The sequence below is a fragment of the Bactrocera neohumeralis genome, chromosome 5, assembly GCF_024586455.1.
Source record: "Bactrocera neohumeralis isolate Rockhampton chromosome 5, APGP_CSIRO_Bneo_wtdbg2-racon-allhic-juicebox.fasta_v2, whole genome shotgun sequence".
NCBI classification, from domain to species: Eukaryota; Metazoa; Arthropoda; class Insecta; order Diptera; family Tephritidae; genus Bactrocera; species Bactrocera neohumeralis.
In genome coordinates this window covers 53558425-53682248 of record NC_065922.1, presented here as the reverse complement: position 1 = coordinate 53682248, position 123824 = coordinate 53558425, and the positions used below count along the sequence as shown (strand labels likewise).

The 123824-nt window shown below is 37.1% G+C and overlaps 1 protein-coding gene across 1 annotated transcript; it reads right to left on the bottom strand.

The window, feature by feature from the left end:
• Nucleotides 1-8136: 8136 nt before the first annotated feature.
• LOC126758407 (chitin deacetylase 1) lies at nucleotides 8137-113095 on the bottom strand. Its single transcript, XM_050472666.1, has 8 exons — nucleotides 112815-113095; nucleotides 88112-88194; nucleotides 84692-84803; nucleotides 65114-65241; nucleotides 53306-53448; nucleotides 31899-32118; nucleotides 25607-25992; nucleotides 8137-9005 (listed from the first exon to the last, which is right to left on the bottom strand). Exons 1-8 carry the CDS (start codon nucleotides 112882-112884, stop codon nucleotides 8660-8662), a joined length of 1488 nt encoding a protein of 495 aa, XP_050328623.1. The 5' UTR covers nucleotides 112885-113095; the 3' UTR covers nucleotides 8137-8659.
• Nucleotides 113096-123824: the final 10729 nt, after the last annotated feature.

Sequence of the window (123824 nt, the reverse complement as noted above, 5' to 3'; positions counted from 1 at the left end):
CATATGAAAGAAGTTGATCTACTTGTATATCTACACAAATTAGTCCAGTTGCCTTGAAATTAAATGAAAATGTGAGAAACTAGCAAATGCAGCTTTTAAGGGCTTACGACTCCCTTACTAGTATATACTTCTTACTTAAGTGTTTAAATGTCATTTTTATTACGTGGTCAAAAAAAAAATAACCGAATACATTTCAATTTAAACTGCAAACAGGATTTCGAAGGCTTACAAATTAGCTTGAAGGCATGCAACATGGTTTTATAATTCAATTACAGCGGAATAATATTACAGCAAAAACAAAATCAATTTTACGCCATCACATTGCGACATTGCGACAACCAGAGTCACTTATTTTCTTGTAAATATATTTATAAAATCAGGGAAAAAACTTCGAAATCCTGCGCTGCCTGCCCAAGTGTTGACGACGTGTTTCAATTTCCAGCGACGAATTGCTGCTTTTTTGTTGTAGTAGTATTACACAAACACACTTAAATATGTACATATATAAACACAAGCCCACTTAAATGCATGGAAAATCATGTTGTAACTGAGTGTTGGCTGAACAAGTTGATTATCGAATCGTTTTAAGCGGATGTGACACGTGCTGGTTACGCTGCCGTTGAAAAGCTTATACTTAATAGTTAACCAATACATTTGGAAAATCATGTACTGAGTACGTAAGTGAGTAAGGAAGCAAGGAAGGTTCAAACTGACTGTCAAACTCCAGACCAGGGCGGCAGGAATTATTTTTTTTTTGTATTCAAAACTTTACTATAAGAAGTTACTCCTCATTGGTAGAGCTTTTTACAATAATGGCTGTCCTTCGTAGCGTTGGAGAGTACGATATCGGCCGAACCAACTATAACAGTTGGACTTTGCTTTAGTTTGTATGCGCAATTATGTTTAGCTTCTTTCTTTGATGAAAAAAATCTTCATTTCAGCTATAAGAAATATTTCATACACTTTTAAGTTTCGAGTCTTGCTTTTTATGCGCTGAACAGAGCACTTTAAGCTTGCCACGAAGTTTGTAATACTCCAAAGGAAACGTCGGGGATCCTAAGAAGTATATACAAGGTGCGTTCCAAAGTAAACAGGACTTAAAAAAAAAACAGAACAAATGGTTTTTTCGGCATAATCAATTTATTTTATTCAAAATAGTCTCCTTCTGCTTCAATACAGCTTTTTGCACAGTCCAAAAGTATGTCGAATGAGTGTTTTAGCTCGTTGGCCGTTATGGCCGCCAGTATGCTGGTTCAAGCCTTTTGAATGATCTCTACGTCTGCTGCATAACGCTTTCCTTTCAGTATGACACTTACCATGGAAATGATTGTACTAAGTTATTGACTTCTTTAAGGGTATTTTGATTAAATATGTAGGCAATTTGAGACTATTAACTTCTTAAATCAGTACTCTAGTGTCCTCGCGTTCTCGACATTTTTTCGCACACTCTTTAAATTTTTTCATGAATTCATGTAAATTCCAAATAATAGTTAGTACAATATGATAAAAATTCCTCTAAATAGGATATCCGCTCTATACTAACCGGAAACAGGAGTAAGGAGGACAGGAAATGTCGCACATTACATACCTGCAAATACATTATGACAAGTTTAATTTGAATTTAATTTGCGAAAACTTTACAATTGAAACGTGTTTACCTTATGCGGAGCAATTTTTGTGGGTGCAACATTCCACACAACTCACACACACCCGGTTGCTGTACGCCACTCACATTTGGTGGGTGGAAACTTTTTTTAACTAACCAACGAAGCGGTTTGGAAGCCTTACCATATGTGACTGCCTGCCGCCTGACTGACTAACTTAGTGAGAAGTTGGCCAACACATAACTGCTCCATTGCCTAACTGTGTTGGGGTTAATGCTTGCCACAGTAAATGTGGCGCAAAAGTTTTTACAACGCAGTCTTGTCTCTTTTTTCAGCTTAAATGACACACCTTCAACGTTGTTGTTGTTGGAAATTTTGTCCCTTGGCGCTGCTGCATGCCACCTTTCGTTCCACCTACTACTATTAATAGTAAAAAGTTTTTACTTTTGCAAAACGATGTTGCCACTTTGTCAGCGCAAAAGTGTCAAAAGCAAGAATGCCTGTGGATAGGCTAAATGTGTCGGAGCTTCAACGCTCACAAACACACACGCATACCTTCAACTATCTCTATTTTCAAGTGTAAATGTACATTAAGTACTTTGCTTTAAACATATCGTCTTTACGTGTACAATAGGCAAGCAATAACAACAATAAAGTGAACTTGTTACCACAACGAGGCCAGCATAACCCAGTAAGCTAAATGCTTCTATTGTAAATTTAAATATGCAGCCTTTTCCTGCCTGGAAAACTAAAGGAAAGAGGTTGGTCTTGTGGCGGACGAGGGTAAGACAAAGTATGTGGTGGATACACAAAAAGCTTCCTCGCTTTTTGGAACTAGGTCTGTATTGAAGAACCTCCATAAACTCCGCCAATAATTTAGGCCTGGAGACCAAGCAGAATACTTTTTATGTACAGGTGCTACTTTGGGATCGGTAGGCAAGTCGGTAGATAGGTACAACTGACGTGATCTTGCAAAGAATAAAGGTAATTGGCGGAGCTTTGTGTTCTCGGTTCAGACTAATCCACGGTTGTCCATAACGGATCAAAAAATCGCTGAAACAAATTACCAACTAGAATAAATCAACTATAGGTGCTTTCAATAGGGCACTACAAAAGTAGACCGGTAGGAACAGCAAACGACGCCATATTTTTCCCGTTCTTTTGACATTTCTCTTCAGTAAAGTTTGCCATTTCTTCAACGAATGATATACGATATAACAACGAGTCGAAATTATTACATTCGGAGTCTGGCCTCAACATTAAGAGTTACTTCAAGTAACTTCCTTCGTAGAAGAAATCAGCGGCCCAACTAAACTCTAGTTTATGACTTAATGGCAACTCTGAGAGTCTTAGCAATTTGGTTTGTTGGCATACATACAATTGAGTTTCTGGTTGTTTACGTAATGGCTCCTGCGTTACTGTCTGTGTATCGCAATTGGGCTAGGTGGCTTGGTCGCTAGGTAAGTGTAGAATATTCACTCCAGCAACTTGATTGTAAAACTAATTCAATAATTACAGTGTTGACACAATTTCGGTTTAACAATGTACAAGACTCCAGTAAGTGCTTACACACTCCGCTCTTCCTCTACCAGAGCTGTCTTTAAAGATGTTTCCGCTGGTTGCATGCAGGTACAAATTTGTACCATTACGTGCTTGGCAGAACGAGTGTACGGTTAAATTAAATTTTTTATATTTCCAACATTTTTGCAATCCATAGTTTTTGAAATCCAGCTTTTACATCTTTCACAAGACTTTAACATGGTTGTGCCACACGTTTTAAGAGAGGTAGGGGGACAAAATATTCATTATCTTTGGAATGGTAAGAATGAACAAACATTTTTTTGCAGATTATTAAAGGTGTATATTTTCCGCGTTGTGTCACATACTTTTCAGTTTTAATTGAAAAAATATTTATAATATAGCACGAACATTTTCTTTGGCTTTAAAAATTTCATCGATTTATCTCTAGTAGTTTATGAGAAAATAATTTTACAATTTTATCGTGCTCTAAATTTCAACCATCAATAACTTTAACAAAAAAAATAATTTTGACGAAATATTTATACCACGGGGTGTGCGTCTAATCCCCTTCCTAATGAACTGCTATTTTTCAAAATCGAAGATTTTTCGAAATTTTCATGGACCACTTGACGTGGTGACCCAGAGGATTGTACCTTTTCTATTGCGGGGATATAAAATTCAGACTTAGGACATAAACGCAGTTCCTTTTCGTGCTAGAAAGGTAAGTGTGTCGATCCTCTTTTCACGGGTCTTTTCCAAGATTTGGCGTATGATGAATATCTGGCCAGTTGTCGATTTCCCAGGCCTAAAGTCACACTGATAAAATTGATTTTTTGTTTGAGTGTCTGGTAATAGCGGAATCGATGGTAGCTGCAAAGCCGATAAGACAGCCAGAGCAGGCACCCTTTCTCCGCACACTTTGGAATGTGATTGAGTTGCATCTTCATTTGCATTTTGCGTTCTAGCACTTGACCAATGGTCTTCGCGTGTGCTTAGCAGGCTCTGATTGTTTGATTGTTTTGACCTAGAGTAGAACTCAGAAGAACTACTGGGCCTTAGCAAAAATCATTTTATCGCAATCGTAGAGGTTCTTACCGGACTCGGTCTATTAGGCATTCATGCGGTAAGGCTGCAACGCTGTCTAGTTGTCAAAATTGTATAGAGGAGGGTGAAACAGATGCCGAGAATGACATTAGACGTCTCAACAAATTTGCAATATACTCGAAGAGATTTGTAGATTTGTAAGTTTAAGGTATCACAACGGAGTGTTCTGAGCGATCCTTATCGTTATATTGAGAGTTCATATGAAAGAAGTTGATCTACTTGTATATCTACACAAATTAGTCCAGTTGCCTTGAAATTAAATGAAAAATTTTTAAATGCACTAATTTTGTGAATAAATTTATTCGCCACATTGTGAGAAACTAGCAAATGCAGCTTTTAAGGGCTTACGACTCCCTTACTAGTATATACTCCTTACTTAAGTGTTTAAATGTCATTTTTATTTCGTGGTCAAAAAAAAAAATTACCGAATACATTTCAATTTAAACTGCAAACAGGATTTCGAAGGCTTACAAATTTGCTTGAAGGCATGCAACATGGTTTTATAATTCAATTACAGCGGAATAATATTACAGCAAAAACAAAATCAATTTTACGCCATCACATTGCGACATTGCGACAACCAGAGTCACTTATTTTCTTGTAAATATATTTATAAAATCAGGGAAAAAACTTCGAAATCCTGCGCTGCCTGCCCAAGTGTTGACGACGTGTTTCAATTTCCAGCGACGAATTGCTGCTTTTTTGTTGTAGTAGTATTACACAAACACACTTAAATATGCACATATAAACACAAGCCCACTTAAATGCATGTAAAATCATGTTGTAACTGAGTGTTGGCTGAACAAGTTGATTATCGAATCGTTTTAAGCGGATGTGACACGTGCTGGTTACGCAGCCGTTGAAAAGCTTATACTTAATAGTTAACCAATACATTTGGAAAATCATGTACTGAGTACGTAAGTGAGTAAGGAAGCAAGGAAGGTTCAAACTGACTGTCAAACTCCAGACCAGGGCGGCAGGAATTATTTTTTTTTTGTATTCAAAACTTTACTATAAGAAGTTACTCCTCATTGGTAGAGCTTTTTACAATAATGGCTGTCCTTCGTAGCGTTGGAGAGTACGATATCGGCCGAACCAACTATAACAGTTGGACTTTGCTTTAGTTTGTATGCGCAATTATGTTTAGCTTCTTTCTTTGATGAAAAAATTCTACATTTCAGCTATAAGAAATATTTCAACACTTTTAAGTTTCGAGTCTTGCTTTTTATGCGCTGAACAGAGCACTTTAAGCTTGCCACGAAATTTGTAATACTCCAAAGAAAACGTCGGGGATCCTAAGAAGTATATACAAGGTGCGTTCCAAAGTAAACAGGACTTAAAAAAAAAACAGAACAAATGGTTTTTTCGGCATAATCAATTTATTTTATTCAAAATAGTCTCCTTCTGCTTCAATACAGCTTTTTGCACAGTCCAAAAGTATGTCGAATGAGTGTTTTAGCTCGTTGGCCGTTATGGCCGCCAGTATGCTGGTTCAAGCCTTTTGAATGATCTCTACGTCTACTGCATAACGCTTTCCTTTCATGGGCAAATGCATTTTTCCGAAAAGGAAGAAATCGCACGGTGCCATATCAGGTGAATACGGGGAGTGGTTAATGGTTAAAATGTGATTTTTGGTCAAATAATCGTTCTTCGAATGTAGGATTCTGAGCAATTTTTGGTCGTCAGTCAATTTGTGCGTAACAAACCGTGCACACACCTTTGTACCTTGTATGTATGTATATAACTAATCAGTGTTATGAGCTGAGTTGATTTAGGAATCTCCGTCTGTATATAGGTAAACTAGTCCCTCAGTGTTTGAGACATCAACCACAGATTTTGCGTACTTCCTTTTCTCACCAAGAGGCTCCACACTTGTCGGAACCGCCGATAGCGGACTACTATAGCGTATAGCTGCCATATAAACTGACCGATTGGGCTATCTGAGATACTTGATTTAGTATTTTTTATATCGTATTTATGTATCTCTTTCTTTCTTTAGTTTTGTAGTTCAATGCAAGGAGTTTTTCGATTTAAAAAATCACTGATACCTCACTCAGCTCATTCTTCTTACTCTAATATGCTCGGTTTTTTTGAGGATTGGATATGTTTGCCAGCTTAGATTAGGTTAGATTAATTAGTCGATACTAACAAAGATCTCACTTGAATAGTTCTTATAAAATATATCATTATGGTCCTCATAAGTCGGCTATGTCTCTTGGTTTGCCGGAGGTATGAATGTCGAGATGCTTTATACTCGGCCTTGCCAATGCTGGACAATGGAACTGAAAGTGCCTGGATATTTCCACCACACCTTTCTCCATACAACTTTGACAGTTTGCGTCGCAGTAGAGTTTTAGTCTTCCAGCATGAATGCATGAACTCCTACGATTGCGGCAAGATGAATATTGCTAACACTTCAATAAATCTCCTATGTTTTACTCTAGACTAGCAGAATTTACCAGCCGCACAGTAGCAGAATGCAAGCTCACAACGTAGATCCAACTCGTTCCCACTCCGTTGTGAGCTTTGCAGTTTCCCAGCGATTGCGTTAGGCCCAGGTTCCAAGCGAGTTTGATGATGAAGTACCTTATTGCTATTTCAAGTGCAAATATTTTTTGCCTAACTTTGAGCGCACATTTTGCGAGCTCAACGGTAATAGCGTCGTTCTTCCGTCAGAGTGAATGCTCGCCTTCCTGAAAGAAGCTGCACTCCGGAGCAGTAAGTTTACTACCTTAATAGCTGCTAGCTTAAAGCTAAGCTAAAGGGAGAGTTCCTTACATAAGACTCTCCCTCAAAATTTCACTCCTAGTTTCTAACCATCCATGAAAAGATTAATTACGCTTCTTCTTCAACGACTTCTCTCCGTCCACATATTCCTTGTCGGTATGTGAGCGGAGAAACAGCAACCAGATGTAGCCTCTGCGACGCAAATGTAATTAAAAAAGAACAGTTTGCAGTTCTCCACATGTGCCGATAAAACCCGCTCTTTAGATACGTATGACAGTTTTCTATTTATTAACATTGTAAGGGTAAGATTTGTTATACTGAGAACATAGGTAAATAGGGAATCTCTATACGAACTCTCAGAGTGTGTATTTATTCGACCAATTTGGATAGAATTTAGTATGACCTTTCTAATATATACATACACAGTAGTAGTTGTAACACTACCATGATATTTACAAGGGAATTGATTTTGATGCCTTTAGAGGTTAGAAACATATTATCGTTGTCATCTACTATAACGTGAGGTCCAGTGAACAATCTGTAACGTCACAGTCGGGATCGAGTTCGGGTAACACATCTGTTTGTTAAATATGGTATATCGTATCCAAACCCAACTAGGTAACTTAATGAGTTTAAACTGTTAAAGTACCTTAGGCTAATCGTTGGCTAGGGTCATTCGTTCTTCGCCAGTTCTATTAGGGCTCCTCATCCGCGACTGATTAACTTCCAGAACATAATCTATAGGCAGAATGTGATGCGAAAATGTTCATAGCGTTCAATGAAAATATCAAGAGTCATCTCGCCAATATGTGAAATGTTGTATTGAGGCATGTCTGTAGGTGCGCAGCATAGTTTAGAACCGGTGATATTTGCTTCAATTTTCTATATCAATCCTTCTAGAAAACAAGAGGAAGATGTTATATAGCGGTCAATACAAGATACATACATTTTTACTCATTCGATTCGTTGAACAAACACTCCGATCAATTATTCAACATACTTGATTATTTTTTTTTATCTCTCTTCAATGTAATGTATTGGATATTATGTGGGCGCGGTTTATTTGAAAACCGTTCACGTTTCGTTCAACGTTACATTGTAATCTTAAATGTTGTCAGAGAAAGGTATACAAAAAATACTTACCATAAAAGCACTTAAACTTTGTAAATTAGGAAGACCGTTTTCACTTCATAAAAAATCAATTTTATTTGTATTTGCTTAACGTCTACGATTGACACGATTTCATGGCTTAAACACTAAAACAGCTAGAAGAACTGTGAGTATTTTGAAAGTGCAATAAAAAAAATTGAAAACAATTCGAGCAAAAATAATTAACAATTCCACAGGGAACAAAACAAAAAGGTAAACGGCTGTGTAGCTGTACAATTGATAAAGAAAGGCAAAATTGGAAACATTAATTGGCACATTTTATAAATGGCTCCCAAACAAACTAAAAAAAAACGAGAATTAAACTTGAATTAAATATATGTAAGTTTACAGTAGGAGATAACAAAAACCGAGCGTAAAACTGAAAATGTAAACACAAAACACTTCACACTTAGTTGGCAGTTGACAGTTGACAGCAGCTGTCAGTTGACACTTGTCACCTGACCCTTGAAACTTTTTAGCTAACAGCTTACACTAGCTTAGCGCACCTTTACAACTTCTCGTCGCACTGCTACAGTAGTTACCCTTCATTGCGCTTACTTCTCCTCCTCACCGGCAGCCTCATCGCCGTCCTCGCCGTCGCTCGCTGGCCCAGAGAAAATGTAATTGTCACGTCCCGAAATGCCAGTGCCGCCAGCATCACCCAACCATGGATAGACATTGGGGCATTCGCGACAAGTCTCCATGTAGCGTGTGTCCGTCACATTCTGTTCGGGTATTTTGAAGGGTAGCGCGCAGGTATTCCAGATGTTGCATGGTTTCGGTGCAACAGCAACACTCTTGTCGCACTTCCACGATTCGATGGTGTTGACGTCACGCAACTCTTTGGGATCGGTCATGTATTGCAGCATTTGGGTGATGGTGAGTATGTAGACGTCGGGGCTGCAAACAGAAAGAGAGAGAGAGAGAAATGAGAAAGTGAGCGTGTATTAGTTGGAGCATGAGTTGGGTAAAGAGTGATAATGAAATCATGAAATAGTTTAGAAATGCAATAAAAAGTTGTTTGGTCAAACGAAGTTAAAATAACTCAAAATAACATTATTTGTGTGTTTGCGAGAGAGAGAGTGTAAGAGGGGGGTATGTATGTTAAATGGAAGTGAAATAACATTGTGGGAGTACAAAAACAAAAATTTGTATTTCCCAAAAATGAAATAAAACACTAAGAAAGCAAAATGGTTTAGTTTTCAACATTTGCATAGCGAATTTAGGGAATATGCGTGTTCTCAGTAGGAAATTTACTGGTGTGTTGCGTACAGAAAAATTTAATACACATTTCTTAATACTATATTATTTCCGACTTAACATCAGCGTAAGTACCAATGAGTCCTAAAACTGTTAAAAATGTCATTACAAATAGTTCCCTAAGAACTCCGAAAAATTTCTACCAGTCATTAACATAACGTATAAAGTTCTGTGTATAAATTAGTGTGAACAAAGCTTAGGGTTTCATAAAATTTTATTTGCTTTCGATATTCGGGTGATATTACGCGGCTTTTTAAATTCGTGCTGATACAAACCTCGAGGATGATGTGATGTGGTTCGGTAATTTTGGTTTTTTCAAATAGTAGAAGACTGCGAGCACGATTTCGGACTTTCAATTTCAGTGGCATGGTTATTCCCATAGGTTATTCTAGACCATCGTCTAGACGATAAGTTACTTTTTCATCTCCTGCTATATTTTTGGCTAATGAGAGTTGAGTTTTGAAACTTATTTTTAGTTTCTAAATTTTATTATTGTTTGCTCTTACATTTTGTGTCATTGCGGTTTCAACTGTTTACCGAGCGATAATTTTGTGTGAACAAAACCGCAAGCATTAGGGTGAATGAAAAATTTCAGTGGCGAAGAAATTAGTATTTCTGAAATTCGTTTTTTTTTATTAGATTTTTTATAGCATGCGGTCAATCTAACCCCCAATTATCATCTTATCATAAGAGAATGTAGAAAGAGAAAGAGGGAGAGAGAAAAAGAGAGAGGGTTATACATCGATTTCAGTATCCGTCCGATGTAGTCGCGGGGTGGAAAATTCTTATAGCACTAACAAAAGTTTGTATGCTGTTGTAGGCTTAAAGATTGAAACTATCAAACAAGACTACTGGATTATCAAGAAGAGAGGATATACGTCTTTGAGTAGATTTTAACCTGAAAAGCTTAAGTCAGGATAGTACTTGAGCTCCACTAACATATCTACGCTATCTAACGGTTACCATCTCAGGCGTGTTAAGTTTGTATTTCGTTAAGCTTCGGTTGTATGTCTTTAATTTCAATTTATTTAGAGTTAGGTTAGGTTAACCTGGCAGGCCAATAACCCACGCATAGACCAGTTTTGGTTCTTTGCAATACCAGATCGATTTTAGTTCCTAGGTCCAACAGGATGCCTGCGCTTGACGCGAATTTTAACAGACTCTGCGGCCTCACTATCTAAACCTCCTCCAGGTTATCATACCGTGGGGACCCCGGATGCGTAGCGTAGTCTTGTCAATGCGGGACAGAAGCACAAGAGATGCTCCATTGTTTTCCTGGTGCCCTGCTCTAGACATTTCCTGCAGTCTTCCCGATCTGTCAGCTTCATTCTGCGGGCGTGTGTTGCCAACAGACTGTGACCAGTTGGTATTCCCTTCATGTTCATGCAGTCTCTCCTATCGAATGCCAATAAGAGTTTTCTTTACTTATCTACCGTTTTGCACATGACTTTTGCAATTTTGCACCCAGGTAGCTCGTTCCATCGGGTTTTGATTTTCTTTACCATGCTTCTGTCGAGATCGTCGTATAGACAATGCATGTGTTTCCCAATGTTGATCACGTTTTCGGATGATAGCCGTACACCATTCTTGGCAATCTCGACCACTATTTTATTGCCTTCGATGCCTTTGTGACCTGTTACTCTCACTACTCTAGGCTTCCGTCCAATGTTCTTAGCGTATTTGTCAATAAGAAGAATTGTGGCCTTAAACTGCCTCGCTATTCAGGAACTTTGAAGTTTAGGAGTCAAATATCAAATGGTTAGCCGTAAAAGGAGTCGTAGTCGCTTACACTGCGAAAGTTCTGAGCTTAATTGGGTAATTTGTTGAGAATAATGTAAGGATCAAGGATTGCGGAAAATGCTGGTGGATTGGTGTACTATCAGAAACTAACTATTGACTTCTGGTTTAGGTTTATTGGCGGACATTTACTGGAAAACATTAATAAAACAATAGATCCATAGTTACGGAACACAGTTTTTTCAAAGTGGTAACTGGAGGCGATGGTATGGCGGCGATATTCGACTTGAAATCGCTGACCATGCGATTGGGAACAGTGAACTTCTCTACTCCTTGTCCCTGGTATCGAGTTATTTCAGAATTAGACTGGCTTTGGTTAATTGCCCAAAGCGGAATTGCAGGAGCTAAAAAGCTGTTGAGCTTGAGCTTTAAGTCAAGTACCACAGTCTCATTAGCTGCAGAGTGGAAACAGGTAAGAGCTCCATTAGCGTCTTGCGGTTCACTACTGAATGGTTGGGCAATAGGTGAACTCGGTAAGCGCTGGTCAAATCCAAGCAATTTAGCAATGCTCCTATTATTGTGGATATATTATTTTATTATCCCCTGAACAGGGTATACTAAGTTAGCTATGAAATTTCTAACGGTCATAAGGGAACGTCGGATATCTTTTATACATGTATATATATATATATATATCATTATGTGAGTGGATCTAGCTATGTCTGTCTGACCATCTGTTTGTATATACGCAAGCTATTCGCTCGGTTTTCGAGATATCGATCTGAAATTTCGCATACGTCCTTTTCTTCCCAATAAGCTGCTTATTTGTCAGAACTGCCGATATCGGACGACTATAGCATATAGTTGTCATACAAACTGAATGATGGGAATCAGGTGTTTGTATGGAAAACTTTTTCCTTGACGTGATATCTTCACCAAACTTTTTAATGACGGAGTTCATTTGTTCCTTTTTTAGCATCACCTTAATATATGTATATAGCTTATATGTACATTTCATATTTACATTGTAAATGTCAAAAGTTGTAGTTGTCGTTTGCAAATTAAAGCAGACATGTACAAACATACACATATATATAAAAAACTTACATATTTACAAGTACCCTTGAATACTCAATCATACATTTAAACTTACACATACACAGACGCGCGCCTGCACATATGCAAAGTGAATTCGCAAACAGCGAGCAACAATGTTGTCGCAAACATTTCGAAAGGTCAACAATTCGTCCAGCATAAGGTCGCTAAAGTGGCGCGAAGTGTTAAGTGCAGTGGACCAACTTACAGGTGTCAAACAACAAACTTCCCAGAATTCAATTTAAATTAAACTCCGACATTACAAGCCACAAACAAAAGAAACAAGTTGAGGATACGTTGTAAGAAATAAATATAAAAAAATGTGTTTTAAATGAAACCCTGTCGCACAGCTCGCATTAATACTCGCCATTGATGGCCACAAGCAAACAGTTGCTCATACGCACTGGTGTACGGGAGAATCATCGATTTCACACACCCTCCGCCACACTTCGCTGCTGTTATTGGCACTAATTAAAAATTCCAAAAGTTTCAAACAAAATAAGCAAAAGTTAGTTACACCAACGCCCGCAACTGCACTTCGTCTGCAGCGCCATCCCCTCGCTCGCAATCATTCAGTGCCGTAGCGTAGCACCGTGATGAGTTTGCACTTACTTTGTAGGGGAAATTGAAGTATTTATGTGTATGAATTGTATATGTATGTGTTTGTGTTTGCGTGTATTGTATTTCAATGCGTTGTTGCTGTTGTTGGTGGTGAGTAAAAAAATGTATCGAAAATAATAAGGAAATCAACGGTAAATAAAAGTATAGCAAAGGCTAAGCAAAAGTGTTAAGTGCGCTGAGCGTGTCGAATGCCGCATGTCGGCATGTATTAACTTTGTGCAATTTCAATGTTGATTGGAAATTATTTTAGGTTAAATAGCGGTTAAGCGTTTGGCGTTGCTGAAAGGTTTACTTCTGCAATACTTCCGGTAATTTTCTCGCTCTTGTTGTTGTTGTTGTTGTTGTTTATGTTAAATGGGGTTAAGTTGAAAAGTTGTTCTTAATCTTGTTTACTTGGCTACTTAAAATGTTGTGGTATTGAATTAGATTTAACCAAAGTAGTTAAGTAAAGGTTAATGCAAAGCATATTGAATTTCAAATAATCTGCGGAATGTGCGCGAAAGTTGCAAGATTTGCTTGAAGTTCGTTTAGCTAAAGATTGTAAGTGAATTTTGCGAGTTTATGTAAATAAGTTCCATCATTTACACTTTGATTCGATGAACACACGGTTATTCCGTTGGTTGGGTGAACAGAATTATGCGGTATTTGAATAGAATATGCTAAAAAGTATATTGGTTTTTTCGAAAACTAACCGAGCTTACAGTTTTGTCCGGAAAGTAATAGGACTGAGTCGATTTAAAAAAAACTTTTTTTTAAACCAATCGTTACTATTCTTTAAAAACTTTCAAAATAGTCTCCTTCTCTGTCGATGTCGTCAGAATGGCCTTGAGAGCCGAGGTGCATGCTACTTGGATACCCACTGTCGTCTCAAATGCGTGCCTTTCATCGGTCTTTTCAGGCAAGGAAACAATTACGTTATTCCTGTATAACCTGTGATTACGTTACTAAAAAATTGGTTCAAGTTCAAATTTTCTGGGCACACTCGCCACAATTTCTGGTCGCCGGTGAGCATTTTTGGAACCATCTTCGCGCACACCTTGCCCATGTTCAAGTGCTCCGTTCAAGTGTATCCTGAACCACAGATTTTGATAAATTTAACATTTGGGAAATTAAACGAATAGTTAGTCGACGGTCAGAGTTCAAAATAAAGACACATTGTCGGCGTTTGTCGAAGTCGCAGGTCTCCTAGCACGGTCTTCATCAGCGACCTCTTCCCGGCCCTCAAAAAAGACACCGCTTCTTGCTAAAGCAACATCTGGGTAAGACTGCTTGATCATATCAAACGTCTCAGTTTTAGATTTGCCGAGTTTCAGAACACATCGCGCGAAAATGTTTGTCCTGACGCTCCAGGTGGTCGGAGACAACTGACCAGCCGCTCGTTTGTTAGCAAGGAACGCTCTCTACCGAATCCAGTCGCGGCGGAAGAAAATCAGTCCTACTACTTTCCGGACAAACCCTGTATCTAGTTGATTTTCCAGGCCTGAAGCCACACTGATAAGGTCCAATTAGTTTGTTGACGATGGGCGTTAATCCTTCACAAAGTACGCTCGATAGAACCTTATATGCGATGTTGAGAAGGCTTATCCCACGTTAGTAGCGCATATTGTGGGGTCTTAAGCTCTAATCGTTGGGCATTCCGTATTTGAATAGCTCGGCCGGCAATCAATTGGCCGCTGTCGCTATGTTGTTCTTTAGACGGGCAATTGCTATTTGAACATCTTCATGGTCGGGCAATGGAACGTCTGCTCCATCCTCATAGGGTTTCACCATCTCCTGTTGTTATGCTTTCCTTGAATTTTCGATGAGTTTCGATAACGTTTGGGACTTTGCGCTAATAAAGGACATTTTGGTCACGTTTTTCTCTACCGGCAGTTCTTGTCCCGGCCAGTATTTAGTTTATACTAATTTGTATACTAGATTAGACATTATATGTCAGAGCGATTCCTCTTTGACATCGGAGTTCTTGAAACCGAATCGACGAAATCAAAATAATTTGATACGGTATTAGGATCATAAACATGATTCACATTTTCATCCACATGGTTTGTGTTATTTGAAGAAAACTGTAAGCCATAGCGTTTTTTTTTCTTTAGTAAGGTTCAATTTTAACGGGTGATCAGACGGTTCTTTGGAATAAAATCTAATCTTTTTAACTTTCTTTTTGTGAAAATAAAGGATCTGGAGACCACATGCAAAGGTCGTCGCGTCTTGCGAACTACGTCATAAATTAGCATAAATTCCACCAATAATCTAAGCCTGTAGACCAAACACAGAATAACACTTGCCAACAGGTGCTACTTTGTATGAGGTAGGCCATCTCCTGTCGTAATATACGCCGTAGAAATATGGACGATGACGAAACGAGATCAGAAAGCACTTACAGTATTGGAGATAACTGTTCTTCGCAAGATCTTAAGTGCCGCCCATGGGAGCAAAGTATATCGAAGAAGAGTAACCAGGAAATATATTAGCTCTACGGCTACATGGTTATATGTAGTTAAGCGCACAAAATCCCATTGATGGATAAATAAAGCTAGGGCACCAATGTAAGGACCGATTGCACAGTAAGCTATCTGCATTTTGGAAGTACAACTGGCGCGATCTCGCAAAGGATAGAGGCAACTGGCGAAGTTTTGGGTTCTCGGCCCAGACCGACCAACGGTTGTGGTGCCAAAGCAGAAGAAGTTCTATATTTGTATGTTGTAGCTCACATCCAAATACACAATTCCAACAGTCTATTGCAGTCTTCGTTTCGTATCTCCGTCATTGTTCGCTCATCTAATTGACCTATAATTGTTGTTGAGCTCATCGAAACTAAATAACAAGGTAATATAATTGAAAGAGCTCCAGCAAAGTGAGAAATACTTCACAACTTTGTCAAACACCTACACTAACACAATTTCAATACAATGCAACACATACAAATATATAGAAACAAACATACAGAAGAATAGAAGAAATGTATAAAAATGCGTAAAAGAAAGTTTATTGAGGTCGGCACATACAAGTGTGCGCAAATAACTTTTCCCATATTTGCTCAAGCACACAGACACATACATGCGAGCTCGTTTGTTGCACGAAATAAGCAGAGCCAAGCATTTGAACTCTTGTGGCTTGGCAGCAAGCGCAGCTTGGCTGTCAGAAGATCGAACTCTGTGCAACAATCGCTAACAAAAGTCAGCAGCACCATTTGTGGCACACACATACACACACACACACGCAAATACAAAGCGACATCTCAAAAACGGCTCGAATAGCTGTAAATATAAATAAACGAGTGGCAACTGCAACAAACACTAACAAGACACGGGAGCGTCGATGGCAAAAGTTTTTGTGCTGCGCTCGCTGCTGCTGCTGCCTGCTCGTATATTGCCTACGTAGCAAAGTTGGAGAATTTTTGTTGACAAGCATTTAATTTGTTTACGATACACAAATGTCATTGACACATACAATTTTATTTCGTTTCACCAAACGCTCTCTTCTTCTTCTTCTCCTCCGTCTGCTTTTTATTTTTGCTGTAGTTTTCTTTTGGTTCGAGCACCTTTCTGTTTTATTGTTATTGTTGCTGCACCGTGTGAAAAGTATCGCAAAGTATATAACAATAAAATCGGCTACAGCAACAACAATAACGACAATACAAATAAAGCAAATGTCAGAATTTCGCAATTTGTCACAATCGAATTGTCGCTTCGGCGACTCGTCGAGTTTTCTTACCGTTTGCCATAATTGGCAAAACTTTGGTCATGTGTCCGCAGTTTATGTGTGGTGCGAAATACTTGGACATTTGTTTGTTTTCGGCATGCGGCTAACTCTGAAAAGAGTAGCCAATTTGCTGGATTTACGATATTGGTTGAATATAATCGTTGGGTTATGCTAGAATGAAGCTTCTTTGTAGGTATGTGTGCGGGTAGAAATAGTTGTCAGCAGCAATCCTTATACAATTAATTGCATGACTTCTTTAAAGACTACATTCTAGTGAATTATATATATATCTATTCTTAGTGGAGTGGCACCACCTTATTTCTTATGCTAAGCCACGAACCGAAGTCGTAGAGCCATAGCCAGAAAAATTAGAAGCAACCAAGCGCCTGGATTAGATGGCATACCAAACAGAGCCTTAAAGGAAGCCATGACATCGAAACCAAAATATTCGCAAAAAAGATATTCCCCGACGCGTGGAAACTCCAGCAACTGGTTATACTTTCAAAACCAAAAAAAAACCTCTGGAGTAACCTTCATAATATCGATCTCTGTGCATGCTTGACACAATCCAGAAAGCCGGCAGAATATCTGAAAGACAAAATGGCTTTTTAAAAAAGAGGTCCAACATTGGCGCACTAAACAATGTCGTTGACACCGCGAAATGCACAGTGAGTGGCAAGCGATGGAAAGGCGGAAAACAAAAATATTGCGCGTTGATCACTCTGGATGAATGCATTCAACACAGTAAAGTTGGCAAGCGTAATCAAGGTTCTGTATGACATACGCGCTCCCCAATATCTTATGAGAATTATTATGAGCTATTTTAAAAACAGGCGACTATTATTCGATAGTGATGAAGGCTCCAATAGCTTCTATATTTCGTGTGTAGCACCGCAAGTTTCGGTTGTAGGTTCCCTTATGTGGAACATAATGATGAGGTGCTAAGGAGATACTAACCAGAAGCCATTAAATTAATTGCATACCTATTGTGGTAGTAGTGGTTAAAAACCTAGATGACCTCCGGAACAAATGAAATGAGTGCATAAATGTTCTGCGCCAATGGTTCCCCTCAATAAGTTTAGAACTCGCTGAGCAAAGACAGAAATCTTGTTCATATGTACATATAAAAGTGAAGGAAAGTACTCACCATAGTGTGAGATTCATTCACAGCAACAACTAAAGTATTTGGGAAACTCAAGGCTAAAATTTAAGGTTCACCTGGAATACACTTCAGGTAAATCGAATAAATTCCTAAATGTCTTATCAAGAATGATGACAAATAAAAGTTGCGGGAGTTCCAGTCGGCCAAAGATGGCAAAGGTAATAAAATCGGTTGTATAATATGCCAGACAAATAAGCACAATGCACAGGCTGCCGGCACTAAGAGATATCAGTGCTATCCGAATAATCTCAAGCGATGCTGCAGAAGTAATAGCCAGTATGATGCCCATCGATATCCAAGGTGACTACGAGCGGGTATCCAAGTTATCAGAACCGTATATAGGAGCGAGAAACGAAAGTCAAAAGCTTAATTATATGGCAGCAGCGGTGGCAAACCTCACTGAAGAAACGGTGGACCCATAAACTGATACCGGACATCCATTCGTGGATAGACAAACGACATGGGGACCCGGCTACCCACGTAAACCAAATATTAAATGCACATGGGTGCTTTAGAAGCTACCTGTACAGACTCCAGCACGACATTAGTCCGATTTTTCCGACGTGTTCCGAGCTGATTTGAAGACTCTGAGCATGTATTCTTTTATTGCCTTCGCTTTTTAAGTATAAGGGAAAAACTTAAAACTACACTCGGTAGCATATTTGACAACACTCTTATAATAGTCCACTGAGAACTGGAAAGCTGTCAGCGAAACGGCAGCCTCAATCATAACAAAACTGAGAGATATTGAGCAGATTAAGCGTTCGTCAGTCCGTGCCGTAGAGGAGATTTAAATGTCTTATCACTCCCACGAAGTAATACTTCAAGCGGCTCTGTGGGAGAGAATGGAGTTGGGAGTAAGTTAGGTTTAGTGGATTGAAGCTCTGCACTCCGGCTTCCCTACTTATAAAAAGGTGTAGCTAATACATATAAACGCGCTGAGAACTGTAAACGCTTACTAGCAGCGAAAGAAATATTCATAAATGTATTTATTGAAGATATTCTTCTCAGACATTTTTGTAAAGGGTTGACTCATGCGTTAAAAGTTTTTCTTGAATAAACGTGAAAGGTGGAAGGTTGTCTACACCATTCTAATAATATCAAAGATGCGCCACGCTCTGAAAGGTAAGATATTGAAAATATCGCTTAAATAGTCTAAATCGTCGAGTCCGGCGGTCATCTTTCGCTTGCCCAGGAGTTAAACATTGCCCAGAATCGAAACGAACTCAATCCATCTCTGAAGTGGATGATTACTGGAGATGAAAAATACTTTATTACTTACGAAACGTTAAGTGAAAACAGTCGTAGTCAACGCGGTGAGCCGGCGCAAATCGTAGTCAAGTAAGGATGGTCAGCAATGCTTTTGGTGGGATTGGCAGAGAATTGTCTATTATGCGCTGTCGCAAAATTCTTAATTCTAACCTGTAAACATAGCAATTGGACCATCTGAGAAAGCGATCGCCCAGAAGCGTTCAGCATTAGCTAAAATCAATTGTGTTTTATTAGGACAACGCCAGATTACCCATATTGATAGTGTCCAGCTCTAGCTGTTTGGTTGGTCTGTTCTTACGCATCCACATAACAGTTTGAACCTGGTACCAAGTAATTACTAACTCCTCCTATCTATGAAGAATGATTTTGTTGAATATGCTTCTAGAGAAGCTGATAAAAATCCAAATTGCGAATAGGGAGAGGACGTTTTTATGCGAGTGACCCTATGAAATTACCATTAAAATGGTCAAGTTATCATGCAAACTGTTTATATGACCTAAATCGGATCTCTATAACTTTACGAAACAAAACCTTCAACGCAATGCAAAAATAATGGATTTGCTTTTACTAAACCTATTATTAAACCATATCAGGCCAATAGTACTATTTACATATCAGAGTAGTCTCCAATCTATTTCCTAGTATACTTATACTATACATCGGTAAGCTTTCGACGAGATAAACGGTTCGTTCAAACGACGGTCGGGTCTACGTAACTGGAATGGAACCGGACTTTTGTCCATCCAACAACAGCAACAACTAGATAAGCAGTGACAACGGCGGTCAGCTCTACATAACTGCAAATTTATTTGGTTGATATGAATAAATTGAATAATATAATAAATAATAATTGAATATGAATTGAATATGAATACGTCTTTCATTAAATGGGCATATTTGTAGACCTTGATTTTAGCGTAAACCTAATTTTACTGTTAAATTTTATTTTTGTATTTCAAACTCAAATATTTGCAAACACATAAACATTTAAAAAAATTGATTTACCCTTAAACAATAAAATATTCCTGAAGTTCATTATCGTTGGCCCTCATTTACCAAGTATGCATCTGAAGGGCTGACAAAAACTTTTATTAGCCATATACCACTACATGCAAAGCTGATTGTAGTGAAAATGCCATTAAAATGGAATAAATTCCGCGTAAATCCAGTGCCGGTGTTGTCATTTTCAATTACCTATCTTAACTGGATTGCGGATGAAGGATGTGAGCATGAGCAGTGGCGAGCAAAATAATGGCATACCGAATATTTTTTAGAACTATGTATATAATAAATAATTTTTATGAAAGTTGTGGGAAAGGTGAAATTAGTAGTCGACACTGGATATTATCGAAAAGTGTCTTCTCTCAAAAATAATTGAAAAAAATGGAATAAAGAGGGAGAGTGCGAAATTTTGATTATTTTTGTTTTATTAAAATAAATTTTTAATTACATTTTTTTATTATTTAGTATTATTATTCATTTCTCTTTTTTAATTTTACAAGCCGCTTTCTTGTTCGGCAAGTCTACTTGCTATGCTTTAATTTTTCCCCAGCCTGTACGCCGACGCTTTAAGCTGGTAAATGTGTGAAAATTGTAAAAGTTATAGTGCGCCAGAATCGGGCGCATTTCACTCGGCTGGTAAGCGGGTGGAATTTGTAACAACAACAAAGACAGACTAATACGTCTAATTCTAAGTGCTAACGGCCGTGCCAGTAGCGCTTGCCATCATCGGTGTAACTTCATTACCGAAGTTTAAGCAACAATATATGCGCCGTTTTAACATGGCGGCGGTTTAGGCCATGTCGCTTGCAAAGTTCACCACACCATGCGCATCCGTTACATTGCTGAGGTAATTTTTCGCATATTTCTACGCTGCTGGACTTTTTTCTGTGTTCGTTGTTGTTGTTGTTGTCCGAGTTTTTTGATGCTAATGCTATTTTCTCGTTTTTTGTTATTTTGTTTTGGGAGCGGTGAGTGTTGCTGTTGTTTTTGTTGTTGCTTAGGGTTTTTTTCCAGCATTAACTATGTTTTGCGTTATTTTAAAATGAAAGTTTAATTCCGTTAAACTTTTCTCATTAAAACGTGCGAAACGCTGCTGGTCAGTGGCATGAAAGCGCACGAGTGCAAAAACATTGGCGGTTAATGGCGCGGCGTTAAGTGCGGCAAAGTGCTGAAACAAGTACTGCCAGGCTGTAAGTACTCGTGCACTCATACACACAAATACATATAACATTGTGTATATATAACTTTCGATTTGCAAACTATGCGCAGTTATAATTAAAAGAATGTAATTAATTACAATTGATTATTGCTGTGGTGAAGCTGCAACATTTTTTCCAAATAACGGTACTTCCCAGGAGTGATTTGAGTTATGTTTAATTATGTGAGTTTAGAGCTCAAAAGCAGGCGCAAAAGAGTTTGTAAATTATATAATGTTAGTAATAGTAACTCTTCCAACAGCTAATTTAAACATTGATTTCTCGATTGCATTTATGAACGAAAAATATTGCTTAGCTATATAAAACATTGGGGCAAAATAGCACCCGGAAATTGTAATTAAATTCTCTGAGCAAATGATGTTTAAAAAAAAGTGTCTTGATAAGTTTGCAGGGCCGTTCCCCTATGCCAAATATGAGCGCTATCTATCAACCAGTTTGTTTACAGCAGCTGCTTGAGTCGGTACAATTGAGAAGTGCTTTCTGATTTTTACAATAAATAAAAATATCGAACAAAGAATTTGTCTTAAAAATATTTAATTTCTAACCAAATTTAGTGTGCGAAATCGTTGTGAAATTTAGAAAAGGCTTACTGTGATTCGGTTTTATCAAATACATAAGCCTATGAGAGGTACAAAGCCTACAACGACGGTCGAGAGATCGTTGAAGATCTCGTTCTGGCTGGACAAAGAACTGATGAAAATATTTTTTGCAAAATCGAAAACAAAAGACATTTCTCTCGATGGAATGATGCTGGTGGATATTTTAGGTACGAAATGCGTTCTTGCTCGACTCGTCCCGATAAAGCTGAATTTTTTTCAAAAGAAAAAGAAAAGACATAATGGATCGTACGAATTTCGATTCCACATTCATGGACAGCATTATACGTATATTATATCTGCCGATGAGACATGGGTTTATGAGTTTGACATGCAAACAAATAAGCAATCATCGGAATGGAGGGAAAAAACCAGCCAAAAGCAAAAAAATCACGCCAAAGCCGCTCAAAAATCAAGGTGATGCTCATTATTTTGTTTCGGAGGGACATAAGATCAATAAGGAGTTCTATTCGCCTGTATTGAGTCGTTTGAGTGAAAAGTTCCTTTCGAAAACGACTAGAATTGTGGAAGAAATATTCATGAATTTTACACGATGATAATGTACCATCGCATCTTTCCACGATTGTGACCTAATTTAAAGCCAAAAACGCAATGAATACCATCGATCAATCACCATTTTACTAGATTTGCCGCACCGTGGAACCTGTTTTCAGTTGATGTATATTTTTATATGGCAGCTGTATGTTATAGTTGTCCGATTTGAACAAGCTATTCGGAGATTATAGCAATGGCTTGTATAAGAAACTGTGTCAAATTTCATGAAGATACCTTGACAAATATAAGAGTTCTTCATACAAGGTCTTGAGTTCTATCGGTCAATTGTATGGTAGCTATATGTGGTAGGTAGTTCGATCTAAATAATTGTTTTGGCGATCTAGTGATATCATGGACAATAATCTATGCCAAATTTCTAGAAGATATCTCGCCTATATCAAGCTTTTGATTCCGATCGTTCAAATTGTATGGCAAATAGTTATACACTATAGTTGTTCGAAAAATGAGCAACTTTTCGCTGGGAAAGGAAGAGTGCGAAATTTCAGATCGATATCTCAAAAATGGTGAGATTACTTCGCGTTCATACAGACGGGCAGACTCAGCACTATGATCATTTACATATATACTTTATAGGATCTCAGACGTTTCCTTTTGTGTATTACAAATATCGTGGCAAACTTAATATTTCCCTGTGAATGGCATAACAATCTATTGGCACTTTGATTGTTTTAAAAATCTGTTGTATTTGAAGATGCTGAAGCTTACTGAGGAGTTTCGGAAGAATTTGGGTAGCAGAGTTGTTAACCTGGGCCCGAAGCGAGGTATTTACTCAATGAAATGATAATTGATGTAATTCATTGATTATTGCTTCTAAACAGAATATGAATAAAGTAAAGAAAAATGCCAAAAAACTATATTTTTATTCAGTACAATAATCCTTTGGCAGAGATGCTTTTATATTTTATTTACAGATCTACAGATATTACAATGGCTTTACTAGTTATAAGGAAGAATAAGGATAATATATTAAACTTTATTGTAAAATTCTTTAGCACATCGAATTATATGTGGAACAAGATTTGTTGAAGCTACAGGCTTCGATGTCGCTCAAGTATCTCATAATTTCTTTCGTACTGGTTTAATTGGTATGACTTGCTGTCTAAATTAGTTTAATCACAAGATATTGAATATACGGAACGTTATGCTTGAAAGCTAAAGTAGTAGTAGAATACTGGGCAGCCAATAGAATAGAAACGAGTAGGCTTGGCAAGCGCTGGTTAGCTACCAGATCTTATACATTTCCTTCTGGGCGGAAGTAAATATGCAAGAGCATCAATGAACTTTTCCCTCTAAGGAGAGTTAAACTTTCCGTAGTTGTAGGGTTTGTGACGGGCCTCAGTCGAAATCGTAGTTCACGCGGTAAGGTTCTCAATTTTTCGGGTGACAATTGAGGAAGACGAGATAGAATCAAATTAACACTACCTTCTTGAATGTTCCGCATTTGCGATACTTTAGATCTAAACACATTTATAAATCTAGGCGTACTAGCAGAAATATAAATAAAACACCTAAACCGATTTTTGGTAGGTTCAAGAAGTTTTGTTGAGTTTTACATTCAACTACATGAGTTCTTTTCTTGTTTTACAAACAATTATCTTAATTAGTCCAAAAGGGATCTACCTTCTTGGGTATTAGACATATGTAGGGCCTAGATCTGGGCCTATCGATTTTTTGTTTTAAATCGCATATGCCGGAAATGTTCTACGGATCATTCTGAAATACTTAAAAAGTCTGCGTAATCGGGGGTATGGCAGATATGTGATATAGTTTTCCAATCTGAGCGATTCTGACAAATGATCAAGAGAATACCAAAATGCACCTAAGTATTAAATTTTTTTCGGATATCTCAAACACTGACGAACAAATTTTTATGATCCCCAAAAAAATTCGCCTTAAAAATCGTTAACATGAATGTTCCGTAAAGTATTTATCACATACGCGATTTTTCCGTTTCTTTTTTAGCTTCTTATAAATCAGCTCGCTTTAATAAGACCTAACCTGACAGTGGGTTCACTGAACAACACGTTTATGTTCTTCAGTTTGGTCTAATTGGACAATTGATTCGATTTAATGAGCGTTAGTGGTTTCTTAAATTCCGTAAAGTCCATATGAGCACCGAAGACGATGAACAATTGAGGCGCTTAAGATGAAATGAATCGAGATCTTTAAGGACCGTTCACGAATATATAAAGAAGTAAGAACAATAGAAAAAACAAGTAAGGAAGGGCTATGTTCGGGTGTCACCGAACATTTTATACTCTCGCAATATAAAGTGATAATCGAGATTTCATTATACGTCATTTACATATTTTTCAAATACCGTATTTTTGTGAAGTTTTATTCCGCTTCATCATTGGTTCTAATTTATGTATATATTATACAGAGAAGGCATCAGATGGAATTCAAAATAGCTTTATATTGGAAGAAGGCGTGATTGTGAACCGATTTCACCCATAACATCAGAAAATATTATATACTTTCATTGAAATCGTCCAGATATGAGCAACGCCCATTTCCAATTTTTAAAAAACCTGGGTGCACGAATGAACTTAACGAATTTTGTATGGGAGGTGGGCGTGGTTATTATCCGATTTCTTCCATTTTTGAACTCTATATGGAAATGCCTGAAGGAAACGACTCTATAGAGTTTGGTTGACATAGCTATAGTAGTTTCCGAGATATGTACAAAAAACTTAGTAGGGGGCGGGGCCACGCCCACTTTTCCAAAAAATTGCGTCCACATATGCCCCTCCCTAATGCGATCCTTTGTGTGAAATTTCACTTTAATATCTTTATTTATGGCTTAGTTATGACACTTTATAGGTTTTCGGTTTCCGCCATTTTGTGGGCGTGGCAGTAGATCTTCGAACTTATTAATACGTGTACCGAGTTTCATCCTGATATCTCTTTTTAAGCTTGCACGGACGTTCACAGACGAATATATAAAGACTCTACTCGTCACCCTGTTTGTATATATAACCCTATATCTGACTCTTTTAGTTTTAGGACTTAAAACAACCGTTATGTGAAAAAATAAATACTCTCCTTAGCAACATTGAAATGAGCTTTGAATTTCTTACTAATCAAATAAATCGATTAAATATTTAACTCGTTCAACCTAAACCCTCCCTCTCTGTTCATATCTCCATAAACACACAAGAGTAAATATATTAAGTGTAAGCTAATGTTATGAGATATCTATATACAAGTATATACATAACTGTAAATATAAATTAAAATATACGACCGGCAGGTACTTACAGTTCAAGTGTCCAATCAAGGAATTTATGCAGGCCATTTTCGAGCGGTTTCGTCTGGAACCAATTGGTGTGGAATGGCATCATGTAGGGCGCCTTATTCTGTTCATAGTAACGGGTGAAATCCTCCTGCAGCCAAGCGAACACCTCATCCTCGTCCAAATTGTGGAGCACACATTGATCCAGATAGGGACAGTGACCGCCCTCATAACCTTCGACATAGTGAGTGTTGAGTGGCACCTCCCACACGCCGGGGAAGCTCTTCGACGGGCACGTGCCGCTCTTGCATTCATGCGAGATTTTAAAGTCGAGCGTGTACGGCCAGATGGGTACGTTAACCGGTGGCACCGTGATCGAACTGTCATAGATGTAGCCGAAGTCTTCGATAACCTGTAAAAGCCAAGCGCCAAGTGCAGTCATCCATTATGCAGCAGCAACGTTGCATGTGTGCGCATGTGTGTGTGTGTGTGTTTGAGTGGGTTTGTGATGTACGTTCGAACGGTAGTTTGTGGTTTTGCCATGAAAAAGAAATAAGAATATGACAGAAGAATTGAATATGGTGTTTATTGCTGGCTATATATACACACACACACACCCACACTACCGTGGGTAGTCAGTGTGCATAAGTTTCGAGTAAAAGAGAGTAAAACTTTTAATACATTGCATATAATAACAGTAAAAATGTTAAACGTGGGTGTAAATGCCGGAGAAAAACGAGCAGACAAAATGTTGCAACAAGAATAAATGTGACCATGAACATGAAAATGGCTTTCAAGCTCGTGCCGCACCGCTTGTTTGCATGTGTGCGTGTGTGTGTTGGTCTGTGCTTTGTTTGACAGCAGTTTGGTAGCGGTAATGGTTATTTTTATTGTTGTTGCTAGTTTAATGGCCCTGTTTACAGGTAATTGGTTGTATGCGCAGAATGCTGGAAGCTGTTCATGTGCAACAATTTCAAGTGCAGGCACTGATTTCACCACTCAACAACACTCTCAACACTCAACACTAACGGTGTTGTGGTTTAATGTATTTTATGCATTTAATTTTGCTCGAGTTGCTAAAGTAGTTGTAGTAGTGGTAGCAGCAATGCTTAGAAATATACTCTCATCCATTGCAGTGCAACGAATTGGAAAGTTGCAAGCAACTATTGCATGTGGCACTTAATTCAATTAAAGTCATACGAAGCAAATAACAATCATGCCACAAATGCCTCTGAATTTATGCAGTTGCTTTGACTTGCTGCGGTTGCATTTATTTGATCGTTATTTCCGGGTGGTCACAAAGCCATTAAGAAGACTAAAAATCGTCTTAAAAATAATTCAGATTTTTATCTAGCAGATTTGGTGAACATGTGTATAAAAGCTTGAGGCCAAGCCGAGCGCTGAGTTGGGATGTAGGAGAAGGATACCTATTTCCTCGAAAGTCAGGTCTGTATGACCGAAGCAGACCCACAATTTCAATTGACTAAGTACTCTCAACTCAGCAGCTTTCCTCAATATGATTGGAGAAATGTTCTTTGTCTCCACAAAAACAATAAGAGAAAAGCTTTACAGCTAGGTGCTTACAAAAACATATAAAGTCACGTAAAGACTGCCGAACCGCAAGCCGACTGTAGCAGATAGTAAAACTGCTCTAAAAGAAAACGGTTCGCAACATGATAAAAACTATTTGTATCGCTAGAGAGATTTCAATCATCTCTCAAAAATATTATTTTCAAATATGTTTATAGTAATTTGGAGCCTTTATCGGCGAAAGGAAGCATTAAATAATTTCCACAGATACTAGTTTATTTACGCTGGAGAGCACCTGTTTGTGCGGCGCTTCACGCTATCACGCTCAGTTAGTTAGTGTTACATTCCTTGCTTCATTGAGTGTTTTCCCACCTTTGGGTGTCTGAGGAGCCATTTTAAACTGGCTCCACTCGTTTTCAGCTCTCATCGAGTTGTCGAACCCTCCTACAAACCTGTCCGCCGACAGCATTTCCGTTCTTTTCCGCCTCTGACTCCACGCATTTTCCCCACTTTCGCGGTTTTGTCCAGAACCGGTGCTCGCCGTGCTGCGATTTGAGAGTAGGCTGTTTGATTTTCTTTCATTACGATCTTTTGTCGCATCTGTTGTTGGTTGTGGGACATAACTCACTGCACTCTAACTTGTGGAGAAGAGCTTATCATCCTTGTCGAATTCCTCAGGAATTGACGCTTTTTGATATCAGACATTCTTGGTGTTTGGGTGGCGTCCTCCGGCTTGATTCATTCTTGACCACCAAATCGGTACAGTGTTGAGATGGAGTCCACAAATTGCCAGAAAAATTGCAAAATTTTACAGCTGCAAATGGGCAATACTTTGAATAATGCTTCTTGTTGAAACCAAATGCTTCGATTTCAGGATCAAACAGTCGGTTATCATGACGCTATAACGGTAACTATCGACGGTCACCGGCATCATTTTTGAAGAATTATGGACCGGTGATTCTACTGGCCCACAAACTACACCAAACCGCTGTTATTTCTGAATAAAATGGCAGCTCTTGAATCTTTTCAGGTTGTTCTTCGTCCCAAATGACACAATTTTGCTTGTTTACATGCCCATTGAGGCAGAAATGGGCCTCATCGCTGTACAAAATTTGGCTCGAAAACGTTATATTTTTAAGGAACTTTTCAAGAGTCCCTAGAGCGAAGCCATGGCACTTGGGAAGGTCGAGGGACTTCAGTTCCTTCACAAGCTTTATTCGGTCGAATATTATCTAATAATGAATTCTGGGTCTCAAGATGGGTGATAGTGTTGCGAATAGTATGCTGAGTAGGCCGAGTAGGTGGACCACAAGTTGAGCGAAGCGCGCGAAACATATTCTTTATAAAACGTGAATATTCGTAATAAAGTTGAAGGATTTGCAAACGTTGTTCAGGCTTAGGTCTTTCCATGATGAAATGCCACACAATGCTAAACAAAAATAACATGACAGCTTGACACGACTTATGCGTGGTCTGTCAAAAAAGGCTATTGAAGGCCATGATGATCAACGAACAATAAACTTCATTTAGAGTTTTTCATTACAGTGAAACTCAGTTCCCGAAAATTGTAAAATTATGTAAAAAGTTGTTCCACTACACCCATTTTAATCCACCAGCTTATTCTCTTCTAAAAAAATCTAATTTAATTTTTTGTCGAATTTTTAAAATTCCACCTGCTTCAATATGACTATAACAATCCACAAGAGACCTTATCTATTGCAATTTGCTTTCATTAAATTTTTCGACAATTTGTAACTGACTTAACGCTTTGCTTATTGTTGTGTATCTAAAATACCGACAAAAAATATTTGTGTAAGCATAGACACAAATGACAAAACCATCCCTGGAGAGAAAATGCTCACAAAAGAAATATACAAACTCTAGCAGCTGATATATTTTTTAGTCACTTATTAAATATATCCACATCTAGCTACATTTCTATGCGCTGAAAATCGAACATGTGAACTGATATTCCGAAGTTTATGGAGTGTTTCTCGGCAAAATCTCAAAACTCAGCTAATTTACGTCACAATAAAGTAACTCTCAACTTTTTTTTGAGATCAAAGTATTATTATATTATTACATAATTACTTAGAGAGAGAGTTATCGAAAGGTGATTTAGAGCAGCGAAAGTAATTTAATAAGAGAAAATTTTGGCTCAGAAAATTTTCCATTTGGCCCATTCTGAAACTATACAATTTGCTGCTTGTCTAAGAACCATATTTTGGACTTTTTGCAAATTTTTGAGCGAAAATAGTTGTTGACAAGTGAATGTTGGGCTTTGCTACAGGAGCACTTAAAAATCCATTTGATGTAATTCTCCAATGTAACAACAAAATATATGTGACTTTTCATTGTAGAAAGCTCCAATCGTTGGTTGACTGAAGTGTGTAACCCACAATGGGTACACTGAGATCCTTGTAGTAATGTGAGTAAACATGAGGGGGTAAATATGTGTGGCAAGTTATCTTTTCAATGCCCCTAGCATGCACTATGTTTTGCTTAGGAGTTTTTACGGACAATGTTCAATGCATAACTCTATGAGTGTTCACAACCAAAACAATCGAAGTACATATACGGTGAGGGGACCAACAAAGCAGACAAATGAAATATGTACCACGCAATTGTAGGAAATTGAAATCCCATCTATAGACTTAAATATGTAAGACAATGTTGCTTTTTAGTTGACCAATAGGGACATTTAGGCCAGTGGTGAACAGTATTTTGAGTGATGGAGAGTTAAAAATGAACTCACAGAGCTTGTGATGATTATTCTGACCTATATTTGTGAGATGGTAATTTGTAAATGATAGCTATTTATTTTTGCTAATTTTTTACCTTATATACATACAAGGTTTTTGAATAATTGAATGAATAAGAGTGATATGATTTAAAAAACACACACACATCCAAATTGTTAAGGAAAAACAAATGTTTTTATCTAATGTGAAGTACATGCCCTACCTGAGTAGACAATATAATATTGCCAAATATGGTTATGGAAGACAAAGAACGTCCTGGGAAGTTAAATACATTTGAAAATGAGGAATTGAAAGCATTACTCAGCGACAGAAGGGACTAGACAAAAGGCAACAATTTACCATCTTAAAAACAACAAAATCGGTAAAAAACTACTTGGAAAGCAACTGCTGAGAAGTTTTGCTTCACGCAGTCCCGTCGATCGATACAATTAAGTTCTGAATATAACACCAGTCAAATGGCCTCCACGACTTCTTTTGCATGAACGAATTCGATGAACCCAGCTTTCGAGTACTTTTTCTATTAAATAAAGTCGTATGCCATGAAGGGCAGGTTCAATATTGACTTATAAAGCTGGAAGAGAGTCTGGTTTATTTTTAAATACCAATAAATCACAACTCCTTGAAAGCCATTCAATTTCACAATTTATTGAAATAACCCAATCTCCAAACTTTTCTCGCAATAGTTCGGTTGTTGCCCGTGCTGCGTGGTACGTAGTCCTGTCTTATTGGAGCCAGATGTTATGAAGATCAACAGCGATTCCAATTGAGGCCATCAAAACTTGGTACTCACTTTGAAAGAAGTACGGATCATTGATTCCACCAGACCAAAAAAAAAAACCGTCCATTTACATGGGTGCTTTAGTTATTCATGAACAAAATGTGGAATTTCTTGGCATCAGGATCGACAGCTTTGTTTATTTACCGCACCACTCAGATAAAAGTGAGATTCATCGGAGAAGATGATAAAAAAGACAGATGATGACATATTAAAAATGACCGAAACCACACTTAGAAATCATATCATTCCTATTGGAAAACTCGGTATTAGTTTTAGTGACCCGGTTGTTAAAAAATAGACCTTGATATTCGCTGTCTTGGATTCCATTTCGAGATTGGTGAAAATAAGACAGACTGATGTAATCAAAGAAGACTGAAACGACCAGTTGATATAAAATAAGTTGCCCATTGTACTCAAAGTCGAATGGAACAAATTGGTACAAACACGCAAGAACTTTATATTCCCGACAAACGTACGCTATACGTCAAGCCACTTTAAGTGTCAGGGGTTGTTAAACTTGTTTTCGTGATACTCCGGGTGGACATAATGGAAAAATAGTAATGGTTGATTATTTTTTTTAGAAGGGTAATCAAACATTGAAATCAGAGAATAAGGGAACCATGTGACCACTACATAGTAGTATTTGACGCCGTCTAAGAACAAGCCGAAGGAGTTTCAGTGACGTTTTGTGACCATTGGTAAAACGTGGTTCCCTAAGAACACAGCAAAGACAACGAAATAGTGAACTAGTGGACTTCTCCTGGCGAACCTGTTACACTGTCTTAACGGTCCTTAACTGCTAGGACTGTCTTAACGGTCGGAAAGGTAATGGCCCGCTTTTATTTGGACCGAGTTTGTATATTTCACATTACCTGCAGGACGAAAATACAATCACGAAGCTCCACTATGTCGAACTATTGGGTTTATTCGACGCCGAATCGCGACTTCTTTTAGTTTCCAAATTTGAAAAAGTTATTTAGAAGAACGAAATTTGAGTCGAATGTGGAAGATATAAGCGCCACTGTCTGCTTTGCAGATCTGCTGGAGTATTTTTCAGGTTAAAAAAGTTGGATAATCACGGTGTCAAGTGTATCGAGCTAAAAGGGGACTTTGTTGAGTAATAAATCGCAAATGTTGCAAAGTGCTCGTTTTTCTTTTATAGCCAAAATATTTATCAGAACACTTTTATAAAATTAATAAATGTTTCTGTTTATGTAAATATTTGCATGTGCATCAGCAACAGCATACCTTATATTGTGTGTTGCGTCCGGGCTTCAAGAATGGCGCACGCATGCCGACCACATCGTTGACGGACACGTTGGCGAAGCGTTTGAGTATTTCACGCATTCCAATCATTTCACCAACCCATTCCTCGTAGCCTTTGTCTTGTAGTCCTTGTTGTTGTGAGATACTTTCGGTGGCGAACTCGTGTCCAGCATAGCCGAGATGTTGAATTTGTTGGTAATTGCTGCAACAGAAAAATATGAAATATTGATTTAATAAAATAAATAAAATAATATTAAGCGAAGCCAAATAAAGTTAGGATTATTGACAAATATTTGTGCGGAAAATATTCACGTCAATCGTAGTATTACATATGTAATTATTTACTCGTTGATATTCTAAAACGATTGAATAATGAATTAAAAGTTATGTATTATATTGAGGAATATACATATATGTGTGTATATATAGGCGACATTGGTTTTGGTGTCAGTAACAAATAAACCAATTCAATTTATGGATAATAAATAAAGAGTTACTTATACTATACTATATATTGGGACAAGAGCAAGCAAGTAAGCGGAAATGGTAATTAAATTCTCCGGACAAATTATATTCAAAAAAAAATATATTTTTTTGCTAAGCTGGGTGGACTGTTCGCGTTTTTCAATAACATCGCTACAAAAGTTTTTTTTTAAATAAAACAAAAATGGTTTGGGATGTTAATGAAATGCTTTGTTCCTGTAAAAGTACATTTGATGCCATTATATATGGAACCCGATTTCTTTTAGTCTAACGCCGTCAAATCGCACTACCGAGACGGCCAATTAACTCGACCATTTCGTGAAACTAAACTTGGTTTTCAATAAATCGATTGTGACATTCGCTGTGTGGCTTCTAGCGTCGTCAGGTTGAAACCACCTTTTGTCCAAGTCCATATCATCCAAATCGCGCCAAAAATATTCGCTTATCATTGAGCGGCAGCGATTCTCATTCACACTAACATGCCGGGCTTGATCATTTCGGTAGAAATACGGACCAATGACGCTGCCGGCCCATAAACCGCACCAAACGGTTTTTCGCGATGTTATTGTGACTCATAGTGTATGTGTGAATTGCTGTCTCACCAATAATGCATATTTTACTTATCGACGAAGCCATTCAGCCAAAAATGAGCCTCATCGCTGTTGATTTTTTTATGAAAATCCGGATGATTTTCAAGTTGTTGCTCAGCCCAATTCATGAACATACGACTATTCTGACGATTCTGGTGGTCAAGTGACTTCAGTTCCTGCGTCAATCTTGATCTTGTTGATCTTATAAGGTCGTAGGCCAAGATTTTTTCGCAAAATTCGCTACAATGACGTCACAGAGATGCAAAACGCTTGAGAACGACGTGTGAGAGACTTATTTGGGTCTTCCTCAATTGATGCGCTAGCGGCAGCAATATTTTCTACACTACGGACACTTCTTTGCCTCACTGGCACGGGAAAATTTGGACTGTGCCTGTGGATTCAAATTTTTCCACTAGACGCTCGATTCTTGATTTGACATGACGATTATGATGACCATAAATTAGACGTAGCGCTCGAATTTTTTAATAATTTGGACTCGTTGTGGACTCGTATATCCTCCATAACGAAATAGCAAACCTTACTAAAGAGAAATGTCTAAAGAGCGGGAAAAAATATGCCGTCATTTGCTGTTCCTATGGGTCTACTTTTGTAATGTCTCTTTTGAAAAACCCCTTACTATGCCAAATATGAGCAAGAGCTGTCAACCAGTTTTTTTACAGCCGCTGCTTTAGTCGGTATACCTCATTAGTACGTTTTTCACAATGGATAAAAATATCGAAAAAAGAATTTGTCTCAAATTTTGTAATTCTAAGCAAATTTCGTATGGGGGATCGTTCAGTGATTAAGTTTTGTGAAAAACAAAAGCCTACGAGTGGTACAAAGCCTTCATAGCCTTTTGTGAGCTGAAAATTTTGAAAAAGTAGGCGTAGTCCCGATCTCTAATAGATTTACCGTGCGATTCTGTACTGTGATACAGTCGCAAGTCTCTAAATTTGAGATTTTAAGTTAGAGACAATTCTTGAGACTTGAGACGATTTTGCTATTTTGTAAGTGACAGTTACAAAATCTATTACATTTCATTATTCAGAGATGTTTTTACATTTGAATGAAAATAAATATGTCGATAACAACTATTAAATTTTCTATAATATAGTCAAAAAACATAATAATCAATGAAAATAAAAATATATGTGGACTTTGTTTCATAATAATTACGAAATTTATGTAAAATTGATTTATTTTTAACCATTTCGTGTTTGAGTTGCTTACAAAATATAAAAAAATGACAGTTTATGATGATCTCTATTCAGAAAATGGCAGACAAGAGTTCTTTTTAGTTTTGAAAATATTTTGAGACTAACGGAGACTGTTTAGTCTAGTCACAAATTGAGACTAGAGACTGGTATTTAATGTACATATCTCTTAGGCCACGCTACGATAGTCGAATTCGCATAAGACAGTGTGAAATGGATGAAATCGGTTAATAAACCCGCTTACTCCCCAGACTACGACATCGCTAAAAACTACTGAAAGCGCAATAAATCAATAACTAAGAGACAATAAATTTTACTTCCGAGATGGTATGAGAGGGCTTTATACGAGCTGGTGGGCGTGATACCGCCCACTTTTTGGTAAAATCATATACATATATACAACAATATAAAAATCATTTTTAAGTGCTTGTAGGAAAACTATTGCTTTTATACTTGACAAGATATCTTCACGAATTTTGACTGCATGTAGACTATTGTCCAAGGTAGCGCTATCAACTCCGAATATTTGTATATTTCAAATCGGACAACTATAGGATATAGTTGTCATACAAACTGATAATTTTTCCTTGTGTTTTAATATTTTTAACAACAACAACAATACTACAATTCTGATTATTATTTCTTATTTCCTCATATTAGTTTGCTCCGACTAACAAAGCTGGCACTCAATGCATCAGCACATAAATCTATACAAACATAGATATATTCAAATGTACGTATGTATATGCAATCATAAATATTTTATATCCTTTACAAGTATTTCGCTTTACATGCATTTGTTATTATTTTCGGTTGGGGCAACTTCCGCCAATGCAAAAGTTTTACACACACATTTGGGAATTTGGGAATAGACATGCAAATAAATGGGTGACCCTTTTGTTTTTGTTTTCGTTTGCATTTTTAGTTTTGTTTGTTTTTTCGAAATTTTAAACCCCTTAAATATACAATTGCACTACTAATATTGTTGCATATACGCTTTTGTATTGTATATGCAACATGTCTGCATTTAGCTGTTGTTGTTGCTAACATTGTTTTAATAAAATGCATTCACTATTGTTCTCAGTGCAAAACATTTGGGTTACCCTGAAATATTTACATTGTGGTTTTAAGTTGTATATGTAGTGTATATGTAAAATGCAACAAAAATAAATGAATATATTTATTTGAGTGTGTGTGTGTGTGTGTGTGGTTGCTTGTGTGCAAATTAAGATTTGCATATGACTAAAGGGATTTGGTTGCTAAGGGAATTTTGTTATCACTTAAGTTATATTTTATTGTTTCTCATGTTGCTACACACAAATGCATGTTTACAACTGTAAATATGTAGACAAGTGTCCTAATAGTCATATTTATGTACTTACTTATTACCAAGTTTTGCATATTCACAATTGGCTTGATTGCATAAGCTGGGGTGGCAGCATGCTCATTGGCTTTCGTAATAGTGTTTGTGTATTGCCGACGAAAGTTTGGCTTTCTATGAGAATTTTGAAGGGAAACTGTTCTAAAAAATATTTCAACTGGCCACTGTTTTCGACCCATATAAATTCATTTTAATATCTCGTTTCGATTACATTTCATCTTCGCTACATGTATGTATGTATGTATGTATGTATGTATGTATGTATATCTTTAAAATCTTGGCAAGAAGTATCTTTTGGTTATCCATGAGGATACTTGGTCGTCTTCAAACGATGTCTTTTGGTTATCCAGTCGGTGAGCTGCTTGAGCCATAATTAAATAATAGCTTCTGGTCACTCCCAATTAAACGGCGTTCAGAGCACTTTCCTCACTTGCGTGAACTTCAGCACATGGCAACAACCTTATGAAATTATAGATGGAACACTTGTGAAAGCAGCAAACGAGGTTTTATAGAAAGATTTAGATCTACTCCTGGAGAAAATAATTCGAGCTGCATAGCTAAATAAACTCCTGTCATCAAACCAACAGTCGTCGCACTAGCGACTTGACTCCCACATCATTGCTGACAGTCATAACTTCGAATTGTAGATAATTTCGTCTATCTTGGAACCAGCATTAACAGCAACAACAATGTCAGCCTTGAAATGCAGCGCGAAATAACTCTTGTCAACAGGTGCTACTTCGGACTGAGTAGGAAATAGAGAAGTATAGTCCTCTCTCGACGAACAAAGACCCAACTTCAAACTGAGTGAATTGTATCATCACCCTCGTCTTGTTATATGATTCATAGGCATGGACGATGACAACATCTGATGAGTCACCGTTACGAGTTTTCGAGAGAAAGGTTAGGCGGATTTATGGTTCTTTGCGCATTGTCAACGGCGAATACCGCAGTCGTTGGAACGATGCGCTGTGCGAGATATACGCCGACATTGACATAGTTCAGCGAATAAAGAGACAGCGGCTGCGCTGGCTAGGTCATGTCGTACGTATAGACGAACGCAGTATCCGCCGGGGAAGCAAAGGAAGACCTCCACTCCGTTGAAAAGATCACGTGGAGAAGGACTTGACTACATTTGGAATCTCCGATTGGCGTCAACTGGGGCCGCTATTGTAAACTCGGCTATAGTCGCGTTAGCCCCAATAAAGAAGAGAAGAACACATAAAGAGAGACTTTCATATTAATTCTGTTTTGTATGCAGTAATTAAATTTCCACAGAAGTATATAAGAAGTGTCCACAGTTAGAGATAATAGTTAATAATTCTAAATAAACGAAAATTGCAAAAGAGTACTCCAGAGATCATTTCATTAAGGTACAAGTACAAACATATAGAATGTAATGTATATACATATGTATGTATTATGTTATGTATATAACTACCGGTTGCGAACCTTTTGGTGCAAGTGTGCTAAATACACAGTTAACAACTTAAAGTACATAATGTTGTTGTTGTTTACACATATGTACACTGATAAGTTACAAGGCGACATGACAATTGCTGACATGGAAAACCGGCAATGGACACCAAATTCTGCCGTTTGTCGGCCACCAGGGGAATTAGAAAGTGCATTTGGTCACAAAAGTTGCAAACATATATTTATATGTGTCCTCAGTGGATAGCATGTTGCTTGCCACAGACCCTTAACGTCGATTACAAACATACATATTACACAAAACAACAACAAATTACTAACAAAGGAACTCAATGTAATGATCGTTTCCGCAGACGAAAGGAGCAAAAACTTAAAACAATGGCAGTGCCACCTCCGTGGCAGCAGCGATGACGCAGAAAGGGTAGGGTGACATAATAGCAGTCAGCCAGCGACAACGGCATCATTAACAGCTGCATACTACTGTGTATATATGTACATACAAGCAGACACATACAAAGTAGCACACAAAAGCCATGTGATTGACGCCGAAATAATAGAAAACTTGCCACATGCACGAACTGAACACTTTTCTAAAGCGCATGCATACATAACGGCACATTTATGAAATTTCAGCTGCAAGCATATATGTACATAAGTATTATAAGCATATATGAGCATATTTAGTTAAAGTTTGGTTCCCGTGTTGTTAGAGGTTATGTAATAGAATGCTGCTCTGACTTGGTCACTCGCCTGTGCATCCCCAAAGGTTTCCCGGCTAACTGACGATGCTGATATGACTAGAAAGTCCTAAGTGTTATTGCTATTGTTTGCTGATGACAACATATATGTATGTGTATATGTGAGTAAGTCTTTGATGTTTATTCAGCGGGGAGGATAACAGGTGGATAAGCATATTTGCATACAATAGAAAGGTACCATTGTATATGTTTCTGAGGAACAAATATCGTTACAGAAAAACTACAATAGTAACAACAAATTGTGTAGCTGACTACTGGAAGCAGAAATTTCTCGAAAGCTAAAATAATCGCAGTTAAATGAAACGAAATCTATGTATACATACATATTTACTTAAACCTATGCGTATGACCACTTTAGACAATAGCGATACAAAGTTGATGCTCATCCGCACGAATAACAAATGCAGTCAGATTTGAATGGCAGACGCAGAAATATTAATCTCTTGCAATAAAGTTACTTCCGTGGAAAGCAAAGGTTGCGCATCAAATGGAGTTTAGCTTTAACGAAATTGTGAACATTTTTGTTCAGTTCTAACTTTTTCGCTGAAAAGCAGTTTTTCCTCTGAAAATGTTGAAAAACTAGAAAATTCTTCCAGTATTCCACTGACATCCCTTGGGGTAATGACAGCGTGATGCCAGAGGAATTCTCCTGAATTCTAATTGTAGCTTGCTCGATTTGGATCAGAACAAAGACGTGCCGTTTCAAGGTTGTTTGTTAAGATGCAAGAAAAAAAGAGATCTTTCAGCATTATTAGCAGAAAAGAGTAGTAGAAACTTGGTCGACACCTCATATACAAATTACAGAGTGTGGCGTGGTCGTGTCTGTCTTTGAGAGATGAGGTCTTTCTCTTCCCATGCTTTCCCCGACGGGTTCTGCTTCGAATACTCTCAGAGCTGGAGTTTTTTCTTTTAAAATCGCCTCCTACATTCAGCTCTGCAGCTCGAATTATATTCTCCAGCAGTATATTGAAGAAGTCGGAAGCATAAAGGCAGCTTCTTTTCGTGCTGTCAAAAGTAGTTTTAAAATCGCTTGGCTCATGGTGAATATCTGGCCAGTTGTTGATTTCCCAAGCCTAAAGCCGCACTGAAAAGGTCCAATCGGTTTGTTGGCGGTGGGCTTTAATCTTTCACGCAATACGATCGATGGAACCTTATATTCGATGTTAAAGAGGCTTATCCTACGGTAGTTGGCGCAGATTCGGGGGTCTCCGGTTGTATGGATTGGGCGGAGCACATTTAAATTACAATCGCCAGGCATGCTTTCTTCCGACTATATTCCACAAAGAAGCTGATGCATGCTCCTTATTAGTTTTTCGCCGCCCTATATGATTAGCTCGGCCGGCAATCCATTAGCCCTTTCGCTTTGCTGTTGGAGCGTCTGCTTCATCGTCATCGTTTGCGGAATCGGGTTCACCATGTCCAGGTGTACTGTTTTCACTACCATTCAGCAGGTTGGAGAAGTGTTCCCTCTAGATCACCTCCGGGGGCCCTAAAATAATATGGACCTTTTTGAAACCTTCTGTTAGTTTCCGCATCTTTTCGTAGAATTTTCGAGCATTACCGCTGTCGGATAGCATGAAAAGCTCATCGTATTCACTTATTTCGGTCTCTCTTTTTTTGTCTACAAATGCTTGTCGCTTCACTCTTCAACTCTCGATATCTATCCTTCCAATGTAAGACAACACATCTCACCGTACCAGCTGCTGTTGAGAGCTCTTAGAGAACAGGAATGCAAGTCGAGCAGAAAATCGTTCGATTCTCAAATGTGGTTGCAGCTTCTCCACATCGACCATTCCTTGTTGACGAGCATAGTGCGGAGCGTACGAACGTCTAAAACACTGAGATGTGTCTTCACGTCTATCACGTATTTGTGTAAGAGAACAAGCAACAATTATTACTTCGGCAAACTCACGGCTTTCGTAAACTTGAGCTTTTGATAAGCTTTGACATTTTAGACAGACTTTTAGCAACGACCATCGGATCTACGAAACCGGAGTGGTCACGGGTTTTTATTCGACCACGCACTGCTAACTTGGCAGCATTTAATAACGACAACCAAATTAACAATTGATTATAGAACTAAGTTTTAGTGCTGAAAGTTATGATGATAAACAATTAGATTTCCACACGTCCATGCTCCCACGAATTTTCTTGGAAGATTATGTGGAGCTACACAATCTTTTCACTGAGTTTAAGCAACTCTTTAAAAGCGGTGAATTCTTGCGAATCACCACTTTTGCTGCCTAAATGCCCCGTAATCGTTAACTACACGGCGTCTTAAAGTATTTGGAGCTCACTCAGGCTAGTTGGCCATTTTGCTTTAAGTTATGCAAAGAGTTATTTACATACTTTGAAGTTCAAGTAATTTCTTGCCGACATATTTTTGGCCGAAAAGCCTCAAGTCATTTGCCTCCAGCAGTCGCACTTCAAACACTTCGTAGTTTGTATGCTTTTTGGGCTAAAGCCTTACCACATTTGCTGCGTTTTTTTTTTGGTGTTTTGTGCTTTACCTTTACGTGCAACATAATGTCAAAAGTATAAAATTATTTTTACCACCGGCTTTTGAACTTTTTTTCTTTTGCCGCTATTGTGCACTTTGCTTGGGGCGTGGCGATGTGTTGAAACGGCGTAGTGGGTGGCAAATGCTTTAAGAGCTTTGGCAATAACAGCTGTCCATGGTGACTGTACGCTGAGACTGTGGACGGCTCGGCTAGCTTGTTGCGGCTGTACAGGTCATTACAAAGTTGGAAACATTTATGCAGTTTTCATTTACGCTTCCGCTTGTTTATTTTACCTTCTTTCTACACACTGTAAGCTTTTCGATGGGAATTCAAAAAGGTAAGGTACACGTAACTATCGGAAATTTATTTGAATTTCAATACAACTTCAAAACCCAAAACCCCTCTGAAACTTTAAAATATCTGCAATTGAAGCAATTGCCGAAAATAGATCCATTCTACTTTAGATACTTGAAAAGACAAAATTGCCGCCAAATCGACAAGGTAAACTCAGTAATACCGAGGACTTTATAGCATTGTCGCTATTGTCAAGTCAGTTGAATCTACGTAATCGGAAACGATTCGATCCCGTCGCTCTCAAGTCAGTCGGGTCCGGGTAAGGAAATTCCTTCAACAAGTTTATTTAGAAATAAATGTGTTTCTTGCTCATCTAATAAAAGAAATATGTATTCCGTTTGCCGTTCTCAAGTCAGTCGGGCCCGGCTAAGGGTGACAACATAAATATGAATCCGGAGAGTTTGTTTAATTTCATGTTAAAGAGCACTCCAGTATCAACTACTATCCATGGTCCTGAATGACTTGGACTTTATTCCTCTTTATTGGTGTAGCCAAGTCCTTCTCCCTCTGGTCTTTCCAACGGAGTGGAAGCCTCTGCTTCCCCCGGCTGATATTGCGTCAAATACTTTCAGAACTGCAGTGTTTTCGTCCGTTCGGACGACGTGACCTTACAAGAGTAAACGCTGTCTCTTTATTCGCTGAAGTATGTCAACTTGTCTTATATTTTGAACAGCTCATCATTCCATCTAAGGCGATTTTCGCAGTCGCCAATGCGCAAATGACCATAAATCTTCCACAGAGCCTTTCTCTCGAAAACTCGTAACGTCGAATCATCAGCTGTTGTCATCGTCCATGCCTCTGCACCATATAGCAGGACGAGGATGATGAATGACTTGTAGAATGTCGACAAATCTAGGGCTCTTCAAGAGACGGTGTCGGTATGCATAAGCTGAGATCTACATACAGTCTCAATTAAAGAGCTACGGTTTTACGAATCGGTATTACAATGTTCAATGCTCTTAGAAACAGGCTAAGCTTTTTGTAGCTGAGTTTTTGGCATGGGGGGAAGGTTCACAAATATTTTCGGAGTATTTCAAGGTAGAATCCACGATTTCAACAGTGACAGCTTTAAAGACTTCCTTCCTGAAAATCTTTTTTAGCTCACCTATGAAAAGCTGATGGAATTTGTGAAGGACTTTGCTCCCAAAATTTGAATCGGAGCTGTTATTTGAACGGCTCATCGTTTTTTGTGTCCGGGTCATACTTTTCATTCGATAATATTATGAGGAAGGATCAAATAAATTCAAATATTCAAAATTCCATGTCAAAGCAACTGAAATTCGAACTACAACCCAGTAGAGGTTACGTCATAAACTTGGCATACTTGATCAAGGCAATCTTTTTCGCGGAAGAGGGTTTTTCTTGCTGTTAGTGTGCGTGGTATTTCCCTTTCGCTCTCCTTTTGATTTTTGTTGGCATTTTAATGCTTTCACTTTGCTTTTATTGCGTTGTTGCTTTTACTGTAGCTTTTACTGCTGCGCACTTGCTTGAGTTGAGCTGATGGACGTTTGCTTGTGGTTAAAGCGTTGTTGCACGAACTTTTAACATTTTTATGTGCAACACAGTTGTTAGGCGACGACTGACTGCCACGTTAACTGCTCAGGCACACACACTCACGCAGCAGACCCGCAGCATTGCTGATGAGGTTGTCACGTTTGAGCAGCAACGGAAGTCGGTAAATTTTAAACTGATTTTGTAGAAGTTACCTGCGTGTTGTTGCCCTGATATTATGGCCGCCGTGATAGTGAGGCAGCTGATTGTTCTGATAGCCGTAATGATTATCAGGCGAGCACAAGGCTGCGGAGTGGGCAGAACAACTCAGCGTGGCGTTAGATCGCAACACTTTGATTTTGGTTTTTTCCCTTTTGTGCCCTTGGGGCAAGTTAAAAGCTAACTACTTAGGAAGTGGTTAGACAGTTTACTACGCGGCGGCGTGCTTGTAATCGCAGCGGTTATCACCGGCGTTATCACCAACGCCATCGCTACGCAGTGTAGGCGGCGAAGGAAGCTGCAAAGTAGCCACAATAGCGCCAAAAGCCTGTGGGGCAGGTTGGGATTTTGCAGGGTGCAAGCAATTGCTGGGACTTTCAGTTGAAAATATTTAAAGTGCACTCAATGGGCATGGTGAAGCATCAAAATTTGCCTGCGGTGCAGCAATCACTTTCTGCCTTATTTCACCAATGTATAATTTGCTCTTGATTGGCTAATAATATTATGTGCCGGCGGCGTAGTTTCTGAGCCATTTGCGAAATAGTGCCGAATATCTAAGTGGTATGAAGTGTGTGGTGTGGATTTTAATTTTATGAAAATTATCGAATTTAAGTGATATATGAAGGAGGCAGCAATTATTGTTGATATTATCCTGGAATTTAAACTTTGTGAAGTGGAGAGGTCTTAGGTACTTAGTAATATGGATCCAACGCTACGGAAGTGTTTATGAGAGTCATAAATATAGTCGCATATCTCCAAGGCTACCAATTACATTATGTCATACCAAATAGTGTTGGAAAGATTTTAAGCTTAATTTAACAAAAAAAAAAGAAAAATACTAAATTCGGGGAAGTTGAAAAAAAGTTACAGCTGTTCAAAAATGAGTGAAAATAATGAAGAAATTCGCCACATTTTGAAATTTCTGTATAAAAAAAGAAAGAATGTGTAGTTTAGGGAGACGATGCTGTATCAGTTTGTGTAGTACAAGAATGGTTCGCTCTTTTCCAATCTGGAAATTTCGATGTGAAAGATGCACTTCGTTCTGGTCGACCTATCGTTGAAAAAGTCGATGAAATCATGGAAAAGATTGACCAGGACCGTCACATTAGCGGCCATGACATCGCTAAGGAACTTAACATTCATCATCAAATGGTTTTGAACCATTTAAAAAAGGCTGGCTACAAAAAGAAGCTCGATGTTTGGATACCACATGAATTTGTCTGTGAAAAATTTAATGGACCGAATTAACATCAGCGATTCTTTGCTGAACGGAAATGAAATCGAACCATTTCTGAAGCGAATGGTGACAGAAGACGAAAACTGGATCAAATACGATAATAATGTGCGAAAAAGATCATAGCCGAAGAGTGGTGGAGCTCAACAAATGGCCGCAAAGCCAGGATTGACGCCTCGAAAGGTTATGCTGAGTGTTTGGTGGGATTAGAAAGGGATCATTCACTACTCCAGCTTGGTCGATCGATTGATTCTATATTTTACTGTCAACAACAGCAAGCAAATGAAAAAAAACGGCTAGAACTGATCAACAGAAAGGACTTCGTCTTCCATCAGGACACTGTAAGACCTAACACATTTTTGATGACTCGGCAAACACTGAGACAGTTTGGCTGGGAAGTTTCGTCGCATCCACCATATAGCCCTGACCTTGCACCATCGGGCTACCATTTCTTTCGGTCAATGCAGGACTCCCTTAACGGAGTAGAGTTGGCTTCAAGAGAAGGCTGTGAAAATTACTTGACGCCGCTTTTCGCTGAGAAACCAGTAAAGTTTTGCGTTGATGGAATAATATCTCTAGCGGAAAAATGGCAAAAAGTGGTCGACCAAGATGGTACATATTTGGTTCATTAAAGTTCATTATAAATATAAAAAAATAAGTTGAAGTTTGATTAGAAATATGAAAATCCTGTTTCGACTACCCTATATAAATCTCCGTCATAAGACATCTTATCCCATCTTGAGACCCAGCATTAATTATTGGATAATATTCGACCGAATAGACCACGACAAACACACAGTGAGGACAATATAGGCAGTCTACACTTAGAGTGTACACGAAGACCGTGGAGAGTCGATATGGCGTCGTTCGACATCGCTTCGCTCTATGGACTTTTAAAATTTCTGGCTCAATTGGTATGTAAATAAGCAAAATTGGCACGTTTGGGTCGAAGAACAACCTAAAAAGATTCATGAGCTGCCATTGTATAAAGAAAAAACAACGGTTTGTGGCCGGTGAAAACATCGGTCCATATTTCTTCGAAAATGATGACGCTGCGAACATAACCGTCAATGGCGAACGTTATCGCGTCATGATAACCGACCACTTGGTACTTGAAATTGGTCCTGGTGATCTCGGCGACATTTGGTTTCAACTAGGATCACCCTTTAACACTTTATTTAAAGAATAAGCAACTCAATATCCTCGTTGCTATTTTATCTGACATTGAGTTTTCGTTCGGCGCTCTCTGGAATAAACGATAGGTCTAAACAACAATGATCTTATATATCAGCCAACCCTGCTTCCTTCTTGTTGCAGCTAGTTGCCACTCTTTTAAATAATAATAAAATAATTAAATTTCTATTGTAATGCAGAATAGGTATGCGGTTCCGACTGCAAACCGAGAATCCAAACAATGATATATTATTCACCAGCCAGCAACAACAACAGCAACAAACTTATATGGCAGTATAATTTATTAAACAAAAGTAAAGGATATCCTTATATGTGGTGGTGGTGCTGGCTTTCGCTGCACATTTGGAGTTTGTGTGTGTGTGCCTGTGGTTGTAAGCGGATGTGTACGTCAATAAAAATCAAACAATGCACTTGGCAGGGTTTTAACATATTCAAATTGCACCGTTTCTCCGTCATTGCTTACCCAAACACACACACGTATACACATACGCAGCTCAAGCGCTTGCGTTGTTGCGCGCATTCATGTTTAGTTGCTTTTGTTGTGGCGCTGGCTGTTGTTGCTGTTGCTGCGGCTTTTGTTTTACTTTCGTGTTGTAAACAAGTAATCTAATCCAGCCAAAAAAGTTTGCAAATTTAATTTCTATTTTGTGTTGCAGCTATTGTTGCATGCAACAATGGCGACCGCCGTTCTCAGCGCCACTCGCACTTCACTCATTGCATGCATTGGGATTTTGTGTGGTGGTGTGTGAGTCAGATAGTGTTCAATTTTGTGGCAGATTTGTTTGGATTTCAGCTTAGTCGATGTGTTTTTTGTTGTTTTTTCTGTTTTCTGTTTTTGGTGTAACTTTATTGCATGCGGTTGATTCTTTTGTTTCAAATTATGCAAACATAAAATTTTATTTTGCAGTTAATGCCGCAAAACTTTTAGTCTTCCCGGTTAATGTTGTCCGTATTTTGAGTGGAGGCTACCAACTTTTCGAAGAGTGGGAAATCCGCTGAAGTTATTTGGGAATAAAGAAAGACTTAGAGTTGAGCTAATGCGTAGCAAAAGCTTTCGGAGCTAAAAGCTAATTAAATCGATGCAAATATATTTCGTTTAATCCGAATTTCAATCGGCGAATATCAATTTCAATTTGTTGGGAGTTGGAGTTCTAAAAGTTTGCGTTGATAGTAGAAAATTTTAAATAATTCCTAATTATATCCATATATAATATAGCTAGAACTTAAAATAGAGTAGACAATCGAAAAATAAACTCCTCTCCCGACGAACAAAGACCAAACTCTACAAGTCCCTCATCATTCCTGTCCTTCTATATAGTGCAAAGACAAGGACAATGACATCATCTGATGAGTCGGCCTTAAGAGTATTAGAGAGAAAGGCTTTGCGAAAGATTTATGGTTATCTCCACATTGGCAACGGCGAGTACCGCAGTCGATGGAACGATAACATTGCGACATTAAGCGACAGCGGCCACGCTGGGTAGATCATGTTGTCGGAATGGAAGAGAACACTCCAGCTTCGAAGGTTTTACATTGAGTACCTCCACTCCATTGGAGAGATCAGGTGAAGAATGTCTTGGCTGCATTTGGTATCTCAAATTGCCGCCAAATAGTGAAAAGGAGAAACGACTGGAGTGCTGTGGCGGTGTCTACGCCCGAAAGAAGAAGAAGAACTTAAAATAAGTGAACTTATGCCCAGCACAAAAAATTTAAGATCGTTTATTCTCTCTTATGGCGCCTTATCGAAGGAAGGATGACGACACATCTATGGCTTTGGGAGATCTATTGTGAAACTCTCACTCTATTATGTCCACTCTGAACCACCTCGTGTGGTTTTTATATTTCCGATGAAAAAAGGTTTACATTTGCAGAGAATTTGTTTTATAGTCCCCTCTTCTTCTGACAGCTTTTACAACAGTCCTTGTGTGGTATCCCTAGTCTGCTGTCTTGTGACCTGCCAGCACTCCTACTAAAGTTCTTATGCCATTTCTTTTGATTTTTAGTAGTCGTCTAAATGTGTGTTCTATATTCATGCCACGTTTTCAGCTTGTTAAGCAAGACAGGGCTTGTCTCTACTGAGACTCAGTTACAACAAAACATGTTTGTCGATTAGATATCTGCAAGTATCTGCAACATATCTAAAAGTAGATGTCGATTTGATATCTACAAGTAGTCAGAGGCGTAACAACCCCTTCTGTTTTGGATCAAATTGTAGGATGATGCCTGCTTGGCTAATTCATCTGTTTCACAATTATCAAGGATAAATTTATGTTATGGCAAGTTTATCGTGCAATGTTAGATCCACTAAAAGATCAATACGTTTTTTGACTATATTTGATGTCACTCTAAGAGACTTTAGTGATTTCAAAGCAGATTGGCTATCTGAATATATACACATATCCTTTGTTGTGAGTGAACTCTTTGTCAGCATATGGAAGCTTTCTTTAATTGATATGATCTCCGCTTAGAAGTCTAGTAGTTGGAAGGCGATTCTGTTGTCTAATTTTGTTGAAAAGACACAACCCTCCACATAATTATATTGTTTGAATCCATTCGTATAGATGGTTATCTTTGCGTCCCTGTCCATCACACCCCTTTTCCCATCTTCCCTGGAAGTAAAGGCGATGTTTGGGATCTATTTTAAACTCAATTCTAAGGGATTTTGAAAATTTGTGGTATTTAGTAGAAACGGAAAATTACTAAGTATCTTAGAAGGCTCCTAATTACAGGCGACTAGGAGAAGCATTTCCGCAGTAAAAGAGCTGACTTTGCTGTCAGTTACTTATGTAACAAAATTGTTGGCAGTAAATAAACAGTGAAGTAAAGTGTCTGACTTGGCGTTATTCTTAGAGCTCCATTGATGCATACACTAGCTGCTCTTTCTATGCTTTTCATATGTTTCTCCAGATTGGCCACCATACCAACACAACGAACGTTTTAAACGGCCTTACAGCTGCTGTGTACATCCAATGAGTTACATAAGGCATTAGTCCCCATCTGGGCCCAAACATCCTCTTGCAGGTGTAAAGAGCATTTTCATTACCCTAATGTCTAAGTTTGGTTTGCATGAAAGTTTCTCTTCTAAAAATAGTCCCAAGTTATTACTGGTGCCTTAAACTCTGGAGTAGCTGTGCTATGTGCTAGCTTGCTAATCAACCATTCTATTTCTAACGTGGTAGCATTAAGGTTTAGTCCGCATAATACAGTCCATCGATTCAAATCTCCAATACCAATTCTAGTTATAAAATATGAAATAGAAATCAAAATTATAAATCTTGCTAAAAAGCGATATATTTTTACTCAAATTCCTCTAAACCGTGGCATATCATCTAGAAGAGAACCAACTATCTTCAGCGAATATGCTCAGTGGTAGTTTGCTTCATAAACGATAGCCATATACTTTTTATTTAGACAGAAATAATGGGAACTGGAGAAGCAAAATGTGTATTTTTTCTACAACTGAAAAGATCACCAGCATTCTTTTGTACAATGGAGGAGCAGTAAAAACAATAAGGTGTGTCAACAAAACTTTTTTCATGTTTGATTATATAATCCCACATTACGAGTCTAAGACAATAGAATCCAATCCAATTGCAAAAGCATTTTATTACCGTGTACAACATTCTTGTAGACAATTACTTTAAAAATTTCAATCTTGAAAAGGTATTGCGCTGGACTTTAAATAAACGAAAAATTAACAATATCGGACAGGCAGAAGTGTCAACATGTTTGTTCGTTAGCTTTTGATGAGTGGTACGCTCTTAAAATGGCTATTGTGAAGGACAACGTGACAAATGTCCACTACCAAAAGCAGTCCACGAAATAAGTATAGCGTCTTCTGTTAATTTTTATATTTCATATAAATCTTTTTATTCTTTAATAATAAAATCAATCCTCAGGTTTATTAATACAACATTAAAAAACCAAAATTATTTTTGATAAAGAATAAAATCCAAAAACTCAATTCATTTGTTACGAAAAAAGTATAGCGTGCAAACAATTATTTTATATAAAGAAAAACTTATTTAAAATATAATAATTTATATGGTCCTCGTAAGCTTAAATAATAGTATTCATGCATTTCAACATGAACTCAACTAGAGAGTGAAAAGCAGTATTTTTCATTCGGCTTCAATACCTTTCCTTAGCTCTCTAACAGAATCAAATTGTGGACCGTGCAAATAAACTTGCTGCGAAAGTATTCCTCAAAGATTTTGTAGGTGGTTTAAGTCGGCGCTTATGGCGGGGTAGTCCATTAGTGCTATATTTCTGTTCGAAAATAAACCCTTTGTTATAGCTGCATTGTGTACGAGGTGTTATCTTGCTGATAAAGTCATAGTTTCTCACAAAATCATTCCGAAAAGTCTATCTTAGAAGTTATTACCAGGTCAGTATTCTCAATCATTGAACACGATTTGCAGATTTTGTGAAGTTCCATACCGGCTATATTTCATATCATAGATTAGAACCCACTTTCGTGCTTGTATTGTAAAATTCACATATATTTTTAAAAATATTTATTTTTGCCTGCAGCATCTTTTCCAAAACTACTTCCACTACTTGTCAAAAAATAACTTCACTTTTCCATATATATAATCAGCCTAACTGTGGCATCTTCTATGCAATAAAATACTTTGTTGAAAAGCCTTGGCGACATTCACTGTTTAAATTGTTCAACTTTCTTAAAAAAATAAACTCAACGTACGCACTTTTGCCGCTTCTTAAGTGAGCAAGTACTCAAGAGCCCACACATTTCAAACCTAATGCTTCAGAGCATTTTACAAGAGTACTTGAATTTTGACGTTTTTTTTTTGGAGGTCTGTAGTTACGTAGCTTACAGAAACTTTCGCACTTTTTTTGTGCTGTGGAAACGAAGTTACACTTGAAATATCAAATAAATCTTGCTGTTTCAAATTTTTTGAATGTGTGGAAAGCGCCGAAATATAGTTGAGAGCAGTTGACAGTCGAAGCCGGCGAAAAAAAGCTGTGGAAATTGTGTAGGACAGAGTGGAAAGCGTAGAGGGAGTGCCATATTTTATGTCGCCAGGACATCAACGCAACGCGAAATAACTTGAAACAATTTGAAACGCAGTCACATTAAATCATTTGCGTTGGTTTTTTGGACTCGTGACGCTTTTCAGCAGTTCAAGTGAAGTGCGCTCAGAGTAGATTACACACATGTGCCATATTAGAGGGAAGTGGTGGGAATATGTTAGTGGGTGGGATGTGGCAATATGATATATAATAATTTTATAGATATGTGCATGTGCATTAGGGTGTTAGGTTGTCAAGTTGACTTCTTTTTGCAGATGAGAGTACACCATGTCGTATGAGCAACTCATAATTTCTAAATCAATTGTATGAATCCTCAGTACTTTGATGTATAATATTAATTTTGTTTAATTTTTAAAGCAATATTTTTATGAAAAAAATTAATAAGACTTCTTTTTAAAGCGGAAAGTTCGGCATAAGAATATTGGTTTTTCAAAGTTTTAGGCTTACTTGCTGAATGCGAAATATCAAAAAATTCTAAGTTCGTTGAAAATAAAGAAAATTTTATGTTAAATATTATTTCGTAGGGCAATAATTGTGTTTTTGGGAGCTGTCTGCAAAAAAAAAGATTTTTTCATTAAAATGAAGCATATTTTCATATAAGTCGGTTATAATTTGTTTAAACTGTATTGTGCCATTTTGACTTTATGTTAAAGTACATTCTGCCTAAGTATACCTACCTACATATATACAGCATTTATAATTGTTATATGCTTTGGATACATTATAACTTCTTTGACTGAATTCATAAAATATTTAATTTAGAGTTTCGGGCAATCCAATTGTGGTTAGCTGTGGCCAAAGACCACATATTGCTACAAATGATAAAAAATTTTGCGTCTACTCATTCAAGTTTATACACATTGGAGAGTTAACCTGTAGGAAATTACTTTAGCTTAGAACTAGTTCCAGTGTAGTCCATTTGGTACTAGTACTAGTTCACAATCACCAGCTTACTAGAGGTTGTTGCTTGGCTAAATGTAAACAAAAACGTCGTTGACTTAATAAAATGCAAACAATTAACCAAGTAAAAGCTAAACAAATGGGTCACTGCCGTGATATATAAACAGAGGTCGTTAGCTTGGCTACATGTAAACAACGGTTGTGAACTCGGCTAAATGTATAAAAAAGGTCATTGACCTGATAAGCCATGATCTAAGGTAGCTCACTCATCACGGCCAGGATGTTGTTGAAAGGTAAGTAGTATTCAAGTATTAGACCTTCAGCTTAAGCTCACTGAAATTTAGTAGACAGCGAAAGTTTAGCAAGCATATTGATTATTGGTTGGTTTAGTCAATGACAAACGACTATAACCTATATGCTCCATGTAACAGAATTGTCAGCTATGGGGATCTGCTATAAAAAGTATTCTTCTCATAAAATTTCATTATATTTCAAGAAGATATTTGCCAATATCGACATAAATTGCGTAATACCTCTACAAGCTTTGAAGACCAACATTATTATGCTAAATTTTTTTAACAATAAAAACTTTAAACATCCCCCACTTACTTGTCTTCGCATTAGCTCACACATCGCCAAAAAGGATGGTAATAGAAAACAAATTCCAAACATTTAAAAATTCAACTTTCTAGTTTTTGCCGGCCATGCCAGCAATTTTTCCAACTATTGCCTCTCATACGCTATGCGCTAAAAATAATTTCTGCTTGCTGCCAGCATTTTAAGTTTATTTTATTGTATTTGTACACATTGCAGTTGCTGTTGTTGTTGTACGAGTTGTATGCGAAATATTGCATGCAAGTTGAAGTTTACTCATTTATCACAGTAGTAGCCTCAAGTCCTTTTGCATATGCTTGACAGTGCCGTTCATTGAAAGTCAGTTGAGGGCGCCGCCAGGGCGTATACGTAACTTTGCGATATTTTTTTCACGCATTCGTATGAAGGATGTGCTGAAAAGTTTGTTGCCACTTCAATTGGCGATACGAACGATATGCAATGTACGAACGATGTGCGTGTGTGTGTGTGACGGCGTCTGCCGGCACTGACTAGCATGTGTCAGTCAAAAGTGCTGATGTGTTGCTGTTTGCGCAAACTCGTCTGCTTTCAGACAATTCGTACAAATGCGAGTTGTGTAAGCTTAATGCGCTTGGAAATGAGTGTTTTCGTTTGGAGAAACGGCCTTAAATGGCTTACAATAAGTATTGCATAAATGCACTTATTTGGAGAGAGTGACTGGGAAGATTACTTTGTGGGTAAAATTTTAGGTTTACTATATACCAAAGACTAGTTAGAAATTAAAGAAAGGCTTAGAGAAGTTGTTCAGCCAGTTAAGAAAACGGTCGCCTTTCCCTGAACGTGACTCAGGACTTGACTTGTCTGAAGTAGATATGGCGGTTTTTTAAGGATTTGGATAATATAAAAAGCTATTCCAAACAAATCTGATTAGAGCTTCGGAAACTTACTTGTTACTTAGTTATTCAAAGTGTCCTACTTTGTTTCGCAATTTGACAACTCTGATTGTAAATTAGTGAATTTTGTGTGCTGTTCAAGTATAGAGGTACCCAATATGTGGACCCCAGTATCTATACTTCACATTTGATAAAAAGTATGAGATATAAAATTGAAATTCTGAGAGAATCTTTTCCTGATAATACTCGTAGTATATTGGTGTACCAAAAATCTGTTGTATCAATTCCATATTTCCCTGACTTAACTAATATCAGAATTTTCGAACATCCGGCTGACTTTACTCAATGTGATTGGGGATTATATGTATAAAGTACTTTATGAAACCAGAGAACATTTTTTAGTATGTGGTAAGTTAATAGATAAAACCGCGTCGACACCCATATATTTCATATAATGATTGTCGTTTTTCTAACAAATATTATGTTTTTTGATAAGTTTTTCTTGAATTATGTGGCTTTACTGAGTTCGAGAGATGAGAAGAAAGTTTCCTTAAGAGGACGGGTTGATATTTATAAATAAAATTCAACTTCCATTCCAACTAGGAACAGAGATAAATCGAAGAATTGAGCTGTGGTGACCTTAGATTCATCGTTTGTTCGGTAGCCTTACTTTTTTCGTTATCTTTATCTTATCTTTATCTCAAATTTCATCTTTATCTTTATCTTTATCTTTATCTTTATCTTTATCTTTATCTTTATCTTTATCTTTATCTTTATCTTTATCTTTATCTTTATCTTTATCTTTATCTTTATCTTTATCTTTATCTTTATCTTTATCTTTATCTTTATCTTTATCTTTATCTTTATCTTTATCTTTATCTTTATCTTTATATTTATCTTTATCTTTATTTTTATCTTTATCTTTATCTTTATCTTTATCTTTATCTTTATCTTTATCTTTATCTTTATCTTTATCTTTATCTTTATCTTTATCTTTATCTTTATCTTTATCATTATCTTTATCCCTATCTTCATCTTTATCTTTATCTTTATATTTATCTTTATCTCTATTTTTATCTTTATCTTTAAAATTAGCTTTATCTGTACTGACTGACCTGTACTCATGCGACATGAAGAAAGTACCACGAATTGCACAGCCATTTGGATTCGTGCGCTTGCCGTTGAAGATTTTCAAATAATGATCGTAATTATTCAAGTTTACAGCACCATCGAAAGTTAGCAGGATAATTTGTGGAATCTAAAAAACAGAAAGAATAGCAAAAATATTATAAAAGTAACGGTAATTGCAATGAAAATGATGGTAATTGGAAAAAAAACTTATTTTGCACTTCACACAACAAAGGGAAAATCAGCAAAATCAATCAATTGGAAACGAAGAAGAGCGAGCGCACAGCCAATCGCACAAATAAGCACAAAAACAACAATGCAATGCGATATTCAAAGCATCCAGACTTAATTAGATGAGCACGCGGCACTTTTTGCTGACTAAGAAATCGCGTTAAAGGCACGAAGTGAACACACAGGCAAAGAAAAAGTGACGGAAAAATTCACAAAGCACGCAAAATAGCAAAAACAAAGCAAAAGCAGCGAAGAAATGCGCAAGTAAAAAGCGAGAAAAAAGTTTAATTGCACTGCAGAAGCAGAGGAAGCGCGAGGAGCGTAGTTAAGGGAGAAAACTATAAAATACAAAGATGTAACGGAAAATAGATGCATAAAAAGAAGTCACATCAATTGCAAGTAATTTTAAAATAATCAGCACAACATAATTTATTGCTCGCTCGCCGGCGCGCGTACGCCAGCAAGCATGGCTGTGTGTGTGTGTTTGTGTGCGAGACTTCATGGTAGCTTCCTTCAGCTCTCTCTGCACAGTTTTCGTCTCGGTCTACTACTGCTGTGCATTGCCTTGTGCCGCTTGCGGTTTGTCGTTGGTCCTGGCGGGAGTCAGCCGTCTGCCGTCTGACCGCAAAGCTGCGACGTGCGCGCCAAGTGTAAGTTTCAAGTGGGCAAGAGCAGCAATTGAACGATTTGTTCACGCTTGGCGTGTGGCGGCGCGCGGTGAGTGGCACATTGCGTGCGCCGCGTCGTCGGCAGGACGACTGGTAAGCGAAAGTGCGGAAATGTAAGAATGAAAATGAATTGCGCTGATCGGAAATGGTAAAATATCAATTTCGCTTAATACATAAAAGTTATTTATGAGCACAATTTTGCCTTTTTGTTCTCTTGTACTTTCTTTTTTAATCGAAACCAATACGGTACTGTACGAACAGGCGTTGGTTGAGTGAAAGAGCGGGTGCATTGAAATAATGTCGGTTGCGGTGAGATAAATTGAGGCGCGTTTTAAATTGTTTGTGCCTGCAATTTGTGTGTCGAGCATTTTGTGCTTTAAAAGTAGCAGAAACAGATGTTTTGGGTAATTTAAAAGTGTGTTTAAATTTTGCAAGCAATTTAGTTGACGTTTCCAATTGAGTTAATGTGGCAAGAACGAGAAGACTTGAAGCGGTGATATTTTGTGTTTTTAAATTCTTATAGGCCGGCTACAATAATTAAGAAAAGCTTGGTTTAGTCGGGAAAATTCCGAAATTTCAGAATACAATTTTTGTGAGAGTATTTGACACATCCGCCTTCGCTTAAACCGTTAACTGAGTTGATTGAATTTGTCTGCTTATTATCTTTTTGAGATATCTAACAATTGAACTAAGTAAATTATTCTGTTATATTCGAAGGGTTTTGAATAGGTGACTAACAGCCTTGACAGACGGCAGCGTTAATCCGGATTAACTGCGCACTTAATCAGATCCAAATTTGTAGGTGACAGACGGCAGCTATGCGAGTTTGAAACCCTCATAAACAGCTCATTGTCCTTTTTATAATATTTTCAATGAAAATTATGATAGAAGATAAACATTACGGTTGTTAGCCGACCAACTTTTACCAAACCATTTTTTATTACAAAAGCATATTAACACATTATTTTTAAAACTGCATCATAACATAGAAGTTTTATTGATATTATATTGAGAATTTGATAAACAGCTGTCAAGGTTGCTTGTATTTCATTCACAATAGATGAAAATTGGCCATTTTTAACAATGTTGCCAACGAAAACCTCACAAACTCCCTAAAATTTTGAGAGTTATTTTTGGATTCAGCAACGGAGTTAGCTGTGGTAACTCCTGAATTAATCCCGAAAAACGCAATTAATCTGGTTTAACGCTGCCGTCTGTCAATGCTATAAGGCGACTTGCATATTTTCCTAATATACATATATAGGAAGCTGTTTATTGTCTTGCGTAGTGGCCGACGTGGGGAAGGACTAAACAAACACTAAAACAATAATAAAGAACAATAGTAAAGATGTAGGTTCCATCTCAGCTGCTGATTGCTGGTATTACTTATAAATGAGGCTAGAGAGAAGAGCAGAAAGGTCCATAATCGTTGAAGAAAATGAAAGCAAAAATCTTAAGAGTTTTGGCGTTGTTGTTGTAGAAAAAAATGCTTTATAAAATTGTGAGGAGCGTCATAGGCTTGACAGTCCTTGCCAGCAGCTGTACAGTCTTATGGAATATTGTACCTTCTCAATTTAGTTCTGCATCTTGGAATATTTTCTCCAGCAATAGATTGAAGAAGTCACATGATAAGGAGTCTTTCAAAGATTTTCTACACGATTTAAAAGTGTTAATTTTGGCCTGGAAGACGGAGAGCATCCTGAGCACTCAAAAGTGTTTGAAGTTTAGAAACTGGAAGCATTACTCTATCAATAATGTTACCAAGCATCAGCAGTGCCTCCATTTTTTTTGGGAGTCACTGACGCAGCCATTTAAAATAACTTAAAAGCATCCGGATATATTCAAAAGCAGTGAAATTGGGTGTTATATTAATTGAAGCTAACGGTTGTTGAAAGTACGTTGTCAGAAATGCCGATTGAGCGCTATGAAAGGAGTGCTTTTTGAATCGAGCTGTGACTGGTGATGAGAAATTAATCCATTACGCAACTCTAAACCCAGGAAGCGTATCTGAAGCCTGACCAACCAGCAAACTCAACGGCAAAAAATATCGAATCTGCAACGCCAAGGTATTGCTCAGTATTTGGTGGGGTCAGAAGAGAGTGCTGTATTATTATTTTCTAAAACGGGGTGAATTCATTAATGGGAAACGCTTCCGAACTCATCCAATTGAAGTAAGCGTTCAGCACGCAGTGAAGAAAATATAGCAGCCGTAGCTGAGAATGTGCACGAAGATCGTGGAGAATCAATTCGGTACCTACTAGGCATATTTTACGTCGAGAACTCAAATTGAAAGAGGTCAAAATACTCGACCTTCCTAAGCGACATCGCTTCGCTCTATGGGCTCTTGAAAAGTTTCAAGAAGATCCGACGTTTTCGAGCCAAATTTTGTTCAGCGATGAGGTCCATTTCTGGCTCAATGGGTGTGTAAACAAGCAAAATTGCCGCATTTCGAACGAAAAGCATTCTGAGAAGATTCAAGAGCTGCACTTTCATCCAGAAAATACAACGCTTTGGTGTGATTTATGGGTGGTGGAATTATCGCTCCATATTTTTTAAAATGATGCAGATGAGAACGTCCGTCAATATTTCTTCAAAAACAACTGATCCTCGTGATCTCGACATTTGATTTCAACAAAACTGCGCCACTTCCCACACATCGCATCAATCAAAGGATTTATTGAGAGAACACTTCGGTGAGCAGATAATTTCACGTTTTGGGTCGTTTTTGGCCGCCAAAATCGTGTGCTATCACACAGTTAGACTTTTTTCTGTTGGGATATGTAAAGTGAAGTCTCTGCGGACAACTCCGCTTCGAATGAAGTCTTGGAGTAAAACATCACGTGTAACATTCGCCAGTAACCAGCCGAAATGCTTAAACAAGTTGGCGAAAATTAGACTCAAAGGATGGACCATCTGAGGCGTAACCGCAGCCAACATGTGAAAGATATAATCTTCAAAAAATAAATTCCAAAAAATAATCTTTAGAATGATTGTAGGGAACCTCGAAATCACCCTTTATATAATTTATTTTACTGAATTTAGATCGATAGCTTTACTGGAGCTTTCAAATTCAAAGTTTTTGTCAAGAACATAGTGCGCAAATACAGTAAGTAGAGAAGTGGTCAAATTAACGCAGTTTGCATTTTATAAATTATCATAGGTACTTCAAAATAAGTTTTGAATATGGTTGAAAATAATTTAAAATAACTCTAAATGAGTGTGACTCATACACTTCTATCTAAATTTTTTAGAACCCTTTGGAATCATATAATTTAGCTCGCATGGTGAAGTCAAGGCCACCTCGCAATATAACTAAATTTCCATTTGATGCACTAGTTTTCTATTAGTTAAAAAATGTGTGCATCAAAATCGATTTTCAACATTTTCCCAGTATTAATCTGTTTACAAACTAATAATTAACTATTTTTTAAACTAAAATAAGCTATTCGTGACGTAGTGCCATAATAAAGAGATAACTGTTAAACGCTGCTTTAAGGATCCAACTAATGCCACGCCAATAAACTCACACTTCAACACAAATTACATACATATTTCTCATTCAACGCTAAGAGGTATGCAAACAACATTAAACACTTGTCATCAACATATTTTTGCATGACGCCAACGCTCATAAATCGCTTATCGGGTATTCAACGACACTTAAAATCCACAATTTGCGGTGAGCGTAACGCAGCTGCTGCGATTACTACGATTTCCACGAGTAGTTCGCCTCCTTCACGAACGTAATCAGCGCGCATAACGGTGCATAAATGCAAACACCAGCTGACCGTAAAGCAAGAGCGCCACACAAATTGTGTGAAATGACAAAAAGAATCGATAAATATAACAAAAAGAAAATAAAACGTAATAATAATGATAAGAGTTTGTTGAAAAATCGCTGGCGCTCAAATAAAAATAACCCATTGGTGATTTTATGCGCTTCCTGTGGCTTTCGCATAGCGCTGCCATGCCATTCGTTTCGCTTTCATTTCACACATCCATTATTTTTATGAGTTGTTTGTCGGTGTCGTTTTTTCGCTTTTTTCGCTTTTTTTGATTTTTTGTTTTTTTCTTATTCCTTCTGTTTGGGCGTGATTTACTTTCGTGGCGGAAGCGCGCATTGAAATATGCCATTCAATATTATGCAAAATTCAGGACAAATAAAGCGCGCCATCAGCATATAATCAGCGCGATTGGTGAGCAAGTGTTCGGCGGCTTGGCTGGCTGGTTGGTTGCCTGGTTGGTTGATTGTGCGCCGCTAAGTATGCTATGAAAATGCGTGAGTTTATGTAGCACAAAGCACGCGAGCGGCGGAGCGGTACGGAGCGGGAGGTGAGTGAGAGATTTGTGTTGCACTTAGCGTCGTGCAACTGTCAACCTAAACGCAAATGGAAGTGCAAGCCGAAAAAATTGGAAAAAAATTGAAAAAAATTGAAAAAAAAAAAAAATTAAAGAAAGCAGAAAGTAATAGCACTAAAAATGCAGAGCGGAGCAAGGAAATTCGTAAGAAGAACTCGACGCTTCCAAACGGCAAGTACCTCGATTCATAATAAGGATGGAAAAAATGTGGTGTGAATTGCAGCGCTGCTCCATCAGACAGCGCTGTCATTAATCGTCGCTTGCAACACTATCGCGTGTTCGTCGCATTGGTGGCACCGCCAACTTGCAATATTTAATGGTCGATTGGAAATGTTTGTACGCAGCTGCAGCCGGCGTTCGCGCCGATTGCCGCTTAGCTTTGGTTGCAGATTGAACTTGTAAGCGGTGTCTCATAGTTGTGGCAATAAAGTGGTTTGTGTGTTGCAGGAATAATAGAGCGCTCAACTCAGCGCGCTGGTATATTTGCAGTATTAAAATATGCAGGGAAGCTGAGTTTGCAATTTCAGGCGACTTGATGCTTTTATTTGTGGCGATTGGTTTTTGTGTATGGAGTAAGTGGAAAGAAGTACTAGTACTAATGTGCCTTAACGCTGCGTTATTTTATTTTTTAGGTTATATTTTTACTATTTAACGCGATAGATTTTAGTTTTTGGGAGTTCTAGGTGCAGGAGAATGCATTAGTTGATTCTAGTTTCTATAATTAATGAAAATTTTGAAATGAGCTGATTGCTTTTTGTTTCTTAACTCGATGGGTTTTGTTTTTCAAAATTATTTACTACAATTCTTGATCGGTATCTCAAATAGTTCTCGAGTTGCAGCCTTCCAAAACCCTACTTACATTCATTATTAATTTTTCATCATTCATCAATATTTTCGTTTGTCGCCTTCAAAGAAACCCCACCAAATGTAATAAAGGCACTTATGCCAACGACTTTCCAGTCCTCGAAACACTTTTCATGAGGACTTTTTGGGTTGGCCTACAGCTCCTTCACCAAATTTTGTTTTATCTCTTCGATCAACTGAAAACGGATTCCACGGAGCGGCAATTTCTGTTTAGGAAAGAAGAAACAATCACACAAAGCCAAATCTGGTGAATACGATGGTTGATAGATGTTATTCATTGCGTTTTTGTGTTTAAATTCGATCGCAATCGAAACTCGATGCGATGGTGCATTATCATCCGGTAAAATCTATGAATTATCGTCTACAATTTCGACTTATGTTCTAAAGCACACGCTTTAATACGACCACTTAGAACTCCGTACAGACCGTCTGTCTCTTCGGAGCAAATTCACGATCCACCAAACCACGAATATCGGGAAAAAAACAATAAGCTTCTTGATTTTTGAGCGGCTTTGGAGTGGTTTTTTGGGTTTCGGCTCGTTTTTTTCCCTCATTCCGATGCTTGTTGACTTGTTTGCATGTCACACTCATGTCTCATCGGCAGTTATAATGCTCTCCATGAATTTGGGATCGGAATCTGCACAGTTTACAGTATTCTTTATGAAGAGAACTCCCCTTTACTGGGCGGAGTCGAGCAAGAACTCAGTTCATACCAAAAACGGACTCGCCAGAGATAACGAGCTCTCTTGCTATCTCTCTAATATTCACCTGACGATTTTCAAGCCTCGTGTCCTTCACTTTTTTATTATTTGCATCAGTTGAAGAACGAGGCATTTCTTCAAAATACATTTTTTTTGACATATCAGTTGCCCGGAGAATTTAATTACAATTTCCGCGTGTTTGTTTTATGTATAATTCTATGCAATCACTTGAATACCCAGAAAATCGAATGAATTAAATAACATTTTCGAAATTTCGAAAAGTTTAAAATATTTAGCTTTTCACTACTATTTGACTCCATTTAAATAAACTTAAAGTGCTTTCCAGCTGAGTGAATCATGCGCGCAAGCCTTGCCATATTTAAATAATGAGTTTTTAAGTAGCTGGTTCCTTCTAAGCACAGCTAATAACAACCTCGGTAAAAGCACGTAAAAAATTTGAACCCGAAATTGTTATGTTGCCAAAGCAGAAACTTGATATTCGAATTTTAATTTGCCGGCGTACACACGACTCCTTGCGCACGATGCAGCGCCGCTACTTTGGCAAACTTTGCGCCAAAAATAATTAAGTGTAGCGAAGTGTAATGCAGCAAGTAGCTGCATTCGAGAACCGCAATCAAGACAACCGACAACAACTAACAACAAAATACGATGTGTAGACATAGAAGTATTTCATAATCAGTTACCTGGAATATGTAAGTATATAGAGTAGGGAGGTTTTTAAACCTCAGTTGAATTTTTTAAACCAGGTTTTCTAAATCCAAAAACTAAACGCGATTTTTTGTTTAGTTGGGTTAGATGTCTGATCCAGAGAGATCGTACGTGGACTGCTATATGTAGTACTTTGTGAAGTCATAGAAATGAGGAACTCCTATATTGGAACATAGAAATTAGCAAAAAGGTTAGTAGACAATACAAATTTGCACAGGCGTTTAATTTCCATTCCTGCCAGTTTGGTGAGATGTCTGAAGGTATGCATTCCCTAGTGTTTAAGTCTTGACCTCTCAAACATGGGACTGTAAAGAAAGATGTGTTGAGTTGTTTCCACCTCGTCTTCTTCCTTACAGTTTCTACAGATAGCGCTTGGTAAGATTTCCAGCCTTACAGTTTGAACGCCAATAGAGCAGTGACCTGTTAAAAGCCCCACAACTAGAGAAAGGCTAGCCTTACTAAGGGCAAAGATATTACTAGGTCTGTTGTGATAGATCTTGGGTCAAAAGGCTTTTGTGGCAGCCCTTGTTGCGATGGTAGCTCAGCGCTGGTCAAGCTCCCGCGAAGCCCAGCTGCCTAGTAGTAGAATATAACACGATACGGGAGCACCGACCCGCTCCCAATCTATTGATAGCGGTTCTAGGGTGCTTTTCCTTGCTAGCTTATCAGCTTTATAATTTCTTGCGATTCCACAGTGTCCTGGCACCAGTACCGGTCTTGGTAAACACTGCAATAGTCAGGTAGTATAAAGCTGGAGTTGATAGAGAGCTCCGGACAGTAAACCCCTCCACCAACCTTCCACCAAGCTGTGACCCATCCGTAAAGAACTCCTCTCTTACAACGGCTTCTTCCCACTAACAACTTCCTAGTCGGTATATGAGCAGAAAAGGAGCCATAGCAGCCATACACGATCCGACGATGTCTATGGGCACTATGTGCAAGGTGGCGTTAAGTGCCATGGTTGGACCTTGGTGCACCACTCATGCTGATGTTCGCCGCCCGTTGTAAGCTATCGAGTTTCTTGTGGTCTTGTGGTCTTTTCTGGAGCCCTTCACGACATAAGAACTCCATAGAACATAATGGGCTTGACTATGGTGTCGTAGAACCAGAGGACCACTTCCCGTGCTAGGCCCCACCTTTTGACAATGGCTCCTCTACAGCAGTAGAAGGCAATCTATGAATCTATGGCTTTTTTTTTCGCACTCTTCGATATTTGGCTTCCATGAAAGCTTCCTATCCAGGATGGGCCCTAAATATTTTTGACTGTCCGCCGATTGCAGATGAAAGTCTCCTATCAGCGGCAGCGGTGCCACCGGTACCTTGTATCTTCAAGTAAATAAAACCATGAAACGAGATATTTATTAAGTATAATTTTTAGTTCCTAAGCGAAGTTATTAATGTGGGTTACAAAACTTTAATATTTTGCGGAAGGACTAAAAAATTTACTTTTCCGTTTAGGGATAAAGTTTATTTATGATTAATATGTATGAGTATGACATTGATTTTAGGCATACATTTTTTATTTTTTTTTAAATTGGAAATATATCAATTCTCTTTTTTTTTGCTCTTTGTGTCAACAATGATAGCCCTGTGACCGAAAAATTCCAAATTTAATTTCTCAGCACCATCCTAATGTCCATAAATACGTATATGATAGCAAAATGAGGTAAGATTATGCTTCTACTGTAGCAATAATTATGATGGAATGATAACTACTCACAATACATACACATACGTATGTATAACTGGGTATATTCAGTTGTATATGTGTAATGCAGTCGATAACATCCGCAAACGCTTTGTCATATTGTCGCCGTTCGTACTGCATACTTATATGAGCATTAATCATACGCCATGTACTCCCACAAACCATGTATGTGTCTCCTCACTTTCGCACATTCCAATGCCGCTCTCAATTGATGTATGTATATGTAAGTGAGTTATGCTATCATTAGGATCATAGTTTTTGCTACAAGCTTCTTATGAAACTTATTAATTATAACTTAATTAACCACAAATAAGAGATTAATTTTGTACATCGATAAATCCTCTGACTGCCATCTAACTGTTGGTTGTCAATTGCTGCTAGCCATTTATTCTCACAGCCACCACACAAGACTGAAGGATTATAGTTCTTATGAAGGTTAGCGTCGCTAATAAATATCATATAACAATCGAAATAAATACTTTAACTGTAAAAGGGATAATTCGCCCGGCAATGAACTTAATTGATTAACACTGGAATGTTTAAAAAAACTTCTTCTTTTGAGAGTAATTAATTTCTGAAGGTTTTATGTGTTAATTAAAGTGAATAATATTTATATATTAATTATTATTTAAATATTAATTATTTTTTGAATGTAGAGTACCCGATATTTTTAATATAATAAAATCCAAAGCGAAAACTAAGCTCATTGTCTTTTTTGACATCAAAGGCATCGTCCGCCATGAACCGACAAACCGTCAACGCCAATTTTTACGTGGAAGTCCTCAAGAGACTCAAGCGAAGGGTCAATCGGCTCCGCCAAAACACTGCAGACGATTGGAAGTTGCACCACGACAACGCCCCGGCTCACACCGCCTTTCTTGTGAACAGCTATCTAACCAAGGTCGGCATATCAACGCTTCCGCAGCTGCCTTACAGCCCAGATGTGGCCCCCAGACTTTTTAGTGTACTTGCTTGAAAAAGCCGATGAAAGACACGCATTTTAAGATGACAGAGGGTATCCAACAGTATGAACCTCAGCTCTCACGACCATGCCGCAGAATGCCTTCTGTGACGTCTTCAATGCTTGGAAATCGCGTTGGCAGTGCTGCATCGACGCAGAAAGAGCCTATTTTGAAACTTTTTAAAGAATTGTAACGATTGATTCAATAATTTCTTTAAATCGACGGAGTCCTATTACTTTCCGGACAAACTCTGCAGTTCAGCGAATTAAGAGACTGCGGTTACGCTGGCTAGGTCATGTCGTCCGAATAGATGAAAACACTCTAGCTCTGAGAGTAGTTACGCTGTACTCGCCGGGCAGAGGAAGAGGTAAACTTCTACTCCTTTGGAAAAACTAGGTGGAAACGGACCTGGAATCTCCAACCGCTGTCTACGCCAATAAAAAAGAGGAAGAAAAATCGCTAGATAAACACACACTAACTGAGATACCAAACTTCACGCGTTTATAAAAAAATAAAATATTCTCTTTAAACGTGTAGTTTTTATTGATCAGTCCGGGTCAAATGTGGTGGTAATTACAATAGTTCCACTTGAAAAATATTCCAGTAACCACGAAGCCTTCGATTTTGTTTCAAGTCAAGTTAATGTTCAATCATGAAATAGCGTAACGAAACATGTGTTCGTTACGAGTAAGGGAAATATGTTCCGGTATTACCTAAGAAACCAAGCATATTCGCGATAAGGCTCAATCCGTATTCGGATATCGCAGAATTTCTTGTTTTCTTCTAAGATACGGAAAAGTTCTGTAGAGTGTCTTTTAACAGAAGTGACCTTTGTTATAAATAGTTGAGTATTTGATAATTTCCGATGGAACGCTCGGGCTTTATGATACTGTGAGCTTTCACATATAATTACGAGTATACTAATCTCATTATTCTCTATCTTATTTGACCAAAACAACATTCTAAATCAGTAGCTAGAATTGCTTAAAAGAAAATATGAGCTAAGTTCCTCCTATTGATTGCTTGCCCAATAAATAAACAATTCTTTGGTTGTTAAATACTTAAATCCTTATGAATTCTTCCATCGTATCATGCTTCCTTTAATCTTTTCTCTCGCTAATAAACGGGAAACCAAATCGATTAAGTAAGGTGGAACTGAAATATGCAACGGTTGCTGCTATATTTCCGTTAGATTTGTTAAATATCACCATTCCTCATATAAAAAATATTTGCAATAAACCAAACAGCGGGAATAACCTGGCTAAGAGCGACAAGCGCAAAGGTAGAGCTGCAGCATTTGGCTGCAGGAAATCAAACGGTACAGTGGCAACTTGCGCTCTCGTGACGCCAGCTTGCTTATTTATGCATTTATGATACGGTTTGCAAACGTTAGCTAGCAAATGGCAACAATGTGATAGAGCAGCGCTTGGCGCCGCTTAGCGTTGTTGTCATATGTTGCATAGCTCCTCCGAAACATACACACAGACTTCTGTATATTTGACTATTATTTCGAGGCTAAGAGTCGCTTAGTATTTATGCAACTTTGTTTCTCTTGCTCGGTGCTTGCACTTACCTTTTCCGGATCCAAACCGCCCGGAATTTGTGTGCCATCCTTTGAGCAGAAGCAATATGGCAATTGACACTCTTCGGTGTTGCAACGCTGCGCTATATCAGCCGGGGCATCTGTTGCTGGTGTTGGTGCTGCAAAATTGTAGAACAAAAAGAAATATGTGTTAGTTTGAACCGCGTTTCCAAATGTGCAAATAAATAAAGGAGAAATTAAATTGACTACTAACTAACTGCAGCGCAAACAGGAAGCATAGCAGAAATTAAACAATAACTCAATACACTCAAAGAAAATTGTAGACACACTTAAATAAAAAAACAGAAAAATTAATTTAATAACGATTGCACTGAAGCTATAATACCCCTCACAGGTATGGTACAAAGGTTTCCATACAAGCACTAGATTTTGATAGGGCAGTTGTATGGCAGCTATATGCTATAGTGTTCCGATCTGAAAATTTTTTTTCGGAGATTGCCGGTTGCTTTGGGAATAATCTATGTAAAATTTCAAGAAGGTATCTAGAGAAATAAAAAATGATTGATCAGTTTTAATAGCAGCTTATTGCTATAGTGAACTGATATTGGCAAGTCCGACAAGTTTTTTGGCGGAAAAAGACGTAAGCAAATTTTCAAATCGATATCACCAAAACCGTCTTCTTTACTGGCGTAAACACCGCTTACGCGGTCATAGCCGAGTTTACAAAAGCGTGCAAGTCATTTTAAGTATAGCCAGATCCTTCCCACATGATCTTTCCAACGGAGTTGAAGTCTTCCTCTGCTTCCACCGGCGGTTACTGCGTTGAAAACCTTCATAGCTAAAGTGTTCTCTTCCATCCGAACCTCATGAACTAGCCAGTGCAGCCACCATGTAACTAGTTCGCTTATATGCATACAGACGTAGGGACATGGCTAAATCGACTCAGCTTACCATTCGAATCATTTATATACATCTTGTATAAGGGGTTTCCTTTTGGGTTTTCAAAACTTCGTGACAAACTTGATATATTCCTTTCAAGGTATAAATATTGGTCTCTTCGTATTCCTAATCGAATTTCAACAATTTTTTGAATTTAATAACCTTTAACGAACCAAATATATATCGTTTTGGTGGACCACTTTTTGCCACTTTTCCGCTAGAGACATTATTCCATCAGTGTAAAACTTTTTTGGTTTCTCGGCGAAAAACTGCGAGAAGTAATTTTCACAGGTTTCCCTTGAAGCCAACTTTACTCCATTAAGGGAGTTCTGCATTGACCGAAACAAATGGTAGCCCGATGGTGTTGATCAGTTCTGGCCGGTTTTTTCGATTGCTTGCTTTAATCTCATCAGTTGTTGACAGCAAAATGTAGAATCAATCGATGCAGACTGAAGCAGCTCATAGAGGATGATTCTTTTCCAATTCCACCAAACACTCAGCATAACCTTTCGAGGTGTCAACTCTGGCTTTGCTACCATTTGTTGAGCTTCACCACGCTAGGACCATGATCTTTTTCGCACTTTAGTGTCGTATTTCATCTAGTTTTCGTCACCTGTTACCATTCGCTTCAGAAATGGTTCGATTTCATTTCCTTTCAGCAAAGAATCGCAGATGTTAATTCGGTCCATTAAATTTTTCACAGACAAATTCATGTGGTATCCAAACATTGAGTTTTTTTTTGTAGGCAGTCTTTTTAAATGGTTCAAAACCATTTGATGATAAATGTTAAGTTCCTTAGCGATGTCATGGTTGCTTATGTGATGGGTCTGGTCAATCTTTTCCATAATTTCATCGACTTTTTCAACGATAGGTCGATCAGAGCGAGATGCATATTTCACATCGAAATTTTCAGATTGGAAGCTAGCGAACCATTGTTGTGCTACCCGAACGGGTATAGCATCGTCTCCGCAATTAGAGAGATAGCAAGAGAGCTCGACATCTCTCCCGAGTCCGTTCGAATAATTTTGGTGGATATTTTAGATATGAAGCGCGTTCTTTCAACTCGTCTTAATAAAGCTAATTTGTTTTCAAAAATAGTATCGTAAACAGGTCTCTTTGTACATGCTTGCCCTTGCGAATGCCTATCCCACATTCATGGAGAGCAATTCCCGATGAGACATGGGTTTATGAGTATATTCGTGGTTTGGTACATCATAAATTGTTTCGCAGGAACAGACGGTCAATAGACAGTTCTATTTGGCCGTATTGAGGTGTTTGCGTGAGAACATCCGTCGAAAATGGTCGGAATTTTGTAAGAACCATCGAATCGAGCCACGATTGTGACCGAATTTAAACTCAAAAACGCAATGAATACCATCGATCAACTACCGTATTACCAAATTTAGCTTCGCGTGATTTTTTCCCCTTAAACTGAAATTATCACTCCGTGGAATCCGTTTACAGAATTTTTGGCCATCCCAAAATTTATGAAAAGTGTTTCGATGGAAAAATCGTTGGCATAAATGTATTACAACTGGTGGGGATTATTTTGAAATAAATATTGATATTTATTAGGAAAATTTCGCTAGCAACACATTTTTTTGTTGTGTTAGCAATTCCAGAATTGATTTGAATAACCGAGATATCGTATAAATAATAAAATAATTTGTGCCCTTAGTCCATAGAAATTTGAAAACTAACCTTTAATTGCCACAATTTAAATTTCTAATACATTTTGCCGAGTATTATGCTTTCAATATATATAGATATGGTTTCGGATTACTTTGCTATTGTTTCTTGTGTCTAGTAATTGCTTACCAGCGCATTCAGTGGCTTACAAATTCCATTTTCAACGAATTCGATATTGATATCGAGAACAACAACTGCCATAAAAGCAATACCAACAGCAACAAATTTGCAATTGCAATGCATCGATTGTTATTGTGATTGTGAAATTGCATTGGCATTCCGTTAAGTGAAGGGAACACTTTGCTGAATTATGCATGAGCGTCAAGTCAGGCGGCGAACCACCACCCCCCTCCACGCGTTGCAACCAGCTGCTGGAGACGTTGAAGGAGTTAATATTGCCACTTGGTATTTGGTGGTGTGTGAACATCTGTTACTTATATGTGCGTGTGTATGAGAATGGTACACTGCAGCAGCTTGACATAGTCTAATGTTGTTTAGCTAAATGCGTGTTGTGTTGTTGATATGTTAAACACCCTTGCAAATACATATAAATATCGACAAATACTCTTAGACAAATGACCTATCGGCGTTTGCGTTTATAGGTCAGAGCAGTTGTCCTTTTAGTTACGTTACTGATCCTTACAATGCTTTTGCTAACGCATACTTACACTCAAATACATAGTTGTGCTTGTTGTTGTAGTTAACACCTGAATTTATAGTGCCTCAGCAGTTAAGTGGATTGTATAGAGATTGCAAAATAGAAAGTGATTGCTGCGTACCGTGGAAGCGGGGAGATTTTGAGAATCAGCAAGTTGAAAGAAAATTCTTAAGTTATGTTGATTAAAAAAGGTAAGGAGTTGCCACTTTTTCAAAATTTTTAATTCAATAAAAATTATGAAATAAGTAATTGTCAACAAATATAAAATATTTATATGGCCATTAAAAATATAATAAGTTGGAAAAAGTTTACATAATGTTTATTTAAAGGGCGTTGCCAGCTACTTAATTTTTAATCGAAAAAAAATTATTAAGATAAATAAATTATTGAAACTCAAAAAAAATTGAGAAGAATTTACATAGTTATTTTAACTAAAAAAATTAAAAAGTTGCCACTTTTTCGAAATGATTAATTTAATAAAAAATTTGAAATAAATAATTGTCAACAAATATTAAATTTATATGTGACTATAAAATAAATAAGTTTGAAATAGTTTGCATAATGGTGTTTTAAAGAGGGTTGCCACCTAATTTTGAATTCATAATTCACCAAAAACTTATAAAATAAATTGCTTATTATAAATTAAAAATTTTAAGAGAGTCTACATTATACTCTAAAGAAGGTTGCCACCTTTTTAAAAATATCATGTCAAAAAATTAATGTGGCAAATGATTATTTAAAATTTCCTTAAACACAATTTGATGCGACAAACGATTATCAAATGAATGTAAAGACGTTTAAGAATGTTTGTATTTATTTGGAAATACTTTTGTAAGAGATTACCATTCTTAAAACACTTTTGAGTTAACTAAATCGAGAAATAAATAAATTAATATAATATAACAACCTGCTATAAGAAAGATTTATGGTGGCTATATATTTAAGAAATTTTTTACGTAAAGAAACCTACCGCTTTTAACGAGTTGCCACTTATTTATGAAATTTTAAAATAAATAAAAGTCAGGTCTGGATAATATGGGTAACAAATTGCGAAGGTTAAAAATGATTCCATGGAAATTTTTTGAAGATGGTTGCCACCTTTTCAAAAATGTAATTGAACAATATATGTAGATGTGAAAAAGGAATTATTGCAATCCCAATATCAAAACAAATTTAAAAACGTTTTTTTTTTTAAATATTTTTGTAAGGGATTGCCACCTTTAAAAATTTGATAGTTAACTAATTAAAGAAAATAAATTACTTATTATAGTAAAACCATTAAAATGATCAGAATAAAGAGTACTATGGTGGCTATATATTTTTAGATATGAAGAAGTAATTCAGCAATTGTTTTGGAAGGGTTGCCACTCATTTAATAAATTTTAGTTCAAAAAAATTGATAAAAATTAATGATATTTTAATATATATTTATGAAACTAAAGCTGTTCAAAAGATTTTCATAAAGGGGAAGCAATAGGGTTGCCACCCCTCTAAGAACTAAGTTATATGATACTTATAAATATACATTGACACAACCACACATTGGAAAATTGTTTAGCAAATTTTTTTTTTGATAATATAAAAGAAAGCTTACAATATGAGTAAGAAAGCTCACCGATCTGGCAAAGTTGTCTGTTGACTGTAAGATTTTACCCTATCAAAAAATATTTTCTGGTTTTACTTTGTCAGTAAAACGATACAAAAAGGTTTACATTCAAACTTTTGACATGGACAGGGTTGCCAATTATTTTTAATTTTCAATTTATCGAATCAAATAATAAAATAAAATAATAAGATAATTATTGCGATGACGATATCAATTAAAAGCTTTTAAGAACCTTCATTAAGCCAAATATCTCAAAAAGGGTTGCCACATGTGTAGACATCCAAACGTATGAAATTAATAAAATTTTAATAAGCAGACAACAAACTAGGATGATTTAAAATAATTTTTATTTGTGTTGGATGTAAATTTAAAAAGGGTTGCCACCTTTTTGACAATTATTAAAATAATATTTTAATGCAAATTTAAGATTGAGATCCAAGAAATCCGAATTGAACCAAAGTATTTACCCATTACAATTATGTTTTATATGGAACAAATTTTTTTACGCAATGGGTCAGACGTGGCAATTTTGCTTAAAGACCTAAATTTGTAAGAATTCTGAAGCTACTCTAGGCTGATAAAACTACGTTAGCTTACAGTTAGTTTAGCAATGTGATGGTTATAGCTTCCGTTTCTTACAAAAATAATTAATATTAAAATTAATGGTCAGTCCTAGAGCTCTCTCTGAAGCACAATGGACATTTCTCGCTGACGATTAGTAGATAAAGTAGAGAGAAGTATAAAGCTAATCACTTCTGAAGAAAACTATCATTTTCTAACGTTTTCCGAAAGCTTCTTGTATGAATAGGAAATTGAAAAATTATTCCAAAATTAATTAATATAACATTTTATACCAGAGGTTACCAAATGTTCAAAAAAAATTAAATAATTAATTTTTAATATATATTTTTAATACATTTTTCTCACATTTATAAATTTAATTTAATTTTCTCCTTAACATCAATTGTAGGCAAACTTACGGTATTTCCCAACTTCAGCACGTATTCAAATCGAAGTCGTAAAACTGTTAGTAATACCAGGAATTAGATGAATAGTATTGAAAGCTGCATTTCTGGAGCATTGACACAAGGTACAATATATACATACGTGCATATACATAGATATATACACATAGTCTAAGCACACACACAAAGAAGCAAATACATTTTATTTAGGGCAACAATGTTAATGCTCATGCATTTAGATATCACAGAGTTAAAACAATTGACGCTACTAACTCATGGAGATGTGAGACAATGTAATTTTAATACATTGTAGCACGTGCATATTCATGTTGTTGTTGTAGATACACACACACCCAGAGAGATAAATAAATGCTTGATGAAGCCGAAAAGTCAGCAGTTGACAAGTGATAACTCCAGCAATCATCAGCATATTCAGATGGAAAGGATGCAAAGCTGAAATGAATTGCTCAGTGCAAAAGTTGGCATATGCCGACATATGTTAGCATACAAATGGGCGTCTAAGCTATAGCTTGATAGCTGTGTGCGCGCTGCTGACTTAGAAAATACGAAAATATGGAGAGAAATAAATTTTAGTGTTATTAAAAAGGCCTAAAGATTGACATAATTTGCAAAGGATTGTGTTTTAATGCCAAAGCTTGTTGTAGTTGTTCGATTTTTCTACTTTGTAGACGAAACTTCTGCATGTTTGCACTGACCTAATTTTTAAAACGTCGAATTTTCGCCATATTTGTCAAGAATGAAAGCGTAAAATACTTGTTTGGCCGCTTCAATGCTCAAATTTACTAGGGCTATAAAATACTAGACTTGTTTCTTCCCTAATTCGGGGACTCGAGTCTTCTGCTTGTTAATAAAGAAAAAAAATACCTAGGGCTTATTCTTGATAGAAAGCTTTCGTGGGAGCCAAATACTGAGGAGAGAGTAAGGAAGGCATTGGTGGCCTTATATTGCTGCAGAGAAATTCTAGGAAAAAGGTGGGGACCATAAAAGATGTCGCTCTAGAGTAGCTCTAGGCATAGGGTGGTGAACACAAAATATTTTGTTTTACCTCTAGGAAGCCGTAGTCAAGCTAAGAGTATGCTATGGTGCATTCGTCTGGTGGAGAGCGCTCGAAAAGACTAGAATCGCTTAGAAACTTGAATGTGTCTAAAGAAAGGCTATGTGGACTACACCAACAGTGACACTTCATGTCATTCTCTACATATCACCCGCTCTAAGCCTCAAAGAAACTGAGTATATGAAGGAGTCGAAGCAGGATCACGTAGGTACTCGATCCTCCTTCAATTGCATCCTTGAAAACTTGGATGACTGCATTACAGCGGCAACTCCTGGGTCGAAGCTGAGAGAGAAAGTGGGAGAGGATTTTTCTGTAAGGAGCTCTTCGTCAATCTAAGCTTTGGACTATTCAACCAATTTAGTGTTTTTCAGGCAGGAGTAGCTACTATTAAGAGCACGGTAGACGTACAGCTAAGAAGTGCAGCTTCCTTTAAGGAGCTGAGCATTCACTCCGATAGCAGAGCGGGGATATGAGCTCGCAAACTGTGCGCTCAAAGTTTGTCAAAGAGTGTCTGAAATAGTGTGAAATCAGCATCATTTGGGGTCTGGTCATGGAGAATGGTTAGAAACACGAAAGCCGATGAGGTAGGCCGGACACACGTATCCGCTCACATGGGAGAAGGAAAGAGTCGGATCTCGCGTGCGGTTAGCAGCTGTTGGGCGATGACCAGTTTCAATGCGACTGCTAACATAAAATACTTCACGTTTTGATTCTGCCTCAAGGGAAGAGCTGAACAAGTCATAAAAAGAAACACTTGAGCGTTGAAATATTGTGGAAAAACTGTGAAACTGAAAAACTGTTTTAGCAACAATCATTTATTATACCACAGCCACTTCTTAATGTTATTGATGATTTGAAGGAAATATGATTTCTTTGAAACATTGCTCTTTTGCAATAAATTTATTAAATACTCAATCAACTCCTGTTTTCATAAGCTCAGCTCTCAATGTGCAAACAAATTTGCATAAATTTCCCTTACGCATGGAATTTGCCGTCATTTACACTAAATTGTATGCCCTGTGCCCTTACTTCTCTTCACAATTTACCGTGTTCATTAAACTGTGAAATTGAAAAGAGTTTTCAAACTTTCTAGTGAGATCTTAGCGTGACGCTGCGGGGAATGTTGCGTGGAGTTTCTGCATAATTTGGCGAATTTTCAAGTTCGATTATTAGCAGCAGCGCGAAAGCGCGTGGTTGGTGGCAACATCTTGCGGCAGAAGTTAGAAATTAGCTGTAATTCGCAACTTTAGTTAATGCGATTGCCACTTTATTGTTACTGAGATATGTAAAAGTGTATTTGGAGATTCGTATACAATTGTAATTTCTAGTAACATTTCCACTTTGGTGATCCGTAGATATAATTTTTTTTTTTAAATTTATTGTAAGAAGAACATTCAAAATTCAGAGTACCATAGATTTAGTTCAAGTTATCTCGCGCTGACTACTGAAGCCTTCGGCTCTTATATCATAATATTATGTACAGCTATAAGTACCTAACATTAGTTTAGTTACAATAAAATTAAGTTTGATATCTAATAATGATTGATAATTTTATAGAATTGTTGATTGCGCTGAGTTGTCATTATTAGGTGTCTTTGCAAAATTTGATGTTTTCGCTTTACCAAAATTAGTGGGCCTAGTTGTATTTAAAGCATTGCAATCATTTACGATGTGATTTACTTACATATTTGACTGATTACAATAAGAGCAGTGCGGTCATCTGCAAGTTGGTTTCCTGCAATACCAGCATGCCCAGGAATCCACATGATCTTAATTCCATATTTGTGTTGATATAAAATTTCTTTTATATTCTTGATCAGCACTGTGTTAATTGCTTCATTCAAAATAGCGTTAATTGTCGTTTTGCTATGTGTATATAAGGTATATATTTTTTTCTGTTTGGTAAAATTCCGACAGTTATAGTGACAACTTGGCCGCTCCCTCGGTGTGTATTCATTTCCCCTCAAGTTTATTGCTCTGAATTTCTGGCTGTTTTTTTTTGAAATTTGAAAAGCGTACTTATTATAGGCGATTTCAGCGTCAGTCAGTGCAGATGAGTGTTCACTTGTATGAGTTGCGGTGTCGAAGACATTGAAGCTGATTGATAATATTGAAGCTTTTTCTGATCGTAGATGGCTTGTTGATTTTACAATTTGTTTTCAATAGATTAAAGCTCGATTTAGATTGAGTTTTTACACAGCAGATGCGAGCATTATTGTGCTGAATTTTGTTCTATGATGAATGTTAAAAAGACTTGCTTCAGTTAGTACCACTTTGGTTGGTGAGGTGAGGAATGCGTGAATGCCTTTTCTTGCCGCTTTGTGATAAGGGGTTTCAATGTGCGGTTCGTTTTAGCACCGTGTCCTTAAATTACGGGTCCAAAATCTATTTTTGACAAAGTCAGTGCTTTTACATTTGCTTATAATATATTTTAAAATATTCTTTCCAGGGCGGGTGTGGAAAAAATTCTACACATTTTTCGCAAGGGCATTCTTAGAGATATTTATCGGAGATAATCGAAGAAATATTAATATTTTTATATTTTTATACTCGCGAAACATTTTGCTACAGTAAAGTTCAGTGTAAAAATTGGACAATGGGCGTGGCAACAGATGAAAACCTATATCTCAGGAATTACTTTACTGATTTGAACCATATTTGGTATGTAAGGTTACACAGCCATTCATAGGATAGACTGTGAAAATGAACGAAATTCGAAGATATCCATAAAATGGGTCTCATAAGATACTTGAAACAAATACAAAAATTACTCATGGATAACTTATAAAACGTTTGGTAAAATGAGACAAATTTATTTGTGAATCGATTTGTGCGATTTACCATTGCCATTTGCTACGCCCTCTACTTGATCGTAGTTTATGATTTTATAATAAACAGTAGCATTTCTGCTTAGCAGGTAATGAAAATCGCATTACAACCACGCTTATTTCAAAGAGTAGGTCATTTGAAATACTGTCAGCTTTTTTGATTTCAGTAGGGTTATACTACTATGCGCAAAAAATAGTAAGACTTTGTTCATAATATTAAAGTTCTTCATTTATTCTTAAAAATCTATGTCGTCCCTCTCAAAGTTATCCCCCTTGACCACAATACACTTGAGCCAACGCTTTTCGAATCCTCGAAACAGTAGTTAATGTATGTCAATTTCCGGAATAGCCTTCAGTGCTCGTAGCGACTCACGTTCAATGTCTTCAATTGACTCAGAATGGATTCTCGGCCGATTGTTCGTCTGTTTCTGGATCGTGAGCATAGTTCCAAGACTTATCGTCAATAATAATACGTTTCATGACATCATGATAGTCGGAAAGCATTGTTTCACAGACGTTAACCCGACGCTGTTTTTCGATAATTTTGAGTAATTTTGGAACTAATCATTCTGTCACTTTGTTTAAGCTCAAATGATCTTTCAAAAAGGTTTTCACGGATACTTGTGATATTTTGATGATGCCAGTAAGATCTTTGAATGAAAATTGTTTATTGACGTGTGGATCATCAATTGAGGGTTCTCAACCCTCAACCTAGAAAAAATTTCGACAAATGGGGTTTTGTACGAAATTTTTATAAAAAAGTCTTACTATTTTTTGCCCACAAACTGTCAAAGACTATAAAAACTTTAAAAATGTGTGAGTCCAGAAGCCACATCAAGCCGCTATTAAGTTCAAGCGAATAAACGCCAGATCTGAGTATGAGCTTGTTTGCCCACAGAGTTGTATTGAGTGGCACATGACAAGCCGTAGTTTGAATAATTACTCAACCGTATAGTTGCCAAAACGGTCTACATTGGGCTTTACACTGCAAAGTGAAATCGCTCACATTTCATATGATTTACACAAGGAATCGAAGACATCAAAGCACGCTGACAGCAATGCAGCGTTTCGATCAAAATACAAGCGTCAACGTCAGCAGCTTCATCATTATCAACAGCAACAACAACACAACGTCAAACACCAAAGCGTTTGTTGGTGAGTGATGAAAAGTGAGCTGCGTTCACGTGAAATATTCGCATCACTTGTAGTAGAAGTATATAAACACTTAGCAAAAATAATGTATTTAAGATGTATCAATTCTAATTTAAAAATGGTTGAATCTTGATTGCAGCTTTCAAGTTCACAGTCATCGAAAATGTGGGCATTTGTGTATATGGCTGACTTTCTACCGAAATATGGGTAATTTTTCGTGGCACTTTTATGAAATGAAGTGCACATTTTTGTATTGTATGGAGGAAATTCTCATAAAAATATTAATCAAATCGACTGTGGTTTTGGTTGTTACCAGCACAAAGCCTTATCCAAATAACTGAAGGAAAGTTTTTGGGATATTCAGACATTATTATACCCTCAACAGCGTATATTAGGTTTGTCACGAAGTTTGTAACACCCAGAAGGAAGCGTCGGTGAACATATAAAGTATGTTGAGCTGAGTCGATTTAGCCATGTCTGTCTGTCTGTCTGTCCGTCCGTCTGTCTGTATACATATATACGAACTAGTCCCTCAGTTTTAAAGATATCGTTTTTAAATTTTGCAAACGTCATTTCCTCTTCAAGAAGTTGCTCATTTGTCGGAACTGCCGATATCGGTCTACTATAACATATAGCTGCCATATAAACTGAATGATCGGAATCAAGTTCTTGTATGGAAAACTTTCACATTTGACAATGTATCTTCACCAAATTTGGTATAGATTATTTTCTAAGGCAACAATGTAATCTGCGAAGAAATTGTTCAGATCGGCTTACTATAGCATATAGCTGCCATACAAACTGAACGATCGGAAAAAAGTTTTAGTATGGAAAACTTTTGCATTTGACAAGAAATATTCACGAAATTTGACATGGATTATTGCCTAAGGTAATAATATAATCTACGAAAAAAATGTTCAGATCGGATTAATATAGCGCATAGCTTCCGTATAAACTGAACTCATAGTTACTAAAAGAAATGCATCTGTGAAGGGTATATTAGCTTCGGTGCAGTCGAAATTAACGTTTTTTCTTGTTATAATCAAGTTTTACATATTTATTGTTATATTTCAAAGTCTTTATTTTCATAGAATTTACGTGGATTTTTATTGTTCCTTTTCTAGCAAATATAACCTTATTATTTGCACAAGTATATGCATTTGCTCTTCACACACTTTCTATTTATTTTTATTTTCTTCAAATATTTTTTACATCCACCTTTCCTTTAAACTCCTAATTTCGATTTTTGCATATACCAGCGAAAAATGCTTTGGCCATGCGCTGCTTCAAATTCCACTGACGTGGCAAGAAAGTGTTTCAGTAAGCGCAATAATCATAATAAAGCGAACGTGTAAATTGTGCGATGCTCGTCGCAGTAAAAAAGCCGTCAACTGCACGCTTTGGTGACTTTTTCTTTTGGCAATCAAGTGGCTGGCAGTAAAAAAGAGTTTCAAGACATTTAACTATGTGCAGCTTCGTGCAGCTTGCTGTCCCGCTATTGCGCTCTATTTCCACTCTATGGTACACTTGCTAGTTGGACATCTCATTTAGTTGGCATTTTGGCTTTAGCATATGTCTGTGTAAGCACCTTTACAATGACTGCGCCTCCAAACGTGCCACACATCAGCCGAGTGTGTGTGCGAGTGTGCTTTTGCATTACGCTTTAGTGTCATTTTCCATTTTACATTTTCCCGAGACTCAATTGCAATGCTGTGAGATGAAATTTTTATTTCAGACTTTGCTGAGCCATACAAGATTTGTACGAAATCCAGGCTAGCAATTTCAGTTGATGCCACTAAGCGTGTACTTGCAACTTGCAACCTAAAGCGTTGGGCGTGTAGAGAGTGCAGTGATGAAGTGCGTTTGTGTGAGTGTAAGAGTCTGTGAGACTAAGGCGAGCATATGTTGGAGTGCTTATGTCTGTGTATGCATGTATGTGTGTGTGTTTGCTTGCATGTGCATCAGCCATAAAATCATCTCAGCTGTGTGTGCTTTTGTGCGGTTTTGGCTTTAAATGAATTATGCGACATTTACTCCCAAAGTGTGCCACCACCGACGACCCTTCAACTGCGAGTGTAGGCCAAACACTCACGACGGTCGGCGTAGAAAACATTTCCTCATGCGAAATGTTGGCCCACTGTGATTGTGGTATTTAACCCTTGCAACGACTTTCTCCTGCCTTGAAGTGTTGGAAATTGCAGTTACTCAAGCACTACAACACTCTTAGCGTGTGTGTGCCTGTGTGTATGTAAATCGGCGCTTTGTCGGCCTACCATTTAAAGTGGTTACGTATACGCCCTGCTGTACAGTACTTTAGGAGGCTGTGCTTATATCCAGCCATACATTTGTGTGCGTGTATGTGTGTGCGTCCCACAGCTTCTCAGCTTGTGTTTGCTTCACCTACTTCTTGCTGCAGCAGCCAATTTGTCTTTCCAGCACATATGACTATACATTCTAATAAGTAATTCGTCACACACACACACACACCTAAGCGCCAAACATATTTACATATGTGCGCATGTTTGTTGTTGTTTTTACTGCATGTTTGTCTTAGCTACTGCACTTCTAATCGAATTTCCATTTGCTCTGAGGCCAATTTCCAATTTCATATTAAATGCATAATAAATTATATTTCGACTCGCAAGACGTTGCTGGTGTGTCGCTGTTAGAGCGAGAGTGCGCTGCACTGTGGTGCCGTTACATACAAATTTGTTGTAAAAATATAAAAATATAAGTAATATAATTAAAATAAATACAGTTATTCCTTTCGTAGCGTTATTTCCCTTGTTTCTAAATACGAAATCTGGTTGGGCTTACTTTGAATGCGACAGAAAAATATTGATGAATAATTAAATATTTTGAGTTTTACTTATAATTTCCTGATACTTTTTTGTCATAATGTATATTTTAAAAGTGTTAGTAAGAGTAAGAGTTAGAGGGTGCACACACTTCTCTTTCGAATCAAACCAACGGTATTACAAAGATTCGTAATCGTGTGCAGCCACGCCTACTTTTCTCATAATAATATTCTTTAAAATTACACATTTTAGGATTTTTAGTGAAGAAAGATTGCTGAAAATTAGTATTTATCTCCATGTTCGTAGTCTACATAGGTCTGAATCGAAGTTTGAAAAGGGGGCATGTCAAAGCATTGTCGCAGGGCTTCTGGGAAATTAAAATTTAGTACTCAGTAGTAATTTTAAAACACCGTTCAAATAGATTAGTCACCAAAATATGTCCCATTTTCCGTTTGTAGTTTGCATTCCATATTTCGTGCTTTGGCAACCCTAATTTTGCAATCTGGCATTTAAACTTTATTGTAAAGTTTTGCATTTTTGATAATCAGAACGTTTTGACATTTGAGCGTTATTTGTGCTGTTCACAGTAAATTAAAATATTCATCTTGGCTAAAAATTGGAATTAAATCGCAAACAATTTTGGGCGATAATTTTTTTTGCAACTTTTGACTTGGATTAAATCAACATCAGTACATGATGGACTTAATTCAGTCTTTGGCGCTGATGCTCGGTCAAAGACCAGTGTTTATCGATGGTATGGTGAATCCAATCGAGGCCGTAGATCACTCCAAGATGAGTTTCGCGAAAGTCATCAAAAATTAGTTGTTGTTCCGGAAACTACAAGGTGCGTTCCAAAGTAGACACAACGAATGGTTTTCCGGCAAAATCAACCATGTCGAACGAGTATTTTAGCTCGTTGGCCGGTATGGCCGCCAGTATGCCGGTGCAAGCCTTTTGAATGGCCTCTACGTCTGCATAACGATTTCCTTTCATGGGCAAATGTATTTTTCCGAAAAGGAAGAAGTTGCGCGGTGCCATATCAGGTGAGTGCGGGGAGTGGTTAAGGGTTAAAATGTGATTTGTGGTTAAATAATCGTCCTTCGAATGTTGGATTCTGAGCAATTTTTGGTCGTCAGTCAATTTGTGCGCAACAAACCGTGCACACACCTTTCGTAAGCCAAAATGTTCGGTCAAAATGCAATAAATCGATGTTTTGGAGCTGTTCAATTTCATTTCCATGAATTTCCATGAAGATTTCGACTGATTTTTGATGAATTCATGCACAGTTTCGACGGAATTTCCGGTGATCACGGATTTTGATATGCCCACATGTTGATCGTCATTTATGTCCTCACGACCACTTTGAAAACGTTGAAACCACTCGTGCACTCTGCCACGGAATAGGCAATCATCGCCATAAACTTGTTTCATCAATTAGAACGTTTCGGTAAAGTTTTACCATTTTTAAAACAAAATTTAATGTTCGCACCGATAACAGAAACATAGTAGACACTCACTTAAAACGCAATAACTTCACTCTCATGAAACGTCATGAAATTCTCACTGGACAATCGTAAATAAACATTTGTTTGAAAAAAAAAAATTTGTTCTAGTTGGATTTCAGACAATTTTTAAACAAAAAAAGGCTCGTGTCGATTGGTTGAGGGAAATTAAAAAAAAAAAAATTCGAAAGCGATGCTTTGAAACATGTCTATGACAATGCGACAGGGGATATGTGGATTTATTGAATTTATAGGCATGAGCCCGAAGGTATATAGCAGTCGACTGTATATGTTTTTCCAGACGGGATGAATCTAAAAAAATTGTTCGAACAGGAAGCACTTCCAGGTGAGTCGTTGTCTATGTTGTCGTTTTTTGGAAAAAACTGGACATGACACAACCATACCAGAACAATGCAGAACAGGAAATTATGAGTGGTACACAGTCATTTATTTGTCAGTTGTCTTTCAAGAAATTATTAAAACCAACCGTCGAAGACAAATCACTCTCGGATCACCACGACAATACACAAACAACTGCGTTAAAGCACTCTAAACGTCGATTTGATAAGTCATCTTTCGTACAGTCCTGAATTAACACCGAATGACTTTTTTTATTCTCGTTCCTAAAAAATGAACTAAAGATCAACGCTTTTCGACACCTGAACAGGCGGCTTATGCTTTGGGAATGCTTTTTTTGAAGATACCTCGATCAGAGTGGCAAAAGTGCTTCGACAATTAGGTTAAACGCATTCAAAAGTATAAAAATCTTAATGGAGAATGTGTTGAGAAACAATTAAGCGATTTTCTATAATTAATATTTTTGCTTTGTTCTCTATTCTGCTCTATAAAAAAAAACGATCCTCATATACATATAGGCGAACCAATCATTCAGTTTTTTTGAAGTGTTGGTTGGAAATGTTCCAACACTTTGTGATAAGATTAGTATGGATGCCAGCTCACAGCGTAATCGCAGGCAACTGTAGAGTTGATGTGCTGGGAAGGAAAGGTACCCTAGCCCCGCTTTCAGTAAGGCAATCTTCTCTCTGGTTATATGGGTTCGAACAGGCCATTGCCCTATCGGCGTCTATGCTGTAAGACGAATTGGTGGGAATAGAAATTAGGTTTGAGCATATTTTTATTGGTCATAAGGCACTTTGTTGGCATCGAAGCGCAGGTCTTTATGGCATTCCAAAGAGCTACATATAGCAGCCCAAGAGCTATCTTTAGGTCAGCCATCATATCTAACCTAACCCAAACTTTCTTACCAGATAGCTGCTCATTTGTCGGAACGGCTGATATCGGGTCACCATAGATATGTGAGATATGTGCAAAATAATAAGGACAGTGCTATGCAGTGAATGAAATTAAAGTTTATCTAGAAATGTGAGGGAATCAACGACAATTAACTATCAAATTAATTGAGAACAAACTGAAAATAAGTTTTTTTGTTTCAATTTTACTCATATTTTGCAAACACTTGAATTTTATTTGCATTTGTTTTCAAACTTGCGATATTAACATGTTATAAAATAAGGACACTTCGTCGTTTACTATAAAAAATACCATTTTAATAAAAAAAGTAACTGGTTTTCATTCAATTGTGATAATATCAATTTCCAAGTAGTTTCATATTTTGTTGTTTGAATAAGTTGAAAAAGCTCTTAACGACGCGCTTTCACTGTATTCCACCAATTTTCAATGGATTTTAGATCCGGGGACTGCGGTGGCCACTCCATTGTTGTTCCCAAACCAATCTTTTGTACACTTAGCCGTGTTTTTAGGATCGTTGTCTTGAATAAATATCCACCTAAATGGCATATTGTCTTCAGCGTTCTATAGCATAAATTCTTGTAGTATTGCCACACAATCGGTTGCCTTCATAGTTCCCTGTATCCTATGCAATGAGCCCAGACAATTGTATGAAAACGATCCCCAAACCATAATGTTTCCGCCAACATATTTAACGGTCTTTATCGTATACTTAGTGTTACAGGCTGCATTATACGGTCTTTTTACATAATGAAAATCTCAATTAGAATTAAATAAGTAGACTTTTATTTCGTTAAACCCGAAAATGTTGCGTCATTGTTATTTAGGCCAAAGAACATGTCCTTCAGCAAACTTAAGCCTTTGTTGTACGGTATTTTTTGACAATAGAGGCCCTTTTCGCGTGCTTCGGCTCTTCAGGTTTGCCTTTCTAAGTACTATGCGGTTGGTTGATAGATCACCAACAATTTTTAAATCATATTTTATAAGTTCTGCCGTAATAAATGGACTTTTCTTAACACAGCACTCTATATTTTTTTGACAAACAATGCTATTTTTGACTTAATGTGGCGTGTTTAAATCTGGGGAACTCATTTTACTGCTTGTTCAACCAGTGTTTTGGAAGCATTCAGTAAATTCGCTACTTTTCTGTACAAATTTCTTTGTTTCACTAAATTTTTAATATGTTCTTCAGTTTTCGGATCGCAGTGCTTAGCCTTTCATATAACGATGCAATAAAAAGAAAAACCAGGTTTTAATTGATTGATGATAAAACTAAAAGTATTATTTTAATGTACACTCAGTCCTTTTTTTACGCGATTATTGGTTCTGCCACTAATCGCGTAAAAAAAAATCGCGTAAAAATGGTTAGTTTTCCAATATTAACTGACGAATTGGTTCCGAATATAAAAAATATCGCGTATAACAAAATATACGCGCAAAAAAATATTCAAAAACAAGTAAGGAAGGGCTAAGTTCGGGTGTCACCGAACATTTTATACTCTCGCATGAAAAAGTGATAATCGAGATTTCATTATACGTCATTTACATATTTTTCAAATACCGTATTTGTGTAAAGTTTTATTCCGCTATCATCATTGGTTCCTAATGTACTATATATTATACAGAGAAGGCATCAGATGGAATTCAAAATAGCGTTATATTGGAAGAAGGCGTGGTTGTGAACCGATTTCACCCATATTTCGTACATGTCATCAGGGTGTTAAGAAAATATTATATACCGAGTTTCATTGAAATCGGTTGAGTAGTTCCTGAGATATGGTTTTTGGTCCATAAGTGGGCGAGGCCACGCCCACTTTCAATTTTTCAAAAAAGCCTGGGTGCAGCTTTCTTCTGCCATTTCTTCCGTAAAATTTAGTGTTTCTAACGTTTTTTGTTAGTCCGTTAACGCACTTTTAGTGATTTTCAACATAACCTTTGTATGGGAGGTGGGCGTGGTTATTATCCGATTTCTTCCATTTTTGAACTGTATATGGAAATGCCTGAAGGAAACGACTCTATAGAGTTTGGTTGACATAGCTATAGTAGTTTCCGAGATATGTACAAAAAACTTAGTAGGGCCGGGGCCACGCCCACTTTTCCAAAAAAATTACGTCCAAATATGCCCCTTCCTAATGCGATCCTTTGTGCCAAATTTCACTTTAATATCTTTATTTATGGCTTAGTTATGACACTTTATAGGTTTTCGGTTTCCGCCATTTTGTGGGCGTGGCAGTTGGCCGATTTTGCCCATCTTCGAACTTAACCTTCTTATGGAGCCAAGGAATACGTGTACCAAGTTTCATCATGATATCTTAATTTTTACTCAAGTTACAGCTTGCACGGACGGACGGACGGACAGACGGACGGACGGACAGACAGACATCCGGATTTCGACTCTACTCGTCACCGTGATCACTTTGGTATATATAACCCTATATCTGACTCTTTTAGTTTTAGGACTTACAAACAACCGTTATGTGAACAAAACTATAATACTCTCGTTAGCAACATTGTTGCGAGAGTATAAAAAAATTGCTTTTGATATCTGAAATTTTATGGTTAACCTACCAGATACCACTGTGCGATGGCGCTACATAGACATATTTATAATATATTTATGTATATATATAATGTCCAATAAGGTTATATGCATATTAAGAGCCAAGCAGCTGCTGCACTTTACCAACACACATGCAAGATGTGTTCGTATGTGTAAGTAGGCAAAAGAACGCTTTTGTAATTTTGTCATTTAAGCACACACACACACTCGCTATCAGACATATGTACACACTTGATACCTTGCACTCCGCAATTATGATTTATTGTTTATTTTACTGGTGCTTTTACACTTTCTCGGATTTCTTACTTTCCAGCAGCATTTTATTTATAAGTCACTGCTCACATGGATATATTGCTAATACAGACGCACACACATCTGCTTTTCTGTGCATGTGTATAGTAAGTGATGTATGAAGACACAGGCGCATGGCATACGCTCGTAAGTGCATAAGCTGCCCTGATTCGATTTGCTTTATTTCCAAACATTTACCGTAATTCATTATTTATTATATTACTTGTTTGCATATGGCAAAATATACTGTTATATAATATTTGAGTAAACACTTACTTGTTGGGAGTGGCCCACATTTGGCTTCATCCTTGAAGGTGCAGAACTTTTGTTGATCATCAAAGTACAGACCTGACGGACAGCGATTCAAGTAAGGAAAACCATCGACGCACTGAAAGGAAGTAAGATTTATTGAATTACAGTTATTTTGTGGTGTAACTATGATTGTGAGCTTTTCAAGCTTTGCTTGGTTGTAGCAGTAATATGAGTAGCAATAGAAATAATAAAATATATTAATTGACAACTAATATTTAAGTCAAAAAGCAACTAGTATATGCATCAGTGCAGTTGTTAGAACTCCGTGAAGTCAGATATTAAACGTTATTTTACACTTACTACCAATATACCTGTACTTTTTCAGTAAGCAACTGACAGCGAAGTCTTTTTGTCTGAGGAAACCCTCCCTAATAGTTGCCAGTAATTTGGAACCTTCTAAGTTAACTCAGTACGTTTCCATTTCTACCGAATACAACGGATTTTCGAAATCCTTTAGAATTAAATTTAGATTCGTTTGGAAAAGAGCACAAGAATAAGCATTTAAATGGATGGGTCCATACTGAATAATTAAGTGGGAGGTGCTGACTTTTTAGCAAAACTTGATACGAAAATTGCCTTTCGTCTACTGGACCACAGCTGTGTCTTTCAAGCAGATATCAAAGCAATTAAAGAAACCCTTTTTGTTCTAACAAGGAGTCTGTTCACAATATGAAATATATATAAAGGGTGATCCATTTCGATGTTTTCTACTTTTTTAAAGAAAAATCACGAAAGCTTCCAATTTAATGTGGAATGTTTATGATCATTCGAAAGACCACTTTTTGGCATTTATTTTTTGAAGATTATCTCTTTAAGTCCATTGAGTCCAATTTTCGGCGAAACTCATCGCTTTCAGCTGGTAACTGACTCGACAAGATGTTTTGCTCTTTTCACAGTATCACACAGGAAAAACTCGAATTCATACAATCTTGGTGTCCAATCGAGCGGCCCAAAACTTTAAAATATCTGCTCACCGAAGTGTTATCTCAATAAATCCATTGATTAATGCGATGTGTGGGAAGTGGCGCTGTCTTGTTGAAACCAAATGTTATCGATATCACGAGCTTCAACTTAGTCGGTTATCTTGGCGCGATAACGGTCCACACATTGACGGCAGACTCGAGTTGCTGATCTGATGGCAGAGCATAATTTTTAAATAGACCGGAATATGGACCGATAATTCCACCGCGCGAAACAAATTCTTTTGAAACCGTTGTTTTTTTGATGAAATGGCAGTTCTGGAATATTTTCAGGCTGCTCTTCGTCTTAAATGCGGCAATTCTGCTTGTTTACATACACATTGAGCCAGAAATGGGCCCCATCGCTGAACAAAATTTTATTCGAAAGCGTCAGATCTTGAAAGTTGAAAATAAAAGATCTTACACGAAATTCAGAATAAAAATTATTTTATAAGTTATTTTTTAGTGAGAAAATAATTTCCAGAATAAAATACAAATAAATTTTTGAATATGAAATTAAATAATAAATTATTTGCGCCAATATGAAAAATATATAAAGGGATCATAATAGAAGCAGAATTGAAATCTTGATTTGTAATAAAACTATTTTCGAATCCTCTCCCTGAAGATATTTCGTGAAATATGCTATGAGTAATTGATATTGAAATTAATTGACTTTACCCTCAGATCGTTTTGAATTTCAATTTTCTTGGTTGTATAAACAAAGAAAACTGTTTCTATGTATTTCGTATTTTTCTAGCAAAAATCAAAAAAAAATTTTTAGAGAGCAAATGTTTGTGATAAAAAAAGTGTGGGATTTACTGATCTTTGATATTTCCCAATCGTGGAAATAAGTGCAAATTGGTTAATAACAGTGTTTTCATAATATTTTCAATGTATATATATTATTCGAAGACCAATAGTGGCTTCAGAGTAAATTCCTAAAAAACCTCTGTCGCTCTCTCCAAACTGAAAAAAGTAGTTCCCATAATTAAAAGTCCGGGTTACGAATAACCAATACATTTTATTTTGACTTTTACAATACCAGATTAACCTTCTTGACCTAGTCATAGGATACAAATTGGAAATTCTTGGTGCAATCTTTGTTTTTGGTGTTGCCTCTGCTAAGACCTCAGATCACGACTCAGGAGACCTTTTGAATCGACATGCTGCGCGAAGTTTGTGTGTTTTCACTTCGAAGAGACCGCCTTACAGGTTGCCAAATTGAAAGTTAAATATATACATACGTATTCTCCTAGAAACCATCTACGAAATGTACATGATTAAGCAGAATTTTTCCATTTGTTCTATTTTTGTTCTGATCTAATCTTACAAGGTGCATTCCAAAGTAAACAGGACTTAAAAGAAAAAACAGAACAAATCGTTTTTTCGGCAAAATCAATTTATTTTATTCAAAATAGTCTCCTTCTGCTTCAATACAGCTTTTTGCACGGTCCAAAAGCATGTCGAACGAGTGTTTTAGCTCGTTGGCCGGTATGGCCGTCAGTATGCCGGTGCAAGCCTTTTGAATGGCCTCTACGTCTGCATAACGCCTTCCTTTCATAGGAAAATGCATTTTTCCGAAAAGGGAGAAGTTGCACGGTGCCACATCAGGTGAATACGCGGAGTGGTTAATGGTTAAAATGTGATTTGTGGTTAAATAATCGTAGTTCGAATGTTGGATTCTGAGCAATTTTTGGTCGTCATTCAATTTGTGCGGAACAAACCGTGCACACACTTTTCGTAAGCCCAAATGTTCAGTCAAAATGCAATAAATCGATGTTTTGGAGATGTTCAATTCCATTTCCATGAATTTCAATGATGATTTCGGCTAATTTTTGATGAATTCACGCACAGTTTCGATGGTATTTCCGGCGATCATGGATTTTGATTGGCCCACATGTTGATCGTCATTTATGTCCTCACGACCACTTTGAAACGTTGAAACCACTCGTGCACTCTGCCACGGAATAGGCAATCATCGCCATAAACTTGTTTCATCAATTGAAGCGTTTCGGTAAAAGTTTTACCAATTTTAAAACAAAATTTAATGTTGGCTCGTTGTTCGAAGCTCATTTTCGCACCGATAACACAAACATAGTACTGACACTTAAAACGCAATAACTTCACTCTCAATTAAATATTATGAAATTCTCACTGGACAATCGATAAAGAAAGCAGACTCTAACGCACCAGTTGACATATAAATGTCGCCACTAGGGGGTGCTAGATTCAAAAAGTCCTGTCTAGTTTGAAACGCACCTTGTATAATCTTTTATAACTGATGGATTAAATAATACACTCGTAAATTAGTAGCCAATAAATCAACAGTTTTTCATATTTTTAATCACTTTCGGGAAAATCTGTATATCCCAATAATGATTACACAATGCATTACATTAGAACATTTCTCCAAAACTCATACCTGATAGAATCGCCGACAAGTGACTGGATCAGCATAATTTCCGTTCGCAATAGTGGAGGGGCATTGGAAATCTTCTTTTTGTGCTGCAAATAAAAGCAAGAAAAATTAAATTATTTGTCGAAAACGATTGTGCCATATAACTGGTATCAGGACCCACACATGCAAATATACGAAAATGCGTAAGTTTATAGTTTTGCAGCCATAAAAGATCATTTTTCAGCGAAAATCGAGGAAAAACTTTAAATATTCTTTATTTAAAAGCTTATTGCTCAAGGTTTCCACACCCGCGGCTAAGAAAAGTTTCGCAAGCAATGTATGTGTGGCCCTTTGTACAAGTATGTAGCTGTGTATGTGTATAATTTTCGAAAACTATGAAAACTTTTCGAAAGTATAAATTTCGTTTTACTCGCATTTTCGCCTATTTCCTTTTGCAACCGTAACTATGCAACTGCGTAAATTTCTATGTAAACCTTATTGAATTCACAATGTTCATACATACATACTACATATATATGTATATGGATTTAGGTTTGAGGGCACACTTTGTTAGTAAATATGACTATGGTAGAAATAAGTGATTCAGTTATGCTGTGGTAACTACAATTGATTTTTCTTTAGATTGGGATCATATAATAGGCTTCTCCACAAGCAAGATTCAAACTTCTTTAAAATCCAAAAATAGTTTGAAGGGGATTTAAAGACTTTTTGAACGCTCCTTGTATCTACCTCTTACAATCGTTTAATATTACTAACTTTCATTCTATTGAGGCCTCTAAGTTGACATATATACTAGATAGTAGTTGCCTGGAAGCAGCTCCTGATTATTAGTTTCCAAATATGTATTTTTTTAAACCAGCTGAGAAGTCCTAATTTATGTACCTAAGCAAATAAAATAATGAGTTTATATCTAGAATTGAGCTTCAAATGTGCTGAGGAAAGAAACACCTAGATAATACTTTCATTGGATCAAAAACTAGTTTATGTGTCAAAACTTTTATCCTGAATGTGTCTAATAAGGAATCCAGGTATATTCTGAAGAAATCGCTGTCCGCATTTTGGGCCTATAAGAATAGGTATGGAAAACACAAAGTTAGTAACAACGAATCGTATTCGAAGAGGAAGAAGTTAAAGGGACGCTCAGAAAATTGCATATGGTTTCAAATGAAATTTCCTTCTCTCAGAATGGCAGGGAGTTATAGACAGCTTCTTAGATATATTTCTGAAAGTATTTGTTCTTGGTTGGCCATGGGTTTACGGTTTTAAAAAATTGATTTTATAATGTCCTATTCAGTTTACAAGACCTGAAGAATATTTTCTTAAAATTTGGGGTTGATCCGAGAAATAGTTTCGGAGATACAGCCGTGAGAACTTGTGCGCTCGAGGCTAACTAGGCTAAGTGTGCCATCTTTAAACACGTTTTTCTCGAAACTGTATTTTTGAAGTCGATCTTCTAGAACTTTACAATCCTTAAAGACTATGACGAAAGATTTTTTTCTCGATTACAACTATTTGAATAAAAATTTGCGTTTTTAATTTTTTTGTAAAAGTGTCTGCAAAAAACCAATTTTCTGTTTTTTTCCTTAGTCCAAGTTCTAAGTTAAGGTTTCAACAAAAACACGTTTTTTTTACTTTAGATGAGTTATCCTGCCAACGCGGGTGCGTATTTTTTCCGAGGGGTCACTGGAAATGACGACGCAATGACCGAGTTTAAAATATTTTGTTCCCAAAATTTCAGGACTTTTTGGTTAATATCTAGTATATGTTTGTAACAATAACAAATTCTAAAAAAATATTATATTTCATTTTTTATATGAAAAAAAAATTTGTTGAAAAAAGACTGTTTTTCACCTGAGGAAACCCATGTAACCGCTTAATATGGAATAATAACCTTGCGTTTAAAGATAACGCGAGCACGGAAAGAGCAAAATGAATGGGATATATTACGGGACTTAAAAAACTGTTGAATATTTCATAAGATATTTCCGAGAGAACTGCAGAATGATTATCTATAAGTGGAGGGATTGGAGGTCCGAAATAACGGAAACATTTTCCTTAGACTGGGACTTCCTCGGAAAAAGTCTATAAAATTGAGTTATTTGTTTCAAGATGAACACGCTTATTTTAAATTTTGTCAAAAGTTTTATGCTTCAGATATGGATCTATGAATATGACGTCGACGCAGTTCAACTAGTTGACGAATGGCACTCCCAAAATGAGTTAGACTAAAGCCAACCACAAGTGTGTGGAAAATTAGATTAAGTGATAGAGTGCTTGTTTTGTCTCAAGAGCCTATTTTGAAGTTGCCAATGAAGATTTGAATTCGCAAATAAATATGTGTAAATTTCAGTCCGGGTGATTTATGAACAAATGGGAAAAAAGCAAAAACGGAGAACCGAATCTAACTACATAGAAGCTGGTGAAGGAGTAGAATAAAGAGTACATGAAGACAAGATTTTGTTCTAAAATATATCACCGTGGTTTAGAAAAAGCTTTTGACCGCCACTAGTACAAATGAGACTAGTCACATCACTACTACCAACTACACAATGTTAACTATTCACTTTTGTCTTATTCCCCAAAACAAAATGCACAAACTAACTAATATTGACTTTGGTTGTTGTAACTGCTAGCTAGCCGCATTGTTCCTGCGTTTGTAACACATGCTTTTTGAGCTACGCTAGCCTTGGCCCGTTACAGTGCATTTATTTGTCGAAGTTTGTGTGCGCAAATGGCTGGAAGCGCAACAAGCGTTGACCAACCCAAGCCCAGTATTCAGCGAAGTTTTTTCCAGCAACAATTTTCATTGTAGTTGCTACATACGAGGCGAGGTACGCGAGTGGATTTTTTAACGAAATCAATTTGTGCAATTCACGTAATTTAGCCGAGGAAAGTTTGGCTTTCCAAGTAACTAAATGCTGGAAATGCGCCCTGCAACCCTGCACCCCGAAAATCTGTGTATGTGTGGGTGTGTGTGAGTTTTGTGCATAAAAATTTATTTACTGTTAGCCAAAAGGTCGTGTTACTAAGCGATGTAGGTCAATTCGTTGGCGGGTGGGTTTTATTGGATGGCTGCGAGGCGCTTCACCGTTGATTAGTCGAAAAATTTTCCAACTATTTAATTTTCCGGTTTAAACTTATTTTCAATGCTGCTGCCAAATATTTAACATGCTAAATTAAGTATTAGCGCAATTGTTATTGGAAGCGCACCTGCAGCGGCGGACGTGTAAGCCTCAGTGGCGAGCGGCGAGGTCAGCTTTAGTTTGCGCAGTCCCCCACCCCACTTTCACTCACACAAAAACAAATAATATTCAATATTTGCTGACATTAACACACATACATATGTATATATATACATGTAAATAATATATATATGTATATGCATGCACACATATTCACACATATATATACACATATACAGACGTTTGCTAATAAATCTAGCCACTTGCATCCGGCCCAAAAGCACTCAATGCAGCTGCACATACTAACACACACACATACATACACAGTGAAAACTCATTTATTTAATGGCCAAAGCCGTTTGGAAAATTTATTTGAATTTTTAATTCGCTTTCCGCCACATATTTTGTAATTTTAATAATGTCGAATTGTTTTCGAGTTTTCGACAGGCGAATGGTCGGTCACTTTTGCTGCCTGCTGCATTCTGTTTACATAATAATTTTATGCTAATTATGCGTCGGTGTTTATTCAATTAAACATTTTAAATAATTACAGCTGTTTGGCAAGTGTTGCTTTGCTGTTGTTGCCTTCCCTATACACCGTTTGCAAACATTGCGCCGCGGCATATGCTTCCCATGCTGGCGTAAAGCTAGCGGCCTAAAACCTTGAATTAGCAAAGTGTCTATTGATTTAGTTTAAATGCGTAGAAAATTAAAATAAATAAAGCAATAATGCGAAATGTTTATTGAAATTAAAAGCTCAATGGTAAATGCTGGGAATTTTATTAAGTGCATGTGTGATTTTGGTAAATATTATGTGCGTAAGGCAGTCGGTATTTAACTAAATTCGTGTGGCATTAGAAATCGGGGTTGAAACACACTTATATAAGGGTGTCCGTTATTTTTCGTGTTTCCTGTTTTTCCTTACAGACGCTTCCTCTAACTTGAGTTTCCGTCTTAAAAAAAATCGAAGTAAACTAATTCTTTTTCATGGAATTTTAGTGCAGGGGTATTTTGCCTGGAACTCCCTATCAACTGCAGTTTCAGACTGCCTTACTATTACGTTTTTCAAGACAAGGTTGCTGCCATTAAGATACCGACAGATTTACTGCTCCAGAGTGCTGCCTTCTTCAGAGAAATGACTATGCACACTGATAGCTGGGCCTAGTATTGAGCTCACTGACCAAGCGTTTAGGGCTAGTTAAGGAACGTCTTACGTCTTTATCAATGGCATCCAGTCACTTTGTGATATATACTAGTATGGGAAAGTACTCTAAGATAGATAGACGAGGATTTCACAGCGAACTTAGGCTTATTATGCCTTCTCCAAAAAAACAAAGTCTCACCTAGCCCCAGCATATTGATAAAGTCTATTTGGAAACATGGACCTCCGGGCCTTTATCTTCCGCTTGTAGACTGCTATGCAATCAATTAGCAGGTCTTCTGAATTCTTCTGGTTATCATGCTATACAAAGATCTACTGGTCCTTAGGTATGCCCAGTGGAGGTTCGGATTAATTTGAATTGAAGTTTACGTCACACGGGACGTCAACGGTTTTAGCGAAGTTTAAAAAAAAAACTTGATACGGAATAACTTCGTTTAGTTCCAAGAACTACGAAGCTCTTAGAAATCTAAGACGAGTTCTATATAAGACCAAACAGGAGCATAGAAGAGGGTATCCAGCGTCTTCCTTAAGCCTACTTCCCTGCACTTTCTGCACGTATCGTTGTTACTAATGCTCATCCGGCTGGCATGTCAAACAAGTAAGTTGTGACCTGTCATTAGACCACCAATTTCCTGCCGTCTTTCGATACCGTGTTAGTAAAAAGCATGCGCTTGCACGAGAGCTTGGCTGCAGGATACTGCAGCATTTTCGGAAATTTCATATCGTTTTAAGCGACTTGCCTATTTTCGAATAGCCAATTGGATGGCACTTTTGGCAATCTCATCAACTATTTTTTTTCCGAAACGCCCTTGTATTCTTGAACCAAGTATATAGTATGCAGTCACTTTCCGGCAGCCTACGACATCCACTGCCTTCCTCATTCCAAAAGACAGTCTCTGACGTAATGCGAAGTGAGAGTATTTCCTCAATTGACGCCGGGTTATGGACATATATTTTGTTATTCTTTATGTTGTTTCCTACGTTCTTTACCATGTCATCCTCGAAGGGTCGCCTGAGATCCACCTCTTAACAAGGGTTCCCGACGCCCACTCCATCAGACATTTTTGATCTTTCAGTGTAGATGTTGTAAGCTCCACTAGCGAGTCGCAGGCTCCTATGCCACCCACCTCTTTTGCTGTTAAACCTTCTCTCTCAAATAATGCGTGAATGTTTGTGGACTATTAAATTCATCAATTCCCTGCTTATCGAGCTATGTCTGAAGGCCCTTGTGAAAAGTTCACTTAACGCCGTCAATTTTGCAAATAATTTTTTTTACAGATCTTTCCACTGCAATGTAGATAGGTTGAGTAATCTTTCTACTGCAGCCGTTAGAGTGATTCTTAACGTTTTCGTTATGCAGAGAACAGTGAGCCGCTGTATGCAGTTTGATGTATTTTTGTATGAGATTTTGCTGACAGCGGTCCACGACACTAAAGCACCATAAAGGAAGATTAGCTGGACTACTACTGTGTATCATCAAATGCATGAAGCTTAGTTATAAGCGCCAAGTAGCTCCCAACATATTTTTTCAAACATAGAGGTCACCACTGACCTTTTTCACTCTCTCTACAACATTGTTAACTTAACACCGTTGAAATTCGGGGTTTCCATTTTGTGAATTTATCTTTATAAAGAAATATCGGGAAATAACAGACGCCCTAATATGTAGCTTATTCTAGATATATAGCAGCGCTTAGCGAGATTAGAGTTAATTGAAATGTTTTCAGCCTGAAGTTAATAAAGCTTTTGTATAAACATTCAGCGCTTTATAGCTTGGAGCGAAGCCTTTTCTATAGTTATTAGCAATTAAAACGAACAAAAAGTGAAAATAATATATACATATGTGTGGCATTGAAATGCCATATTAAATTTCACATGAGCACTTTTAACCTTGCGTCTAAAAGTATGCTATTATTTGCAATATAAAGAATGGCGTTTCGATACGTTATTGAGTTAGTTACCTGCTAATGGCATTGATTGGGATACAGGCGTATGAATTGATTGAAAATATAAATGAAAGCTCATTATTGTATTATAAATTAGGAAATAAAGGAAATTTAATTAAATCATATTGAGCTAATTGTAAAAAAAAATAGATGAAAAGGGATTTTTTTATTCGATTTCATTTAATATAACGGAAAGTAATTGAAACTTCACAAAACAGCTACATAAAACAGGAAATAGGTTAACTTCGGCTGCACCGAAGCTATAATGCCCTTCATTGACTTCAGAATTATTTTAGTCGGATATAATTTTGAGAGGGAACTTGCCTTACAAAAAACTTTCGCAAAGTGCAGCCGAATTTGTTTTATTACCAAGGATCTCATTTATAGCCAGAATGGGCACATATTAGCGAGGTTTAAGGAGAGAATAACACATGCAAGGAAAAACCCTAGTGAATAGTTACTTCTAATGTTGCGTATATTGGGTAGTCGCAAAAGTCTTTTCGAATTTTAATCAAACTTCAACTTATTTTTTTTATATTTATAATGAACTTTATTGAACCAAATATGATCCATTTTGATCCATCACTTTTTGCCGTTTTTCCGCTAGAGACATTATTCCATTAGTGTAAAACTGGTTCTGCTTTCTCAGCGAAAAACTGCTACAAGTAATTTTCATAAGTTTCTCTTGAAGCCAACTTTACTCCATTAAGGGAGTTCTGCATTGGCCGAAAAAATAGTAGTCCGATGGTGCAAGGTCAGGGATATATGGTGGATGCATCAAAACTTCCCAACCAAGCTCTCCCAGTTTTTGTCAAGTCATTAAATATGTGTGTGGTCTAGCGTTGTCCTGGCCGTTTTTTTTTCGATTGCTTCCTTCAATCTCATAAGTTGTTGACAGTAAAATGTAGAATCAATCGTTCGACCAGGCTGGAGCAACTCATAGTGGATGATTCCTTTCCAATCCCACCAAACACTCAGCATAACCTTTCGAAGCGTCAATCCTGGCTTTACGACCATTTGTTGAGATTCACCATGCTAGGACCATAATCTTTTTCTCACATTATTGTAGTATTTGATCCACTTTTCGTCGTCCTGTTACCATTCACTTCAAAAATAGTTCGATTTCATTTAGAGAACATTCATGTGGTACCCAAATACCGAGCATCTTTTTGTAGCCAGTCTTTGTTTGAATGGTTCAAAACCATTCGATGACGAATGTTAAGCTCCTTAGCGGTATCATGGCTCCTTTTGACGGTCCTGGTCAATCTTTTCCATAATTTAATCGACTTTTTCAACAAAAGGGCGAACAGAGCGAGGTGCATCTTTCACATCGAAATTTCCAGAACGGAAGCGAGCTAACCATTGTTGTGATACACGAGCTGATACAGCATCGTCTTCGTAAACTTCACAAATCTCATTTGTGGCTTGCGTAGCATTCTTCCCTTTATTATACAAAAATTTAAAAAAAATTGGCGAATTTCTTCATTATTTTCTGTCATTTTTGAACAGCTGTAACTTCTTTTCAACTTCCCCGAATTTTGTTGGTTGAATGAATCTTAAAATCTCACCTTTCCAACACTATATGATATTACATAATGGGATTGGTAGCACTAGAGATATGCGACTGCAACGACAACTGTTGACAAAAAACGAACAGACTTTTTCGACTACACAATATTTTTACTTTTAAATCAGTTAAGATGCATCTCTCAATGGTTGCTTTAAACTCGACGTTTTAGTACTTAATATTCTGCATAAGCCTTGACTGATTCTAGAAATTTTTATTGAATCTTTTGCCTGATATGTCCTCGTAAGAATGCATGCACAAATGTACGTCCCAGATTCATCATTATATGTTTCTTTTCTCACCATACCGTCCGCTCTCTTACTTCTTTCTATGTTTATTTGTACACAAACCGAAATGAGATTAACAAAGTGGGCTCTGTAAGGGAAGTTAGCTCCATCTTTCACTGTCGGTAAAGATAATAGTGAAACCAGAAATTTTATATAATTTGTCTAATTAAAGGATTTTTGGTCTGAGTTCCCTAAAAGACTTATACCTCTACAATAAAGACACCTGCAGAGAGAGAGAGATAGGGTTTAGCGGGTCTGAGTTCAGCTCGGCGAACATACTTACATATTGGATCCTTATTAGTAAACCTGTTCTTCTCTACTCTATGTTGTAAGAAAACTTAATTTGGATATTCATGTCGTAGTCTAGAATCCGGGTCAGGAAATCTGAGTATCTATTTCAGAGAAGGTTGAACTTAAAAACTGGCCAGATTTGAAAGTGCATATCTAGAGAAACCCCAAACTTCTATTTCTACCGTTCCCAAGACCGTCGGGTTTGAATAATTGGAACGGGCTCGAATTCTTATCCGGTCAAGGTTATCAACTCGGCAGAATTCCTCGAAATTTCTTCAGGAATGTTTTCTACCACTACAAAAATAACTTCTATTTCTAAGAAGATTGCGCTTAAAGACAGATCGTGGGCGGAAAAAGAGAATCGGAGCAAGTGCGAAAAATATATGAGGTCTGATTTTTAATTATGCCCTGATTTTAAGATTTTACACCAAATGTAAATATTCACATATACAAAAGTCACAGCGAAGTAAAATTTTTGAATGTCGATTATAACCCAGATTTATGGCGTTTATTCGAAAGCCATACAAATAATGGGCATAACTGTGAAAAATCGCTCGCATTGCTGTCGAAACATTAATTCAACTTAAAAGCAAATTAAAAACCGAACGCACGCACACACATTGTGCAAACTATTATTATACGTATATATGTATATGTGTATGTATGAGTGTGAGTGTTTTGCGAAAAATATATTTCTTTCGACTTTCTGGTTTTTATCAGCGCCTGTCCAGCGCCTCGGATTGTGATTCCTTGCAATCAATTTCGTAAATTACCACTGTGCATTAATTAATTAATACGCACTCATTTACGCATGCAGATACCACAACACCAACAACAACACGCACACAAGCACAGAGGTCGGCTCAAGATATGGCCATAATTCATTTCAATAATTTCTTAAATGCCGAGCTTACAAGCAGCATGCGCTGCATGGTTGCACACACACGCGTCTTTTTTGTGTATGTGTGCGTGAGTATATACTATATACACACACCACCGCAAATTTAAGTATGCAAATAAGAGTATGACAAGTAAACTACTTTCAAAGGAATGACTCGTGTCGAAAGAAAAGTCATGCAATGTTGGCGCCTGAGCGTAATGGACGCTTGAAATTCTCTCAATATTTCACTAGCAGCGACTGGCGGTGGCGTTGCTGACGCTGTAGCTGCTGCGGCGCCGGTATGCGAATGTGTAAATAAACGCCAACAACAATGGCGGCACAAACAAAGTAAATTGCTGCGGCTGACGATTGAAAACAATACCGAAATTGGTGCGAAATGGTCAAACCAACACTGCATAACCGCGACAACAACAACAAAAATAATAACAATAATCAGCGCAACAACAACAGAAACAAAAACAACAATAACCAAATATACAACAAGAATAATAATGTGAGCGACAGAAGTGAAATATCGATTACAACAACAATAACAATTAACGCTGCAACAACAAAAACAACAAAATTTGCAAAAAAAAACAATAACAAAATATCAGTAACAGCAGCAACAACCCAGCCACAGCAACACCGCCAAAAACAAGAACGACAGCAACAACAACAACAATAAAAAACAACAACATCGCTGCAATAATCATGTGCGTAAAGCTGCACATTTAAACGGTTGATCGTTGTGAGTCAATTGCAACAACAACAACTACCAACGAGTACATGCACGCACAACAACAAGCGCAATTGTGGTGGAAACAAAGCTTTATCGATGACTGCGACACTTGAGAAACGCTCGTTGATTGCGACTTTCAACATCCCTGCCGTTATTGTATTATGTATACAAAAGTACCGCACTCACACACACACAGACTTCGCTGGTTGGCGCGGAATGTAAAAATCTTTACAAATGTAAATTTTAAAATAAAAACACGAAAAATTGCACTAATGACAGCAGGACAATTGCGCGCGACACATGGCCGCGCAAGACCGGTGCGGTGGCGGGCGAAATTGGAAACGAAGCCGCCTGTGTGTGCTGGCATTCACGGCAAGAAAGAGGCTTCGTAATTCGGCGTGTGCGTAAGACTGGCAATAAATTCAATTACGGTCCTTTTTTGGCATATAAATAAACGCAACGACCGCAGTAAATATTTGTGTCGGTTGTGTCCGCCGTGGTGGTGGAGGGTAAGGATATAAAAGGTAGTAATAAAAGGAATGTAAAAAATTTAAATGTTACGAAAAACATATAAGTGTAAAATGTATGTATATAAATGACTATATATACTTTCGCACTGAAAATATTGAGTTATATTTCTCGATTTAAACCCTTAGTAAATGATATTTCCAAAAAAAAAAAATACTTTGCTAAGTTGGTAGGACTGTTGTTCAAAATTGAACATGTTCATTGCTTCAAAAAGGCGGAATGTATTAATAAACATATTTACTTAGGTTTGGGCAATTGATTACAAATGCACATGTGCACTTGAAAACAACCCAAACCATGCAACATAAATTATATGGCAACACACACACACACACATGTATTGCATTGTATAGTTGAAAACTGAAACTTGAATATTTAATTAGATAACTAAGACTGAAAAAATAGTATATAAGGTTTACAAATTTAAAAATAAAATTAGAATGAAAGATTTCTCACTTGAATAAGATCTTCATTTTCCCCCCAAAAGTGGTAAGGATCTAAAGAATTTTATTTAAATTTTAATGTTTGATCATACAAATCAAACAGTTTGACTACAAGTCAAACAACTGTTCTGAATTACTATGCCAAATATGAGCGCGATCTGTCAACCAGCTTACTTACAGCAGCCGCTTGAGTCGGAACACCTCAGTAGGGCGTTGCGATTTTTACAAAGGATAAAAATATCGAAGAAGAATGTGTCTCCAATTTTGTATTTCCAGCCAAATTACATGTGCGGAATCATTGTGAATGTTGGAAAAGGCTTTCGGTGATTCAGTTTTATCAAAAACATAAACTTACGAGTGGTACAAAGCCTTCAAAGACTCTTTAACTGATGAAAATATTAGAAAAGTGAAGAATATGGTGTTAGACAATTGTCAGGCAGACAGGAGAGCTCAATATCTTTCCCGAGTCCATTCGAATGATTTTGGTAGATATTTTGGGTATGAAACACGTTCTTGCTCGACTCTTCCCGATAAAGCTGAATTTTTTTCGAAAGGAGTACCATAAATTCCATATTAATGGAGAGCATTATAACTGCCGATGAGACATGGGTTTATGAGCTTGACATCCAAACAAGTCAACAATTATCGGAATGGAACCCGTTTTTAGTCGATCGAAGAGATGAAAACAAATTTGCTGAAGGCTGAAGGCAATCCCAAAAAGTGCTTGTGAAAGATGTTTCGAGGACTGGAAAAATCGTTAGCATAAGTGTATTACTTCTGGTGAGGATTGCTTTGAAGGCGACAGAATAAATATTGATGAATAGTTAAATATTTCGCGTTTTATTTACAATTTCCGGGTATTTTTAGGCACAATATAGAAATATAGAAACTTTTTACTAAAACCTACAAAGCGGGAATTGAACTAGCAACTGATACTAATCAAGATTATGGTATCCGGATATTATATTCCTTTGAATACTAAAATATTAAGCAAAAAAAAAAACGTGAACTTTGGTTGCTTTGAGCAATAATAGTCTTCACAAATACAAAAACTTTCCATGCAAGCATTTGATTCCGATCGTTCTGTTTCTATGGCAGCTATACGCTATAGCTATGTTAGGCGTTTCAATAAATAAGAAACTTTTTGGGGAGAAAATAACGTGATCAGCACTATATCTACAATCTTATAAACTTAGAACTATTTCGAGTATATGCAGATGGAGTCGGACATGACTAAAACGACAGCTTGTCATGCTGACCTTTTATATATATGTTTTATAAGGCCTCCCATGTTTTTTTTTTGAGTGTACAAACATTGTGACAAACATAATATACCCTGTTTATGATATACCACAACTTTTCCTGATAAGTAAGCTTATTAAATATTTTCTGAAAAAACCCGAATGCGCATAATGCCAACATGTGGTAGAAATTAAGTTTTTAAGTTTATTAGTTTTTTTTTTTTGTTTTTTTGAAATTTTTCGAAATAATTACACGGCAGCGCTTCTCAAAATGAACGTGCGGCATACTGCACTTTTTATATATGCCTGTTTTATTTATAGACATACAAATGTACATTTAGTATAGCTTTCTACCTATAACTATTGTTAATTAATGTATTAATACATTTAAATAGTATTTTACAGTTATATTTATTTATAAAAAAATGTTATCGATAACAATAGATAATTATGTATCGGAATTAATCGATATATAATATTCTATATAGTATTTTACAGTTACATTTTTTGATAGAAAAAATTTTATCGAAAATTTTCTATCGGAATTCACCGATAGATAATAATCTAGATAGTATTTTACAGTTATATTTTTTTATAGGAAGTTTTTTATAGATAATAATCTATGCTTGTATATCGAAATTCATCGTTATATAATAGTCCATCGAAATGTATCGTTATGTAATATCGATAATTTTGTACTTTGAGTAAAAGTAGTAGTAGTGCTAAAAGAGATTTCTCTTAAACAAAGGTCTCTTTATATGAATTTATTTTAATACTTCTTGAGAACACTTTCCTTGGTCTGCAAAGGGATTTGTCAGACAGTTTTGCCCGATTTCCTGCTCACTTCATAATTTCTTTCAAAGATCTGAGTAGTTTAAATTTTCACTAACTTGACATTTCATTATTTTAATATCAGATTTAAGATCTTTTAGTTTATCGATGACCACATGTTTGGCATAAGGTCATAATAATTGTAATTCAAACTTCTGTACAGTTCGGTTAATTACAACTTCTTGTGTACTTAATCAGAAATAATTTTTTACATACATATGTATTTATCAATCTTCAGAATTTTTTGCTCGTTCTTTATCTTTCATCGTTTAAGTGTAGAATAAACTCAAAAGCAAACATAAGTATGTATGGTATATATGATTATATAATATCTTCATATAAATGACTTACATAAAAAACTTTATTGCACAAAAGGCTGTTGAAAATTTCACTACTTCAGTTCGCTTACATTTTATGTGCCTTTTACATTTTTGCAAACTTTTGCCCCTGCATGTGGTTGTGTGAGTGCGCGTGTATGTGTGATAACCGCTGCACGCATGCATGTGATGTTTGGCAAATTAAAAGAGCACGAATCGCCAATAAGTTGAGCAATCATAAAAAATATCCGCAATAAATACAAAGGAGTGTAAATAATATTGTCCGCGCAATAAAGGGAAAATCCCAACTAAAGGTTCGATTGCATAACGCTCGGCAGCCATAAGCGTAAAATATCAAAATTAAATTTCATACCCACACATATACACACCCGCGCATACAAGCGAACTGCACATTATTGTAGTCTTTGCTGATATGAAGCTGATAGTCATATTCATTGGAAATTGCATAAAATTTGTGCAACACTCATTGTGCAACCGCTGCGGTGGTCGCCGAAATTGCGGACGAGTTCACTGGGTGCACTGCATACCGGGTGTCAATTATGCAACGGATATACATATATACAATTTATCTTTATAGTGGAGAATTGCATTCAAGTCAAAAGCAAAATGGACATGAATGTGGATGAAAGCAAAATATGGAGGAAAGAACAAAAAGTGCAAGGAAGGAACTGCACTGGACACAACGCTTGCACTGCCTTTTATGCCACAAGGCGCGTAAGAAATTACTTTTATCGGCAAATAAGTGAAAATAAGTGAGACAAATAGGCACAAGACACTGCAACAATGGCCAAGTAGATAGCGTAAGAACATAAATTGTTTGAGAAGTCTTTCTTACTCTCCACTTTATGTGTTTAAGAATGTTTTTAACTTTCCATAAGTGATAATGCCATGAAAACCTTTGATGTCACTTATAAATAGCCGGAGCAGGTTAAAATAAAATCAAATTTTTACTGCATACTTTTGTGCGCCACAGTTGCCTAGAGCAATATTTATGCGGCCGCAGTTTTTAATGCTTTCTGAGAGATTCTAGATTTAGCAAGCAAATTCAGCATGCACTTTTTCCTCCTTGCTGTATATAATTGAGTTTTTGTTTTTGAGAGCTGGGGGTAGTATCGATCCGATTTTATCTATTTTTCTCAATACTACATACTATTAATATGCCACATACTAATAAAATGCTTTCTGAGATTCCTTCAGGTACCTCACATACCATCACCAATAATATGGAGTAAAACCCCCGCAACCCTGCAAGGAGCCGTTGACCACTCTGGTCCTGCTTTTTGCTGCGTAGCAAGATTGCTGCGAATTTCTGGCTAATCCCCCAGTTTGATTCGCTCTCCAGCATGACGCTGACTATATCATATTGTTCGCGTTTATTGGGCCAACCTGGTTCTACGGCGGTGCGTTCTCGTTGCCAACGCACACATTCAAAGAATGTTTGTTTAGCACCGTCTTCTGTCGCGTCATTGCACACGCATGACGGCTCTTCGACTTTTCGCACTCTGTGTAGGTAGGTACTTTTTGAAGTATCCGTGACCGGATAATAGCTCGATTGTGTAAAAATCCAGCTTGTCCATAAGTCTAGATCTTTTATTGGCCTGACCGTCCATCTGCCGTGCCTTTATTCTCCAATTTTTGTTGCCGTATTTTTATTGTATCGATCTTTTATATTCTATTGCGCTCTTGTTATTATCATATGATTTATTTAGCTCCCACAGTTTTTTCCTTTTGCATGCTGGAAGGTCAATTGGGGCATTACAGCTATAACTAATATTGCATCGCCTGACACTGTTCGGTAGGCTGACGCAACTCTGAGGGCTGCGGGGTGGCGCACTCTGGCCACTACTTTATGCCGGGTTTCCTTTTTAAGCACGTCTGCGCAGATCTTAGCTTCGTATAATAAGACGCTGATTGTCGTCGACATTAGGAACTTTCTCTTTTCCTGGCTGTGGGCTCTTATTTTGACCATTATTTGGCTCAGTTGGGAGGTGATCTTCGCTGTCTTTCCGGTGACATGCTACATTTGTACCCAGAAGGTTTAGTAATTTAGGAGATATGTATGTACATTAAACTTATTTGAGGGCGAGACCACGCTCACAGATGCACCTTGTTTCTGCGATTCGCTGTTCTATATCTTTGTTTGATGCTTAGTAATGGTACTTTATGGGTTCATCAACCATTTTTGGTTCATCCGTGTAGATGTTGAAAGTTCCGCTGGAGGTTGCGAGTCCCTGCGTCTTGACTTTGAATGTGAATTTGAACCTTCTTTCCCTATTTTATCCACCAGCATCTCGCTTATCGAGCCCGAAAGCCTTTATGGAGAATAAACCCAACACAGCCTGTCTTGCAGCTGATTTCGCTGCAGAGCTGTCCACTAAAGTGCTAGTTGATGGTAGTTTGAGTAACATTTCAGGTGCAGCTGTTGGAGTGGTTCTTAGTACTTCCATTATGGAGAGTGCAGCGAGCCGCTGTATCTGTTCCAACGTTGTTTTGTATGAGATTTTGCTGACAGGAAAATTCGTTTGACTGCCTCTGTGTAACAGCTAAGCATAAGGACATGTAGACCCCAGTATTTTCTTACATGCGTAGAGAGCCCCACTGTTCTATTATATTAATTCTATTCAATTGAACCTCGGGGAATTTCATGATGGGATCTTGTACCTCCTTTCTACGGAAATTTACTTCTAGGTTCCCGATATTGCTCATAGGTGTATGACTTTTAGAGCGCTTTCACCACTCTGGGTGCTCTTTCTTCAAATATTCCTAGAGGCTCATTAGCTATAACTGACCACAATAGAGGCGATAGTACACCGCCAGAAGACTACTTGTTCCCGTTAAGCTGAGCGACCTGCATCGGTCCTGCAGCTTATTAGAGTTCTTATCCATGCTATGATGGCGGGCGCTATCCCGGTTGCTTCTAAACTTTAACCATTCCGCCAGTGGATACATGACTAAGTGCTCTATTTATTTCTTCAAAAAAGACGCCTAGGGTATATTTTTTATGCTCTAGAGCTCTATATTTAAGGTTAACGAGTGAAGTGGAGTCTCAGTGGCTCTATGCTTCGTGTAAGCGTATTGAGCTTTCGATACTCGCTTCCAATAAAACGGGTCTAGTGATAAAATCGAAATGGAAATTTAGTAACGGTATCATCCGCCTATGCAATTAACACAATAAAAGTTGAATGCATCAATTTTATATTGACAGTTGTACAATAATAGCGCCAATCAAGAAAAATATGTATGTCAACGCATAACTAAAGCATCGAGAGCCACATAACCAAATAAAATAGCCGTGCGCTTATAGCGATATGTAAGGCAGTGGGCAGCAACAGCGGCAAAGCCAAAAGCGAAACACCAATAACTTTTACATAATCATTAAGTATAAAGCAGAAGTAAAGTAATATACGCGAAGCTGTGAAGAGATAAAAGCTAGGCGCAGCGGGCCACAAAGAAAGTGGAAGCTGTGTGACTAGAAAACTGAAATACACCACACTACAAGCGAATTGGGCACGCCAGCTGGCAGATGAAGCAAACTAGTTGCGAACGAAAGCAAAAGTTGTTGACATAAAAACTAAAAAAAACGAAAAATTAAATGAAAAACAAGAAATTGGGCAGCGCATGCGCCAATGCGGCACTTGATGTTGCCATTGGCAGCTTTGGCAGTGAATGAGTGCGACAGCGTGACAAGCAGGCTAATCGATATGCGGTTACAAGTACTTTACGGATATATATATTTTATATACATACATACATGTATGTATATATAAGTTTTTTTAGTAAATATATATTTATATCATATATATATATTACATAGTATTATACATATAATATTGGGTAGTCGAAAAAGTCTTTACGTATTTTGATGAACTGATGAAAGTTTTATTATACACTGATGGAATAATGTCTCTAGTGGAGAGATGGCAAAAGCTGGTCGACCAAAATAGCAAATATTTTTTATTTATTTATTAGTATAAACATAAAAAAATAAAGTGAAGTGTGGTTAGAAATACGAAAAGACTTTTTCGACTATCCAATATAAATGGCATATTTCATCTTTGGCTGTTTATCACTGGCTGGCAACTGTTAATAGCCGGTTTGGGTATGTGTGTATGCTCGCATTTGGCCACGAACTTTTTGCCTCTACACCGCAAGAGCCGCGCGCTTGCCTTCGGCCAGTCCCAAAATAACGCGCACGCCAGACAAATATGCGTTCGATAAATAATATTAGTGGCAATCGCATTACATAAACGGAAGCGCAAGAAAAATTTAAAAAAAAAAAAGACGTTAGTGTTGTTGTTGTTGCAATGGCTAATACTTTCTTTTGGCTGCCAAAACTCATATAGACGCGCACGCACACGCTTGGTAAGCGCGACTAAAGCATAAATAACTTTTATTGCTTTATTATCGCTTCACTTTTCAGCGGCGCTATGATTTATCGACCGTCAGTCGGTGGCGTTGCATGATTTGTTGCATGGTAATATGTTATTCGCACACGCTTTTTGGCGTTCGTTTGTATTTTGCGGCGCATTTGCATGCGTTCACCGTGCTATTGACCATGGCCGAAAGTGCAAAAAGTTCGCAAGAAAAAATTTACATAATTTTAAGTCATGCCAAAGTTAATTAATTTGTTAAAATTTTTGAAAAATATTATATTATTTTCTTTTCTTGTTTTTGTTTTTTTATTATTTTTTCTTGTTTTCTTTAAGCGCTCATTAAGCACCCGTTATTGTGGCATTCGCTGCTATTTATAACTAAAATCATTTTATTTTCTTTTTCCTAGCCACCGACTGTCCGACCGCCCGCGCGCCTGGCAGCCGCATGCGCTAATCGCTCTGACAAGTTTGCCATCATAATTAACCGCATGCCGCTTAAGCGTGTGTCGCTTTTTAGACGCAAACTTTGCATAATTAACCGGTTCTACATATTTACCAGTTTTTTACTACACTTGTTGTTGCATTTGTTGTGCTAGTAGTTGTCATTCGATTGGCATTAAGTTTCGTTTTCAGCTCATCTGCAATAATACTTCTCCATTTCAAAGCCATTATTGCTGCGGTTGTTGTTGTTATTATTTTTGTTGTTGTTGCTGTCTAATTTGCATTACAGCCATGGCGAGCGTGTTCTTTACGTAGGCATTTTGCATTATTCAACACCCGCCGGTTAGCATCCGCATCTGTTCAAGAGAAATAACTCGAAAAGACTTGCGTAAATTCGTATATACTCGTATATACTCGTGTGTGTTGGTTTTTCTTTGTAAAATTATCGCATAAATGTTCCTTGTAAAACTTGTTTTGCCATAACCATTTGACATTCAGAAATAAAGTTGCTCAGCGCCATGGTGTGGCCAGTATTTGTATAACGGCTGCTGAGATTGAAGAATTTCGCAATCTCAACAAATTGCTGACATATTCTTCATTAAAAGCGGCTTAAAGTCTTTGAGGTTTTGCTAAATATGATAGACTTAACGTTTCTACCAATTGCAATTTTAAAATTTTTGGAAATTATGTGACCATTAATAAAGAAAAGAATAATCCTAAGTAATGTACAAAATCTGGTAAGCCAAAGAGCTATTCATAGACCAGTTTTGGTTCTTTGCGATGAGAAGTTGTCATCCCTTAGGATACCTGCGCTTGACACGAATCCTAACAGATTCTGTGGCGTCACTATCGATACCTCTTCAAGTCTATCATACCGTGGGGACTCCATATGTTTACAGCGTAGTCTTGTCAACGCGGTACAAGTCAACAAGATATTCCATTATTTCCCTGGTGCCTTGCTCTAAACATTTTTTTTACTATTCTTCTATCCAGATCGTCGTATAGACCATGAATGGGTTTCCCAATGTTGATCACGTTTTCGGATGTTAGCCGTACACCATTCTTGGCAATCTCGTCCATTATTTCTTTGCTCTCGATGATCGAGAAGTGAAGTTGCTTGTTTCTGGCGAAACTTTTCACAGCGGCTTTGCTTTCCAAGACACTTTTGGCTGATGTGCGATACGAGGCTGATATGCGATATACGTACTGCCTTGATTGCTGCTTGGCTGTTTACGTAGATGTTAACTCTGGAATTGCCAGCATGTGCATTAGATGTTAGCTCCGTGGCTTACGCAGTAGCAAAAAACCTCAGCAACTTAAAAGGCTGCCTTATGCCTAACCCTAGATAGTCTGTCCCCGCACCAACTCCATCGTCCATTTTCGAGCCATCCGAATCCACCTTTGTTTACTTTGAACCTTCTTTCCCAGTTGAAAAGTGAGATCGTGTAGTCGGTGTTTGTCAAACCGTCATTACCCACCGAGCTAGGATATAATGTAAATTCTCTTGCAGCCAGTAGTCATTCCACCGATTTTGCTGCGCAATTTTTATCAAAGAGGTCTATAGATGGCAGGTTTAGTTTCAGTTCAAGAGCCGGCGTTGGAGTTATTCTGAAAGCTCCCGTTATGCACTGCATAGCGAGCCTCTGAACCCTCTCCATTGGCTTCCGGTAGGTGGATTTCCGTACACCTGTGCACCATACTACTGCACCTTAAAGCAGAATTGGTTTTACGATAGCTGTGTAGCACCAGTGCATGAGAGAGGAATACAGCCGCAGGTTATGCCGAGCATCTGCTTACATACATATAAAGCTTTACTAGCTTTCTTCACTCTTTCTTCCACGTTGTGCTTCCACAGCAGTTTGCTGTCCGAGACTAACCCAAGGTACTTGGTGCGGTCCTTTAGAGAGAGTTGTATCCCATTTATCGAAGGGACCCTAAGTCCTTTCCTTAAATATAATTCATGGCAATAAGTAGATGTTTTATTGGAGTACTTCTTATTTAAGCACGTTTCAATATTTTTCGTAATTTGACTCATATCAGCTATGGATTTTCGAAATGTAGTTATTCGAATGCTTCTACGGCTTTACTAATAAACTGCTGGGGTTAGTTCACTCTTTATTAAAAAAAGGGAAAATTTCATTTGCAACCACCAAGGGAACACTCGCTACTAGTGAATACATATATGTGAAGAAGCTTCAAAGATTTCGCTAATTTTCTAATTCCAGCTTGGCGAAGGTAGTTTAGAAGATAAACTACTTTGAAAGTAACATTGCGAAAAAGAATAAATATTGGATATTGTCAACCCCAAACATAAAAAAAATATCTACAAAGTGTGAGCTAAAGACACACCGTACATCATTTGGAATACTGAACTAGCATTTGCATAGATGTTTTATGTAGGTTACGGTTGGTTAAGTGACTGGGATATTAACATGAAATGATCCTTTCTTGTTGGATTTTAGTTTTGGTAATTGAAAATAGTCAAATAGAGTTTTTAACCGTATCTAATCACACAGATAACACTTCCTAAGTAAAATGTGGAAAAATTTCTTGAACTTTTCTTTTGGACGACCTGGTCTTTGGTCGTGATTTAAATTCTTATGACGATTTTTAAATCATGTGAAACAAGTACAAACTTGAGTACGGCTCATAAAATGATCACTCTGTTGTTGTTGTTGTAACGGCAGAAAATATTCTTGAAGTAATTTTGAGGAATAGCGCCGAATTGACAGTCTTGGCTGGATAAAAATCCAGATCCATTTTGAGTTCATAGAGCCGACTGTCGTGGGAACGGTATGAAGTTCAGTTACACACTGTGGTGTAGGCAATTACCTCAAGATCACACGAAGAGAGTATAGGATTTCAATTTGAATAAATATACCGTCTAAAATCTATGAAGAACCTATAGATTGTGTGCTCTGAGAGGGTATTAGAAATGAAAAGGGTTGTAGACAACATTGTTGCGATAACTAGTGTCTGAGTTAAAGTAGATGATGTAATGCCTAGACATTCCCAAACATAAGACCACATGCAGGTATACACATATTAATTCCATTTAATCTTTTTTTTTGTAAAAACAACTACAAAAACTTGCTATCAGTTAAATCGGAATACCCTGTATTATACGAAAAGTAGCGAATTATTGTTAATATTCTGCATATTAGTAGTTTGTAGCTTGTGTGGTTAAAACCGCCAGTCTAAGAGGTTCAGCAATAAGAAAATTCCACAGTTACATAAAATCGATAATTATATATTAGACAAGATAATAAATGGCGACATTGACACTGAAACTGCTGCAATTGATATAAGCCAGCCATTTGATATTCAATTCAAGGAATTGACCTTGCCACAGTTTTTCTATGAGTGCAACTTGTTGCAAGTCTGATGTGTAAGTGACACTAAATGACTTAAGCAAACGATTTTAGCGGGTTCAATGGAGTAGGAAGTCCATGCAGTCTATATTTTGTAGTATATTTTTATATACTACATGGCCAAGGACGTCGAGTAAGTCAGATATAAGTACCAAAACGCTCAGCTGACAACTAAACATTAACATTAACACAACATTACATACTGTGAGGAAATGTCAGGCGACCAATGGTCATATTGTTGGCATTAAACACATGTAACGAAGAAATAAATAAATGTCATGCAGTAATAAAAAAAACTCAGCGATATGCAAATGAGACGTGAAGTACAATGCGGATATATGTAGCAAATTTGGACCCAAGCTTTCAGCTAATAATACTCATAGTTCGATATTTACGCGCTGTGAAAACAACGGAATTCAACATTGATAACAGAAAGAGTCGGTAAAATATATCATATCGTATGTATAAGAGTGATAGTGTGAGCCTGAGTGAAAACTCTCCGAGCACAAGTGTTACCTAATTTCTGTGGGGCACGGCAAGCAGACAAAAGCTATGTGGAAAATAAAAGAGGTGGGGGAAACTACAAAAAGTAAAGATAAGCTGACGACAAATGAAAAAATAACACAAAGCAAATCAAGAAATACCAGTCATACCACATCAGCAACAAAGTCGCTGCAACAAAGAGTTCACGTCCATGCGGCAATACCCCGCGTTAAGAGGCTGGAGTTAGTTTGAAAGTCGCCGCGTGTTTTATTTATTACAAGAAAATAAATAATAATAATAACAATAAAAATCACAAAAAGAAAAAAATCTTAGAAAATGAAAGTATAAATAACACAAAAACTAAAGCATTAGAAAAAAGCTGCCGACCGTCGGCGTTAAGCAAAATCGAAACAAAACAAAAAGTAAGGAAATCTATGGAAAAACGCAACGTAGACAATTTGTTGCATTCCACACATGCGGAACTCGTTCAATACGTCATGCAGTTACCGTAGTGTGCTGTATGAGGTTTACTATTTATACCACTATTAATATTAGTTTATGTTTTTTAAATAATTTTTATTTTATTTTTGCTATTTGAACATAATTTGTTTGAATTAAGTTGATGAAATTAATTTGTTTGATTAATTGAAATTAAATTAAGGAATTAATTTTTAAATACAATAATTAAATTTCAAATTAATTTCATTTTAATTAAATTAAATTTCTCATTTTAATTGAATCAATTTGAAATTAATTAGGACAACTGAAATTAATTAATTTAAAAATTATTAAATATATTAATTAATTTTTTAATTTATTTTAATTAATTAATTAATTTAATAATTATAAGTAAAAATTAATTTATTCGATTTTAATTTGATTAATTAGAAATTAATATATTTAAAATTTTAAAACTAAAATTAAAATTGATTTTAAAAATTTAAAGACTAAATTAATGAATTATCTAATAATTAATTTGAAATTAATTAATTTTGTTTATTTCCATCACTTTTTTAAATATTTTTTATTAAAACAAAGTCCCTTTTATTTATATGCAATTAACTTAAATCAATTTAGATTCAATTCCATGAATATAAATTATTTAATTTTGTCTTGATTTAATCTCAAATTAGTAAAATAGTTAAATACTTTTTGCTTTAATATAATTTGGTTATTATTTATATTTTTTTTCAATTCAACATAATTTTTTACCGTTATTTGTAAAGAGAATTATATTCAATTCGATTTTAGTTTGATTAATTTTTCATGATCTAACAAATATTTAATTGAAATAATTAAAATTTTTAATCATATTTTGTTTTGTTTTTGTTAAATTATAATAATAAAAAATTAAGTCATTAAATTGTATTTAATTAAAGTTAATTTAGAAAATATTGAGCTCAAAAAAAATATTTGAAATTTAAATTTTTATTTCATTTACTTTAGTTCTATTTAATTTGATTTAATTTAAATTAAAATAAATTTTATTTGGTTTAATTTTAACTGATTCAAGTTAATCTAAGCTAATTCAAATTAATTTAATTATAATAACACATTAGCATTAAATTTATTTTCATTTTTATATGCAAATTACATAAAATTAAATTTAACTAAATATTTTATTAATCGCGGTGAAAATTAATTTTAAAAATTTATATATTTTAAGCTACATTTAATTAATTTTTGTAATCTAAATATGTATTTATTCATTAAATTTTAATTTAATTAAATTATAACTTTTAATTTTATTACACAATTTAATTAATGTTTGTCTTAGTTTGGGTTTAGTTTAACTTCAAATTAGTTGTCATTTATTTTAAATTTATTTAATTTAATTTTATTTAATACATAATTATGTCATATTTTATTAATTTCAATTTGGAAATAATTTGAATAAATTTATAATTTTGAATTATAATTTAACCCCTTGTTATACACTACATTTTTATTAAATTAAATTACAAACTATATTTAAATTGTTTTGATTTTAGCTCGACTTTTAATTAAGTTACTTTTAATTTAAATTTGTTTAATTTCATGTTAGCGAATTTAATTTAGTTTACTTTTTATAGTAATTAGTTATGATTCTCTATCATTTCATTATTTAAATTAATTTAATTAATTATTAATTAGAAAGATTTAAATATGCATTATTTTTGTATTAATTTATTTAAAATTATATTGTTTTTAATGAAGTGAAATTTTTTTAAATTTAATTACTAAATTTTTCCAGTATATTCATTAATGTTTTATGATTTCATATTAATTTCATTAAATTCAAAATTCTTAAAAAAATATATCCGTAATAATGTTGCTTTATTTTATTAAAATTTAATTTATTTCATTTTTTTTTATTTTTGATAACTGATTATTTTTCATAAATTACATATTGTTTCATTTCTTTTTATCTAATTTTTTTATTTTAAATAATTTTATAATTTAAAATAAGTTAATTAAATTAATTTAATTTAAATTTTTTTCTATTATTTAATTTAAATTAATTTAATTTATTTTAATTTAATTTAATTTATATTTATATATCATTCCTTTATTTCACTTTATCTGTATATAGACTGGTATTTAACAGTTATTCAACTTACCAGCTGCGAAGGAAGAAAGTGCCAACAAAGCACTTAACGCCAGAGTTAAGTCCATCGTACGTTTATGCATTTTATTTTTAAACCGAAAACAAGCGATATCTATGCAAAGATACTTCTTTTGTTAGTGTGTATTCTAACAACCGCTTAAATGCGATTGAAAAGCGTTTAACACCAAATTAATTCAACTATTAGGTCCTCTCTCGCTCTTCTTCCTCTTGATCCACGCACTAACAGCCACTACCGTAACCACAGCGACGATACTTCCCGAACGAATGTAGACCGTCAACTGAACGTCGTTGTCTTCGTAGAAATTGCAAGAAGCAACTGAAGAAATTCACCGATGAAGCTTTCGAAAAGCTCGAGTGCCGCCTATTTCCACTCAATTCACTTTTAAGCCACAACTACGGCTTAACGTGGTCCAAAAGCCGCCGGCGAGCAGTTTAGCCAGTTTTGTGGCATTGTTGTATGAGTTGAGCACTCGCGGCAGATCAGTTGGGCATGCCGGTACGTTTGAGTGAGGCGCGCATGCGCTTTGCTTTGTACTTGTTTCGAGCGCTTCTTTGCGGCTTCGAGGTAATTCATATGATTTTTATTGGATCTGTCGCGTGTAACTCTTATAGTTTTATTATTTGCTGTGTGTGTTTTTTCTTTTTGTTGGCCCGACGTGACTTTTTATTTGCCCTTCCTGCATTCGTTTGGCATTTCTGCTGGGTGTGTATAAGTTATGAATATGGTAATAAGGCGCTTTAAAGCCACCGGCTGGCGAGTTTCTAGTCAATTGTCGAAGCACAACAGGTTGGGTGTGTGAACAAATAGTTTTCGGTTAAATAACTATTGTACCATATGATAAATAAAAATAAGAGTCTTCACAGGCAAGCGTATCTTCACAAGCTTTGCTTGAATTATAACAAAATATTTCATGATATTTGAAATGCACATCACATATACATACAATTTATCATCGTGGCTTTTGGTAAATTTAAGTGCAATGACACTTAAGAATAAATAAGATTTAGTGATATAATAGACAAGAATAGAAATATTGTTCAACTGCATTCCCAAAAATTATAAAAAGTTGACTTTTAAAAGATTTTCAGACAAATGGGTTAGTTGGCTCGTCACATTGTATTTCTCTGATATTGGGGGTGTAAAAATTCATAAAAAAGTTTAATACAACTTGGAGAATCAAAAGTAGTTGTCTAAAGAAATATGTCAAGGCAAATAGTCGCGTGTCCTCAATGTCACTTCGTAAAAAATATATTTTTCGAAAAGTCTACATACAATAGTTACTTTTGAATATAAGTTAATTGCTTTCTTTTAGCGTTTACAAAAATTCGAAAAGAGGACAATTTTAGTTCTTCCTCAACGAGCTTGCTGTACTGAGTTTGAGCTATCTTCTCTTGTAAATAAAGTGAAAACAAGCAGATAACTCTTCAACTGAATTCAATACTTGTAAAGAGACAAACGACTACACATAATCGTACGGTGTAAAATCGAGCGATCTTGGACATCGCATCACTGGCTAAGGACGACCATTAATAAATTGGTTCTATCGTTGGGTGTATGGCATACAGCGACATAATGCTGGAACCAAAGGTCGACGAATCAAAATCCACTTATTCAGGCACCAAAAAGTTATTATGGTATCCTCTGCCCATGGAGCACACCAAACCGCGACTATTTGAGGAAGAAATTGAAACTTTTGGAATAACAACACTCCAAATGCGAAAATTTTGTTTCAACTAAAAGTGAACCAAATCACTGAAAAACGTTTTGTTGTGAAAATCGGAATAGGTGGCTATTTTATTTTAGGACCTCATCGAAGGCGGATGGTTTCATTCGGGTCTTCTTGAATACTCTGCTCCACTGTGGCAATAACGCCTTCGGTGCGCATTGTACGGCGTCTCTGAGGGTGCGTATTATCTACTAGTGTAAACGTGGTAGGTTTCACCACTCTTAAAGGCTTGATAAATCGGTAGGTTAAGTTAGGCTGGATGGCTCATCCCTTAAAATACAGGGGGATCACTTATACACACACTTAAACAGCTACTAATATACAGTCCTTCAGTATAGTCACATAAAATGTCTGCCTTGAATCTATCAGAAATTTGCTGTCGTGCTGCCTGTCCAACTATACGATTGACTCTCCATTGAAAATTCGCTATAAAATCTAGATGTCACAATACCAAATATAGTTACGTACAAAACTAATAAACTTGCAACTTTTGGAATATGCCACCCAGCTTTTATATTTAGCAAATATCAAATTTGAGGTATTTCTTGGTTATGTGAGGTGTGTTAGAAGAAATAGGCTTTTTAATTTAAATTTCGCACGGAAACCCATTTCATTTTGAAAAATCATTTGGGTCTAAGAAAAATGAAGGCACGATTGGTACCAAAATCACAAATAGTAAAAAGTCACGTCAAAACTCAAGATTATGTTAACAGTTTTCTTCGATTATCGAGGTGTGGTGCACTCCGAGTTCCTTCCGACCGGCCAAACTGTCAACGAGGAATACTATTCGCGAGTTATGCGTCGTTTGTGCAAAGCTATTCGTAAAAAGAGGTAGGAATTATGGGGCGACAACTCTTGATATTTGCATCACGATAATGTACCGTCGCAAACTTCATTGATTTCGCAAACTCAAACGCTCCGGAGAAACAGTTTTGAGTCAATTGATGACATTAAACGACGCGTATTAGGCGCAATTCCGGAAATTGACTTTAACAACTATTTCGAAGATTGGAAAAAACATTGGCTCAAGTGTATTTATCAATATTTATTTTGTCGCTTTCAAAGTTTCAAAGTAATCCCCAGCAGATGTAATATACTTATGCCAACGATTTTTCCAGTCCTCTAAACACTTTTCATAAGTACTTTTTGGGATGGAGCTAAAGCTTCAGCGAATTTTGTTTTATCTCTTCGATCAAATGAAAACGGGTTCCCCAAAGCGGCAATTTCAGTTTAGGGAACTAACAAAAATCACACAGAGCCAAAACTTGTGAATACGGTTGTTGTTCGATGGCATTTATTGAGTTTTTCTCCTTAAATTCAGTCACAACTATCATTCATGTAAATTTAATGAATGGTTTTTCCACAAATCTGGCCACTTTCGACGGATGCTCTTACGCAAACGCCTCAATAAGGCCATCTTCCATCCGGAACAAATTCATGATGCACCAATTTTCGAATATCGAAAAAAACAATGAGCATCACCTTGATTTTTGAGCGGCTTTGTAGTGGTTTTTTGGTTTCGGTTCGTTGTTCGTAAATCCGTGTTTCATCGGAAATTATAATGCTCTCCATGAATTTGGGATCGGAATTCGCACGATCAAGCATGTCCAAAGAGACATATTTACGGTAACCGTTTTGAACAATCCCAGCAAGAACGCATTTAATACCCGAAATATCCACGAAAAGCATTCGAACGGACTCGCAAAGATGTTGAGGTCTTTTTTCATCTCTCTAGCTCTTGCATGGCGATTTTCAAGCACCATTAATTAAGGACAGTCCTACGAACTTAGCAAAATACATTTTTTTTTTGAATTATCGTTCGCCAGAGGAATTTAATTACAATTTCTATTTTTTTGGTACAATGTATATATGAAGGGTCGCCGACTATTCCTTCGGGCGTTACAAACATCGTGGCAAACTTAATATACCTCATTTAGGCTATAAAAGGGGATGAAGCTAAATTGTCTCAAAGCATCTTTTCGCTTGCAATTTTATTCAAATTCTTTTAGCAAAAGACAGTATCTTATTAGTTAAGTAATTTTGTTTAAAAAATTGAATAATAAATGAAAGACATTTTGCTTAATATTTAGCTACAATAACATTCATTAGAATGAAAATAATTGAATATAAATTTATCAATATAAATAAAATAATTTTGTTTTTATTTTTCACTGAAAGCTGGCATAAAAAATAATCGCCAATAATGCGACAAGTCCGGTTCGGAGGAGCAAACATGTACTCGCATACAGAGTTTTTTTAGTGCATTTATTATCATGGATTCATATGCAGGTATGTGTTAAAATACTATTGATACATACATTATTTTCTACAAAACGAGCATTTGCTATAGAGTACAACTCGTTTTTTCCGACTAACTGGTTAAAGATGAACCGAACGAGTATTAAAATCATACATACAAACACACTATTTTGATGTGCTTAAGTGTGTCAGTTTATGAGCAAATATAAACAAATATTACCCAGAAATTTGATCCAGAGTTCGCCTTAAGAGGACCTCCAAACTACTTGCAGTTAGCAAAGTCAATCGCGCCGCACCGGAAGCTATTGTCGGATGGTCTTTGCCAAAGCTGTATGAAGAAGGTGAGATGGAATGATCGCTTCATTTTCTCCTTAATTGCCCAGCTTCTGCTAGACTGAAGCTGAAATATCTCCGCAGACAAAACTTTAGAAAATATAGCAAAATGGCTGGGATTGATATTGAGCGCCTTTAAAAGTTTGTGGTGAGCTCAAAATGCTTCGTCTATGTCTTCTATGAGGTGATGCACTTTAAGAAGATTTTACATAACACAAAGGTGTTCAAGTGAGATCCATATATTTTTGGATCAACCCTGCCACCTAACTTAACCTGACCTTTTTATACAAGAAATGTATAAAATATATAGTAATCAGACCATTTGTCTCCTGATAATCAGTGCAGCAAATCCAAATAAACTGTTCCGAGAAAAAAGTCTTTGAAGGTAAGCTAATGGTACTGCTTCAACTGAGCTGTTACACTTCAGAAGGCTATAACCCAAAAGGTATTTCAGATATCGATTTTAGTATGAATTTCCTATCTTTTTTTAATTTTAAAATAGATGTTCTCCTTTGTGACCACAAGCTTGAGTATGCTTCTTATACCCTTATATTAAGTATACCATGAAAATTGTAAAACCCAAAAGGAAATGGCGGAGATCTTATTGAGTCGATTAAGTCAAGTTCGTCAGTCTCTTCGTTTGTCTGTATATACGCGAACTAGTCCTTCAGTGTTTAAAATATCGATCTGATATTTAGTAAGTAGCTGCTCATTTGGCATAGTCGTCAGTAAATGTTATATTTCGAAGTGGTCGGACAACAGGGAGATGGGTGTCGGATGTGAAGCGTTAGATGGACATTCAAAGAGTTGATTAGAGTCATCGGGGCACCCGTAGCATGTTGGACATATATTTAGTAGTCAGTGTCGATTGTGGATAAGTTGGGGTTTAACTTGCTACATTAATCAGAACGAAGCTGCGCGAGGGTCACTCTTGATTTTCTCTGCAACTTGAGCTCTACGTCTGCCATGGATTGTGGTTTGACCATTCATTGAGAGGGAGTCGGTGAAGGTGTTTATTGCTGCACTGTGAATGGCGGTCAGTGCATGTATGAAGTTAGTTGTGTCCGAAGTCGTCGACGTAGTTTAGGAAGGACCTTTTAATGTTCCTAGGAGGCAGTTCCGCTTAAAGCATTCGACTGCAAGGCCGGTCGATTGCCTTGTAAATTACCAACAACGTTTCTTTATCCATTCCCCATGTGCTGCCGGCTAGCGACTTGAAGATTTTGTTGCGGCTCTGTACTTTGGAAATAATTGCGGCCTTAGAAGAATTGAAAGATCACACGCTGTCTAGTGTCATTGGCACAGCTTATCTAAGATAACGCTAAAATTTTCTAACATGAGCCTAGTTAAAGGTATTCGGTGCAGCCGGTGCTTTCTGTCTTATTTTTAGTGATAAATTGACAGCATGGTTGAAGTGCAATCAAATTCTTCAAATTTTGTTGTAACTTTCGACTATTTTCATCTATACATCTATTTATATTCTGGTTGGTTGACATACATGTTTTCAGATTATTCTTGATTTAACTACAGAACGCTAGACGGCGTTTCAAGTCAGTCGTTTGTAAACGTACTTCTCCTCTCAGTCTTTATTATCATTTCTCTAAACTGCCTTCCTTCCTTTCTGGTATAAACTAAAGCGCCTAACCGTGGAACCACTTCCTTTTCAACCAAATCTAACTATCTAATTACGCTAGTAGTAGATTAAGTAATAGTTATGGTGAAAGAGTGCATGCCATAAATTACCGCGAAATCAAAAATACATTTTAAGCCGAAAAAATGCTTGTAAGTAATTAAGCTATCCTGCAGCTTAAAGTTTTAATTGCGTTTACAAAATTCAGAATTCCACGGTGTCGATGCATGCTTTGGTGTATGGGAACTTTAGTCTCCTAAACTAATGCTAAGCATGCTGAGCATAGCAGCAACAGCGAAATGTATAACCAATTATGCCGCTACTTTGATATGCAGCTATTTTTAGGTTAGAGTGCAGGTAGTTAAAACAAGAAGCGGAGAGACCACTTTCATGAAATGTTAGTGATGAAAAATGTTAAAATATTTTGGTGAAATTTAGAAGTATTTTTTATTCAAATTAACTATTATTAATTCTAACTTTGTTCTTTCATTGATTAAATGTATTTGGTAGTTGATATTTGAGACTAAAGCTTCTTTGGACGTTGAGTTGGTAAGAGTCTAAGGTCTTATCGCTTATTAAGCATTTACAGCCGTAGTCAATTTGATGGCTATGCTCGGAAAAAAATATCAGTGTTCATCAGTCCACGCCGAAACATCCCCAAATGGGTTGACTGATTGACACCTAGTTACTTCTACCTGGCTGTCTCCGGATCGAAAAACTACCAACCAGATCGATCGATGATATTCGATTTTGACGCATCGACTCGTTTAAAGTGGGCAATGTTCTCTCACTCGGCTTGCACAAGCCAACTCGGTATAAGGGATTTGTTTCTAATAGCTGCACCTTGCATAAAAGAACAGCTGTACGGGTTAAAATTGCCTAGCACTTATTAAAATAAGTGAGAGTTGCACAGACGCATTTGTAGACAGAAGAAGAAAGAGAGCTACAATGCATTTATATTTAAAATTTGAAACATCGGAAGACTGTTCAAACAATTTCCAATATTACAGTCCTCCGCTGGTCATACGATGTTGCTCTTCGATTGATTTTTGCATTATTGAGGGCGCTACTATTAACATATTTTGAATGGGGTTGGAGTTTTCTTTCCCTACTGTCACTGGTCACCTTTCAAGTCGTCGTCGACGTTTTTGTCCAGGATTTTGTAGGATATGCTGCTTCGGAACTATCCCCTCCATTCACGTATCGCTAAGTCACTTCTCTTCAAATAAGCGAAGTTAGTTATGTGATTTCAAAAATACAATACTGTTAGCAGAATCAAGTTCAAGAAAGACGAAGAGTCGATGCTAAAAGTGATCATACTTTGATAATATACTTGGCTTTTTTTTAATTTATTGGTGTCGGCTTGCAGCCAACTTGTCCTTTCAACTTTGTTTCCCGCTTGTAGAATATTGTGGATTTTTCTGCTTAATTTCCCTTTACATATCATTAACCGAATTAATTAACCAAACCTAAAGCTAATCGAAGCTAACTTAGATATTTATTTTTATACTCTTGCAACATGTTGCTACAGAGTAGAATAGTTTTTTCACCTAGCGGTTTGATGTATCATCTAAAAATAATCGAGATAGATACACGATGAGGAGACGAGTTGAAATGGACTGTCCGGATTGTATGCGAGTTCGGAGATGGGTGTAATTGGAGATATAAGACTGAAATTCGACACAGGTGATCGTAGTAACCAGACAACTGTGGGCAAAAATGCTTTTAGGTGAAAGCATAAATCTCAAGACTCGATTTTAACCAAATCTGCGTCGTAACATTCCCTGTCTTTGTTATGGTAATGTTAGAAAATGGGCGAAATGGGACTAAAGCCACGCCTTTTCCCATATAACACAATTTTAAATTCCATTGAAAACTTTCACTTTCCAGTTTACAAAATCAAGAATCAATTAATATATTAGGATAAAACTTTGCACGAATATCGTCCTTGAGGTGTTCTAACTTAAGGCCAAAAATTATCTAAAACGCATCAAAACAGTTGAAGCCCCTAGGTACCGAATGAGTGTACCCTAGAAACTATAGTTGATTTTTCTCGAAAATAGCGGTCAATGTGGGTGATATATAATTGAAATTCGTGGCGAATCCCTTCCTGTGTGTCAAAAATGGATTGAATTGGTTCAATACTTCCCGTAGCTCCCATATACCGAACTTCCAGGTGACTTTAGACCGCATACATCAGCCAATATTTGAGTTATTTTAATAAAATTAGGAGAATGTGTTTTTCTTATCACAGAGCACCTTTGTGCTTCTTCTTCTTCTTCTTAATTGGCGTAGACACCGCTTACGCGATTATAGCCGAGTTAACAACAGCGCGCCAGTCGTTTCTTTTTTCGCTACGTGGCGCCAATTGGATATTCCAAGCGAAGCCAGGCCCTTCTCCACTTAGTCCTTCCAACGGAGTGGAGGTCTTCCTCTTCCTCTTCTTCCCCCGGCGGGTACAGCGTCGAATACTTTCAGAGCTGGAGTGTTTTCGTCCATCCGGACAACATGACCTAGCCAGCGTAGCCGCTGTCTTTTAATTCGCTGAACTATGTCGATGACGTCGAAGATCTCGTACAGCTCATCGTTCCATCGAATGCGGTATTCGCCGTGGCCAACGCGCAAAGGACCATAAATCTTTCGCAGAACTTTTCTCTCGAAAACTCGCAACGTCGACTCATCAGTTGTTGACAACGTCCAAGCCTCTGCACCATATAGCAGGACGGGAATTATGAGCGACTTATAGAGTTTGGTTTTTGTTTGTCGATAGAGGACTTTGCTTCTCAATTGCCTACTCAGTCCGAAGTAATACCTGTTGGCAAGAGTTATCCTGCGTTGGATTTCTAGGCTGACATTGTTGGTGGTGTTTACGCTGGTTCCAAGATAGACGAAATTATCTACAACTTCAAAGTTATGACTGTCAACAGTGACGTGAGTGCCAAGTCGCGAGTGCGACGACTGTTTGTTTGATGATAGGAGATATTTCGTTTTGCCCTCGTTCTCTGCCAGACCCATTTGTTTTGCTTCCTTGTCCAGTCTGGAGAAAGCAGAACTAACGGCGCGGGTGTTAAGGCCGATGATATCCATATCATCGGCATACGCCAGCAGCTGTACACTCTTATAGAAGATGGTACCTTCTCTATTTAGTTCTGCGGCTCGAACTAATTTCTCCAAAAGCAGGTTGAAAAAGTCGCACGATAGGGAATCGCCTTGTCTGAAACCTCGTTTGGTATCGAACGGCTCGGAGAGGTCCTTCCCGATTCTGACGGAGCTTTTCGTGTTGCTCAACTTCAGCTTACACAGCCGTATTAGTTTTGCGGGGATACCAAATTCAGACATCGCGGCTCCTTTTCGTGCTGTCGAAAGCAGCTTTGAAATCGACGAAGAGGGGGTGTGTGTCGATTCTTCTTTCACGGGTCTTTTCCAAGATTTGGCGCATGGTGAATATCTGGTCGGTTTTTGATTTTCCAGGTCTAAAGCCACACTGATAAGGTCCAATCAGTTTGTTGACGGTGGGCTTTAATCTCTCACACAATACGCTCGATAGAACCTTATATGCGATGTTGAGGAGGCTAATCCCACGGTAGTTGGCGCAGATTGTGGGGTCTCCTTTTTAATGGATTGGGCATAGCACACTTAAATTCCAATCGTTGCACTAAGGGGTATTTGATGCAAAAAACCGGTCATAAGTGGTTTTACTAAACCTCAATAACCGCTCTAACCTGCGCACCCCTCGCCCGCCCGCTTTTTACTTCGCTCTCGCCACGGATCCAGTCGGAACCCAATCATTGAGTGTAACGCGTGTCTCTGTTCTCGGCGTTCTCGATAATTTACATAATTTCCCTTTGTTGATACGGTTGCATGTGGAGATTTACTTGGAAATTCTTTATTGAATATGGAAGTAAGAGGTATGTACTTATGATTAAGACGTATAACAGTCAATTTATTCTTAAATTTAAGCATTTATACTAATGTTGTTAGTTGAGAGCAGGAGTGCAAGCCGAGTAGAAAATCGTTCGCCTGTCTGTTGTGATTGCAGCTTCTCGACGTCGAAACTTCCTTTTGTTTGGTGGCGTGCGTTTTTTGCTGCACATAGGCGGGTGCGAATCTTAGCTGCAACAAGATAGTGGTCCGAGTCGATGTTAGGACCTCGGAGCGCACGCACATCTAAAACACTAGAAACGTGTCTTCCGTCTATCACAACATGATCGATCTGGTTGGCAGTTTTTCGATCCGGAGACAGCCAGGTAGCTTGATAAATCTTCTTATGCTGGAATCTAGTACTACAGATAACCATATTTCGGGACCCAGCGAAGTCGATCAGCCTCAACCCATTTGGGGATGTTTCCTCGTGGAGGCTGAATTTACCGACCGTAGTGCCAAAGATACCTTCTTTGCCCACCCTGGCGTTGAAGTCGCCAAGCACGATTTTGACATCGTGGCGGGGGCAACCCTCATAAGTGCGCTCCAAGCACTCATAAAAGGCATCTTTGGTCAGATCGTCCCTCTCTTCCGTCGGGGCGTGGGCGCAGATCAGCGATATGTTGAAGAACCTCGCTTTGATGCGGATTGTGGCTAGACGTTCATTCACCGGAGTGAATGATAGTACTCGGCGACGGAGTCTCTCTCCCACCACGAATCCCACACCAAACTTGCGCTCCTTTATATGGCCACTGTAGTAAATGTCACAAGGACCTACTCGTCTTTGTCCTTGTCCCGTCCATCGCATTTCTTGGACGGCGGTGATGCCAGCCTTTATTTTTACGAGGACATCAACCAGCTGGGCAGCGGCACCTTCCCAATTAAGGGACCGGACATTGCAGGTGCATGCCTTCAATTCGTAGTCCTTATTTCGTTTGCCATGGTCGTCATCAAAAGAGGGGTCACTCATCCGAGGCTGATTGCTAATTTTCATTGGTAAGATTTTTTACGTAGCGGGTCCCAAACCCAGCGCACAACCCTGCGGAGAGGATGTTTCGCCTTCTCGCTTTAGCTCGCCTTCAAACGAATGTTCTTAGGCTACCCAGAGGAAACTTGGTCAAAGACCGGAAGT

Coding starts and splice junctions, on each gene's coding strand:
- LOC126758407 (XM_050472666.1), bottom strand. CDS start 112,884: ATGCATAAACGTACGATGGACTTAACTCTGGCGTTAAGTGCTTTGTTG. Junction 32,119..53,305: donor TTCATGTCGCATGAGTACAG/GTCAGTCAGTAC, acceptor TTTCTGTTGCAG/CAATTACCAACAAATTCAAC. Junction 25,993..31,898: donor GACGCAACACACAATATAAG/GTATGCTGTTGC, acceptor TGGCTTTTACAG/GTTATCGAAGACTTCGGCTA.